The sequence below is a fragment of the Anoplopoma fimbria genome, chromosome 8, assembly GCF_027596085.1.
Source record: "Anoplopoma fimbria isolate UVic2021 breed Golden Eagle Sablefish chromosome 8, Afim_UVic_2022, whole genome shotgun sequence".
In the NCBI taxonomy this organism is placed as follows: domain Eukaryota; kingdom Metazoa; phylum Chordata; class Actinopteri; order Perciformes; family Anoplopomatidae; genus Anoplopoma; species Anoplopoma fimbria.
The window spans coordinates 16,587,556-16,731,734 of NC_072456.1; the positions used below are offsets into that span (position 1 = coordinate 16,587,556).

At 40.6% G+C, this 144,179-nt stretch overlaps 5 protein-coding genes across 12 annotated transcripts; 1 reads left to right on the forward strand and 4 right to left on the reverse strand.

The window, feature by feature from the left end:
* Positions 1-28,226: 28,226 nt before the first annotated feature.
* On the reverse strand, positions 28,227-65,083 carry opa1 (OPA1 mitochondrial dynamin like GTPase). Of its 5 annotated transcripts, none has more exons than XM_054602691.1 (31): positions 64,938-65,083; positions 63,603-63,927; positions 62,913-63,009; positions 62,604-62,711; positions 61,542-61,595; positions 60,140-60,222; positions 58,211-58,366; positions 56,336-56,389; positions 55,890-55,994; positions 55,489-55,575; positions 55,030-55,143; positions 54,766-54,846; positions 54,589-54,663; positions 54,414-54,485; positions 54,045-54,144; positions 53,713-53,843; positions 53,385-53,457; positions 53,022-53,094; positions 52,821-52,936; positions 51,759-51,823; positions 51,436-51,512; positions 50,077-50,242; positions 49,491-49,643; positions 49,132-49,240; positions 48,706-48,785; positions 48,330-48,470; positions 48,030-48,146; positions 47,803-47,896; positions 47,090-47,200; positions 30,753-30,826; positions 28,227-30,597 (listed from the first exon to the last, which is right to left on the reverse strand). In XM_054602691.1, exons 1-30 carry the CDS (start codon positions 64,964-64,966, stop codon positions 30,762-30,764), a joined length of 3,111 nt encoding a protein of 1,036 aa, XP_054458666.1. In that variant the 5' UTR covers positions 64,967-65,083; the 3' UTR covers positions 28,227-30,597; positions 30,753-30,761. The 5 variants fall into 5 exon arrangements, with proteins under 5 accessions (XP_054458666.1, XP_054458665.1, XP_054458667.1 ...); XM_054602690.1 differs by having other exon boundaries at positions 58,211-58,369; XM_054602692.1 differs by lacking the exon at positions 61,542-61,595 and having other exon boundaries at positions 58,211-58,369.
* Positions 65,084-66,189: 1,106 nt separating this feature from the next.
* atp13a3 (ATPase 13A3) lies at positions 66,190-100,463 on the reverse strand. 2 transcript variants are annotated; one of them, XM_054602147.1, is made up of 34 exons: positions 100,196-100,463; positions 92,561-92,641; positions 88,617-88,703; positions 88,347-88,520; positions 86,915-87,133; positions 86,310-86,380; positions 85,934-86,017; positions 85,466-85,535; positions 84,723-84,857; positions 84,167-84,239; positions 83,288-83,419; positions 82,941-83,123; positions 82,250-82,407; positions 81,282-81,470; positions 80,956-81,017; positions 80,151-80,301; positions 79,775-79,894; positions 79,403-79,420; positions 78,674-78,827; positions 78,242-78,362; positions 77,952-78,076; positions 77,281-77,441; positions 76,704-76,832; positions 76,470-76,549; positions 76,254-76,296; positions 76,031-76,140; positions 75,564-75,660; positions 75,398-75,470; positions 75,060-75,237; positions 74,164-74,342; positions 73,969-74,057; positions 73,680-73,760; positions 72,767-72,859; positions 66,190-71,784 (listed from the first exon to the last, which is right to left on the reverse strand). In XM_054602147.1, exons 3-34 carry the CDS (start codon positions 88,665-88,667, stop codon positions 71,587-71,589), a joined length of 3,801 nt encoding a protein of 1,266 aa, XP_054458122.1. In that variant the 5' UTR covers positions 88,668-88,703; positions 92,561-92,641; positions 100,196-100,463; the 3' UTR covers positions 66,190-71,586. The 2 variants fall into 2 exon arrangements, with proteins under 2 accessions (XP_054458122.1, XP_054458123.1); XM_054602148.1 differs by lacking the exon at positions 72,767-72,859.
* Positions 100,464-103,767: 3,304 nt separating this feature from the next.
* On the reverse strand, positions 103,768-109,900 carry tmem44 (transmembrane protein 44). Of its 3 annotated transcripts, none has more exons than XM_054603355.1 (10): positions 109,573-109,900; positions 109,370-109,496; positions 109,199-109,289; positions 108,818-108,978; positions 108,458-108,544; positions 108,167-108,337; positions 107,629-107,790; positions 107,279-107,347; positions 107,037-107,165; positions 103,768-104,042 (listed from the first exon to the last, which is right to left on the reverse strand). In XM_054603355.1, exons 1-10 carry the CDS (start codon positions 109,893-109,895, stop codon positions 103,815-103,817), a joined length of 1,548 nt encoding a protein of 515 aa, XP_054459330.1. In that variant the 5' UTR covers positions 109,896-109,900; the 3' UTR covers positions 103,768-103,814. The 3 variants fall into 3 exon arrangements, with proteins under 3 accessions (XP_054459330.1, XP_054459329.1, XP_054459331.1); XM_054603354.1 differs by having other exon boundaries at positions 107,037-107,168; XM_054603356.1 differs by having other exon boundaries at positions 103,959-104,042; positions 107,008-107,168.
* Positions 109,901-110,431: 531 nt separating this feature from the next.
* lsg1 (large 60S subunit nuclear export GTPase 1) lies at positions 110,432-116,577 on the reverse strand. The gene is made up of 14 exons (XM_054602709.1): positions 116,306-116,577; positions 116,014-116,140; positions 115,053-115,173; positions 114,874-114,960; positions 114,610-114,696; positions 114,435-114,495; positions 113,924-114,100; positions 113,308-113,673; positions 113,104-113,205; positions 112,850-112,997; positions 112,419-112,538; positions 112,068-112,147; positions 111,247-111,423; positions 110,432-111,109 (listed from the first exon to the last, which is right to left on the reverse strand). Exons 1-14 carry the CDS (start codon positions 116,402-116,404, stop codon positions 110,930-110,932), a joined length of 1,932 nt encoding a protein of 643 aa, XP_054458684.1. The 5' UTR covers positions 116,405-116,577; the 3' UTR covers positions 110,432-110,929.
* Positions 116,578-119,038: 2,461 nt separating this feature from the next.
* On the forward strand, positions 119,039-121,082 carry fam43a (family with sequence similarity 43 member A). Its single transcript, XM_054603190.1, has 2 exons — positions 119,039-119,102; positions 119,223-121,082. Exon 2 carries the CDS (start codon positions 119,256-119,258, stop codon positions 120,294-120,296), a length of 1,041 nt encoding a protein of 346 aa, XP_054459165.1. The 5' UTR covers positions 119,039-119,102; positions 119,223-119,255; the 3' UTR covers positions 120,297-121,082.
* The last annotated feature ends 23,097 nt before the right edge of the window (positions 121,083-144,179 follow it).

Sequence of the window (144,179 nt, forward strand, 5' to 3'; positions counted from 1 at the left end):
CTCATGGGCCGGCATTAGCCTAATCCACTGGGCCGGGGCTCCATGAGAATGGAGCGCCCACATGGCTTCACCCCGGTTCTGTTTACTCGTCCCATCTGAGTCAACACACAACCCAAGAAGGACGAGCGCCACAGAAAAGAGGGACACACCATGAAGTCCCCGGACCTATTCTGAACTATGCATTGCACCCACCGGCAGGAGGAGGCCTTACCTTGGGTGGTGATGCGGTGTATCTGTCTGGAAGGCCTCTGGTGTGGTAATGTAATCCCAGGAGCAAACACCGGCCTCCTGACTTCTGAAGGGTGTAGCTCGCTGTGGATGCCTCCTTCAAGGGGAGACGCACACTTTGATGACTGTCCACATCTGTGAATTGACAGCAAAAAAAGGTGTACTTAGCCTTGAGGGTGCACTCACACGGTATATACTTATACTTAGAACAGCAGAGGATAGCTAAGGATAGTTGCATGGTTGAAAGGTGGGAGTAAGAAATTACTTGTTTGTACTGTCAATTATGGTATTAGCAGTTTTACCAAATAGCTTTAAGAGCATAAAAAAAGTAAGGGCAGAGTTTGGCTAATGTTTGCAGTTGAAACACAAGCTATGTTCGTTTTAATGTCACATAACAAGAGCACAACATATTTACACAGGAATGGCAGCACACATGATAGCAGCTCACAATCTACAAAATGCTATTTTGTGTTTGAGTTGAAACGTCAACAAGGCTAATTAATTCTTCAACTTCCTGGTTCCCCAGGTGACAGCAATTAGAGTAGTTACTGTTGAACAAATATGTGTATCAACTGTTTTTGTGAATGTTTGTTTAATGTTTTGCTCTGCATTCGTGTACACATGATGTTACATGCTGAAGGCTCCACACTGCTCTGTTTTGGGGAGGAAACGTCCACTGATTGATCCGTGGAGTCTTTCCTATTCTCTCTCTTCATGCAGCGTTTCAGTGACCATTCAGAGACAACACTTCCCTCTAGTGGTGGAGATATGAACAGCATGTTCAATTCCATAGTGTCGAGTGGCAGGATCAGTTTTGTACTGCATATTACAGTCCTGCTCCATGTAACATCATTATTTTATACTGAACCTGTTTTACAGTTCACCACATATATTAACATATGTTGTTTTCTTTCAGTGTTTATGCTACCATGTGTTGAATCTTGGAAAATTTCATCCCACATTATGTTTGAGAGGCTTTTGCGGCAAGACATATGTGTATATTGGGTGAAACACTGTCATGACCACTTCCCATTTCATCACATGTAACGGTGAATAGCAATTCTATTTTATTCATCAAATTTATGTTGCAAAAAAACCTGCAATACACACAGTGTTTGTTGTAGTTAAATGCATGTTTCTCTTATTTAGAAGGATATACTTGGTTCAACACATAAACTTAAACTGCATAAAAACAAAAAAACAAAAAAAAAACTGAAATCTAAACTATCTTAGGCCATGTTAAAGACATCGAAGGATTTACAGGGGAAAACATGTTACACTGAAAGATTATGAATGGTGCAGTGTGTTTAGGAATTACAGGACCAGACTTTGACATTTTAAAATAATTACAGTTTTATTAGACACTCTCAAAAGTATTTAGATTCAAGTTGACAGGAAACCCAAAATGCTGAAGGTGCTGTGGTGATCAATTCAAGATTAATTGGTTAATCAATTATATCATCAAATAACAAATACAAGATTGGAGGACTCAACACATTTACAGATTTTATTTTTTCCCTACCAAAATATTTCTCTCTTTGTAATACTTTCCTCAAAATCCCCTCATTGAATTTACTGCATTGGCAATAAATTGACCCCAGATCCTGGTGAAAACAGTTCTGATGCACTCAGTAAAAATTCCCAGTGGAGAGGAAAAACACGCCTAAGCCTGGAGGTGTGGGAGCCACGTGCAGAGGGAACTGAACGGAGGTCTTATTTTCCCTAACACTCACTCCCTGGATGGCTTGTCCCTTCTCTCCTTTCCATGCTTGAGTTACCTTGCCTGTCTCCCTTTATCCCAAACCTATGTGATGAGCACATGTCCCTGAGGGCCCATCAGCACAGAGTTTCACATTCTCCGCAACACATATTGTCTGGCCTGAGATGAACAGACAAGGAATTCTGGCGGGAGAGGGAGTTATTCTGCCTTAGGGGGAGAGGGAGCTGGTAGTGGGATATTTCAGGATCTCCTGGGGCTTTGTTGGCATCCCGTCCGGCTTTGTTATCGGCTCCAGTTGGGAATTAGGGGATATTCGAGGGGAATCCTGGGCTGCGGGTGGGGTGGGAAAGACTTGGCAGTAAAATATAAGTGAAATGTGCATTTGATTTGTGTTGAGTGTACAGGGTTATTATAGTTTTATGGTTTGCATGAAGATTTATTTTTTTATTTCATTGTGAAATATGCTTTTCATTCCAGTAGTATTTCAGTTTTAAGAACATTTTATTGGTCAGTGCTGATACTGATGTACCCAGAAGGTTGAGAAAAAGATGTTCAGAAGGGCCTCTGCATTGTCTGAACTTCAACCTGTAACTCTGATGCTGAATGATGCTGAATGTATGCAGTATCACACGATTCGTGTCGTGTGTTTTTTTTACTTTTTCATATGTGCTGTTTTCAGTACATACATTTTTATTCCAGATCAATGACATGATGTTTTTTATCCACAATTTTACTCCTTTTTCAGAGTGGAACAAGGTTGCCCTATAGCTCAACTCTCTCTGTAAGTGTGGCTGGTAGAGAAGGCCGTCCACTGATGGTCAAATTGGTGGGTCAATCTCTTGCTCCTTATGTCCAAGTGTCCTTGAACATGACCCAAAATCTTATTTTTATATCAATAAAAGAATGCACTGTCAGGCCAGTGCTTTGCATGGTAGGGGGATTCCATATGTGTGTGTGAGGGTACGTGTGGATGACAGTCAAATTGTAATTCTCTATATAAATGCAGTGCAGACTATAGTAGCCACTTTGCAACCAGATTGCGTCTAAAGCTTATAAAAACTGACATTAAAAAAGTTGATAAAAGGCTCAGTATTAATACTGATTTAATCTTAAACAACTCAAGTTGATGTCATTATCCTGGCATTGTGCCCATGAAATCAGTGTTGACAGTGCCTCAAGTAAAACAGAGCAATCAGCTGACACTAAGTTGAATTTAAAAAAGGACATTGTTCATGAAGTGAACAGAAAAGCACAAAAACTTATTTGGAAACATTTCAACATGACATACTGTCAGACATATAGAACCAGTGGGCTGTAACAAAACTTTCAATGACAACAGTTTACTTCTCTAAAGCCCTTGAGGCTCAGTCACCGCATCCTTCAGGGAGCTGTAGACCTGCAGCGTTGACACACCTTGGCCTGAGTGTGCTGCCTCTGCAGCGTCTCTCATTTGTGATGCAGCTGGCTTCTCGGCCTCTCGGCCTCTCAGCTGCTCCCTTCACCCTGCACCTCCTTTGGCTGGTGAATAGACAGCAGCTACATTAAGCCCCTCTGCCCCACAGCACTTTCACCTGCCGAGTAAAGGCCGCCCGGATAATAAGGGATCACCTTGCACCGCCTGCAGCTCAACTGAACACCCGGCCCACAGATGAGCTGCTCCATGACAGACAGAGTACGTGTGTGAGAGTGATGTCTGGCAGGGCGTGTGTGTGCATGTGTGAGTAAATTTCATGGTTATTTATCAAAGTGCCAGCTTGATCTGAGGACACCCCTGTCCTCATGGAAAGAATCCTGTGTCCTTTTCACCGTTGTTCAGAGGAATTTTCCCATTAAGGAACCTGCTCAACTGCCCTAAATTACTTCACAGACTAAGCTGCCCTTGTCCTCGCTTTAATCTAGCCTTTAAAGTCTCTAATCATTATTATCACACTCCCAGGCTCAATGAAGGCAATAGAAACATAAAGCCTCTCTCAGCAAACTAGCACAACACTCTAAGACAGCTTCCACTGTGGCTTTTGTAGGGTTTTGGATTACAGATTCATTTTTGCAGGACGTGTGGTGAAATTCGTCCCTGGGAAAAGCCCTCAGTATTCCCTCCTTTCATCTCGGTCTCATTTTCCGGGTATCTAATGGTCATAATCGAGGCGGCCATGCTGGGTGTGTGTTTGAAGGAGCGGTCAAGGAGCCCCTAATCCCCTCACAGACAGTTTGTAGTGGTGGCCCCCAATACAAGAGCTGATTTTGTTGCCCAACATTGAGAGAGAGAGAGCGATGTGGATTTGAGTTTTGGGTCTTATGAATACACATACACACACACAGAGTTACACACAAAGGCCCAAGTACTCTAGTGTGAATCCTGGGAATCTTGGCAGACGGTCATTTCAATGCAGTAGTGAATGCATAGAAACGAAATCCCAGCAAGAATGTCGGGTGACATTTTCAAATTGGTTTCTATAAAGCTTAGTTCAACAATCAACTAAGATCTATTGTAGAAAGGTGCAATTTATTCATTAAACACTTTCTATCAAAACAATAGTTATCCATAGATTTTTCCAATACAGCCAAGTGATAAGAAGTCAGTAGTCACATAATTCAATATCCAATAAAAGTACTTATGTGGAAGTATAACAAACAAGGCATAGGTTTATTTATATAGCACACGCACAGAGGAAACGCAATGTGCTTCATATACTTAAGTTTAAAAATTGAAGACACAAGTAGGAGAAATAAGAGAGCATAAAACTTATTTTTACATAAAGATACTGAAACTAAGTTTTTCAGCAGGGGCAACAGAGAGTTGGTGAATTTTCATGTCCTTTTACTTGAATACAATTTTGAGTATAAGAATATCTTTATACTGTTGTATTACTACTTTTACTTGAGTAAAGGATCTCAATACTTCCTTCACCACTGCCTAAGACAAACCAAATATATAGAGTCAGAAATGTAAATAAGTGAATCTACAAAGTTGATATTTTTTGTTGACAATAAGTCATGTTTTCAGCAAAGATAGCAACTGACGCCATAAGAAGTGCCTCAACGTTTAGTCAGCCAGTTATTATTTTCTAACTCAACGCTGATTGCCTTTAATCTCCCCTGACAGTAATGAAATGTTTCAGGCTAAAGTTCCTGCATCAAGAACAACAACATTTTACTAGAAAACACCACAGTTATGCACTCCTCTTAGATCAACAGAGACTTCGGCTCTTCTGCTGCTCAGCAGATTACCGAAGTCAAGTGTTGTAATGTTCTCAGCCCCAATGCCCACTCCTCTCCCAGCGAGAGAGACGCACAAAACAGGAGTGAAGATGCTCTCTCAAGCGGCCGGTAGGACCCTCACTGCCAAAATGCTGGGGCCCCTCTTCAGACGGATAGCAGCAGGATGTCCGCCTCCAACCCCCAACCCCCCCTGATCAAGTTCACCCTCTCAATGAGCACCTGGCCACTCGGCTGGACGGCCTGTCACTCACAGCGGGTGAAAAAAAGAGGGAAGGCTTGTGGGTATTGTGTAAGCCAAGAGAGGAGATGAGATGAGAGGAGATGAGAGGAGATGAGAGGAGAGGAGAGGAGAGGAGACGAGACGAGAGGAGACGAGAGGAGACAAGACGAGGAGACATTATCAGTATTTCCTTAGATGAAGTGGATGCTGGATGAACAGAGGTCTTGCATTTGTAAATGTAACGTTTACGACGCATGAGTATTATCCTTTTGCTCCTCCAGCAAAGCCTCCTTCACCTCCTCTAAGAGAATTTGGAGACCAGAGATGAGCTTGTGGAAACCTCTGAGCTGGGCTCTCCAGCTGGGTAGCTCCTGCATCCCATCAGCCCCCTCATCCCTCCTCAGCTTCCCATGTTTCTCCCACTTTCCGTGTCACCATGTCCGCCCCGTCCCGTGGGGCTGCAGGTTTCTGGTCCAGCAGCCTAGGACAAGGCCACCATTAACTGCAGGGCCGTGCAGAGGGCACGTGGGACAAAAGGCCAAACACGCTGTTCCTGCCCTCAGACAAGGCCTGAAACAAATGTTACAGGGCTGGCGCAGAAGGGAATCATCCGGCCGGTGTCACTGAATACATTTACCTACCTCAGAGCCCTTTCAGTCCCGTGCTTTGTTTTAGCCCTGGAAGAAGGGAGGGCGTGAATGGAGGGGCGGGAGGAGGTTGGGACTGGGGGGATGTCAGTGTGTATGTGTGTGTGTGTGTGTGTGTGTGTGTGTGTGTGTGTGTGTGTGTGTGTGTGTGTGTGTGTGTGTGTGTGTGTGTGTGTGTGTGCAATGAGAGAAAAATGTGAGGAGGGAGGAAGGGAAGTGAACGAATGAAATAAACGAAACAGTCTCCCGGTTTCCACAGTGACCGACTGAGCTCTGAAAACACCACAGCGTTTGTGAGGGATGGGAGGAGGTGTGTGTGTGTGTGTGTGTGTGTGTGTGTGTGTGTGTGTGTGTGTGTGTGTGTGTGTGTGTGTGTGTGTGTGTGTGTGTGTGTGTGTGTGTGTGTGTGTGTGTGTGTGTGTGTGTGTGTGTGTGTGTGTGTGTGTGTCCTCCCCCACAAGGACGCCAGGAGGTCTTGTTGATTGTTGTGTTTTGTTTTTCTTTTGGCGTCCCGATCGCTTTTCTACTCCTTTGTCTCTGCTATCCGTCCTGGAGTCTTTTTAGTCTAATTGGAGACCTGGAGAGCAGAGCAAACTCCAGACAAGACATTCTCTAAGCTCCTCGACTCCAGTTTGGTCAAATAATTAACAGCAAGAGAGAAGCATTCGGTCAACAGGAGTGGAAGTCACAAAGTCAGAATGCAGGTCTTAGTGGCTTGCTGTTGTCTCTCTTAAAGTGTTTGTTTGAGTTTGGACACAGATACAACAGGATAGACTGAAGTACTCTAGAAGATACAGATCAAGAATTAGTATCAGCAGCACATTCAAAGCTTTGCAATGTTTGACTTGGTTTTAAGAGCTTCTAGATTTTAAAGGGTTAAACAAAGATGCCAATGCAAAGTTTTCATTTCAAAACATTGCAGAAGTATCCTGTTCAAAGTACAGCCAGTGCCATCTATGACAAGGTTTTTTTGACCTTCAAATAAATAATAATTTATTGGATTTAGGAGTGGATATTATTAAAAATACACTTTATGCAAATTCATGACGATAGCTCAAGCAGATATTTTGCTTGGACAACTAAGAATTATAATCATTGATTAATAAACTGAAAATGATCTCAATGAATTGATTAATCTTTGTGTCTATAAATGTTAGAAAGTATTGAAAAAAGTCCTGTTAGTTTCCTGAATCCCAATGTGACATCTTCAAGGTGATCTTAAACAATAATTAAAATAGTTGCCGATAAATTTTTTGTTGATTGACTAATCATTGAATGGATGTAAAAATGTTTTTTGTGTACAGTCTGTACCACAGTACATTGATAATCAATTAAAGAGAATAAATTGTGTTTTAGAATTTACACAAAACTTTCACTGAGTGCACACCTCCCTCCAATAACATTTTTTTTAAATTAAACTCATCCCCTGCCCCAACAGAAAGTAATAAGTGTGTCATTTCTCCCATAATCCCTTCAGATAATCTCCTAGAATCCACTGGGTTTGATTCAGTCATCTTTTCTCTCATATTCTAATCCATTTTGCCTTTGAGTTTTTGTGTGGGTCGCAGCGCGCCGCCCTGCTCACAAAGAGCAGTCACTGAGCTATGACATTAAAGGTATTGTTGAGCAGGACTCGGCCCAGCAGCCCCCTTATATGGGCTCACTGTGCAAGGAAGTGCGTGTTTTCATCACTGTTGTCATGGGGATGAACACACACACAAGGACAAAACCGCCTCCCCCTTCATCAGCCTCCCCTTTTCTACTGATTTTAGCTGACATAAATTCATTCGTTGGTGCGGGACATGCTGGTTCGTCTCCCACCATGTAGTTGCTTTCAGCACCTGAACTCTTAAATATGAACCAGGAAAATCTGTGTTTGTAATATAAGAGTGGTGCAGGGTGAAATATGTTTTATGAAGGTATGGCCTGGGGATGTAAAGAAGGTCTGATGTGTAACTCAGGCTGTGCCACTGCAACCTGCCAGCGCTATTCATCAGGGCTTTCAGGGGAGTCGCAGAGAGCAGATGAGAAACAGAGCTGACTGCAGCGTAGGGTTAAACGTGACCTCGGGAAAGCACCGGCTGTAACCACACATACACATACTGTATATTATCATCTGTAAATGTTGCAACATGTTCAAGCATTCAGCGAACAGCCACTCAAACATGTGTGCAAATAAATGGCAAAATATAAAGATAGAGACATACACTTGTGCACATTTACCATATGTGTATTTATAGTTTCTTACTCATAACTTTGGGATTAGGTGGAAAGATTTACTCTCTATATAAATCTGACTCTAAATGTAGAGGTACAGTTTAAATACAGTATACTTGTATAATATGTCAGTTGGCATTAAAACAATTTACGAGTTTTACATTATACTGAGCTAATATTTGAATTTGAAAAAAATATATAGTCTGTGTTTGCCACCAGTGTACTGAAGGATATTTTCTCTATACTTCGGGACTCTCACTGTGAGAAACCTGCGATGAAGCTGCTAACCAACTTTACATTTATTTTAGTGAGAGCATTACTCTCATACTGTGGGGGAAGAAGTACCAGGATCCCTTACATCCATCTGTCGAGTCAAATCTATTGTACCAGAATAAATGTACATTTATATCTACTTCAAGCTTCCACATTAAAGTCCTGCATTTAAAGTTTTCCTCAAAAGCACAAATGTGTTATCAGCAAAATGTACTTAAGTATCAAAACTAAATAACTCAATATGCTGACTGGGCTGTAAACCAAAACTATCTGCATGGGTAGGTGGAGTAAGAGGGAAAATGTGATATTGTATTTTGGGTGAAACGACTCTTTACTGTTTAATGACAATGTTTAATTAGTCGTTTACAGAAAACCTTCCCAGTTCATGGTTATAAGTTGACATTTTTGTATCCATCGGTGTCTTCGGCTTTCATTGTGTTCTCTCCATCACTCAGTCCCTCGGTCTCGGACTGCCTCTAACCTGTCTGCTACTGTCTCAAACCCACAACGATATGTTTGCCATACATTCATCACAGCCATATGGCAAAAAAAGGAGTCCTATTGTCGCCAAGACACCTCCTTGAAATCTCCATGCCGGCTAATTGAGTTTGTCTATGAAGCGTTCATTCACTGTCAGACGTTTGACACAGAAGAGAGCCAAGTCCTTCCTCGTCAATCTTTCCCGTAAGTCAACACTGGGCCAGACATGCACGCACACGCACAGAAACACACACACTACAATACAGCGCCGAGGGGTCTGGGACATCCCGCAGACAGCATCCTGTTCCCGCTGAATGGCTCTTGTGTCACAAAGGACAAATTTGGCTTCCCTCTGGCCCCAGCTACCTGCGTGGGATCTGAATGTCTCCCTCACTGACTTGTGGCCTCAGGTTTTTTGTGGAACGTCTCTCCCTTCTTCTCTCTCTCCTCCTCCCTCGCTCCCTCTCTTCTCTTTCTCCTTGTCTCAAGTGGTCTGCAGAGGGTGTCCTGGGAACCTGGCTGGCTGCCCCGCTGACTTGCCCCCCCCCAACCACCACCATCCCCATCCCAACAGGACGGACCCCCTGAATAAGCCGTCGGTAGCCCACTGTCTGACACCCCGGCTGGACACTAACTGACATGCACACAATGACATATGAAGCACACACACTGACACACAGGCCAGCTGACATGCAAATACACACTGACATGCAGGCACACACACACAAAGTGTAGACAATGGCAGACCTTAACAAGCAGTATGCCAGAGAAAGGGGCAAGAGAGGCATGCGAAGAGAGCAATTTGCCAGTTTTCAACTGCACTAACACTCTCTCTCTCTCTCTCTCTCTCTCTCACACACACACACACACACACACACACACACACACACACACACACACACACACACACACACACACACACACACACACACACACACACACACACACACACACACACACACAGGGCAGAGTGTTATCCTCATGTTTACTTAATCATTAAAGCAGAAAAAGCTCTTTTAGTTTCCAGCTCTGCATCTCAAACCCTCTCACTTTTGACATATTTGGCCAAAGACTGATGCATTTTTTATGAACGTTGGTATCTACAGTATGTTAAACACCTGCTTTGTTCACAGACACCGACAATATTATCCAAGAAAATCTTTGTTATAATGGTCTGCACTTTGGTTCAAAAAACAAAATGTATTTGGACCAGCCAAATGTGTTCTTACGACTCTTAGTCAGGTATTAGAGACTTAAAAAAAAGTCTCAAACAAAAGGCCACCAAACAGACCCTTTAGGAGAAAAAAATCAAGAGCAAAACCACCCACAGCAAATACTCTACTAACTCAGTTAGTTAGGTCCGTTGTATTTATATGTTCAAGGAACTCAACATAGTTATTCTACCTAAACACGTTCAATATGGTTTCTGTTAAATGTTTAAAATGGTGCAGCACCACAACTCTGCATGTGTGAAAATGCAACCAGTCAGAGCAGAAACTATCAACACATTGTTGTCCATTTAAACTGTGTTAATGGTTCTGCTGCTACTCTGCATGTCAGTACGCACAGTGTGTCTCAATAATCTTCATCCTCTTGTGTTATTGGGATCGATGATTCAAACTGGATCTTATACCGAGCCTGTGCTTTGAGTCTGCTGTCTCCATCTGTTTATGTGTGTGTGTGTGTGTGTGTGTGTGTGTGTGTGTGTGTGTGTGTGTGTGTGTGTGTGTGTGTGTGTGTGTGTGTGTGTGTGTGTGTGTGTGTGTGTGTGTGTAAGTGTGTTTGGGGGGTTGTGGGTATGTGGGTGTGTGTGTGTGTAAGTGTGTGTTTGAGTGCATGCAGGGGAACGAGGCAGCAGGCAGCAATTCCCCCTGAGGATCCTCGCTCATTACCCAGAGGTCATAGCCCACGCCTGGCCACTTCCTGCCTGACCTCCCTCCAGAGAGCAGAGCATGCTGGGCTGTGGATCACACGTGCTGGTCACAAACAATCCGACTTCCTGTCCCAGTTTGGGTTCGAGACACAGAGAAAGAAATAAAGAGAGAGAGACATAGAGAGGGAGAGAGAGAGCAAGTCCTGGCTTCTATCTGCCACTTGCTGTGCTCACTTCCTCCATTCTCACGCTCCCTCTCTGTCTCTCGCTCTTATTCATTAGCCTCCTGACTATTCACCCCGGCCCAGCCGGCCCTGCCCCAGTACTGGGAACAAAATACTCACTGGCCATCTTGTTCCAAACTTCCTCCCACACTCCTCTGTATAAAGACATGAGTCATATGGGCCTGAATCAAGTTTGAATTAAGAGGTTCAGGGACTTTTTCAGCATATCGATGGGGAAATTAGAAACTGAGGAAAGAAATAAAGCAGTTGTGCTCTTCCACGCTGTTGGACACAGGTAGCAACTGGTGCCAGTAGCAGTTTCTTGTGATCACCACCAAACATGAACCAAAAAGCCTTTGTTTCACTCTATACAGACTTCCTTAGGACAACTACCACATTCATCAAGGACTGTCGAAGAAAACATGGAAATCCAGGAAGATATTATTTCTTATCAGAGTCTGACCAATACAGTATTTTGGAGAGTATTTGAGATATTAAAAACTCTGAATACAATAAATGGGCTGATAGTCCTTTTCTCCTACAACTTATTTTATGTACGAATTGTTACCATGATAAGTACTGAGAAAAACATTTTACATTTGAAAAATAAACATCCTACAATGAGTAAGAAAGGCCAAATCATCAGCCACATTCTCTGCAATCCACTAGAGCAAAACAAAGATGGTAAGCTTTTTTCAAATGTATTTATTTCCCTGAATATTGTATAATATATTTGTTGTTATCCTTATTATGTTTTACTCTTTGTTCTCTTGTTTCTTTTACCTTAAAGCCAATGAATGTCACTTATACATCAAGAATCGTTTTTCATCAACTTTGTCTTTTCACACTTCCACAAATTAAATCTTAACTTTTATAACAGAAAGATTTCCCTTATGCTCACTTCACTTTCAAAAATGTTGTTCTAAAGCATCTGTCACTTTATAAGTGTTAGACAACAGTCGGGTATTGAGCATCCAGAGAGGACCTTTGCTGAAAAGCTGGCTAAAATGAAGACTGATGTGCTGAAAGGCATCTCAGGACATCTTATTGATGCCAGATGGGCCGTGTGAGCACTAGATTGGCCCCAAGAAAGAGACCTTGCACAAACATTATTGTTTACCAGTGCAGAGCCATTGTTGGTCCGGCGTCTGTCGCTGACGAACCAGCATCCTGCCAAATTAGACTGCAGCGGCAGGGGTGCTGCTATCCCCTCGCTTTCATGGCTCCTTGGCTTGACCACAAGCCCCTTTTATTGTCGGTCAGCGCCTGCTACAATGACCCTCCAGGAGACTGACCCCCTGACTCACCACAGGGGGCCCAGCCAGACCTGAGCGGGGTCAGGGCAGTAGAGGCTCGTGGTCGGAGGGCATCGTTCTAGTGCGGCGGCTGGTCCAGGGTTGTTGACTCTGGGGCCTGACCCTGGCTCGCTCCCCTCCCGTGGGGTCAGGCTTGGAGCTCAGAAGACCGAGGTCTCCTGCAGAGAGCAGGGGCTGAGCAGCTATTCACTGGAGCTGAACCAGGAGCTGTGTCCGGCTCAGTGCTGACCACCGGGGACCAAGCAGGTCAGCCGGGCCGGGGTCCTGCTGCTGGCCACAGATCAGAGAGTGAAAGCAGCCACGCTCATTAGGGGAGGCAATCTGCTCCGGAGATATGTGTGAAAAGTCCCAATTAGCTGGAATTAGGTTGCACGCTGCAGTGACGCCCTGATTTATCATATTGATCAGACTCTTGGTGTTCAGTCCAATTCTGTGCATTCACCAAGGCGTGATGAGGCACTAACACTGAGATCAAATCCAGATGGTGATTCCCTTTAAGATTACATATGCAACCATATCACTCACACACTCACACACACACACAACATATGGAGCTGGGTGGGTGGAGATCCCCCTCAGGACGTCCAGTGAGGGAGCAAGTACGGTCAGGTCCTGATGTGATCTCTCAGGGTGATGGATGAAGCTGGTTGGCTCCTCTACCTGTTTGTTGTCTCAGATCACAGCTCTAATCTTGGGCTAACAGTTTTTAGTTTAGTGTGTTCAGAGTTTTCACATGCAGTGTAGGAATTTTTATGCTTCAAAGCAGTTTTTGCTTCATTTCATTACAATTTAGTAAAACCTCTGTCAGTGGAGAAATTTGTGATTTTCTGCTTCGGTAAACTGCACCTACAATCCACAAGTCAATCCACATTTTTGCGGTCTAGAGCCATGCTAACCCCTCTGCGAGGCTATAATTAGGCACAACTAAAGGGCTTTAAACTAAATGCTAAAATCAGCATGCTAACATGCTCACAATAACAATGTTAAAATACACCTAATCTTGAGCATTTTTTGTTTGTTTAAGATTATCACATGCAAACCTTTTCAAATGATTGAAATAAATCCAAAGGGGCTCATTTATCTGTGTTCCAAATTTCTTGGAACTCCATCCAACAGTTGTCAGGATATTTCAATCAAAACCACAAATGTCAAACTGCTGGTGGTAATAGGTGAAAAATGAGGGGGTCTTCAGTGTCATTAGGATTAATCCCCTAGGAACCACTATTGTTTGTTCAAAATTTAATTTCAATCCATCGTTGTTAAGATATTTCAGTCTGGACCAAATGGTTCACTGAGCTACCGACGGAGCCACACAACCATCCCTGGAGAACACAACAAAATACACAACCAGACTACAAATGGCCCCAGCAAGCCATGCCCACCTCATGACCCTCTGGTTTTCAGGCTGGATTGAGATTAAAAAAGGTCAGAGGGTGAACTGATAACACACAAGGACAGGTTGTGCCTTGTTTCATAAGACCCCGCCATGTCTGTCTCCCCCTCATCCATCCATCCATCCACCTAACCGCACATCCATCTCTCTCTGTCGACAGTCTGTGACTGAGCTAAAGCTTGGAGAGGAAGCCCCCTGTCAAGATAGGGTCCTTATCACAACTAGGTCAACCCCTCCTGTTCCCATCATCCATCAGACGGGCAGCCACCTGGGCGACTGCTGACCCTCGCTACAAGCTGATTGGACAGCCAGGCAGAGCGGACACACGGGAGTGGAAGAGATAAGACAGATAACAAGCCTGAGCACATTCTTAGAAATCTGCATATTTTTTCCTCGTGACATAGCGAGGGTAAGGAAGTCTATCGTGCTCTTTCCATCGTACATAATAATTAGGTCTTATTACTCTATAAAAGAGCCAAGGAGTGGAAAGGACTGTCAAATTCAACCAGGAAGCTAATTCTCCCCAGGAGTTCCAGTCAATCCCGCCTCTTTAAGCCGCCTTGGATGGTATTTTCATGACCTGTGGAAGTGTGGAAAGCCTCAAGCCTCCTCAGAGACATAACCCCTCTCCCTCACTCAACTCCTCCCATCTTCTTCACCTCCTCCTCCTATTCTGTTTGTTTTGCTTGTATTAGTACCCGGGAGGACCGAATTATGGATCAACGAAGAAACATCCATCTCCATCCCGCTTAGCCACCCGCTCGTGCTAAAATAAGTGGCCAATTAACTTGGCGGCGACCAAGTGTGCCTGTCCCCATCTGACTGCAGATTAATGACCGGCCAACGCTTTCTTTCCCCAGACCCATTTATCAGAACCAGCAACTAGGTCACATGATGATTAAACGTCCGGACCGCCGCAGCCTCCTGGGGGCCCAGGTCCCAGCATGGCTGTGGGCAATTGGAATTAATTGCTCTCCTTTCTCTTGGCTGTGAGCGGAAAGAGAGACGACTCCATTGGCAGGTCCTATTAGCCTGTGAGGAGACAAGAGCTGAGGAGTCTGGGATGTCGCACGTCCTGTGAGTGTAGGGTGGAAGAGGACTTGTCATCCACTTCATTAAAACATACCCACTTAGGTGAAGTTGGACTTTCCTTAGACTCACTGTCGTGTCTCCTGTCTTTTATCAAAGACATGACAACCTGAGATGAGTTGGTACAGTAGTAGAGAGGGAGGGCGTCTTATTAAAGGGGAATTCCAGTTTCATACAACTTGGGTCTCATTTTTTGTAGTTTTTGCCATTGTTTCTATTGATAATAATGACACTGTTGGCATGTTAATTTGCTGTCATGTGGGAATAAGACAACATTGATAAAGAATTCCAACAATTCTTGTGACCAGTCAGATGATAATACAAGTTAACCATACTTACTTGGAAGACAAAACAAAGACTAACAGTAACATTATTACGCAAATTTTCCACTGTAAACATCCAACACAGTTTACAGACTGATCTCTTGGTTCTTGGCTCACCGACCAATCATAGCCCACCATAGCCTATGGCACACTGTGCCTGCAACGTGAACCTATTGCGACATTTTCAGATCACTTTTACACTCTGATTAAAGTGTCTCAGACAATCTGGCTACACTGTTGGCTTGTTAACGATCATCTGTCTGATCATCTGATTGCTCAAGTTTTTTGACTGATTTTGTTGTAATGTCAACGTGTTTCCTGAACTCAGCATCTTCTTTGATGAGAACAAAGTTATAGAGACTGTTGGAAAAGATAGCAAAGACTCATAGACAGTTTGACAAAATAATCTTAACCCAAGGACCACAAACTTTCTTGCACAGAGCTTTCAACTCACACTTCATTTTACTGTCTTCATCAGCTGATGATGTTTGCTAAAATTGTCATGTCATGACCAGAGTATGGTTCCTCAGACACGTAAAGCTTTTGCCAACTACTATTTGGAAGGTCAAGAATAAACTTTCACATCCAAGATCCAAGTTGTTTATGTCCAACATTTTCCTATAAGTTATAATGAAATTCTCACTATTTGAACACATACTTATATGGCTTGAAATCAATTCCTGCATCGCCTTAAGCATCTTTGTTGATGATGGTAATGTGCTTTGGTTTCATTTTATTAAAACACAACATCCATTAAGGTTTATCAATAAAAATTCAAATCCATATTCCCATACCAAACCACTCAATTAGCTTTCCTGTTTCCCATATGAAGCCCAAAAACATTCATCACAAATTGTAAATACTCAGAGCTTTGACGCAACAGAGTATTTAGCGTTCCTCACTAACATGATTATCCTTATTATTGTGTCTGAAAGAGAGGCTTGTGTTACTTCAGTGGCCCTGCATGCTCCCATACTACTTCATCTTCCTGCCCACCTCATTGATCGGTATTAGTTTGGCTGAAAATGTGATTAGGGCGTGTAGGTTAGCGAGGCAAGCTTGATGAAATTAGCCAGGCACGGTTATAATAGAATAACCGTGTGTGGGTCAGCCTCTAAGGGCGGCCTGAAGACATTAGCAGCTTTGAAAGGCCAAGTGAATCAGGAGTCTGGCAACGTCTTTTTATCAGCCGCTAATTGAGTCCTGAGTCAACAAGTGGGGGCTGTGTGCAGTGTGTGTGCAGTGTGTGTGTGTGTGTGTGTGTGTGTGTGTGTGTGTGTGTGTGTGTGTGTGTGTGTGTGTGTGTGTGTGTGTGTGTGTGTGTGTGGTGGCATGAGAGATCACTAACCTGAAGAGCATGTTGGACTCCTTTAAATACATCTGAAATCTTTTGATCTAGCACAGATTTTTGGGACATGTGAAGCTAATCTCTTTGAAGGTAGAAATGAGCTTGTGTCTCAGATTATTTTAAGGGGATTTTAGTTCTTTTGAACTATGAGAGACTAATTATGTTGCATTTTCACAAATGAATACCTAAACTGTACTATCTAATTAGCTTTTAAATCTTTTTTTGGTCAATGAAATGTCCAGAAGTAGCAGTATTTGCAGGTGATTACAAGTGCCTTTGTTAAATCAGATGTTGCTGGATGTATCACACCAAAATTGCCCACTGCTTTAAGCTGCTGTCTCCCTCACTCTCTAGTCAAAATAAGTTATTTGATTTCCAACCCCTTGCAAGCAAATAAAATAACTCACAAGACACGAAGAAAGGAAGTATGAGAGAGGGACTTATTATTGTCAAACAAATTACAAATGAAAAGCCAAATGATAAACATCAGTCTTAATAATTTTCTTTACTTGTACAGCATCTGAATATGAAATTGTAATTTAGAATTCCCTCCTCTGTTGTTCTTCCATAGGTTTCTTCCTTTTTTCTCCCTTTTAGGGGAGTTTTTCCTGTGCCGATGTGAGGGAAGGACAGAGGATGTCGCATGTGTACAGATTGTAAAGCCCTCTGAGGCAAATTTGTAATTTGTGATTCTGGGCTATACAAAATAAACTGAATTGAATTGAATTGAATTAAAATCTGTTAAGATACTCTTGTTTTTCATCAGTAAAAATTTCCCAAATGAAGAAAATTCTCAGTTCGTTTTGGACTCTATTGGGAAAGCTGGCAAAATGGCAGCATCAAATATTAGTTTCGGTCATAAAATAAAGGAGGAAGAAGGAAAGGGAAGAAGTAAGCATTTCAAGGAAAAGGAATGAACCTTTTTAGGCACAGAATATGACTGGGAACAAGTTAAGGCTTATCTTATTTTAAGATTGATAATAGTTGTAAAAATCGAATTGGTCTTATCTATTTTGACATTTTATATTCTCCATGATTAGCTGATGCTCTTGTCCAGAGCAGTGTCATCCTCTGGTGATCACATCAGAAGTTGTCCATGGCTGCATGCTCGCTGAAGGAGGGTATCGATGGTATTTGAAAGGCAACAGAGCGCTGCGGCCAGTCTGACCCCGTCCTGCCCCGGCCTTTCAGCACCGGGCCTTTCAGACGCCAATGGACAATACCGACTGCTCTCCGGCCTTCAACTGGCCTATGAGCCGATTAGGAACCGGACCTGCCACGGAGGAACAGAGTCATGGCCTGACACCACCCACATGCAACCCCCCTTTACTGGGCCCTCCGAAGGGGCCGCTAGGGGCCAAGGTCAGTGGCCGAGCTGACCTCTGATCTCCTGCCATGTTTGGACACGTCCACACACAATGCCAGGCCAAAGACGACTGATTAGAATATGGAGGGGATGAAAGAGGGCAAGAGGGCTCCGGACTGTTGCATGCAGTTGTTTGGGTGTGTGTGTATACATGTGTGTGTGTGCATGTATGTTGTTGGCATGGCGACCTGGTCAGTGACTGTCGGACCACCGGACCTCCACTGAAACCCCCCCCCAGATGTGCAACTCTTGTCTCAGGTCTCTTTGTTTGGGACCAGGAGGGAGGAATTACACCGGGGATGATCCCGTATTACTGGGCCTGCCCGCCTTTCAGGTTGAGCTTAGTTTTGTTGGCTGGGTCTGGTCTTATCCTCCTCCTAGTGTTGCCATTATAGAGCTGATCCCTTTGATGTCCTCATACACTGACCACCACATCGCAACAAGTCCGCTCTGAGAAATTGAAAGCAATGTGTTGGATTTGGTACAAAAGTAACATGAAACACAGAGGATGAAAAAACTGAGGGATTCCATAAAGTAAAAAAATTGAAATGATGTAATAAAACAAGCATGTCGAAACAAATAAAGTTGAAATAAAAAATGAAGGGTTGGTTCACATAAATTACAAATACTATGATCCACAGAACTCACGATAAACTGTTTCGTCAGAATAAAATAGCTCCAAAGAAAACTGTTGACTGCAAAGGTGGGATTAACTAGGACACTGATTCTGTAAAGACATGTTGGATTTTTCTGTGTAATTTTTCAATGATACAAGTGTGAAATTAGATTACAATCACCTCCATTGTAGTAGGGTGGGTAGGCATATAAACACAAAATGATCTGCATGGCTAAATACTACAAGAGATAATATTTTTTTTGTGATATAGGTGACGTATTATATACATCGGTGACATAAATAGATTTGGTTGGGGTCAGTAAACAGGTTTATGATTGTTTTGATTTACTGGGAATAATACTTGATAACATTAACAGTATGTGTGTACGTCCCATGTCATCGGCCAATAAACCATTCCAGTTTATAATGAGTAATTCTGCATTATGGCTTTGAGTTTTTTATTTTTTTGCTTTAAACCTTCATAATTTGTCCCTGTATTTATTTTGATGATAAATAATGGAAAGTAAGTTTTTCATTTGTATGATTAAATTCTCATCATCATTCCCTTTCACCTCTCATTCTCACCTTCCTTCTCTTATCCCTTCTTACCTCGCGTTTTTCCTTTTGCCCTCATTTTGTACTATTATACATTACTAAGGTGTGCTTTAAAATAGTGTTTTATTTTAATGTAAAATTCCCTGCGTCCCACCATAAAAAAAACGTCATTTTTTAGTAACTAAGTGAACATAGCTGCTCCTCGTCTCCATAGCTCCCCCTGTACCCTGCAGCTGCCCTGCCCATTTTGACAGTATTAACCTGCGACCCACAACTAACCCCTCATCTCCCAGCTGTGTGTGTTTGTGTGTATGTGTGTGTGTGTAGTGAGATGCCTTGTGTATGACCAGTGGTCCATACCTTTATTACTGTTCAGTATGCACAGCCAGAGGGGTTCGTGGATGCGTATGCTACTATATGTGTGTCTGAATGTGTGTCATGGTGGAGCAGGAATGGCCGGGGGTCTCGCTCTGACGCCCTGTGTGTACTCATTCAGCACAGAGGTCGTGTGTCAGGGGTCAAAGGGCCTATGAGGGGGAGGGGTATGTGTGCGTGTGTGCCGGGGGGGGGGTGCGGCGGTGTACATGCCCCCAAGGTAGATAGACTATCTTAATTGGCCTCTAGAGACTTCAAGGAAAGTGTGTGTGTGCGCCACTGGTGTTTAAGTGTATGTGAAGATAAACCCGCTGTATCTTTATGGATGTGATATGAGAAGACGGTGATGATGATGATGATGATGATGATGATGATGATGATGATGATGATGATGATGATGATGGTGATGATGATGATGATGATGATGATGATGATGATGATGATGATGATGATGATGATGAAGATGATGAAGATTTAGATTTAGCAACTTTTGGAGCTAGCTGCTGGCTACTTTCATTGGAAAATAGCTGTCAACACTGAGCTGGGTTTTTCAGTTGGATGATTTTTTAAAATCTAGAATACTTCAATGTTATGCTAAATTTAGTTTTTTCAATGTTACTTTCCCAGGCTTTAAGGCTTTATTTCATACATGTAATTTGTGCCTGCTTTCTTGGATTACAGATGCATCACTTTTGATAGCCTTTTTTAATTGATCATTTATATTGCACACTTTGGTTTTTTTGATTTAGTGGCCAGGGGGGAAACTGAGCCAAACATTAATGTCCTCTCAATTTTCTGTTTGTCTTTTGTTACTGTTGCGGCAGTATGTCTCATAGGTGATTTGAGGAGTGATGCCATGTTGACGGGGCAAAAGAGTGTTTCATGTTTGTTAGCCGCGGGTGAACGACACAAACCATCCCCCTTGTAAAAAATGAATTAGTCACCTACTGAGTATATTTTTCATAATTTCTGACTTGTGTCTCGTTTGTTATTTGTTACTTTGAATGGGCGACCAAACTAGTTTCCACTCTGGGGATTGATAAACTTATTTAAACTAATCTAATATAAAAAATGAAATGAAATAAAATAAAAAAACTTGAAGGTGAAACAGACAAACAAGAAGAAGCTAACAATGATGAACCAGATGAATCAAAAGAAAAGAAAGAAGAGAATAAGAAACTGCTTGTGAATTAAATAAATATTTGACACTTTAGGGTAAAATAAAAAAAGAATAAAACAACATGAAAGTACAGAGTAAGGTGATTCATTTAAACCATGTGAGGTTCTTGGAAGAGTAAACTCATGTTTAAGCTCCTTAAATAATCAAAGAGCACAACGTGTACATTTCTTTTTTACATCCTTTATATCTTCTCTTTGGGAGAGCTATTGGCCTGTATGTGTGTGTGTGTGTGTGTGTGTGTGTGTGTGTGTGTGTGTGTGTGTGTGTGTGTGTGTGTGTGTGTGTGTGTGTGTGTGTGTGTGTGTGTGTGTGTATACGTGTGTAGGCTGCCATGGTCCTGTTTGCTCAGGGAGAGTCAGTCTTGTGCCCTGCAACCACATTATCCACCTATTAAAGTCCTGCCATTATTTACCTTCCTCCTCTCAAAGGGACGGGCCGTGTCCGCCTGATAAAAGGCTGCAGAGTGTCTGTTTCACTCGAGGCTGGAGAGACGACGACAACTACAGTCACTGAGTGTTGGCAGAGCAAACATTCCTGAGCACCCCGGATCTGACACACACACAAACACACACGTGCACACACACACACACGGACACACACATGGACAATGCAGAGAAAGGACACACACACATACTGCCAGGCAATAGCTTTGAGAAACAATCTTTTAATCTAAAGGAAACTCATCCACACACAAAAACAAAGGCACTTAAACACACACGTGCACAGCGTTGACGCACATGACGAGAAAAAAATATATTAACTGACAGTGGAGACAATTACTGTGTCCCTGTTCCACCCTACATAGTGAAAGATTTCAGTATGTCGTCTATACTTATTGTCATATATAGCATAGTTTTTTCAGCTGGTTTAACAAAAAATCTATGTGCTCATTTTGTACTGAGAAAATAATGTGATACATGCACTGAAGGATGCCAATCAGACTGCAATTTTAGAGTGCCACTGTCAAATTAACCTCACAAAAACAAAGTAACATAAAGATGTAAATGTCTTTGGTGTTTTAATAAATCTCTCCGGAGTTCAAGTGGATTTAGTACACATGCTGAATGCTTTTTTCAGCGTGAACACATGCTGAAAACCTGTTTAAATTAGTAGAATGGATTTGGAACATGGCTTATCAATTATTGTACATTGTGTGTGCACGTGTCTACACACTTGGAGTGGGTTGTACCAAAAAGGATTCATCTAAAATAAATAGTTTTGTTTAACTGGTTCTTAAATGCTTCATCCACATTTGTATTTTAACTCAATTAGAAAACTTTCAATGTGATTTAAAATTGAAAAAAATGACACCCTTAAAGTTGTAGCTGTTACCTAGGTGAATCAGTGATTATGAGTCTGATCTTCAATTTTAGGGCAAACTGAAATTTAAATAAAGATTTAGCCTTGTTTACTTCAACACTAAAGTTCTGATGTAACAGAACAACAAAATAGACCACAATTGAATTCAGTCTTGTAGTTAGTTCTATTTGGTGCAGCCCACACTTAAACTCCTAGACACATACACACACACACACACACACACACACACACACACACACACACACACACACACACACACACACACACACACACACACACACACACACGGACATGCCCTGGCCTGCTGTTGCTGTTGTCTAATGGTGGTAAAGCCGTTCTCCGGCAACGGTCAAACACCCAGTGGGCAGCAAAGAAACCCCGACTGACTGGTTCAATATTTGCTGGTCCAGAGAGGAGGCGTGTGGAGGCTGCAGGGGGTCAGGAGGTCAGCGGGGCAAAGCGGTGGCCTTTCAGGCCGGGCACGACTGACCGGCAGGTGAACAAACAGAGAGGCTGCAGTGGAGGAGGAGCACAATGATGACATGATGGGATGGATTTCACTCCAAAAGTTGAGTTTAGTTTTAAAATGTGTACGGATTAAAAACAGGCTCACATTTAAGAAATACAGCTGACAAAAGTGTGTGACCAGTGTTAGCCTAAATGTATCAGAATTGAACACACTGAGAGACACAAAAATAATTTGGGTTTAAATTTCTCTCCTCCATGAGTGTTACATCTCTACCTCAGCAAATCAGGACTAGATGTTCTCTAGAAAACATGCATTGTATGGGACGCTCATTCAGTTCAACATCTTCCTAAATCTCTTCTCTTCTTATTTTCACCTCTAATTTGAACACAGGTCATGTGAAAGAATAACAGTTTTTGTGTGTGAAGCAAATGGGCAAGAATTCCTGACAAACACTGAATATGTAACGTGGCAATGCTTTTGTCTTCATCTGATCTGGTGTCAGGCGGGTTGAAATCGAAGAATTCTGGGAAAACACCCAACTATTCACTTAGATAAGCCTGTTTTACTGTTTAAGTCCAAATACACATGTAAAACAGCCGTCTTAGAAAATGGTAATCTAATTAAAAGCATAAAGTCGGCGAAAATCAGATCAGGACTTCCTGAAAGGAGACAAAAGCCCACATCTTGATCACTTTACCAGGCCTGTTGTCATTTCTGCTCTGCTTTAACACACGATGCTCCTAACGTGACAGAGCCTCGCCACAAACATTCACACTCGGGCTCGCTGTGTGTTTGCTTTTGGTTTTATGTCCTGCTTGGATACTATTGACGGCCAGTCAAGTAATGTCACCAGACCGTTTTTGGTCCGGCCTCACTGTGGCACTTAGGCGATGAAAGCCGGTCCTCAGCGTCCCCCATCCGGCAACAAGTGCAGCCCCCTGTCAGCGCCACTCCGCGGGAGGAGCCGGATCAGCCTGACTGACGTAAGTGGTGTGGACAGATACAATTTCAGCCTGGCAACACAGCCAGATCTGGCAACCCTTCCCTGTGTTTACCTAAAGGCTAAGGCAGCTGAGCCCAGACCTCACCTGCTGGCCTCACTGGTTGCCATGAATGCTCACATAATCCCACTAAATCCATGCAAACCCAGAGCCGCTTCTTGTGCTTAAAAAACTCAGAGTCCCTCCCACTCACTAAGACCTCCACTCGATTAAGAAACAGTTTGTGCGACGATCACTTTTTCCATGGCAACTTTGCATAACTCTATTCTGCAGAGGAAAGTTCCCAACCCTCTGTTGTTGCACACACCTCCCTTTCATTTCTTTACCCACTGTTTCAGCATTTTATCACTCAAGTCACACTTTCTTTCCTTTTCATAGTGGGGAGTCCAGCATGGCTTAAACTGGATTCCTCTAAGTTTCAAAGTCTTTATGTAAGTGTTCACGCCGCAGGCTCACTTCTTTTAGTACCTACTCCTTTTTTTGCTCGTGTCCAGCACATTTCAGCCACAGTATATTTGACAACCTTAAAGTGTTTAACCAAATAATATCTTAAAAAATCAGATAATTGGCTTTGTTTTTTCATTTAGGCTTAGTACTGTATGCTGACATCAGTTTAATTCAATTGGGGGGTGTGAGCTGTTGCAGGTAGTGTTATCACATTTATTTATGGTTTTGGCATCACTGATAAATTCTGAGTTGAGCAATCAAAATAAAGATTTCCTTCTCTTTAGTATAAACCTATTGAGGGAGAGTTTTTTTGGAGAAGCCAACTCTAATGGGACAAACAATATAGGAAGGATTACGTACTCTGTTTAGCCTGCTACAACATTTTACTGACACCAGACAATATTTATACTTAGGAAGAATTCTATCAGAATGAAACTTTATCTGTTTTTTGTCAACAAAATGTTTTAGTCCTAAGTCAGTATACACAATTCTATATTTATGTATTAATATATAAGAAGTCATGTTTTCTAGGATTAGGATCCAATTTAGTAGTACAGGTAGGTATTTGGAGAAAGAATAGCTTCTTCATGCACATTTTTGCTGTTCACATAAATAGCTAGAGTGATTCAGATGTGAGGGTAAATCTTTGACGTAATATTTTAAACAGCGGTTTGATGACAGGCCAGCTCTTGTGTTTGTTATTTGTCAGTTGTGTTGGGGGGCGACCCCGTGTGTGAGGGAACACCCTGCGTACTGTGGGATTAATAGGAAGATCTAGATCCACCATCAGGGATGTATTAACGTAGGCTGTTTCCTTCCACAATGGGCTGATTCATTTATGACATCCCGTGCCACGAGACGACGATGAGCTCATTTTATGGATTCTTTCAGGGTGAACGTTAGACTTGAATGGTGAGAACATGCTGTGGTCCTCTGTCCGGCCACCCCTGTAGAAACACACAAACACACACACACACACACATATAGATACAGGACCACCACAGGATTCACACGGTCGAGCCTCCTTCAATTCCTAAAATTGAAGCACTGAGTGCTGCCATAATTTATAGCTCACACAGAATAAGAACAGGGCTCTCTCTATGTGTGTGTGTGTGTTGGGGGTGTGACAAGGAGGGTCACTGACCTCTGTGACTTGGCTAAAATCCCCATGGGCCTAATTCTGCATTGGAATGGACCCCACAGTGCAATGGGAAGATGCCTCTAACATAATGAACACAAAGGCCAATTGTGACACTATTCTCTGCGGGGCAGAAAGCAGCGGGCCCCGGGGACAGTAGAATGTTTTGTTGGCTGAAACCGAGAAGGAAGCCTGTTGCTCCAACAAGCCTCTGATAAGATTCATCAGTGGTGACTCAACAGTGGCAGTTTGTCTCCCAGGGCGCAAAGTGTTAGATTTACATCCACTGTATTTATCTGCACTTGTTGACTGAAGTGCTGATAAGTGACTCTCTTAGGCCAAAGCACTGTCTCTTACATGTAGAGTCCCCGCAAGTATTCTGAGTCTCTCATGCACCGTCAATATTTTGTTATTGTCATTTTTTTGTCAAAAGTACAAACAAAGCCAGGGAGCTTCAGTGGTCAGAAATGAAAAATAGCACCATAGATAAAACCCCAAATTATACTTAGAAAAGGAAAGCAGGACAAAAGTCTTAAAAAGTCCTCAAACATGAAGATCCCACTTGATACCAATGCCATTATAACATTACCTTAAAGCCTTGTTGGAAGCATTATTAAGCATTATTAATTTATAATCATATGTATTTTTTCCGAATAGCGAATTATGCTTTTATTTGGTTCCTTTCTAAAAGGGCCTTTTACGTTTCTACATTACCTAAAGGCCACCGTAGCAACGTAGACACATTTAGAAAGAGAGGGGTGAGTGGAGGGATACTCAATTAGTTGCAATCTGCCACCTCTACGCTAGATGCCACAAAATCCTACATACTGCTCCTTAAAATATACAATATGTGCAGCAAATAATATTCAAATTAAGCTTAATAACATTCTTATTATATATGAAAACACAACAAAAATCACCTTTATCCACCTGAGTCCCGCCCACTTCAAATCTGTATCTAGAAAATATCTCCAAAACACTTTGAACTTTGGCAGAAAATATTGTGTTCATGTAGGAAGCAAATATGTTTTAATCAATTATATCCATCAAAATCTGAATTCACAAACAATTGGCTACATTGGATGATCTCCTGTTAGAGCTTAATAGATTCAGATTTTATTAAATTGGTACATCACTCAACTTTCTCCAATATATTCTTAAACCACTGTACCTTTGCTAAATGTCAGCCTGATGACGCTTTAAAGCAGCTCTGCAGTGCCAACCAGCTTATTTGTCAACGTCAATTGACGGCCACGTACGTTAATCTGGTTGCCAGAATCTCTGCCTCTCCCACAACCTCAACAAACATCTCGATAACAGAGGGGACAGAAAGACGAGAACAAAGCCAGTGTCGCCAACAAGAAGGCAGACAAATGCTAACACTGCTGCTACTGCCAAAAAACGCCCATCCCCACAATTTATTGCCCTTTTCTAAGACTTATTCAAAGTTTTCATCATATACCGACCCGCCACACCCCCTGCCAAAAGACCCAGAATGTGTCTGTGTGATGAGGTGGGGGATTAAAAAAAAAAAAACGAAGCAACAAGATCGGCCCTTTCTTTTTCTTAAGAAAGACTAGAAATGAAGCTTTGTGCACGTCCGCTGCTGTGGCACATTTGAAAAGTCTGGCCCGGCTGCTTTTGTCACACCAACATAATGGGGATTGAGGGAAAACACAAACTGAACCACTGTGCCGTTGTGGCACTGGCTATTAGTCAACGTGACGGCCTTTGCAGATGCTAATGGTGTATAGTGTGTCCCGGCCGGCCTCCCTCCTCCCAGAACGTGGCTATCTGATAGCACAAAGACCTTTTGCTGGAGGTTGACTTTTCCCCCTTTCTTTTCACTGCTGCTACAAAGTCATTAGGCCTTTTCTTTTTTTTTTTTTACTCCTTTTCCCTTGTTTTTGAGAAAACAGGGAAATATAACAGGCACACAGAAAAAAATAAGTTGACGTGAGGAGGCAGTTATCTCCATGTGTAAAGCCTCAGGTGATGGTAGTGAGGATAAGGCCTTCCCCCACTCCTCCCCTTTGAGCAATGTGGAGATGAAGTAACAACCGGGCTCTTGTGAAAGAAGAGAGGATGCCCAGGAGTGGAGGACCTCTGGACTCTGACTTATTAATCAGTCAGACCCTCAGCTGCCTCTCCCAAGCTGCTGCCTCAGGCTGCAACATGTCTCTTTAGCCTGCTCAGGGTTGAGATAACAGCCTGCAGAGTTAAATACTCTGAAGGTTTGCTAAGACATGGACCAGAGGCCTCATCACATCAGCACGCAGGTCACTGCATCCAGATGCAATCAGCTGTAGGACAACAGAAGACTATATTTTGGAAAAACACATACATGCAACACAACCCTCCAAGGATGAGAGTGAAACAATGCAACAAAGTTGATTGCTTTTAACTTGCCAGGTTTTTATTTAACTAAACATCTATTGGATGGATTACCATGACAATGTACAGTTTTGGTGATCACTTAAGCGTTCTTCTAGCGGCATCATGGGGTCTAAATTGTATCATTTGTCCAATACCTGCAAAATGAATGACATTCCCACAAGCCTCAGATGTACTTTGTGTTTATTGCTAATTAAGAAAAGTAAGCATGCTAACACAAGTTGAACATGTTCAACATTACGTGCTGGACATGCTGATTGTTAGCAGGTAATATCACCAGTCATTCTGCCCATTTTAGCACGCTGACATTAGCATTTAGCTAAAAGCACTGTTTAAGTACAGCCTGTCAGAGCCCCTAGAATGACTCATTCTTTTGAGTTTCAATGTTCATTCTTGACTTGGAAACATTAGTTGATAAAACAATGTTAACACAATGTGCATTTAGTTGTTGTTTTGGTCATTTTAATCATAAAACATGATCTTCATAAGTGGATGGAATTACCTCAGTTCCTGGAAATGAAGATTCATAGACTTTAAGGACCTTGTGTTGTCTAAAAAGTTGAAAACCATGATTGTTTTGTCAACCGTTTCTTAAGGTCAAGAATGCTTTTTTAACCTCTAATTTTAGGCTGACATGGACAAGAATTTTAAAAAAAGAGGAAACTTTAAAACATTTCCATGATAGCTGGGAAAACTCACTCATTTACTGATGAAGATCATACAGATCATAAAGCTCCACAACACTATGAAATAGAGTCTGAGATTAGATTGTTTTTTCAACTTTCTTCATTTTATTTGAGTGTTTTCATTGGCTAAAGGTTCGGGTAAATAGACATTGTTCAATGAAACTCTGCACAAAAAAATAAATAAATTACGGAGCTGCATGCACTCAACTAAGGTCAACTTCAAATAGGTTTTAGCACTGACTGGACAAGATGACACATCATGACATTTTTATTCATGTCAATTTTATTTTTTTATTTTTCTCTTTTAAGCACAAATTTAATAAATAAAGCACATCTGATGGGGTTCACCATGCAAACATTACTTTCTACAACAAAACAGTTTTTTGAACCAACTCACGGATTTTGTTACACAAGCTGTTCACTCTGCATACACGCTGTACATGATGGTAGCTCCATGGCTACGCATTACCTTAACCTGTACAGAACACACGGCCTATTGTGTAAATGTTTATATATTTATATCCATCATATACACATTAATGAGTGGATAGGTTTAACGCAGCCTATTGCCCCACTTTCGGTCAAACTTCAGACAGTTTTTCAAGCTAGCAAGAGTGAATGGATGTCTAGGTACGTGATGGAAAGAGTCAGAATAGTCCAAATGATGGAGATGGATGTGAGATAACGGGTTCCTGATGAGAATGAGTAAAAAGCATAATATTGGGAGCAGTATGGAAACATCCAGCCCTGGACAGAGACTCATAGAAGAATCAGTGAGCTGACAAAAGTATACATTTGCAGTTTAAAATTACCCAACAGCATGTTAGATATTTTCCTTTTTCTTAACTTTGAGGATAATTTCTGTTCATTTACAACTGGAGATTAGCATTCCCTTGGTTTTCAGGTGTTTGATCTCATCCCTCCATTGAAGCAGCAAGAGGCATAAGATGTTAATGACTATTATCACAGAAAGCAGAGGAAAAGTGGATGTGTGCAAGTGCACCTGTGCTGTGTACATGTACATACAGAACTGTCCAAATCATCAAACCTGGTGCAGATTGGAAACACATCAGGAAAACCCACCTTACTGATCAAGAAGGACCGGATACTAGTGCGCGAAAGACTAAAAGGACCAAAGTGTAGACACCTAGTGGATCAATCAAATTAAATCTACAATTAAACTGGAAGATAATTTACTTTTACGCTGTTATTCTGCCATCTTTAGCTGATGATTCAATTGAGAAATAATGTCTTTAACCTTAGAAATGATACAACAATTAATATGTTAAAATATATCATCACATAATCAGTTCAAAAACTGCAGCTCTTTAATAATGGCTTAATAATGTGTTTAAACAATCTAGAAGCATCTTGAATTTATGATTAAATTACATTTATTAATCTATCAAGAGGGTCTCTGATGTTTTTTTTCTTTTCTTTGGAAGCAGTACTATTATCCGTTAGCTACAACATGGGGGAGAGAACAGATGAAGTGTTAATGTACAATGAAGGAAGCAGAGACATCACAAACACAGAGACAAATACAGAAACAAAAGGTGGCATGAACAGGACATCATGTGCATTTGGCAGACATATTAACAAACCATTGTCAAATAAAGCCCCATTATATCAAAAATAAAAAATAAAACACCTTCAGAGCTGGTCGTATATGGTTAATGATGGTTGTTGTCGAGTTACAATGGGGAGCACTGATGAGAGGGAAGCTGAATATTTAGGTAGGCAGCTACTTCTAAATATGTTCTTATAATTTTAAGGTGATGACATCTGCTGCTCGTATTTAGGGGTACATGGAGCATAAATGTAGAGTATAGCTGCTGCTTGGAGGGATAACTTAAGTGCTTTGGATCCTAAGTGCAACTAAAAAGAACTGGTGAATGTTAAATATTCAAACTCTTGTGTACCAGGTATGTGTCATGGAGTATTTTAGGAGCACCAGGCGAGATAAAGGTTTGAAATTCAAGGCTGTTTCACTCATCGGGAACAGCGCCAAAGGTGACATGAGTGAAGACACACACTCTTCTAATCACATGTACACGAACACCATCAGCTGGAAAAAAAAACAAAAAACTGGGGAGATTAACATGTACACAATCCTCATTTATTGAAAATGAGAGGTTAGATGATTGAAAACACTATGCATGCTTCTCATTTTCCCTTCTGATCTGACTGTGTTTGGGCTCCTGTGCAGAAGTCCCCCTCTTGACCCAGGACAGTTTGCAAGAGAAAAAAAAAAAGAAAAAAGGTAAATCAAAGATAAAGCTTGAAAACGGTTTCCTTCAGTTCAGGTCCATCTTTCCATCAGCTTCAAAAGGGGGACAGTTAGCCAAGCCGCCGATATTGAAATCAGATGAGTGAGTGGTGAGGCCAAGGTCAGGATGTGATGACGGTCATTAACAGATTTCTCTGTCTTTGTTCAGTGCATTTCTCTGTTGTGATCCATAAATTCACTTTCAATAGATCTGTAAAGGAAAGGAGAGAAGGAGAATAGATCATATTTAAATAGTCTTACCATTTTCCCACTGCCAGTACTGATTCAGGAGCTTATAATTTAAAACAATTTGAACATTTACTATAATAACCGGTAAGTTTTACTCTACAGCACAGAGACAAATACCTGGTTCTCTTATTTTTCCTTGTGAAGAGCTTCTATGAAGGCTTCAAGTTTCTCCTGAATCTCACGAACTTTCTCTGCAGAAAAGCACAGAAAGTAGGTTGGTTAGTCAAACTCCTGATAAAAACACAAAACAAATTAAAAAAAAACACCTGTAGAATGGAAACAATGTCAATTAATTTGTCAGCAACAACTTTAATAATAAAGTAATCTTTGAGTCATTTAAACAAAAACAAAAAAAGCCAAACATTCTTTGGTCTCAGCTTTTTTTTGTTTTAAAATCATGTACACTAAATATCTTTTGGACTGTTGCTCAGCGAAAGAAAAATATTTGAGGACCTCAGCTTGTCTTCTGGAAAACTGCAATGGAAACAGAGTTTTTTTTTTCTTTTATCTGATGTTTAATAGACTAAACAATTCATAATTGAACAAAAAAAATGATGCTTTGATACATCAACTATGAAAATAATCACTGGTACCAGCACAAGTATGCTGAATGTTTTCTGTTTTGTCTCTCATTGTAAGACATCTGAAGACAACAAATTGGGCGCATTGGTACTATTTTCTAATGGATCGTCAGGAAAATACCTGGAAGAATAATTGATAATGGATATAGTTGTTAGTTGCAGCCCACTGCTTTCCTTCAAACAATGTGAATCAGAAAGTCCTGTTGTGTTTTTTCGGTGAACAGTCAGTAAACAGAACGAGTTCTAAGTGAAGCAACATCAGGAGCAGTAGCAGCTTATACATCTGCTGTTTAAACAGAGGAAATATGAAACAAACTCCCATCCCTAACATATGTTGTGCAGGTAGAAATTCCCTCACACTTTTCACAAAAACACCAGATGTTCTCCTGACAGTGACAGCCAAACCTCAAGGCACACCCCCCTCACACATCTGATGATGAAGACTTGTGTACCCTCTCCCAGCTAGCAAAGACCACATCAAAGCTCTCATCCTCCCCTTTTCATGGTGTGTACCTCACGGGCACATTGCTAATGGACAGAGGGCGACACCATAACAACAACATTTCACATGAAAGAAGGGGGAATCTACTGGAAAAACAATCAGTCACTTCTTTTCATGACTACGCTCCTATTGTCCGAAGACCGCATAAGACGAGCGATCCTTCCACCCGACATGTACTGTCACACGAGATGAGCGAGCCATCTAAAGCAGTCTTAATCACTGATTAAACAGTGGCTGAAGGAAGTCTGTGGGCCAACACAGAGAAAAGGAAGCCGTGGCTCGCAGTGCCAGCTGCACCTCCAGGCCTGGCTGCCTCTCCAGCTTCCCCTGTCACCCTCGCTAATCTGTCTGGATCTCCCCCAAGCACAAACTCAAACACCGGCTCTGAAAAACAAACTAGCACTGCTCCGTCTTGATCAATCAGCCACACTGGATCCATAGGCAACCTATTGTTGCTTATTTACCTTAAGGAAGGCCCAATGAAAACAACTTTAAAAAAAAACTTGCCCTGTTTTTCAGGGAGATAAATCATTGTGGTTTTGAACTCACGGCAACAGTGTCCTTAGTGTCCATTTCAGGTCGGCACAAAGGTGATAATAAGTGTGTGCGTGCTTTGGAGTGAAACTAAATATCGTACTCGGGGGGGGGGGGCTTGTGTGCAGCCCCCTTTTGATGGGAGCACGGCTGGCTAGGTATCCTTTTCCTGACCGATGAAAAGCACACGGTTGTTAGTCGAGATGCAGGCACACCCCCACACACACGTCCTGAAACACTAGCTAGAGCGGAGGAGTTCTGGATAACACACACACACACACACATCCACAGGAAGGCAGAACTCAGCAAAGGAACTGACAGACAGAGAACACAGGCAAAACCACCCGAAAGTCTTGAAAACCAGCCAGAGCTGTGCAGTCATGCTACTTCCACCTTTTTTTCACCTTCCTACACACTCAAGGCTGGCAGGTGGCAAAAAACCCCCCAAAAAACAGGCCTTTGATGCTCTGTTAACACACTCAGGCAAAATGGCAGGGCGCTAGGTGGAGATTACAACACCTAATGGAGGCATTAAGGGCGCCTGTCGAGGGGCACGCTGACAAGTCACTGCAGCAGGTGTGGGGTTGAATGAAACATAACCCTGCGGTACGCCATTCCAGCACGCAGACCACCGCAGGGCACGGCTCAAAGGCAACTGACAGAGTTCAGCCGTGTGGGCTGCGTGCCCTGACCACAGAACAACACAGCTCAATCCAAGCCAATCAGAGTAGGATTACCAACATCTGTGCGACCTGAAGAAGAAGAAGAAGAAGAAGAAGAAGAAGAAGAAGAAGAAGAAGAAGAAGAAGAAGAAGAAGAAGAAGAAGAAGAAGAAGAAGAAGAAATGTGCGGTACGGGGGTGTGGAGTTTTAGTTGGTTTGAGGAAAGGAGGTTACTGCCTGTCAGATCATCAAAACATGGGAAATCCCCTGGCTCGAAGCTTCAAAAGCTTCTATGTGGGTTTAGATGTGGCTGATGATAAGGTGCCCTACGGAGCTCCACATGCAGACCGCTTAACACGGGTCCAACATTCAGGATCCTGCCAACTGCTGGAGCAAAAGACACCATGGTCTTCTAAATCATTGGGGTCAGCAGCGGTTAGATTAGAGGGCTTGTAAAAGAAAAGACACAAATTTGAATCCCCAGATTGGCTGGAAAAGTCGAAAATGAGTCTGCGCTGCCGACGCATCTGAAACTCATTTTGATCCAGTGCTTCGCTGGAGCACAAAACTGTGGTTGTACCGGGCAGCTCTTATTATAAAAATAACATTTTATACACCCCAACATTTTTTAACCATACTACAAGATATGACACCCTTTATCCTCGGGCCGCTTTCAGGTTGACATTAGTACTGCACGAAATAACGCAGCTCCCTCATTCATTTTATTACATGTTTTGAACGCAGGGCTGTTTTATGTCTCCACATCACCTCAATTCAAATTTGATAAAAAAATAAAAATAAAAAAAACATGAAAAAAACCCTGAAGAACCCATAGGCACACCAACAGAATGAGAATAATTAGGAGTATAATTACATTTTGGAGAAACAAATGACAATCAAGTGTAAAGTGAATATGACAGTAGGTTAAATCAGTTCAGAGTCACAAGATGTGCAACAACTTCCAGGTCCCATCAAGCACAAAACTTGGACCATGAAATCTCCTGTGTCTCCTGTGTGTGTCACCATGTTGAGCAAATGAGCAGCCACCTATACTAATATAAATTAGATATATTCCACCATGACATTTTGGAGAGAAGACCTAACAAAGACCATCAGTGATTCCCTTACGGCGGGATGCTTAATGACTTTAAAATGAGCCCTCAGCAGCTTTCAGGAGCCCAGGAGGCCACTGGTGAATGTGAATGGCTTCATTGAAAAAAGCCAATATTCTGTGGATAAAAATGGTGAGAAACAGATATTTATTTCCCCCACACCATCTGTTTGCCACCAAAAGACAGCAGCCAGAGGAAGAAAAGGCCACAACAAGGCTTTCTTTTCTCCGTCTTGTGGAAATGCAACAAAAAAAAAACAAAAAAACAGTGGACAGAGTCACCATTGCCCGTTGCTCACTGAGCAGTGGGAGTAGCGATCTAAAACTCCATTTAGGCTCCTGTTTACCTAAGAGATGAGCCCCAAAACACAGTCATTCAACCGCTCACCCCTTTATCTGGTCATGAATATTCCCATAATCCTCTGGCCTCTATCCCAGAGGCCCCTTCTTTAAGATGCTGGGTGCTGTGTGGGTTGGCGAGGATGGAGGGACTCTTGCCCATTGAGAGAAAGAGAGGGGAGCCTTTCCCCCTGCAAATTCCCTCTTTCAAGACCTTCTCTCGGCTGATCTCCACATGAAATGATATCTCATTCACTCTCACTCTGTCGAGTCCCCTAAGCCTGCTGCAGCCGAAACGCTGGCAGAAGGAGGCCTGAGCCACAAAGGCTTTAATTGACCTGTAATTAGAGTGTGAAACTGCGTGGCCCTGCTGGACAAGTAGCCACCACAGAAGAGAGGGAGAACAGAGGAGAGAAAAAGATGAGAGGTGTAGAGAGAGAGAGAGGACAGGGAGGCCTGACACTTACTGTGAGATAAAACATAAATAATCCTCTTACTGTGGGAGATGGCCACTCTCCTGTAAAGAAAGGGTGGCTGTTATGAAAAAAGTGACGTAGAGATTTCAGCAGACGAAGTTTGGTGCCAAGGTGGAGGCTACTTCAGCATGCCACTATTAAAGCTTTCCACTTAAAGCCAAGCAGCAATTCACAGTATGGTCACTAGAGAGAGTGAGGCGGAGGGTTTGGTTCCTGTCCCAACCCGTCATCATTCATAAAGAATCTGTTTTTATCTCATGACTGCCAGGGTCACGGTGTAAGGTGGGGACAAGGAACATTTTAACGCTCTGCCGTTTCTTTCTTTGAAAGCCGATCTCTTAATGTAACAAACAGAAAAAGGCTTTTTTTTTTTTTTTTTTTTTTTTTTCCTCTCAGCATGCTGCTTGATTTGTCACTAAATCTGGATTGTCATGCTATAAAAAAAAAACTGGGCCATGGGAGACATTGTCACAGGGAGAGCGGGGGATGTCGACGGCCCAAACGCCATGTCAGTGACAGAGCAATGAATCAGCCCCTTGCAGTCTCAGCTCTTATCTAGAAAACAGATGTCTGGAAAAGAGCAGCCGGACCTGGGGAGAGACAAACGTAGGTCTAAACAGGTCAAAGCTTTGGGGTCAGCCAGGGGGCGGATTAAACCGAGACGGCAAAATGCAGAGAAATCCTTGGAACGAGCCAGGTGACGACTGTCGCTGGGCTGTGTGGCGCAGGTTTTATTGTCAGGCATTGCTCTGGCCTTTGAAGGGCCTGAGATTTGAGTTGATTTTAGGACAGGGGGTTGTAAAGATGAAGATAGCGGTGACAACATTTTTGAAAGATTGTGGGTTTAGCTCCGGGGCCTGATGGGTTTAACTGAGGGAAGAGCTACAACAGTAAATGTAAATGATTATAAACACAAAACTACTCAAACGTATCATCCAAAACACATCAGTAAACAGTCGCCATCACTTCCCATACTCCTTTAAAATGAGCAGGTCTGAGACAGGAAGGCTACTAATGACTCATGGTGTAAATCACAGAAAGTCACGAGTCTGAAGTTCACATTTTTTACAGTCAAATGGAGCCCTGTGCTGAGGCTAAGTGGCAATCAATCTTGAGTAGCCACAAGGACCTGGGGATGTGAAGCTGACAAGTCTGGTTTAAACTTAGATCCTGTCATAATCCCGCAGAGAAACTCCCCTCTGCTGCTTCGGCCACAGGTGTGTTGACCAAGTTAACTAATGCCGAACTCCGAGTGAGTGAGCACACAAAACAAACACACTCAAGTTTGTAAAAAAAAAGAAAAAAAAAAAAAGGAATGCATACTTCCAGCCCTGTTGGTACCTGGGCTTAAATGTAAAGGATCCGTTTTTAATCACCTTCTCTCATTCACGTCTTGACACGGCACTGACCCCAAACCAGCCAATCAAACAAGACAACAGAGAGGGAGATAAGACAGGCCGGGTCTCCTCTTCGCTCGCTGCCCTCAGGTAAACACACGCTTCCAGCTGCTCCGGACCCCACACACCGTCACATCCATGTAACACTGAGCGACACCTGGAATTCATTTGAGCCTTCAGCAAAGGCCTGTTCAGGCTCATATGCTGGAGTCACTGGACTGCAGGTGTTTTACTAGCAAAGACCGACAAAGTAGTATTTCAGAAAGTGCCATATTATCTAATGATGAGTTTGTCTCTTTCCTGATACTCGACACTTAAGCTTAAATACAATTCATACTCCAATATTAGCCTACCCACACATACTCTACATTTACAGGATATTCTGGCCAACTGATGAGTTCATATGTGCTTGTTTAATATGACTGGACATTTTAGCGGTAAGCAAAACGGACCAAGACTATGCATTACCTTCACAAAACAGAAAACACCTCTCATACTGTTGTCGCTTATAAAATGGGTCTCTTGGAAACGGGGTTTGTCCTTTATATTCTCCTCCATATTCTCAAACCACAAAACTGTCCAATAAACAAGACCCCAAATTTCTGACTGTTAACTAGACAACAGTAAATCAAAAACACGGTAGAGGTAACCTCCCAGGGCAGTATGGTCATGACATGAGAAAATTCCAACCTAAAGTTAGCTTCGCTTCCCCCCCCACCTATCACAGAGAGGAAGTATATGGTTTTCCTATTACCTCATCTTAACCTGAATCTGATGTCAGACCTTTGCATGTGTTTGAGTGACAGGAGGATCAGTGGGAATGGGTCCCCGGTGGCTACAGTGCGCTGGAAACACTTGAACAGAAGCAGACACCTCCTTTTCTTCCTATTTTCCCACACTTTCTCTCTCGCTCTCTCTCTCTCTCTCTCCCCCCCGCTGAGGAGAATGAATGATGGCTTCACATTCACCTTCCTAGTTTCACTTCTTTATCGCCACTTACATTATAACCTCTTGATTGGTTGTCATCTAAAACAAAAAGCTATTTTCTCTCGTTTCCTTCGTCCACTGGATTTATTTGTATCTAGGGAGGATATTCAGAAGGAGGCAAATAACCGGCAGATGGCTTATCCGCACACTTCAACATTAAGTACAAACAATTAGTCTGTGTTAATCCCACTGTTATAGTACTGCGTTATGTTTTTGAAGTGCTTCATCTAAGCCTGTTTTCACAACTGATCATCCTGGACACCAATCAACAGCTGTCGTATAAAGAGCCTAGATGCGGGATAGCAGCATACAATATATATATATATATATATATATATATATATATATATATATATAATATATATATAAATATATATATATATATATATATATATATATATATATATATATATATAATATATATATATATATATATATATATATATATATATATATATATATATACATATATATATATATATATATATATATATATATATATATATATAATATATATATATATATATAATATATATATATCTCTGTGTAAAATGTCTTAGAGAGACATCCCTGGTTGTTGAAATGGGAGGAAGGATGGTTGTATAGGAGTGAAGAGAGGAAGTGAGACAGTGACGGGGAGGGAATAAGGGGGAAGTGATGAATGATGGGAAAGTGGAAAGAGACACAGGTCACGACTTTGTAAACGGGGCAGGTGGCTGGTGGAAGTCTTGTTGGAGTGAATTAGGTAGGGGGAGACAAGGTGTGTGAGAGAGAGAGAGAGAGAGAGAGAGAGAGAGAGAGAGAGAGAGAGAGAGAGAGAGAGAGAGAGAGAGAGAGAGAGAGAGAGAGACTCCTGTGTTTAACAGTAGATAAAAACGTTCATTAAGGCGGCAACTAGAGATCATTTTCATTGTTGATTACTCTGTTTCAAATTTTCTTGATTAATAAATAAGGTTTTGACTTATTTTTCTTAAGAAATGACTTAAAACGTTTTATTATCAAACCAGCTGGTGATTATTTTGTTGACAACTAATAAAATCAGGATTATGACAGACGGAAAGTGAATATATTGTTCCAAATTGGAACTGAATTAAAACTATATAAAGTATCCAAACAAGGTCAGCAGGAAATGAGTTGGGATATGGAAATGAAGTCTGATGTAATAAATCAGATTTGATGACAAAAATCTCTTTCATACAGTTTTAACCTTGTTCTCTTCACTCATCTAGAAGTTGACACAACAGTACAAAAGAAAGCTGTCATAAAATGGGGAAAAGAAATATTTAGGGTGTCTTGTGATAGAAAAGTCTGTTAACTTCGGAAGTCGTTTTCACACAACATTAACAAGTTAAGATTAGATAAAATGTGTTTCAACTGTGCCAGTGTTATGACAACTGTGGATCTACTGTTTGTGTACTTGATGCTTCCGAGGGAGAGAAAATGGATCACTTGGCAGCAACTCTGCAGCCTGAGGTTTCCTCCTCCATGGGATAAAATAAACTTATATTGTATCACTGCTAAGCCTCCTTACTTTACGAAGAGACACAGGTGTCTGTTTCATTCAGAGACAAAAAAAAATCGTGGCAGGAAGACTGGGATTGAGTGTTACAGAAAGAGCAAGAAGGGTGGAAAAAAGGAAGCAAAAGACAAAAGAAAGGAGTGAGAGATATCGAAGTAAGGCAGTGTGTTAGAGGGAGCGATGTGGAGAGTGTGATCAACACATAAAAGTGTAAATGGAGAAACAAAATGACAGAGGAAGTCATTCTAATTCATAAAGGTCATACTGAAGTTAGAGTGTATGTAAGGGCAATAGCCCCCAACGTGCCAAAGAGTTTATTGTGAGCAGACGGTCTAGTCTGCTCACAATAAACTCTTTGGCACGTTGGGGGCTATTGCGTACAATCTCACTGCACAAAACCACCCCCACGTTCCAAAATGCAGACCAGTTGACTCAGTCCATGTCTACAATGAAGTAGCTTTGTATGAAACGGCATCTTTTTTTTTTTTTTTTTTTTCTCTATCCATAAGAAGGTGGCATTTTCGACCTCTTTAAAAGGAGACTTTTTGAGAAAAACAGTGGACAGTGATTAAGTAGGATGTGTTGTAGTGCGTATGTCTGAAGAAAAAAAAATGCTGATGTGTGCGTGTCAACCTTCAGTTCCACAAACATGATCAGGTACTAATATCTTGCCGCAATGGTAAAAAGCTAAATATCTGTATTCTCTCTCAGTTTAAATGTCCATACAGCTGTCGGACACACACACACACACACACTGGCATAAAATAGTGATCTGATCTGCAGCGAGCCAGAAATGAATGGTTCTGACTTCGGTGAAGTATTTGCACACTGTGATCATGCAGGCACATGTGCACACAACACCTCAGGACGATACGTCATCCCTTACAGAGGAGCACTCACTAATCACTCCGGACGAAGCTGCTCAAAGGAGGAGGAGGAGGGGGGGGGGAGATGAAAGGAAACAAAGTGAGCGTGGGGCTGAGCAGGCATTCCGGTGAGCAAGCTCAGACAACCAGCGCTTTATTGTATTCTGCTTCCACACAAGAGAAAGGAAAAGGAGAAATTGACTGCATGTGCAAACATGAGAACACTTCACACATTATTACTGTTCTTGAGAAGACCTTCCGTTGACACCTTTAATTCCTAATAAATCCATAATCTGATGCACATTTGTCCCATTCATCAGTTTCAATAAACATACAGTGAGGATGCGATCTTATTGTAAAAAGAAAAAAAAAATGCTGTGTGATGGCAAGGTGTTCATTTGAATCTGCTCTTCCAAAATGTGCCAGCAAACAGGAAAGTGCGACTGATATAGTAGATTTTACATTTTGAAAATGTACACAAAGTAAAATGCTTTACTCCAAGCATAATGGAGGTAATGTACTGTCCATGATGTTTCTATATTAATAATTATAAAACAGGAAACTCACTCATTCACTCATCAATTATCCTCAACCCCCACTGACTGTCAAACAGGTACATACATAGAGATATACCTAGCTTAAAGGAGCTGCATTTCGCATTCTGAACATTAATATAACAGCTATTTATGTAACAATAAAGTGGAGTAATGTCTACAAGAGAAGAGGATACAGTTACTCTCTCTTTTTATTGTTAACCAAGCTTCTGTGTGCTTTGTAGAGATAGCCAGGCCGGTTGCGCATTCCTTTAGTGCATGTTAGTGCATGTGAGCGTGCCCCACTGGCTAGCTCACATGCGCTGCTCTCATAAGGCGATCACAAGTGATAAGGCCGTTTCAACAGACAGCGTCGTAGCAGAAGTGTAACGCCCATACTCCGGTTCCCTCCTCAGGTAAACACTGTTATCTCTGTCAGCACTTTCGCCCATAGTGGAAAATGGAACTAATGTTTTGGGAATGGAAAAATGGTTTAAAAAAATACCATATGCCTCAGATTCCACCATGAGCTCCTTTAAAAAGGTGGTCTGTATGTTATAAATGACGAATGTACCATATGACATAAGCAAAATGGTGCAATTAGAATTTATGTTCACCAGTGAAGTTGTTTAGAAGCTCACAATATGAAATATGACATCATAATAAAGCAGTAGGTCTGGGAACACTCTGGTATAGTGCACTTTGTCTAAACAGGCACCATGGTACCTTTTCCAGAACAACACACACACACAAAACACAAATTCTATGAGGGGGGCAACGAAGCAGCCAAGCGACATCCCAGTGGGCTCCTAAGAGGCCTTTGCTTAAACATCAGGCCTGGGCTTAGCTCCAGAGACGGCACTGTGCCATACACCTGGTCTGGCACACGCTGGCGCTGGCACACACACACACACACACACACACACACACACACACACACACACACACACACACACACACACACACACACACACACACACACACACACACACACACACACACACACACACACACACACACACACACACACACACACACACACACACACACACACACACACACACACCACACTCCCCCTCGGCAGTGTACATTGTACCACTCATTAACATTGCTTTCACACTGTTGCACACACCTGACCTGTATTTGTAACCTGAGCAATGCTGAGCCAGCCTGCAAGTAGGGGCACAACAACAAACTGCCCCTGGGAGCATATTTCTGCCTTTGTTAAGTCGGTTCATCCTTTCTCCCGCCTCCTATCGGCCCCTCTTTCCCCTCCCAGCTTCCCTCCTTTACCCATAGTAGAGGTTTGTGACGTCTCAGCTCTGTTTCTCAATTCTTTTTCTCTCCTCCTCTGTCAAGGCAGAGCAAAGAAAGACAGGGACAGGTTTGGTTGGACAGAATTTGACAGAGGCAGTGAAAAAAGTGACAGAGAGATAGAGAGATGGAAAAGAAAGCTAGCTGGATCAAGTAGCCTGTAGTATTAGCTTGCTGACCTGTGGGGTCAGGTCATAGTTTGGGTTTGAGGCGATCTGACCTTCTGTCTTTGAAAAGGCTGAAGAATGAGGAGGGGGAGGGGATGATGAGATGAATGATGATTTCATCATGCATCGAGTAAGGTTGCTGGAAACAGGTGTGTGTGGCTCCTATCCAGTGCCCTGAACCCCTGATTTGAGTAACTACTCTAGAAATGACAGTTTTAGCGGGTTGGTGTTGAAGTTGCAAAGATATTAAGTTGCTGCAATGTCACAAGATCACGCTGCTACGGGCGTGGTTTAGGTTTGTTCAAAACAAAGATGGCGGTCACTGACGAGGTTAGTGTAGATGCTTCAATAGCTTAAGTTATATCAGAACTAGTAGAAAAAGTATTTCCTCAATAAAAGAAGAGCAAAGAACAGCTCTGAAGGCTTTTTTTCCTCGATGGAAAATATGCTTTCTCTTTTCTCCAGACTATAGGTTATTGGATGAACCATCTGTCAATCAAACTCTTACTGAAGCCAAGGTATTTTTCCAAACTGGTTCAAAAGACAGCTTCTCTGATGGTTCAGTGTAACAAACTATATAGCGTGTCAGGTTAGGAAAGGTACTATGTAAAAAAATCCCCAGGTCCAATGCCTAACAACAGCCGAAATGTGCAAGTAGCTAGAACTTACAATAACTGAGTTTGCTACTGGATGATTAATATCGGATAAAGCAAGACTTTTAAAGTTATTTTAGTAACACCACAAGTGAAAAAAGTGTATGCAGATGCAACTTTTTTTGGTATGAACTTCTTTGGTTTAAAACACTTCTGGCCCTCAGAAGCTCGCTTACTTTGTGCTTTGAGGCGTGTCACAAAGTCAGCCCATCAGCCAATGCAGTTCAGTTAAGACTGACTTTAGACTGATGGACCCACATACTCACACCCACGCACACGGGTCTAGGCTGCATTACAGAGAAAAGTCTGTGAAAAGTGCCAGACAGCTAATGACCCAGATCCTCCACTCACCCACCAACTCAACCAGACAGATTGACAAAGCTTAAACTCTGAAACGTACATTTTCTTGGTAGGAGGAAAAGAAAAATCTGCCATAAACCATAAGATGAGGGCGAAGTCATATAAGCATGCGGAGACGCATATTTGCAGAATATATTTAAGGTATGAGTTACAACAAAATAATTGGTGTTAGATTCATTTCAGTACTTTTGAAGGGCATTTTCATGAATCTATTGGTTAGTAGACTGTAGACAGACAGGAAACAAGGGTAGAGAGACAAAGGAAATAACATAAAACAACTGTCTCCAGCTAAACGAAAAACTTTTTTGATTAATGGTCACTTTAAACCCCTAAAGGCACCACGGCGCCCAGAGATTTATCAGCATCTTTTATTAAGCTCTTTTTCTAAAGAAGTTTAAATAACAACCATTATTGACAGGACTATTTTTATGTCAAAAACCTAAATGTGCGGTGTTTCTGACTGGTGTATCCTCTGACTCTTGGCTGCCTGTGTCGATGCTGAAGCTTTCTCTGTGACACAAATAATAGAATTGGCAAAAAGGAAAAAAAAGAAGCCAAACAGACAGCACATCTCTTGCATCCCAGTCTTAAAAAAAGGTAATACTCAGCAGGTGTACAAAAAAAATGGCTGAAAAAAAGAGATTTAGTGAGGAACAAACTTTACATGTTCCTATGCTGGACCCCATGAGCCTGTGAGAACGTATGTTGTGCATGCACAGGTGTGTTTCTACCCCCACATTCCCACATCTATCAGAGAGCGGAGTCTTTGGTGGTGGGAAGAGGAAATGTCATGCCTGTTTGGGAAAGTTTTATACTTGCCTTGTAGGATTTTGCAAGGCCAGGCAGGTCTGGGTATTCCAAACAGTGTGTAAAGGAGCGAGGACTGTGTGTGTGTGTGTGTGTGTGTGTGTGTGTGTGTGTGTGTGTGTGTGTGTGTGTGTGTGTGTGTGTGTGTGTGTGTGTGTGTGTGTGTGTGTGTGTGTGTGTGAGAGCGCGCTCTCTCTCCCTTCAGCTGGTGTCACTAAAAGCTGATTCCACTGCAGAGGGAAAGAAAACAGTCCCCTACAAAAAGAACTGAGTATGTGTGTGTTGGTATCTCTTCTATGTGTCTCTATTTGTTTGACTGTTTGTCTACTTGAATGCACCATACAGTATGTATCCTGTTCCTATATCATTGGAATACATGTGCGTTTTCAATGGTAGTAACAGAGGGAAAAGGGTCAGTGAAGGTGTGTGTGTTCTCAAGGCAATACTTGAGTCACCCAAAGCAAACATACACAGATAGATCAACCACTAAAAGTCTTGCGTCATTCATTTGTCGGCCTTTACAACACGAGTCCCCTATCAGTAGTCAGGAAGTCCATATGAAGACGGGAAACAATAGAGTCTGTGTGCACCTGTAAAGTTTGTAGAGTTTAAATAAATGTAGAAAACTCTTACAGGGTTAATGTTTGATGGGTGTGGCTGTGGCCTCAAACATTCAATTAGATTCCGGATAGCCAAAAATATCTGGTAGCAGGAATAAGACAGCAGGATGAGACTTTTCAGGGCCAGAGGCCAAAGCATCGCCAACAAAATGCTATACTACATTGCCAGAAATATGGCTAATAATAAAGTCATAAGGTCATGGTATCTGCAAGTTACAAAAACTCTAATTGAAACACCTTTAAACCCCTAAAAATGTTATGGGAAAATATATTTCAGATAAAAATCAAGTGACTATTAAGAGTTTGAGAAAAATCAATGAAAAGCCCTTCAGTCTTGACTTAAGTCAAGTTAAGTCAACTCAAGTTTATGTAACAGAAATCATAAAAAGAAAACATAAGAGACAAGGTTACTGTAGCCAATTCCAATACAGACAGACTTGAGCGGCCAGTTTTCTAGAATCAAGGGTCATTTTGTTCCATATGACACCGAAGATCTGCCTTGTTTCAAGACTCATTTATATAAAATTCTCTAAAAAATAAAATTGCATTGGGGACAAACAAAATTATCAAAATTCACCAGCAAAAATCTGTCTTGTTCTATAAAAAAAATGTCTCGTCAGTCTTGAAACTGACTGACTGCAAGCATTTAATGGGTTTTAACATTTGTCTGTGTAAGTGAGAGAATGGTGGTGTGTGTGCAGCTTAGACCATGAGGTAAGTGTGTGTAAGTTCTGTTTGACTGTGTGTGTGTGCCTTTATGGGGACAGGAACTATGATTAGGAGTGAGGGTGTGTGTGTCATACAGAGAGTACATAAAGGGCAGCAAGCCTTGCATTCTGCTTTGAGAATACTAAATTGCTTAGCAAGCAGCGTTTTGCTGAGTAAGACCAAAGCAGGAGACGACACAACCCTTATTGTACAAGCTGTAAAAAGGAGCCTTCAGCAAGCAGACAGGTAAAATTAGCGGATATGTAGGGCCCACCCACGAGAAAAGTTTTTCAAAACTTACCAACAGTGCAGAAATAGTACATGTGCACAGTGTCATTGTTCAAACACCACATTCAGTAAATACCTGAATGCCTTTTAACCAATGTAAATGAGAGAAATTCCTGTATATTTACTGATTCTTAATCTATTATGCAAACACATTCACACATAGGAAAGAAATCAGTCTCCCACTGATCCTTGTCAGGAGAAGATTTGTCTTCTGCTTTAACGGCCTCACTACAGAGGGTTTATGGATTTAATCCTCTAAAAGGCAGGAACACATTAGGCAAGGAATTCTCGTGTAATGCACTTCCATCAACTACTGTCAGGGGGTGCTAACCAGAAACGTGGCTCCATCCTACCCTTTTAAATAAATGCATTTACATATCCATGGAAACACCTGACAACATCTACAGGTCTGGTCATGTCTCTGGTGACACAGGCCAAGACGTGACGAACTGTCGACAACTAGAGGGGTCGTTGGTGGTACCAAAAACAAAGACATTTTCTCCGTAAGTCTCTGGTTACCATTAAGGCCAGGCTCACACTGAGACCAGAGCCATCCTGGTAGTGACTCATAGAAGCCTCATCCCACCCGAACACACGGCAAATGAGCATGCCAGGCATGGGTCTGTTTAATGACCTTTCAAAACACAAGGATTTTCCAAATGATGATTCAGTTTCTTTAAACAACTGTGCTACAATATTTTCCCGAGAAAAATACTCTCCAAATGCTTCCCCTATTCTATTTAGTTCATAAAACCTTAACACTAATAATTATATCTAACATAACGTCGGATGCGACCAATAAAGGTGGCCAGCAGGCTCTTAGAAAGTGTGTGTCAATCATTGTAAATGGTGGCTATCTGATTTTGGAATAAGATTTTTTTTCAAGTATGCAGTAACACCTCAGGCTTCTAGAGCATTGTAAATGGCGTTTTCCCAATTAAAAGGGACTGAAAACCTTTTATCAAGTTCAGAGAGATGCCCTTTGGGAAAAACCCAGAGGGTGTTATTAATATATATGCATTAGTTGCTGAGTAAGTAATAGTCACCGTATTCTGATGTGTATGTGTGTCAGAAAGAGAGTCTGATGGACACACAGAGACAGAGAGCACGTCTGGACTTGTATTTTAGGCATGTGGGCACTCTGCTGCGTTAATCAACAGGGATGTGTAAACAGAGAGCCGGGCTGGTGGCTGGAACTGACAGGTAGACAGCTAGCAAACTGCTGCTACTGATCTCACACACACCACACACCACACCCACACACACCCACACACACACACACACACACACACACACACACACACACACACACACACACACACACACACACACACACACACACACACACACACACACACACACACACACACACACACACACACACACTAAAGAAAAGAAAACATTTGTCTGTATGAGTGATTTCAAGTATATACGTAGATACACATATATGCGTGGTACACATATATGGGGGTGAACATGGTTGGTTTAGACCTAAAAGGACGTGAAGACCATACAAAAAGAAACTTTAAAACTTTAAGCCAATCCAACACCTCACAAGACGAGTGCATACCAGTTCACACAACCTTTTCACAATGTGGCAGGATAACTGACTATTATATGTAGATTTTTTAACCAAATGTCTGAGTTAACAGCAAAAGTCAATTCCCCTTAAAAAGAAGTATAAATTGCCAGTTGACATATTCTAACTTTCCTGCACTGTATCAGTTGATGCTTCAACTGAAAGAAAGGTGCTTTATCAGACTGGTCAATACCATTTCCTTTAGCACTACTGCCACCTACTGACAATTTCAAGATTTCCAATAAAGGGAACCATTTACTTAACATATCACAAGTTTAGGTAAGGAAGCAAGTGTATGAGCTGCATTTGGGTCTTGTAGTTTTGGTATTTCAAATCACGATCCTTATAACAACCAATGGGACAAGCTGACAGTGACAAACTGCCTCCTAACTCATGGCCTTCATATGTTTGTTTGTCATATCTTTCTGCTGTAAGTATTTGTGCGTCTTACTGAGATCCTCGGCCAGCTGGACTCGGCGGCCGGTGATGAGGTGGGTCTTCTTCTCCATGTCTTCCCCAAAGTCATCCAGCACCTCCTTTACATTTTTCTCCAGTCGGCGCACTGAAAAAGACCATAACAATCAATATTCAATCAAACAACTATGCTTCAGATTTTTCTTTCTATTGCTGAATTATATCACACATTTTACCATCATTACAGTGGCTGTGAGAGGAATTGTCTTGTTTCACTTTAGGTTACCGATAGTAAGACCAATTTCACTATTGATTGGTTATCGGTCACTGATTAAGGATCATGGGTAAATTAAATCACAAAGCCCAGGTCAACAGTAATGGTTGCCCAGCTGCCCCAGTTGACCATATTTGGACCACTTTGAACTATATGGTTTCTAGAAAAAAAAATGCTGTGTCCTTTGAACTCAGTGTTGAATCTCCCTCATAAAACACCAAATGTGATACTGTTGCATGTGTTGCAGAAATAATTTGTCAACATTACAGAACAGCTCACAAGATAACTACCCGGTCAAAAAAGCCAAACCTACCTACATGACAATTACACAATTAATCCAAATGTGAGAGTCAATGCATGGCAGAGATATATTATTATATATTGATATATATTCAAAAAGTGATTTCCAAAACAATCTATATTCGTCCTTTTTTATTTAAATGATGGATACCATATTTCGTATCTCCTATCCTTACCCTCAGTGTTGGTGAGCTGCTGTCGGAGAGTGTTTGCTGTGATGACCAGCATCCTCTGGATCCTCCAGAACAGTACCACATCATTGCACTCCAACTAGAAATACATGCAGGCACACAGCATAGCTTTTCACACACTGACTTTAAATACAGATTACATTTTTTTTTTTTTTTTTTTTTTTTTTTTTTTAAAGAAAGACAACTCAGGATTGCTCATCCTCTTTCCTTACCTCAGAGTCAACAAAGTGCCTCTGGTAGTAGTAGAAGCCTCTCTTGCAGAGGTTACAGTGAGACAGCGCCTTCTGCAAGAAGTGTCGGCGATACAGCTGATGCCACGTGTCTTTGATCTGAACATGTAAGGAGATCGGTAATTCAGTAGTTAATGGATGGCAGCATAATGAAACACTGTATGCATGCTGCAGCTCAAAATATATTAGGCTTGTGTTTCATGTTAGCCAAGACCGAGACGATTCAAACTGGCCCCCCCCAAAAAAGTTATAAATCAGAGACACAGGTATTTTTTCTCTCACCAGCACAGGGTCAACTTCAACCCCTCGTCCCTCCAGATTCTTCCTGACTGTGGTGACCTCGTCATTGGCCAAGTATGCTGTGTGTTCATCGTGTAGCTTCAGCAAGCGCTCCAGCTCATTTTTTGTTTCATTACGAATGTGCTACAAGGTAAAAGAAAAAAGGTAGTGAGCATTGTCCTCATGGTGGGTGTTGATATGTACAGTAGATGGCTATTTCATGTATTGCACAGTACGGTACATGGGGATATGCACTAATGGAGTAACCGGTATTAGAACAGTCTAACGAATTAACCTTTCACTTTAAAACATTTTGCTGTGGCTCTTTAAACCAACATAGTTATACGAATGATATCGGAGAGACATCTTGAACTCTGACCTGATCTGGTGTGCGATTTATCCAGTTCATCCACCTCTGCCTCCAGCCTGGACCCACCATATCTCTGATTACTGACTCAGCTACAGGGAGAGAGAAGAGCAAAAGTTATGAGCATTCATGGCGACTAGAGCACCCTAGACAAGATAGCATGGAAGCATGACCACTTCTCACAAGTTGTCCTCTTGCTAATATGTGTCTGCAACTTTTTTACTTGTTACTTGAATTTGTGTAAAATTCTGTTAAATAGATCTGACATGATTACGTTTGAACACATCCAATAGGGAGGAAATATAAATAAAAGGCTAGCTAGGTGGTGAAGGTACTGAACCTAATGTAAAATCTTTGCAACAACTGTAACTGTGTTTGTCTCGTACTTAGTTAACAGATCCACACATGGACAAAGGACTTTGACACATTTTAACGTACTGTCTTTGAGGCGTGACTGCAGGGTTTCGTCCATGAACTGGATGGCTGCATCCCACTGGGGCTTGTCTGTGATGGAGCGGTCTTCTAGGGCATTGTGCTGGATCACCCTCTGACATACACACATGGGGAAATTTTTAAAAAGTTAGTTGCGCTGCAAAGTTATTGCAATACATATGAAGTCTTCTACCAGATGTGCCACTTGTTAGCATCAAGGGGTATTTTTTATCCATGTAAGCAAGACCAATTTCTTTATATGCAGTGCACATGATCATGAAAGTGTGTCTGTCTTGGGAAATCAACTAGTTTGTGGGCTCTCTGTACCCTTGCACACAGGGTGAGTGGATTTACTGTGTGTTTACCAGGCTGTCCTTGGCCCTCTCATTCCACTTGTGCCTCTTGATGCTCTCGTCCTTCACAGCCTCCTTCAACTTGTCAAAAATGTCGTCCTGGTCTTTGCCTTTGTATTCAGCCATGAAGCGGGCAAACTCTTCCTGCAGTGTCTCCCAGGCAACCTAATGAGTGGCCAAGCATCGTGGGGAAAGAGGAGGCTCATATTACCACAAGGCCATTTCCTGATTGAATATTTCTTACATTTCTATAGTCTGTGGGACAATAGTTGAACTAAATACAAGTAGCAAAGAAATATGAGTAAATTACAAGGCTAAAATACAGAGCTTGAATATCAGTAATAGGCCAAATCATTCTGTAATAAATATGTTTTGGCAACATTATAATTTATTTCTGAAAGACATGCAACAACAGGAACAAACTCATAAACCAATTTATATTTATGAAATGTCCTCATATCAGCTTTCATCAGATTCATTTACAAGTTCTGATTTAATCAAACTTTGATTTGATTTGAAGAAAAAGTCAACATCTCCCCTTAAATAATCTGCATCACATAGTGACCAGTTGTATGAAGTCGTTAATGTTCAGTGTTACCTCCAGTGCTTTGTGTGGAAGCTGCTTGTCGGTCCACTGCTTGAGCTTGATGTCTACGGTGGTGTTAAAGGTACCAGAGTCCATTGTTTGGGCAGCAGGCAGGTAGATGTTTTCAATCACATGAGTGGAAACGCGTTCCCACAGCTTCTTTTGCAAGATGGCCTCCCTGGGAGAGTAAAAGATAAGTCATGCCAACTTCCATGCTTTTTAAAAAAACTTTTTTCATGTTCTGACTTCTAATAACATGCTGAAGGTCCTTCGACCATATCGTAGATGCATGCAACTTTAATTTTTTATATTCTGATCATTATTTTTAGATTTATATTTAAACTGGATTGAACAAGCAAGAGTGTTTGTAACAAAGTTGTTTCCAGGTTCTCCAGCTCAGTTCAGTTAAGTGACCCGGTGGGGTAGGAAAACAATGAGGGAAGAGGGATCGTTCTTGGCTGAGCTTCTTTCACTTTTGTAGTCAGTGCTGCAATTGCACTTGGCTGTAGATTCCAATACAGCTCCATTTTGACCCTGTTAGCAGCTAACAGCCTCCACACTCTGGCTGTATCTCTCCAGGGCAATGTGACAATGGAACAAAACCCTTCCCAAGTCCCCCTAAGACCAGACCGGTGTTGTGCCTTCCTCATTTATCATAAACACACTCTCATATTTCATTAGGCTCCCCTTTTGTTCAGGGAAGCACTCCTCACTGTCAATAAGCGCTATCTCCAATATTGCTGGCTGGCTGCTGGCTGGCTAACAGGGCCACCCCTGTTCCCTTCCATGGGCCATTCATCAAAATATTGATCTGGGAGAACTGATGGCACGCACTCTGGGGATGGCCACAACACCGTGCATACATCTCATTTAGCAAGGTTTTCCTCATTTGGGGCGAGGTCTAACTTTTCATTCATTCACAGATAAATACAGCAAGACATAGAGCTGCAGTTTGCTCTAAAAATAGCTTTCAACTCATGTCTGGTGGAGTGCTGGAGCGGTGCAAACACATAATCTAATTGCTTTCAGACAAAGACAACACAGTTCAGTCCTCATAAGGTGGCATCTCAATAAGACCAATATCCTACATAGATTTGATGAAAAATTAAGATCTATATTTGCATTGCCATAATTGACATTTGACCAAATTACAGGCGGAAGCACTGTGTATTTGGAGAACTGGACACATCTTCGCTCCAAAAATGAAAACAAACAAAACAACAAAAAAAAAAACCTTAAATGGGTTTAACTACAGTTTAAAATCTATGTGCTGCTTATGGTATTTAAATGTATATATAAGATATACAAATAGAAAATGTCTGTAAAGTGTAAAATACACTAGTAAAAACATTGTTTTTGTTTTTAACTTACCAGTGTTGTGGGGTCACTTGACTCAAACTAATGACTTCATCCAAGATTTCATTTTTGGCCTTTTCGAAGAGTTCATTCTGAAGAAAAACATAATAACATCTGTATTGTAACTTAATGTCTTTGAAAACTTAAATGGTGTACAACTGCTGTTTTATCAACTCTTGTGTTTGTCCTGACACAAATCCTTTGAATTTCCAAACAGAGCCACCAATGAGCTTCCAATCATTTTCCTTCATACTTTTTTTTTTTTTTTTTTGTCGAGCATCTATTAAAGAGCAATCTAAATGTGTCGTTTATGTGCACTTGCTGTTTGTGTTCCTCACCCTGTCCAGCTCTCTCAGGCGAGGGTAGTTGTTCTTCCACTCCGTCTCCAGGTTGAAGCGAGATGCTGTGGAGAGTAGGGACGTGAAAATTAGTATTTGAGTTAATTAAACTTTTATCAACATCAGAATAAAAAAATATCTAACTTTACATTTACAAAAGTCAATATTAATGATTTCATGGTATAGCCTTAAACTAAACCTGGCCCCTTAAAATGTCTGAATAAATCAACCTTGAAATATGTCCTTTGGCATGTGCTCATTCTCATGCCTGGACGAAACTTATCTCCTGCATGTTTCTATCGCCTTTTTACCTTTGATGTAACGCTCCACCAAACATTGATTATCTGTAGTCAACAGTCAATGACCTTACAAGGACAGGGCCTGCTTTGTTTTAACTTGATATGATATAAATGCAGCTTTCAGACTGCAAATGGTGCCTCTCCTTTAATAAATGTTGGTGAGGACTTTGCACACTCGCTCTCTTAACTGGTCCCTTAGGAGGAGAAGGGACGGAGCCAATCACCAACTCTTTATCAAAAGTCATAGTCACACACGTGCACGCACACACACACACGCACACGCACACACCAAGCCTGCGGTCCCTTTCCACAGCTCCCTATCCGCAGTGGAGATTAGGCTAATTGCTGGATTGTGGGGCCACAGCGGCGCCGAGCATGGAGGCAGGCTGTGTGTGCTTTGATGGGATGTGGATCGATACGCCACACAATGGGCCTATGGGAACTGCAGTCTCACGGCCATAAATCTCCTGTGCTGTTAGCAATGGGCTTGAGATTGTCTAGACTAGTTGCAGTTGGAAAGCAGGATTGAGAGAGTGGAAAAGTGTGGCAGGGTGGGCTGAGTAACACCAATACAGGGAGGTGTGAGGATAGAGAAGTAGTAACACCTGTTCCCTGTACAGCTAATGAATCAAATTCTAGCATGTTCATTCACACTATTAAAACATGCCTTGGGTTGTAAAAGGCATTGGCATTGTACAAGGCATATAAATTAGTCAACCTTGGGATGCCTGGGAAAAGAGTTATCCAACTTATGCAGTCATACCTTTGAAGACATCGGCCTGCTGCTCAACAGACTCCCTAACCATCTTCCAGAAGCAGTCGGAGACGGCCAGACTCAAGTTCTTTGTTGTCACTTGGTGGGCCTTCAGCATGCCGTCCCTGTTAAGATACATACATTGATTGTCAGCTTTAAATGAATTCATTTGATGAAGCATTAATGTTTGGTGAATCAGGTGTTACTTGCTTTAGTAATCTAGAGTTCTGAAAGAAGTCTTCCTCGTAGTCTTTAATGGAGTCTATGCTTTCACCACTGCTACCTGCACACAAGACAGCAGAACAAGATGTGAGTAAATTCAGTTAATGTTAGATTTAATACATAATAATAACTTTATGTATCCAATCACAGTACGAGTGTGGCATAATTAAGGTTACACAGGGTAAAAACTTCCCTACTAAAGAATGGATGCAAAGAAAAATATTTTGAAAAAAACAGAGTGAACCTCCAACCAGCTCGATCATGACCTGAAAGTCCTCATGAAATAATTAACTATAAAAGGCATATAAAAAAAGATTAAATATAGCAAGATGGATTACTAGTAGATGTTACCTTTTCCTGTCACCACTGCAAAGTAGCCCAGGGCCTTCATTGGAAACAGCTTTCCTTCCACTATTTGCTGGATCTGAAAGACAAAATCGAGTCAAGGACTTTCTGAAATTATGACGACAGTCCTCTCTGTAGTACAAGCTTCCCTAATATTAGCTTATTGAGGGATCACTGAGTTAGATAAAGGAGCTGAGCTCCCTCTTGTGGAGCCGCTGCATATAACCTCACTCACTCACAGTCAAATGTGAAGGCATAAATAGTTAGTATAATCCTTTACATACAAAGTTAGGTTTTGTTGTATTGGATTTTTGGGACAGTTAAGCCATCTTACTCTGTTTGGGCTGGCCAGGTTTTTCTCAGCCAAGTCCACCTTGGTCAGGACAAAGATGGTCCTCTTCCCCCCGGGGTCCATCTGGCTAACCAAGTCTGTTACAATGCTCCTCTCTGCATCCACACTGCCATCTGAAGGGAGATAAGGAGGGCTCATGAGATATGACAAAGGTGTAGATATCATAACAAGGAGCATGGTAAGGAGTTGAAAAATCATAAAAAAGATTGAGATGTTTTGCTCAGGTGGAGGACTCTGACAGACCCTCTCCCTGCTCACAGAGTCAAATGCTGCTTGTTAAATAAGACTGTTGCAACTGCTTAAAGTAAACTCACCCTGAATACAGAGGATGATTGCATTGGGGTTCTGCATGTAAGCCTTGCTGATGCTGAAGATGGTTTCTTTCGTATCCGATGCCATGCCTGCAGTCACAGTCTGAGACGGACACACATTTAAAAAAAAATACTTTTAATGCCTGCTTGTATTACTGCATTTGTGAAGACAATTTTGGTCTATTGGCATTGAAAGGACAAAGCACAAACAGTACAAGGGAATGAATCGTCTGAAACAGATATCCTGCAAACAATAATATAACATTTATTAGCAATAATGTACATGTGTAAACATTACAGATAGAATCCCGTTAACAGGTAAATCAATTTCTAAACGTTCCCACCCTTTTTAATTTAGGAACGTATACTCACACTGATGACTCCTGGTAAGTCAACAAGCACCATCCTCTGGATGCCGGGGCCTTTGACACTCAAGGATATTGTCTGAAAAGTAAAAAATAAATATTATTATTCTATGAAACATTACAGATGTAAACCAGCAAGTAACTGCTTTGTTAATAATCTGAATGGTAGCACTATGTCCCACCTCACAGCTGACGGTCTGTCCCGCCTTCACACTCTTCCTCATCCTCAGCTCAATCTCGTGCCTCAGAGCAGCGAGCTGCAGGACAAAGGATGAGATGTCAGGTATAATGATTTAACAGGTTAAAAAAAAACAACGAGTGATGAAATTCATCTTAGGTGGATGGAGTGCGTGACTTACGTCCTCCTCCTTGGTAAGATCAAACTCTCGGCCACTGTCCTTAAACATTGCCACGTGGTGGGGGCCTTCGCTTAGTGTTACCTTCAGAGAGAAGAGGAGTATTGTCAAGGGCCCAGACAGAAATTCATCAGCCCTGGGTTCCTAAACATTTACCTCTCACAAAATACATCATTCCTTTCATGACAACAAATGCTGAGAATATGTGTAGTCCTTTTTTTAAAAAGGAAAGATTACACAAATCTCAGCCAGTGTGGTCTCACATACCTTGACAGGAGAGCGGGTCATCATTTCTCCTGAGCCCCTGGGGAAGATCCTGGCCTGGGCTATCATCTCCAGCACACTAGTCTTTCCAGCACTCTGATCGCCAACCACAACCACCTGAAACAGAAGAGGAGGGTGAGGGGTTGGACAAAATACAGACAGAGGACCGAAAAGGACAACGACATAAGGACAAGTAGTATAAGAAACAGAGGGCATTTAGTGATCAGAATCAAAGCAATATAACATACAAGTTTACACATTTGGAGCTAAGAGGATTTATTTAAAATCAAGATACCCATCCCACCACAATAATAAATGTCAAAACAATATTTTGGAAATTAGCATATTTCTTGCCTCATTTTTATCTGAAACAGGTCAAAAAATAAATATTTCGTATTATCTTGCTCCTCTTTATAGAAATAATTTCCCAAAACAGTGGGACTACATTTGACTAATCCTTACCCTGGGTAGGTGGTCCTGAGTGTTGTAGTTGGCGTCATAGTCTGACAAGATGTCCAGGACTTCAGAATACAAGTCAATAAGGGATTTCTACATTAGATGGCACAAAAGCAATGAATATTAATGATTATGTATATTAACATTGTAATTAGTCCAGAGTGACTATGAAAGCAATGGATAACTAAAGGAATAGAGAAATAACTAAACTAATATCACAGGCATCAAACAGATTTATTACAGTCACTGTAAACAAACGGATTAAAACAAATATTCCTGTATCTGTAGAATGATCATGCTTAATAAAGTAACTCCAAATAGGGCAAAATCCAAGCCTCATGGTGAAACTTTAAAGTCACATGTATCAGCGTGTTTATTGAGCACATTTGCTTGAGTGTTTAACCCACCTTGACTTTCCTTTGGTGAATCCCTTTATCATCTTTTTGAAGCACCACTTTCCTTAACTCTTTATTCTCCTTCTCCAGTCTTTCCAGCATGCGCTGATATTTTAACTGTGGGATAAACGGTCGAACCAATCAAACAAACAACTAGCATCATTAAGACTTGACATCTGATATCATGTTTTTGCCCCAAAACTGGTGGCGGTATTTGATCTAGTGGTGCAATTGTGGGATTGACCACGTTTTTGAGTGTAGCACAACTAACTCTTCATGAAGGTTTAACAAAGATCTTACCAAATGTGTTCATAAGGCAGATATAAGGCATACAGTATTTAAAAAATATTAGAAAATAAAACCTCTTTCATAGGATTTGGATGAGTTGCACGATACCAACAATCCTCTGTTCTCACTAGAAATTGTTTTAATCAAAAGAAACACACAATCTACTGTACCTGTGTACGGAGCAGTTCTTCTTGAAGCTGGTCTAACCTTTCTTTGTCTGATGACTAAAGGTTGAAGAAGAAAAATAGAAAAAGAACAGCAACAAATTTATTCAATGCTTCCTTTCTGTTTTGAAAATAAGGGCTTCCTGCTCCGCTCACTGGGCAACTTCACAAGCAAGAAATCCCACCAGTACCACGAAGGTTCATTATGTGCACACCGTATTACAGAGAGAACCAGAGTGGAGAGTCAAGTTAATGCATTAAGAGAGGAACAAAAATCAAATGTAAGGCAGACACCACACGTTCTGGTATTACTCAGCTTCAATCAACAAGTTATAAGTCATAATCAAGCACAAATCACAGAGTGAGCCCTGGAAAAAATAATTAGAATAATTTATCAAAACCAAAATAATTTAGTGTTAACAGTTAAGAGTTTTCATGATTGGGACAAACTCATTTGATTATGTATTCTGTAGACTTGGTTTGTCAGGATGAGAGACAGGACAGAAAGCAGGAGACATAGCAAACATGAACAAATGGGATTGGCAGCAGAGAAAAGGTAATTTAACAAGACACACCAAACTACGTTATCAAAAACGACAAAACAAGCAGTGAGTTGAGGTTATGTTATAGCTATATGCACCGACAGTCTATTCAAATGTTAAACATTTATTTTAGGCTTCTACTTTGTTGTTGACAACATGAGTCAACTCTCCAATTATTATACAGCTGGGTTCACTGTAACGTCAAAATGTGCAGCTCACACCATGCAGCTGGTTACCGCTCCACTCCATGCAGTGTTTCTCTACGGTAATGGGGAGCTGCTGATGATGATTATCCATCCATTTGCATGAGCGAGTGAGACTGAGCTACGTCACTGTGCTTCTGGAAACGGGCTATGAAGGTCCATGCATGCCTTCTACACAACCGAAGCTGAGCCTGACAGACTATGGGGTGATACATGGAGGCTGCTGTTGGATATCGTAGGGGACATACTTAAGTATTGACAGGCTAATTAGTATGCTCTCACATATTATAAAATTAGCCTAAAAATGCTAAACGTAGAGGGCTAGACACAAACACCTGTAAAATATAATGCCATCCAAGGCAAGAGCGATACAATAAATACATTCTGTCAGAGGGGAGTGGTTTAATTTATAGTGGTGTAGTACTGTCTTGCATTCTATCTTAACATGTTGTTTTGCATTGTAGATTTTCAACGGTGCATTTATTGCATGGCCAAAGCACTGGAATGTTTTATTGTGTTAATGAATTATTTGGCAGCTGTTCTTGTTGTTGTGTCCACCATGCCCTGTGTATCAGGGAGTAACAAAAAGCACTGGTTCTAAAATTTTGATCTTCAATTATTTTTATTTATATATTCAAATTGCCAGCTCTATTTTTTTTTTTTTAGCAAAATGAAGGGTTTTTTTTTTTTTACAAATTAAGTTCGTCAAAGAGCAATTTAACATCAGGTGGAAATCTTGTTTTTGCTGACCTCCAGTGGTTGCTTCTTATGTTGCTGAAGTGAAGTGAAGTTAAATTGTACTCCAGAGTTTGTCCGTTCACTGTGACGTCACTGTTGCGTGTGTTACAGTTGCAAAAGAGCACAATTGAGCACTGAGCACATCTAACCACACCGATCAGTGATGCAGGTTGCGGTCAAAGGTGCAACAAAAAAACTTTTCACCACGGATGTCAGTGAAACACCGCCTTGCAGCCTAGTGTTAAATTACTCTATTATTTGACAACATGGCTGGTATGAATGTATTTGTCCTAGAATATAAACATACTCTATGTCTATAACTGTTTCTTCTCTGCAGCTGTGACCTTTGAGGAGACTTTGGTAGGCTACGGCAGATCTAAGTGGGGTGGGACCTTCACCTTGCGTTTCTGTTGAGGGGGACTGGGGTTCGGAGGCGGACTGGGAGCAGGCTCTGGCGGTGGGGGACGCGCACTATTGGCGGCTGCGGCCCGCCGGACCTCCTCCTCGTGCCGCTGGATCTGCTGCTGAATTAGAATGAGCTCGCCAAGCAGACCCTGCTGGGGTACGTCATAATGAGAGACAGGTAGGAGCAGCAACAAAGACATCGACCGGCCACTGGGCTCAGCCATACAGGCAAACGCTGCATCCAAACACAGGGCTACAACAGAGGAAACCTGACCTGTGTCTCAGTCACTGGCATCGGTGCTGTTCAGGCTCGAGAGTGATGATTCAGCCAAGGCTGAAGTTTAAAAAAATCAAGGTCCTTGGCTTTGTTAATCTTGCCACCATCATCAGAGCTACCCAACAAAGTCAGTCTCTCTCAAACATAAAAAGGGAGATGCCAAACTTCGCCAGACTGAAGGCAGAGGAGGTGACTAATACCACAACCAGCACCTCTCAGCTAGTGGCATCAACAGCCACTGTGTTCTCTCTCCTCGCCATCATCCACCACTGTGGATTAATGACTCTATGTTCACCAGACAACGCCATAACGGACTTTCATACTTAAACCTAGCACTATAATTATACAGGAAGGAGGGAATATTTAGGTTTACTGTAAATGTGAAATAAAAACAATATTAAGATGACAATGTGCGGCAGCACAATAATGTTAAGCAGTTTTAAACATCATTGTGCTGATGATGCTGAAGATGATGATGATTAAAATAAGCGAAGCCAGTACTGGGATATTGCTCTAACAGGGGCAAAGCACAAAGCATACATTTAGGCAGGTGAAGTCTGCTTTTGTTCAGGGTTCCCCAACATGAAATCATTTAACTTAACTGTTTTATTGTTTTTTTTTGCATCTTTCTGGTATGTGAAATGCACACACAATATTTGTTGAATATAGTTTAAAGTGAAACATCAACATATAAGAGTTGTGCTTAATTTGCTCATGTTGGAGACCATGATTGCAGAATAAAAGCAGGAAATAGGAGAGGAAAGCTAACATGTATATTTTTTTAAATGCTGATTTTCTTAATATTTGTTGTCAAACCTTCAGATCATGTTATCATTGTTTAAACTTAAACTCTGTACAGTAATAACAACACACAAATAAATAGAAGAGGGACACTGAAATGGGTCACATAGCAGAAAAGAACAAAACTCAAAATGAACAAGAAACAGAGAGGACAACAGCAAGAAAACAAATGTGCATATGAAGTGTCCTGCCACGGACCGATGTATAATATAAAGCTAGCAAAATGAAGGGTCTCCTTGAGTTAGATTTCTGGAACAGTAAAGAAGCATGGTAAAGGCAGTGTTCATAAAGGCAAAGCTTACACTCCAAAGAATGATGTACTTAAATGGTAAAACCTTGTACATTTTAATCATACTGTGACTCATTAAAACTGAATAAGATATTTCTTACCCAAACATTGCCACATGGCTGATCACAAACATACCATAAGCTGCCAGCGCGTGAACTTCAACATTCACATTCAGATGAACTGATTGAATCAAAACGCTCTCAAAGTATTACATTCCCCCTTTTTATAAAATATGTGATATTTAGGGGTCACTTTTATTCAAGGCGCTTTGTGACTGCATGAGTTAATAAAATTAGGACCTTGTTTAAGATCAACTATTAACAACTTATGTGGGACCACAAGAGGAGACGCAGGTCTATGGGGTCTCCGTGGGGCCTCAGGGCCTTTAAATGCTTTGGTTTAATGCCTTAAACAATACAAAGTCATGTGTATGTTTCTTTGAGTAACTTTTGATTCAACCCACTGCAGTTCTTGCTGCTGAAGTGAAAGGCAGCCAAGGCAGTCCTCTGCAGAGAGGACAACGCTGAGGAGCGTCAGCAGGTTTTACTCACTTACCTTTTTGTATTGCTTGTCGCTGCCATCTTGTGAGGCTGCAGTCGAAGAATCTGTGGCTTTTAGTGGAGGATCGCCTGATGTTTCTAGCAGTGGAGACACAAGGACAGAGAATGAGATTCCTTGTGATACTGCATCATTGACTATTGAGTACTTAATATTACCAACATTAGGGTGACAAATGGGCATTGTGAAAATATGCCAGATAATCATCATTTAAAGCATGCATATCATTAGGAAAATGAAGTGAATGATTACATTTCAAATGTTTGGAAACTCTTGCACTCTCTTGAACATTTATAATTTCAATGAGGTGTTTACAAAGGCATCCCACTGCAATGTGATGTGAATGGTCTAATGTAGTATCTAAGGACACTAGATATATAAACAAAACCTTGAAACTGTCAAGGAATACATATTTTCCTAAGCCATAAAAGGGTGTGAAGTTGACAAGAGCCAGAAATAACTCCTTTGCTGGTTTTACGACTCAACGCAGAGGTGTGGTCTCTTTCTGTAAAAAATGATTTTGAGAAGCTAAGTTCTTTCTATGTACCTCTGTGATTGACCTTAATGCATAATAGAGATATATCATTATTAGTATGTATGTATATATCTATGAATTATTTTACCACTATTTTGTATCATTTCAAGAGACAAATATTTTGTGTACATTTGTAACTTGAACAAATGTATTTTCTGTGCGATTTCCAAACATTTGAGTGAAAATAACTAAAAGCAGACTGAGATCACCCAAGATATTAGTGAATGCGAGTATAATTCAAGAAAGCAGCCCAATACAGGCCAGGGGAGAGAAAAGGTGGAAGTCAAAGGAGGCACAAACCACACAGACAAAGTACAGCAAAGGAAAGTCATGTCAAAGAGACTCAAAGGGGAAGAGGACAATCTAAAAGGCGAACACACTGGGTCTGTATTTAAGATCAGGAACAAACATTTTTAAATAATGTCCAGGAATTGCCACTATTTAACACTTTTCTTTTACTGGACTTGAGCTTATATATTTGAACTAGGGAATGATAAAGCTTTTACTGACTACAGTAAACAGATGCCAGCCACTGGGTAAAATTTGATATCTGCATAAATAGGCATAGTCTTCTGAATATTCAGTCCAATATGAAACTTTTTCACCATCCTTTTCACAGGTCTTACATTTCACTGAATACAGAACCTGCATTAACCATGAACTCTGTCATTGTTGACAGCAGCACTGGTCTGCAACTTGGGAGCCAAAGTCCTGTGGAGGTGCCCTGCTACCGCCTTTAGAGCCGAACCATGGCAAGCAGGAAACCACAACCACCACAACCATACCAATATTGTGGTGATAGTCAAACATCGGCAGTGGGATAGAGGGGAGTAGGCAGCGCTACTGAGTGTGGGGTTTACACACCTAACAACAGATGCAGACCAGAAGCTCCTTTGACTTCACTACCCAAACTCACACCTGTGAAGAACGTGGAGGAGGACAGGAGGGTTGGGGGGAGGAGGAGAAAGGAAGAACAACACAAGATAAAAATCATAAAAGACAGAAGCAGAGGGATGGCGTTCAAAGCAGGGACACAGCTAAATGATGAGCATTCAAACAAAGTCGCTGCTGTGCTGGAGCTTCGTGTGAAGTAGCCACTTAAAGAGAAACTGTTAAAAGAGATAAGCACACATCAAACTGGGCCTGGTCGCCATCGAGAGGGTACTCTCAATCAAGAGGATAGTCTCGATTGGCAGTCTGGCGTTTCTTTTAATTTATCGTTTATTACTGATTTTTAGGCTGAATATGAATGTTAACAGTAAATTATGACATCATCACTTCCTGTAATTTGTGACTTGAAATAATTTTGGATTCAAAGTGCAGAATTCAAAACACCTGCACTAAAATGAGCTTAGGATATTTGATGTCTTTTTTCATAACTCTTAACAAGCAGACTGTCCGGGAAAACCAGATAAATAAACTAGTTGCAAATTTAATGAATAATCTCAGGTAAATTTCAACGGACATGATGGTGAGAGGATAATTGTATTCTACGGTGCGCTGCCAATATAGTTTAACAATTTTCCATACAGTTGTGATACATGCTCCTGTGTGTGCAATGAGCAAATTAAACCACAACCATGAAGCCATAAAAAGCAATTTTCATGTGTTTTTAGATAATGTTTTTAAATGAGTCTAGTGAAGTTAACATAGAAATGAAGCATGCTATTCCCTCTTATTTTTCCATTACTCTGAATTTATTATTTAGTTATTAGTTATCTTGTTCTGCTAGGGTCAATTTGAGATAGGAGAAACCACAGATACCCAACTTTAGGTATGGTAGGGCATCCAGATTTGGAAGACAATTACTTTATCTTAATTTGAAACCTAAACCCTAGACTAAAAACTCTGATATCTGCAAATAATTTTATTTTTGTTATAATGCAGTAACTTTATGAAGACATAGTTGAGGTTTGGTCCACTCACCAGAGGACAGGAGGCTTTTGAGGAAAGTGAAGTTCTCGCCTATCTTGTCAAAGTCAGGTAGGAGTTTTGCTATTTCCTCGATCTCTGGTAGAGCTTTGGCCAGTTTATCTGTCGATATAAGAGAAAACGGGTCAAGCAGAGAAGACAGAAAGGTCACGTATCTTATCTCCTGATGCATAATTGTGGAGCCATAATTGAAGTGTAACCTAAGAAAAATGTGGTCCTGCTAACTGAAATCAATTCCTCTACAAGAAGACAAGACCAGATATTAGCACATTTGAATCATCACATTAAAATGAAACCACTTACCAAGATCAATTTGTTCACTCAGTTCCCAGACAAAATCAGGAATGACCCAGTTGTATTCACTAAAATCGGGCAGCATATCCTTCCACTCATCATAGGTCTGGAGACAAAATCACAAGTTTATGTTACCTTCACATAAATTAAAGGATTTCCTCTACTGTTTTCAATAATCACCAGCATGCCATCACAGCTATAAAAAAATAAAATAAAAAAAAAGGCAGGGGACAGCTGTTTAAAAAGAAAAGTTTAGAAACTAAGACAGTTGGTTACTACTTATGTAGGAATCTATTCATTTTCCGTTTACCGCCCAGTTCAAATGACAAGTTTACAACTATTACTCGATGATGATGATGCCATTAGGCATCCTGGCCAAAATAATTGCCCACTGATCACCAAAATATGGTTGAAACTCTTAAAATGGCACTAAAACATACTGGAATCACTTTACTTTACAGGTTGTAAAACAATGTTAAATCAGGTTAACAAAAATCATAAGGAGCCCCCTGCATAAATAAATGAGAAATACAATATTGTGGCAGTCTGTTCTTTCTTACAACATAATTACTGTATTTTATAATTCAGGCTCTATTTTTTCTCTACTATGACAGCGAGCTAGACAGTATTTTCAAGTCACTCATGTGAGGAGATTCACAATTATCCCTATAATGGAAATTCAACACGATCAATAATGACCTTTTTAGCGGTGTACCCTCCTCCCACTGCCGACCCCAGCAGAATGTATCGAAGCTTTAGCAGCCGGGCAGCGAGGCGGGCCACCCAGAAGTTGCGCTGCTGCTGGTGGCCGCGGCCCCCCGACCCTGGGGGAGGCTTAGGTGGCTGCATGGGCAACCGGGACATGGAGGTAAAGTAGCGGGCTGCCGTGCGGTGAGGAGGTCTCTGGGGGTTGGTGTTTCCAGAGTAGCGGTGGTGGATGGCACGTGACAGAGGGTGAAGCTTCTGCAGTGGTACCCGAAATCTCACCCCCATGTTGGTGGAGACCAGATTCCTGCAGGCCATGCTGAAAGGAAAGAGAAATTGGACAATAGATTAGACAAGATCACCTTCCTCTTTTGCCTATAAACACCATAAAGCCAGAATATATAATCTCAGCAGTAAGCTTAGTCATCCAGTTCTATCCCTGATGGTGCAGGTATTGGTTCTGTACAAAGACAATATATTCTACATGATAAAAATGGGACACTTTGGAGGTTGAGTCAGTAGTGCTGGTGGTGGTTGTTGTTGTTGTTGTTGAAACAATAGTGTTAACTGTCGCAGCAGTAGAATAAGGACAATTTAAGTCAAACTAAAATGTCTTCATTTCCAAACTCTGACTCCATCATCAGGTGAAGGCCTTGGGGTAGTGAATTGAACCAACCTACGAGATATTCTAGGAAGTGTAATAGAGTGCATTGCTAAGATACTGTTGCTAGAGTAACGTTACAAGTCTGTCATACTGTGACAAAGTACAGATTATGTTAGTGGCTCTTTAGTAAAGGATAGAACAACACAACGCCTCAAAACACAGGCGAATAGAAGATTTAATACATATCTTGCGGTAACAACGTTAACGTTAGCTGACAGCCATATACATTCAACATGTACATTCTGTAAATACATATATCAAGGTTAAGGTTTATAACTATCACATGCTTCGCTCAGCAAACAATAACAGACCGTAAAAGGCCTGTCAACTCAAACCAAGTAAGATAAGATAAACCACATTCTCCTGACACCTGGTTAGCCAGCTAGCGTTAGCTACGTTACCTGGCTAACGTGAAAATAACGTGAAAATAACGTGAAAATCCACAACAGCGGCAGAGGTCGAGTTGTGGATTAAACACAGGTGAGTGTCGGTGTGTGGAGGGAGCTTACTTTGTGTCTGGTTAACAATATAACGTATAGGACGACTGCTATTCACACGTTAGCTAGCGTCGCTGTCCTCAGCTGTCAGACTGACCGGGTAGCTAGCTGTGTGCTTTCCTTCTACTAGCTTCTGCTTCCGTTACCTTTATCAAATGGGGAACTTACCAGGCAGCTTTATTCCCGACACGCAACATGGTGCTGTTATCAACAAATCTCTTTCAAAGTCACTCTTTAAGCGCGGTTCAATTCATCTTTCCATATGGTACACATCTGCTTGCCTGTTATGGCAGCTAACTAGCTGGTTAGCGAACAAGGACACAGCCGAGACTGACAGTCCACTTCCGGTGAACGGTCCTGCTATCAAATAGGAACGGACGGAAAACGCATCGGTGAAATGGTTCCTACGTGTAGGATGTACAGGGGTTCACTGACTGCGACAACGCTTTGTTAAATGAGTGGGGAAATCGTAATGCCATCAGTTGATAATACAATAATCATATTTGGCTACTAGACAGTACTTGCTTGAATATAAAAATGGATTGAAAATGTTCTCTGTCATTCTGTAACATCAGAATGGTATGAATTGTGAGTAATTCCCTCAACAAAGAAAGTGCAACAAACAGATGAAGTTTAGACTAAAGATTAAAATGAGCACTGACAGACAGCTGCCCAGTCACATGACGAAAACATGTATTGTACAGATTTGTCTGCAGTTAGTTGTGTGACTCTAGCTAAATACTGTACAGTAAGTACTTGTTGCTTAGGCGAGATTTTGCATATCACATATCTGATGGTTGTCAAACTTTCCCTATAGTATCACTTTCATATGAATTAAAGGAATTCCAGTTGTTGCAACTGTTTATCTGATTTCTGATGTACACAGGGATTTATGTAAGCCTCATCTGTGTATTTAAGGGGAGAGTGCCGATACCAATTAATAGGAACTGCACAAGATTGAAGCTTTATGTCCCAGTTCAAGGGCTAGATCCTCCAAAGTGCACATTTCTAGAATGAATGCATCAATATAGGCCTGTCACATTTCAAGCTGTCTTCTAAATCATCTGGATTTGGAGGAAAAAACCTGCTTAACTATTGTAGCCCTCAGTATCCATTATGTGCTGCTCAGTTGTTTACAATTAGGTGAACCTGGTCAACTTCTAGTCTATAAATATCTTGTGATTACATCACAACCTTTAACCAGGTACTGCACTTTACACAGGTATTACATTATCTAATATTGTAAACTGGTAAACTCTACAAACACTATAATTTTTAATTTCTGCAACACATAGGCAACTTGGAAGTCTTCCCACCATTCTCTACATATAATAAGAAACTTTGCTGTAGCGTCTGCCGGATTATGGTTTTCCCCATTCATGCTCAATGGACACAAATTACTAGCAGGCTTGCAGCACACCATTTTGAAAACATTTATTGAAAAGAAAGAAATCAAGATAAATCTGAAACACAATCCTCAGGGAGAAAGAAATGAAAATAAATACAAATTTTTATAAATTATAAAGTACAAAAATTGAAAAATTTACATCTCTGCCAATAAAAACAACACAAATACCCCAGATGTGCCTCTTGCTGAGGTGTTGGAGCTGCAAATAAAAAGCACACCAGAAAAACTGCAACGAAAGAGTTACATACAGATTGAGTGTAATAAAAAGTTTTACCAACATTGTATTTTCATTCAGGATGGGTGTCAACATTTATTATTTTCTTTATTCATTACAAATCGACACATTTCCCTGAGGAAACGACATCCACATGAGACTTCATACACTCAGTGGCTGACTCAATCTAAATGCCATTCAATGGTTTGTTTAAAATACATGATGTGAATAAGAGGCCAATGCTAACTGTCAAAAGTCGGTATATATTGTACCTGTATAAGAGCATAGAGGTTTCAGCATAAAAGCTATTGTTGTGACATAGCTGTGTTTGAATAAAAGGCAAAACTGTAGCGTAGAAGACAAGCAATAGTAGCATTTACGCTCTGCACGTCATTACATGTATGACTTTTCTGTATCAAAGCACAGTTGTGACAGCTGAGGCAGAATCCTTTTTGCCCTTAGCAGCTATAAAGTCACTTCTACAATAGGCCGCTGATATCGAGCAGCAATGCACATTCTTTTTGCCAATTACAATTCTAATTTTACGTGGATGCAAATGATCTTTTAAAAAAGTTCTAGACAAAGAAAGTAAAATATCGAAATGGATGATTGAACCGAAAAGTAACAAGATTGTCAGATGTTGGTCAGATTCTGAATTTGCTAAGAGGATGCGACATACAGTATATATACTACACCAGTTGAATTCCCTTCTTGTGTCAGGTCCTTGATATTATACAAAGCAGTGAGACAAAAGAAAAGCAAAAGAAAAGCAAAGAAGTCAATCAACTTTAAGAACCTGTAGGGCAAATGTTTCCACACAGGACTCGGTTCAACTTTCTTCAAACGCTTATGTGGACGTGCTGCATTGTGTTTACCCAAGACAGAACAAATATTGATCCAATTGCCCCAATCACATGTTACAATAACTAATTCCAACTGTGAAATAAATGCCCAGGATTCATGCCCAAATTAGGATGTTCCAAGCTAATGCAACTCCATAACAGAAGTGAAAGTACAAATAAATATAAGAGACAGTACAAATCAAAAGGTAGACAGACAACTGATTGTAACACAGTACCAAAATAGTAGAAAAAGACACACCAGCCCTTTGATAATCCCCCAAAAAACGTACATTTTTATACTAAATCTTATGACTTTTATGCATACAATAGAAATGTACATCTCATATAAACAGATAGAATTCAACATCTAATTTTATTATCACCTTTAAGTCCAATTCTGCAGAGACAAATCAGTTTTGAGTGAACTGAACACAGGCTAAAACTAAACATTTCTTCTTTTTTCAAATTACCAATTGAGAAGTGATGAAAAGTCTTTGGAAAAAAAATAAAATAACCATTGTATTGCATTGCCAACATTCAGTTTTAGGTTTCTAGAGATTCTAACAAAAAATACCTGAAAGCAAGTACAAAACAAAAAGATGCCACAGAGTATTCAGAGGCATAGAAACCCATGTGGCCCATGTTTTTGAAAACATATCAGAATCTTTTTTCATCTACAGTATTATATATCCTTCCAACGCTGAAAATTTCCCCACAAAATACATTAACAAAATACTATACTTTGCTCATCAAATAAACAATGTATCCATGAAAACTATAGTCACATATCACATTTGAGCTTGTCAAAAAACCCCCAGTATGAATCAAAAATGTATGCATTTGCAATATAACAAGCATCTCAATAGACAATGGCTTTTCAGGAATTGAGAATCTTTAGACTTATTATAATAGATATATAGGAAATCTGTGGCGATTTTGTTTCTATATTAATACAATTTTTTAAAAATAATGGACAAGCTAAATGCAATGTCATGTATCAGACATGATTAAGTGTAAAATACAGCACTGTAACCAGATGTTTGAGAAATATTTTGCTAAATTTTGTCAGAGAGGAAGAAAAACATTACATTAAGTTTAACATTCTTTTGACATGGTGGCTCATAACCTTCCATAAGCACCCACACTATTTGAAATCATTCATATTAACCATACAATTCATGAAAGACAGGCTTCTGGGCAGATTACGCAGTTATACTGACATTGAGAACCAGCTGCATGTGTGTTGGTGTCTTTGCTTTAAAGTGATACTCCACCCTGAATCTGCCTTTGAGGAACAATCATTCTCTCTGGCTTTAAAGGGGGCTGAAAACTTTTTTCTTTTCTTTTCTTATCTTATCTTATCTTACAGCACGGTGGTCAGCTTGAATCCAATCAATTATAATGATTTCCAATGAAACAATTTTCACGGCTTAAAAAAAGTCGCAAAATGCTACTAAAAACTTATTGTAATCAACCTTGAACTGGATTTTCAGTCAAACTTTTGTTGAGGAAGACAACACACCTTCACAGCCACCTTCAACGTTTACAGCAAGTGAGTGTTTGATACTTAAAGAATTTAACTTTGGGGAGCATCACTTTCAGGGTCAAATATAGAGCAATAAACATAAAATATAGCCCTTAACTCTCTATGCAGGTAGCCTATGGTTTATACATGAATACAATTGTATAAGGTTATCAGCATCCCTCATTTGCAGCATGGAAATTTTGAATGTGCAGCAAGCTGATGAGACGCACAATGCCTTGCCTTAATTTACTATCACGCTTTTAATCAGTCTTCCATAGGAAGAAATTTAGTTTTGAGAAAATAAATTTAAGTAGTACTGATGGCTTTTGGGAGCCAATCTGACATGAGTTTGTAAATGTAGAATGCTTTGACTCGTATGGTCTCATGCATGTGACTAACCGTCCACCTTAAATAGACCGTTTCTTGTGCAGACTATTCTTAATACAGAGATGTTTATGTAAACGTTCCTTAATTCTACAGTAATGCTGTATTTGTAGTAATATGTCTGGTATTGCAGCCATCAAGTCCTCGGAACGTGACACAGCTGGCTTCATGCAAGTCTTGGGAGGTTTTGAAATGGCCCATGGATGCAAAAACACAAGATTATGATGGACAATATAGTCACACTGGTGGCCCAGTGTGAAGCTCATTACAATCTATAAAAAACATCTATTGATGGATGAAAAATTGAGACACATTTGCGGTTACATCTTAACCACTAAATGAGGCAAATGTTTGGCCTGAGGAGAGCAACAGAGGAAAGGCCATGTTGTTTCCTGTCGGACTGGTTAGCATTGTATGGTAATACTTATCATGTAAGTGCAGCATACTAACAATTTAAATGTTAGCATGCTATGTTAGGATTAATATGAAAGTACAACGGAAGTTGAAGATAATTCAGTCAGTAGTTTCTGAGGTATCCTGAAGTGTTATTGACAGTTTGGTGGACCGACAGACCAATGGATCTACTACATGCCTAAAACGTTTAGATGATATTTAGTTTTTTATTTGTCTGTTTTTTTTATTTTCTACACATTTATTAAAAACCGTAAAGTTAAACTCTGACAAACTGACAATCACAATGGAGATCCTGCCAGAGGTCCCAGCTTGTGGTTGAGAGAGGATGAGCATATCTGTCTCCCTCACTGTTCTATTTAAAGTCCTTTACTTTGTACAAGTAGCTATATTTTGACTATAAGGAAGTAATCAGAGGTTGCATTTTCCTCATGACTTGGCCAAAAGTTTAGGTGGTTCATCACTTTGTAGCTTCATTCATCAATCTGATGTATAATGTACTGTATTTTGTGACTTATTTTAAAAACACTTTCCCTAGACCTAACGTGCCTACTTATAACGTAAGATTTATATAACATTTTAAAAACTTCCTAGGGCTTGAATTAAATGTCCAGGGACAACTGTATGATTTTCAGAGAGGTCTTTTCACGTTGTGGCAGCAGATTAACAAACACTTTTCATGTGTCCTGTTAACTCTGGAAAAACATGAACATTTTCAGACTTATTGTACAGTTTCCAAATCTTAAAATTTAGAAATGCCCCATTTCATTTTCTATACTTTTCTATAACTATCGTTGGCTCTCGACAGCCAAGCTGTTTATTTATGCGTTTACCTGCAAACGGAAATTCTGCCGGAGATGTGCAATTAAACAACAACTTGACTGAAGTTGTTCCAAGATTCCTAATCTTCTACAACTCACAGTGTGCTTAAAAGACTATTTGAAAATTGTCTCAAATTAGTATTTTCATTCATTCCTGGGGGTCCATGGTAAGCTTTAAAGCTTTTTCTTTTTGGTTATGATTCAATACTCTCTAATGATTGTTTGCCAGGTGGTAACGCTAGCGCATTAAAATTACTCTTTATACATTCACATTAGCTGTACAAGACCACTACATAGCAATCAGAGCCTGCCCCGCCCACCTGCAACAAGTTGGACATGTGAAACAAGTTACTGTGTGACAAACTGAAAGTGAGGTGTGGGCTGCTGATTTTAAAAAAAAAAAAAAAAAAACTGTCTAAGATATGATCAGATCATACAATGTTGGTCAATGAGACCTTTTTCTTCCATCCTCTTCCTCAAACAGTCAAAACTCTTTCTCTATCGACCAAATATCTTACTGGCCGTTTAAGTAAGAGTTATTCGTACTATTTCCTTAGTGACCGTTCTGAAAGGCTCAGACATACGAGGCTATTTTACGCAGGAAAATTGACATCCAGTACTGTGGTTGATAATTAAATCTGAAGGCGCTGTGAAATTTTTGGATAACACATGTATGTAAGAAGCTAGCTCTGTAGCGGAGTCTGTATTCGGCTCTCCTTTATACCCCTTTCACACAGACTTATTAAGATATTAAAACTGCACTGGCAGTCAGTCTGAAGATGTCAACAAGCATATTCGACCTGGCATGTCACCTCACCTCCCAGCCTGGGTTAAATGCTCCTCAGCTTTGGTAAACAGACATTGCAATAAGGAATTGGCATTACAATAAATGTAACTGATGTTTAAATTACATTTAAAGACAAGCAAGAGAGACCTGAGAGCGCGTGAGTGGTTGAGCCAGAGAGAGCAAGTGAAACTTGACTTTATTTGGTACTCCTGTGTAATCTTAAGGTTTTTGCAGCGACCTCTCTGTAACTACAGTATTAGACGCAAGTCTGTGTGAACCGTAACGACTTTATTTTCCTATTTATTATCCTATAACAATTTAATTTGAATAGGTTGAGGGTGCGTTCACTGAACACGCGTCATATGCATACACGTCTCCTGTATCGGAGGGATAGATTAGATAGTGTGAGCTGCTGTGGGGGGGTGCTAGGAGTCGATCATGAATTGATAGGTGGAGCCATTTTCTGGGAGGGACTTGGCTTCAGTGGTTGTGGTTGGCTTTGGAGGCCAGTCGGGGTCCACACTGAGCTCCTGGGCCAGATGCATGTAGCGAGCCTTGGGTGTCATCTTGCTTGGGCAGCACAGCCGGGACAGACACTTGTACGCTCGCAGGTCAATGCCCCCCTGAAAATGCCACAACCCCAAAGAATAAACAAATAAATGAAATAAAAATATCAGAGAAAGGAGGAAAGGGAGAAAAAAAAAGGTAAGAAAAGTTCCATGAACTGGTGTCATATTTTGTTCTAGTTTTCTGAAACACTTTTACCGACCAATGCGTATCTGACAGTTGCATGCAAAATATAAAACTGGAGAGGAGCCATTTGCGTTGAACGTATGCACATTTCATGCATGCAAGACATTTAAAACAAAATTCAGCTCAGATAATAGTTTGAGGGAGTTGGCAGTAGAAAGCTTAAAGACTGAGTCCACTCCCTTAAAACAGGCTCATGGAGTCAAAGATAAAACAAACAAAGGATTCCACAACAGAGCTTTACGGATAAAAAATAAATAAAAATGATTAAAATGTTCTCCTTAACCATGCTTCGATTTTAAATATTCTTTGCTTGATAGAAACCATAACAGCATTGACTGACAGTTATCTAGGAGCCAATAGGAAAACTAGGAGTGAAGCATTCAGCAAGGTGGATCTATGGTGGTTTCTAAAGAAGGTGGAAGCATTACTCATTCACTTGATCATCAAGCTTCATAGTAAACCGACTACTTTCCATCTCATTTTAAATGTGTTTAACAGTGACCACCAGTAACTTTGAATTTGGAAATAGCTTTTAGCTTTAGCACCAATGTTATTAAGTTGAATACTTGTCTTTAAGAGCCGTTATGAAGCTTATCTCAAATCCGAGCTGGAGAACAGAATGGTTCTCAAGTTAACCTGCGACTGTTATAAAGCGCTTATTAGAAGGCCCATCAGAGGGACACGAGAAGGAGAGGACGAGTAAGAATGAGACTGATGTCTCGCACATGCATGTCTTGGTTAGAAGTTACAATAGAAAGGTGCTCTTAGAGAAAGAAGTGGGGATAGAAAGAGGGAACACCACACAAGAGGATAGTGAGAGGGCGAAAGAAGAATGTGTCAGATTTTCCCAACCTGTGGTGTCGGGGCGACAGGAGTGATGCCAAAGCTGCTCTGTTTGTCTCGGCTGAACACAAGCTTCCATAAGATGATGTCAAGGACGAAGGTCTATGGAACAGCGCAGTGGGCAGGGGAAAGAATTACAGAGTGGCTAATTTGATTTCTCATAGCGTCTGTATTGTTTTTTTTTGCACAGAGGTCTTGAAATAGTTTTTGCAGAGCCACAATGTATCAAAGCTTTTTAGTAATCATCTGTGCTGACTTTCTGCCATCAAGTTGTGTGTAAATCATTACATGTGAGGTTAACATTAGAGCAAACATATTAGTAAGAAGAAATTCCATGGATACCTGTGTATAAAAATACTGAAAAAAAAAATGCTGAAATATTTGGTTAGGTGCAAAATAATTTTGGTTTACTTTTTTTTTTTTTAAATTAAATTCAACAGTGAAAGGAGTTTTCACTGGGAGTTCAGGAAATATCCTCATCTAGGGTGCTAAGCAGTGCATCAATGCAAGGGCAGTCATCTAAGAGGAAGGCAGAGGCATTATGATACTGCTCCACTGAGTGTGGCAAGCCAGCAAAGGCTATCCATTGTCATGCACTGGTACAGCAATACATTATTTTCTTCCATCCATCTATAAACTAGAGCAAGACAAATATTTGCTGTTTTGATGATTTTCAAAAGCCCCCAAAATATTAACATAGCAGAAAAAACACCTTAGAGTGTTAACTATAACAAATACTGTTGTTTGTCTCTTTAAAGGAAAAAACATTTTCACTTCACAAAATAAATCCTTCTCACAACACAAGATTGATCCTGCTGTCCAGCTAAATGAGACAAAGATGAGCACACTGCATGAAAAAAAAACAAAGGCTGAACATGAGAAAAACATCTACTGTAACCATGTGTTTAAGTGTTTGTCTTACCTCCACAAAAACAGACACAGCAGCATTGACTAAGATGATGAGGAAGAGTTTTATCCTCCATTCAAACGGGACACAAACAATCTGTACAGAGAGAGAAAGTGATACTCCAACGCTGACCTTCAGAGATTATTAGAAAGACAGCCTTTTTTTTTTAAAAGGCTTAATGTGCCTGCAACACGCAAGTTACAAATTTGTAATTCATAGAATATCAAAAAATGTAAAGAGTGAAGAGCTCTGCATGATAAAACAAGCTACAGTCTACACCAGATTAGTGTTGATGTCTTCTTACCTCCAGAAACTCATCAATGCCTTTGACAGGGTAGAACATGATGAACAGCAGGAAAACATACAAACTCAAGGCAGACAGCACGAAAGGCCCTGGTGAAAAAACATGCAATCATTAAAATACACCCAAAAAATACAACATATAAAAGTAACTTTGTAACTATTTTAAGACAAATATATTATAAAGCAAGTTTCTTACAATTCTTGTAGCTTGGCTGCCTGAAAGGTTTTCCCTTTGAGAAAACGATAGCAACAACGAGATACTGGAAGGAGGAGACATAGAAGAGGCTGGTGTTCTCATAGTTTTGGATGTTGTGGTCGTCCACTTCTGTGTCGTTGTGGTCAGACACGTTAATATGTGATGACACGTTGCAGCCGCTAGGTGAGAGGAGAGTTTGATTCAAGAACATTTAATAAACATTTTCAGTCTGTCAAATACAGACATCTACATCAGCGTATTAGGGCCATTGGAAAAATGTTTTTGTCTGAGTTTAAAGTCGTAAATATATGAGAAAAACCCCCAAATATTTTCTGCGATTAAGGCCATAAAGTTGTGATAACAAAAACTCTTTGAGATTAAAGTCACAAATTTAGCCGCAGTCTAAATTTCATTGCGCATAATGTAGTGTTCCTATAGTAAGGATGCTCTATGAGTGAAGCAAAGGTCCTGAAAGATACAGAGACAGGTTCCTTTCCTTGTTCTTTCATGAACATCATGCTGACAATGGTATGCATGTACTTTATCCTCATGTTAGACCTGTTTTTATTATGCCAATGGATTAGATAAATCCCAGAGATAACGGTTTACAATGTCCTCTCTGACGGACAGGGCCTGAAAGATACATATACCAGTTTTCTTTCATGTTCTTTTGGGGTTCTTTTATGAACTTAAATAGTTATATTATTAAAGAAACAAAAATATATTTTCCTTCTTTTAAAAAAACAAACAAAAAAAACAAAAATGGCCCTAATCAGCTGTCGTAAAATCTGTGCAAATTACAGCTATTATGAAGTGATTTCAAATCAGATCTAGTTAACAATTATGATTTTTTTTTGTTTAGCTGAGGTACATTGACCATGATAGCAGGTACCCACTCTGAAAGAGGTGTCCAGACTGTGTACCAGGACTGCTGTCGGACCCAAAGGAATGTAATGGTCTGGAAGCCCAAACAGATGAGGATCTGGGTCAGCACAGAGAACAACAGAGGCCCTGAGATCAGACCTGATGGGGGACGACGTGACACCAGTTCTTTCCAAGCTGGATTCAGACTCACTGAGGAAGAGCAGATGGGAAATGATGAAGAAAACATTATGGGTGAGGAGAAGAGACCTGAAGTAAACATATAGGTTGAGAGAAATAACAGCAAGACAAATCACCATGATAACAAAAATAAACGCATCCCCCCTATCCATGACACTTTTCTAATACTTACTGGTAAAGACAATAAGGAGGATGATGGCAATATCGATGAAGAGGAACTGGAAGTCTCCAAGGTTACTGAGGATCTAAGAAACAAAGACAATAAACGGCATAAATTACAGTCTTGATTTCTCATTAAATCCTCAGCTCCTTTTGTTTGTGGAAGCAGCATTACATACAGAGTAGAGGAGAGTGACACTGATGTACTGGATGATGCTGTAGAGGGCCATGAACTTGAACACACAGAAGGAGGTGATGAGAGCAGCACGCCCCTCCCTGTAAAAGCAACACAGAAAGTAACATTATGTCATGTAGCTAAACAAACACAGCTAGATATTAAAAAAAGCCATTTTCATCACTATGAGTTTGTAGGTGAAATTAAAAAGCATGTGGTGGTTTACATGTATTAAAGTTTGGAAGGTAAACTAATTTAAAAGCTCAAAACTGAAAAACTTCCAAATAAACTTGAATGTTTATGCTTCAATACCACCACTACTAAAAGCAAGTAATGAAAACAGAGCTGTCTATCCTGTTGCTTTTCAGGTGAGATGCTTCTTTCAGATTTGATCACTTTCACCATTCATATTTTCTCTGCCGTTTATACATTTACTATGTGGAACACAAATAAAAACAAATAGAGACTTACCTGATGAGGCTGGGGACACAGGAGATGTTGGGGGTCTTGGAGGTGAAGGGAGAGGCTACAGAGGCCTCAAGCTCTGACAGAGAGATGCCACCATGTGCCCTCTTCAGAGCCTGGGTGAGGAAAGTGAGGAATATAAAGTATGTGTCTCAACTACAATCAATCAATGTCCAGGTCAAGCTGACCTTATCACATTAATGGTTACTTTTGAAGTAGCTGTACATACCCCACAGTCGTTTGCTCCGTCTCCGCACATCCCCACAAAGTAGCTGTGAGCAATAAAGAAGAGTAGTGACTCTGTGCTCATGTTACTATGAAGTAAAGGCCGATTCTACTGCTGCTGAATATTCAACAGACTCTCTCAGTGGCAAGCAGCACAAACTGTGGGTGGAACACTTCAATAAACTTTGGACTTCATCATGTTTTCGACATTAATACTCACTCTACGCCTTGCAACGCCTCAATGAGTTGAGTTTTCTGGTCCGGGGCCATTCTTGCAAACACTGTGCCATGCAGCACCAGCTGCAAGACAGAACATACAGAAATTAACAACAGAACCTTTAGGTATCGTGGAGATTATTGTACCGAAACGAACAGAAGTAGCATCTTTAAGATTTCCTCTTAAATTACAGAAAAGGTTGAAGAGATGTCTACTCACATACAAGAGACCTCATACCTTTTGAAGCATGTCAGGGAAATGCTCGGAGATGACGGCAAACGATTTTCCGTTCATAGCAAAGTGGTACAGCTCTTTTGTTTTGGGCTCATCTACGTGACACACATCCTCCAGACTGATGTTCACAATCTGTGAAAGTAATGATAGTGTGGATTAGAGAGTTTGCAAATCATGTTTTATATAATCATATTTTTTATGCAACTGTTGTATTTAGTTGTTTAAACTATATTATTTTATATACACTGAAATGCAACTGTGCTGACTTTATTCAAGGTCTTTTTTATAGAAGCCAGCAAAGCATTTCTTAGCAGTTTAAACCAGATTGTGCACTCATCAGTATAATTTTTTTTTTAAAAAGATAATAAAATCGTATTCCCTTCCTTGTTGTCTTTAAGAGCAGCCAACCAAAAAACTATTTAAATTTTTTGGTTTCAGAGACTGTTGATACACAAGGGTATGTGCCCACATGTAGACTTTTATTGAGTGTCTGATTGTTCAAGCCTTTTTATCGGTTGCTCTTTCTCACTGTGTGCGTTTTGTGTGAGTATTCCTGTTAGCATTAGCCCCATGGCCTCACCTCCAGGCAAGATGTCTTGCTCGGCTTGTCAGCGTATCTCCAGGTGATCTTCGCAGCTTGTCCATCATGAGGAGGGAAGGCATCAGCAATGATGACTGTGTCTTGGGGAGGGATCATTCCACAGTCCCGGGCCACAGAGATGGCTGTCAGCATGTTGTCACCTGGATTGTGAATACAGCACACATTTATTACTTTGCTTTTTTTTTTTCACGAATTACTAAATTACATTTTCAGCCTCAATGTAAGATTTCTACTAACAAAGTTCTCCTTTTCAAACCTGGGAAGCAACCTTGAAAAGACAGATGATAAGCTGAAAGCTAATCAAGGAAGTAAAAACCGATCCTAATCCTGTTGGATATTGGAGATAGTTTGTGCCAGTTACACTGAGCAGCCAAGAAAAGTTATTAGTTAAGATTACAGGTACAGCTGAGTAAATTCCAGAGTGATTAAACGTTCTGAGTGCCAATAAACAGATTACCAAACTACTTATAATGCCTCTGTCAATACAAGGTTTTGAATGAGCAACTAAAGACGGAGAAATACATTAAAGATTGTTTGTCATGTTCACTGTGTGTATTAATTTGGAAAACGTATCTTATTGTGTGTCCTCTTTAGTGTTAATGTCATTAGTGGTTTAGTTAAACATTGTGTAAAGGTTTTCATGGTCTCACCAGTAACCATGACTGTGCGGATGCTGGCTCGGTGGAGATCCTGCAGCACTGCTGGGGTTTCTGCCTTCAGCTTGTTCTGCATGATGATCAGACCAAGGAACTCCATGTTTGCCTCAATGTGATCCCTAAGTTAAGAGAAAACACGCATACAGTTCTACTCAAATGTCTTAGATTAGAGGAACGCAGGCGTTACAGTGTGAAGTAGCGTGCTAAAAAAAAGCAGCAGTTTTTCTTATTAGGTTTAAAATGATGGGCAAGGACATAAATTCCAAAAATATACAGAACGCTACCTGTTGATGTTCTGCACTTTGTGCCAGCTGAGTTTGGATTCAAGTCGACGATGAGCCAGAGCGATGACCCTGAAACCCTGTTTGGTGTAGCCCTCCAAAACCTCTGCAAAGTTTTCTGGAACTGCATAGAGACAGCAAGACATTGAAGAAATTTGTAAATTTAGAGAGAGACAGACAGCAAGTAAACATGATCAAGCTTCTGTGGAAGTGGTGGAAGAGAGGCAGTCATTTCTATTCAGATCTGGGTTTTCAATCCTTTTCTAGAATGCAGCAGGACACAATTATTGGCAGAATTCCATTATCTAAACAATAGTCTTATTTTCTAACTTATTGGTCAATAATAAACCGGCCACCGATGTATCTTGCATCCCTAATAATAATACTTTTAGTGCTATACAGCACCACAGCAGTAACATTAATTAGACATCTCACCTGTCTCTTTCTTGCAGAGACTAGCCACCACTTCTGGCGCTCCCTTCATGTAGGCATCCATCCGTTTCTCCCCCAGCAGACGAGCCACCACACACATCCTCTGGAGTGCTGAAGAAAAGGGAAACTGGCGCACGATACCGATCTCATACGCCGACTGTATATGCACACCCACGCAGAAACACACAAAAACAAAAAAACAGTCTTCATTAGTAATGTCAAGAAGATGAAAATATATATATATTTCCATCATAGACAATGTTAGTAAATGACCAACTACAAAAATACTATTGTTGGGATATTGGTTTACTTTAATGTTGTTTGACAAAACCACGCCACCTAAACAGATTAGATACCTATTTTTTTCATACTGAATAATCAACAAATTGAAGACAAAAGTTAAAGTCAACTTAAAAATAATATCAAAAATGCAAATCTTAAACTTACTTTTAAATTAACTGGCCAAGATTAGTAAATAGAAGGCCACTATTTGGCACAATTTAACTGCTATTAAAAATCAAAACTTTTCTTTTGTAGTAAATAAAAAAAAAAAACAGGTAACAGACTCTCTCTCTACCTCCCTACACTCGTATTATGAGTGTAATTCATTTTACAAAAACAGACAAAACACACACAACAAACAAAAATAAAGATGATTTCGACTGATAGCAATTATTACTATTCATTTATGTATTTTGTACTTTTTAAAAAATAAATAAACAGACTACTTACCGGGAGCTCATAGAGTTCCTAGAATGAGAAAAAGAGCAGAGTGGGGTTAAGTCTGTGTGAAAACAAAATGTCAAAACAAATACACTAGTCATTCACAGTATTAATAATGTTTTAGTTGTTGTGTTCTGGGGGTAGTGTCAATTTATGTTGCATTGAGGTACAATAGTATGTTGGTTTGGAATATAGCCAATAAACTAAAAATTGCACGATAAAATATTCAGAGAAAGAATATTACAATGTCCAAACCCACTCTACAAATCGAATTTATTAATAACATTAGATGTATAGATCTATATATATTTCAATGTTTGTACTGATATGATTTTGAGGACCTGTGGTCATCTTTAAGAATGACTGTGTTGCTCTTCATACCATGTCCTGCTCTGGAGATACGGCAGGCTCTGGGGGCAGCAGCTGTTTTGGGGGTCGAACAACAGTGGGCATGATACGGTTGTGGAGAGATGTTTCCTCCTCAGTGGCCTCCTCCAGGATCTGGGCAGACAAAGGTTTAGAGAAAATAAGGTCATTAAAAATGCTGATGCAACAACAGTAAGAGATATCAGAAATGTGTGAAAATATTTGACATAATAAATATATTTTAGATACACTGTCTCTTTCTGTCTCTCACTGCTTGGCTGCACATACAATAACTTCCGAAGGCTATTTGTCCCCACAGTCTGACTATTTACATTCCCACTATGCTGCTTTGACCAACATTATGCTTTAGGATAAATACAGAACAACTCACCCAGCCTATAGCCTCAAACATTTTGAGGTCCAGCGGATCTCCAGACAGCTGGCCTTCTATTTTGGTAAGAGAGTGGCAGGTGGCCATACAAGCCACAAACTGGGACGTGACAAGATTTTCCTTGTAAGCGTTTTCCTCTGACAGATGGAAACTGAAAAAACAGCAGTTGGACGAGGAAATAAGTTTTAAGGATTGGGAAAGGCTCAAGAAAGAAAAACTGACTGAAAACATATTTCATGAGGAGAATTAAAATGCTTCCAGACATCATGGATTTCAATAACATGTTTAAACAAATAGTACAGTAACAGTGCATGATTATTAATATCATTGTTTCATGCCACCATTATTTTTCTAAACATCAAAACCACAGAATCAATGACTGCTATTCTAAATTAAGATAAATAAATAGTCATCACTCTGGCAATATTCATGCACATTATAACATCTGACAAAAAACTGCATTACTGTGCAGCTGAATAACAAATTTCACAAGTGGATACTGGCTGGTTGAAGATTTTGTTGATCCCTTCTGATATCTAAATAATTTCATATGAGCTGTTTGACACAATCACAACACAATCATCCCAGTTCATCATCAGTGAGATTTCATCATTTACAATAATTTGAAATGAGACCTTACGAAAAGAAATTCCAAATTATTTCCACAAAAGGTAATCAGCAAAGCAATACCAGCTCAGTTACAACTAAACTAAGATATGACTTGAGATTTATTTGGGATGACGCCCTAATGCATTGGAAGAGAGGTATTTCCATGTTTTATTCATTAGAGTACAGAACAGCTTACCTGCCATTCTCAACCCTCTGGACTCCCCATAGGTCTAATCCATCTTCTGTCAGAGTTCCAGTCTGTAAGCAGAAAGAAAGTAGCACTTTAAAAGTACATTTTGATTAAATCTAATAAAATATTATGTCATTTCTCAATGTCTCAAATGTTCTAGTCTAGAACTACTGTTCAGATTATTGTGTTGTATAAGTCTGTACATTGTTAATTTCAGGTGTGTACTTTCCTGTTGGCCTCCAGAAAATGGACACTCTTCTTCAGCAATATCTAAGGTAAGTGCTGACTACTTGAAGAGCTTGAACAGCAGAAATAAAACCACTAGTACTCACCTTGTCAAAGCAGACAAGATTGATTTGACCGCAGATATTGATCCTCTGTGGACTGATGCAGAAAATGCCAAGGCGTTTGAGGCGTCGCTGGGCGTACACAATGCCAGCTGTCATGGCGGCTGGCAGCGCCGGTGGCACGGTGATGGTGATGATGTCTAGCGACTCAATGATGATGGTCTTAGCTGGCACCTGGAGCAGACAGAAAGGAAGTCATGACATTTTTGCATGTTTGATAATCACTTGTCTTCAACACTGGCAGGGATTCTCAGTTCACTCTCACTCATTAGTTGGCAAGACTGCTAAAATCATGCCTTGAGAGTCAAATATGTGACATTCAGTTTTAAACTCAAGAGTGTGGTACAGCATAGTCTCTCCTCTGACTGCACATTTCCAGAGCAAATCCAAAGCAAGGACTCAAAAGGACTGATCCTCCAAGACTGATGCTCATCCTGCAACAACCCTATAATCCTACAACATCCCTTCAATCATACAATAAGGGTTACAGAGAAGGGAAAACCAGTGTCTCAAACAGTTCATGTTCTGCAGCACACACTGATTCAGTAATCTATTGCCTTGCAGTTTGTTGTTGGGAAAGCTTTTGCAACAAGGGAGGAAAAGGCTGAACCGCCAGTCGGTAAATATCAGTTGACAAAAAAGAGGACTCAAGTAACAGAGTTTGTTTTGGTACGATTTTGCCAACAAAAAATCTCCTCAATTCAGTTTAAGGCCTCAGCCACAGTGAGCTGGTCAACAGATAAAACTGTGGTTCTATTGGGCATCTCAAAAGTACTTTATTCAACAGAAAGACAGAACCAGTCAATGTTCTTTGGTACAAGACTTGACTTTCTTACAGTTGCACTCTTATTTTCACCCCCTTTACTTCTGGAACTCTGAACCCATGTAACACTAAACCATAACATTGGCATTTGTTAATATTTTTTTAATCTGCTCGTCACTTGCAAGATTACCTTGTTCATGATACTGAGGACAATGGAGTAGACAAAGCCGATTCCAGCCACAGCCACCAGACACAACAGGAAGAGGTAGGCATCACGGTACAGCTTGAAGTCGGTGGGCTTTGGGTAAAGGATGGAGCGCACGAGCTGGCCTTTGGCTGTGCTGAAACCTAGGTGAAGAGGTTGTTATAAGAAATATTAGGTGAAAAGTCTTCAGACAGGGGCTAAACTCACTAAACTGTATTGAACAAGGATTAAACTTGGGAGCACATAATAGGAAAGCTTCCTGAATAAAAGGGTGTTTCTGACCTCTAAAATGCTGCATTGCTCTCATAACGACCAGCAGTGGAACCTGTGGTTTCTGTTCTTTTTAGAAAACTGTTAGCCTTTTCAATTGTTAGTCTGAAACTAACCCCATTGACTATTTCCGTCATATTAGTGGAAGTAGCATCTTCATCAAGAGACTGGGTCCTTACACGTGCAGTCAGCATGTATGAAGGATAAAATGAGAGATGCAATTCTCATAAAAGGGTGTTGTGTCTCTCAGTAAAACTTAAATATATATATAAAATCACATTTGAATATGTATTTGATGTTTTAGTACCCACACTGCTACATTAAACATCATGGAATTGTAGACTAACTTACAGATCATCCAAACATTAATAGCTCTGATTAAGTCTCCCCAGACTCACACACCTACCTGTGCTGACCACCACAGCCTTGACCAGGTCTCCTGTGTAGAAGCGGGTCTGGATGACATGGGTGCCACAGAAGAGTGTGTGTCTCTTATGCTCCTCCGTGCTGTAGGCACTGTCAACCTCCTCCCCGCTCTCCCCAGGCAATGGGTTGGGGAGGTTGGTCTTCGTCACAGGAACGCTCTCACCTGATGGGGGTCGGATTAATATTAGGACTGGCTGCTGTGATACCAACAGGAAAAGCATTTTGCCATTTGGAGTCCCTTGTGGTCGTTTGTTAAGTTTATGTACAAATATTCCTGATGTCGTTCTCCCTCTTGAGTTATTCTAATTTCCAGATGTTGCCTCTAACCTGTGAGCATGCTTTCGTTGACAATGCAGGTGCCGCTGACCAGCACGGCGTCACATGGCATGATGGTCCCATTGCTAGGGATGACCATGACATCACCGGGCACCAGATCAGTCGACAAAATCTCTTCAATTTCTGCAAAGAAAAGGGGTGCAATGGAGGAGTGGAGAAGGTAAATGTGTGCATTTAATACAGACAGGTGAAGTGCAGTGTGGGTAACAGTGTGTAGAAAGGAGTTAAGTGTTTAAATGAGCCGTAGCAGTAGCAGATGGTGCATGTGGAGGTGAGAAGGGAGATATTTTGTGAGTCAGAGCCCCAGAGTCTTGTTCAGCACATCTCTCATTACACACTCTTCTCTAGGCAGCAGGAATAAAAGCTTAGGTATCACAAGCAGGGGCCAGTGCAGTGAATGGATGTATAAATTAAAGTATCAGCAGTGTACAGACTTCCTAAGCAATTCCTTACTGAATCTCATGCAATTAATGTCAATTGGTTACAGCTGATGAGACACCTGATGACACTGCCATGCATCATCTCTGCAGACACCATCACTCATTTAAAAGGAATTCAGAAATACAAAAGAATGTGCAGAACTATTTGAATGCTTGTTAAATGTAAACATATGCTATATCTGCTGTCAAACATACACCATGCCTCTCTCCAAGTCTGCATTTTCCAACCCTAGTAGCCATCTGGAGATCAGCCAAAGCAGTGTGACCGTGTAATTGAGTCTGGCCAAGCGCAGATGCAGAAAAAATATTCGGTCTGGGAAGCACTCTTCAGAAAAGCAGGAGACTGAATAGAATAAAACATGCCATGCACTACTTTTAAAATGACTCTACGGAGGCCTCAGAAAAAGACAAACTTAAAAAATTGACAAACCATTGTTGGCTCGGCATACAGACACACGGACAATACTGTGAGTTGCCACCATATCATGAAGCATGATGTATTGCTGGGAAAAAGGAAAACAGATGAGAAACTTTAGACAGATTCTTGATCTCCATGACGACTTGCGTAACTACAAAGTTGTTTATGTCTGAGTTTGACTATGTAGCCAGCAACATTAGGCCGGATAACAAATTGTCATGTCAAACTCTGCAAAGCTCTGGATCAAAGTGTTTGGACGGAGACACCGATAGATGAACAAATAAACAGAATAGGCCCCATTGCTAGTGGGGGAAAATATTCAAGGCAGAAAAGTGCATTTAACCTGGCAGAAATGTGTCTTAACGTGTTCCCTTTATTACAACTATATTAAGCCTAATCCAAATCACAAAATGTTAAACAAAAGGGGATAATTGCTTAACTCGCAGCCTGTGTGTGAACATGTTAAACAGCACATGAATCTACTTTCTATTCCAAATATGTTTGGAAGAGAAAGGTCATAGCATAACTGTGATGTCAGATAAATGGCTCAACCTTTTTTGAAGCTCACCTTTTTGATGGTGTACAGAGAGGTAGCTATGGATATGATCGACATGAAAAGAATGGCCACAGCATAATAGTAATACTCATCGGCACTCCACAGGATCACACTGAAGAGCTGGAAGATGTAGAAAGGGTTTAGGACCTGCAGGAGGAGACAAAGAGCCATATTAGGTTGGCAAATGCAGAGGTGAGAGCATGAAGGAACAACTAGAATTAATTTAAAAACAGAAATGTGTACTTTATGGCATAACTAAAGTGCTACCAGGACAGTGAGAGGAAAAATCTGCTGAATACAAATTATAAAGTTCACATGCTTTAGCAGTGTTTGAGGTGTAAGGGTATGAGATGCATTGGTTAATGTTACCGAAGTTGTTTTAACGTGAGTTGTGACGTCACTGTGTTGGTCTGCAGGAGGCATTACTGTAGCATTTACCAACGTACCTCATACATACTGTACAAACATTCCTTTTGTAGAAATACAGTGAGCAGATATCCCAAATACTTTCCTTAACAAGTATGCACATAACTGTGCTCTATCTACTAGCTGGGAAACAGAAAAGGTTAGATCAGTTAATTAGTGTGGGTTTGACAATGTCTGCTTTAGCAGGAAATGTACTGGAACAATAACCGAACAAGTCTGTAAATTGTAATTGATGAGCACACAAGTTGACAAGTTATCTTTCATTCAAGGAGATTTCAAACTATGAGTTAAAGAAAAGGCTGCCTGTGTTAATGCACATCGGGCCCTACCTCTTTGATAAGCAGCTTGAAAACAGAAGGCACTTTCACTGCAATTTCATTCACTCCGAAGAACAGTCTCCTGACAAGAGGTGAAAGAGACATTTGTGAGCCGAGTTTGAACCAGACCTTCATATCTAAAAACACACATACACATGCACGCATACACATAGTATACATCAGAGATACACAGCAATGTACTATTTGAGGTTAAGGGGATGCAGTTTTTCATTCTCATGAATATTACCAGATCATTTCTCTGATTGCTACCTTCTCTCGTTTGAATTATCCATGCTCTGTACAGTGTAAATTATGATTTTGACATCTCTGCACTGACTTCGCCTGGCCACTTACAAGGATATAAACTGCAGCTAGTGTAACTCACACAACAGAATAATCTGGCCGACAGGCGTGAGCACCTTCCTCCTGTCTGGTTGTCTAAAGTTGTGCAAGCTTTCCTTCAGACAGGTAAGATGTTACCTGTACTCCTGCTGGTTCCTGGTCAGGCCTGCACTGTGCTCCAGGTGGAGGGTGGAGCAGCTGACCTGCAGATCATCCAGGCCACTGTAGGGAAAATATTGATCAAGGTAGGGGACAAAGTCAGCACTTAGATTTGTGCTGCAGGCACAGTTCTGTGTAATTCAGTACAATTTGTTTTTCTCATTTTACAGCTCTTTGTTAGCTAACAAATAGGGCATATTTAGTTATCTTCACTGCTGTGTACTGTGCACACACTGCAAGATAAAACGTTTAACCAACTCAGCTTTAGGTGAAGTTTTCTGCAGCAAAAGCACCTGCCAACTGGCATAAAAAAATTGCCTGTAAAATGTATGTAGATAATCAAGAGACTTCTTACGTTAAAACGTCAAAGTTCTGCACCCCGTCGTTCCAATAATACTTTGTGCTATGGAAGGTAAAATAGCGAATCTGAGGAAAATACAAAAGGGAAGGGGCAGAAGGAAAAGACTTATGTCAGCATTACTGTACGTACATATTTAAGCGCAAGAGACAAAGTAAATTTAAAAGAAAACAGAAAACTGGTGAGAGACGCAGTTTCACAAAGTACAACATGCACAATTCCGATAACATCACTTTGAAAAAATGTAGGACTGGAGGAAATTACATAATATTTGTATTGTTGAGTTTGTTGGGATAAGGCGTTATGTAATGAAAGTATTCAATGGAGAGTACACACAAGGATGGCAAGGCTAATTAGTGCATGTGTCTCTGTGCTTCAAACAGAAAGAAGGGGCAAGGCAGTTTCTATGTGACATAAGTTTTACAATTTGTGGTATCACTACTGATAAATATGGAAGTATAATTACATACGAGTACAACTTGCGAAACAAAACACTGATAGTTGGTTGCCAGTCTGGCAGCCGGTTTATGATTTCCATCACTGGTGCATTCAGTCCGTTTGTGTGTATGTAAATGCAGTATATTGTGGAGACAGGTGCTTACCTGTGTGGGCTGGTAGTCGGCATATATTCCGATGAGCTCCTGAGCAGGGCTGCCATCGGAGGGGTGGGGGTTATGTCCGTTGGCGAGATGGGGGGAGAAGGGACGGGAGGGAGAGGAAGGGGAGGGGGAGGTGGTCTGGGTCTCCAGGCTGTGGAAGGGGTTGCTCCCCGGGGCCAGCATCACTCGTACCCTGGCAAGGAACCAGCGTCGGAACTCATCCTAGACAACGAAATACACACAAAGTTGTAGTTCTGGACATTTAAGGGAATACTTCACCCAAAAAAATAACCATTTGTACATCAATTACTCCCCCCGAGTTACCCTGAATTCTTGAGGTAAACTAGACTTTGATTATACTGCACGAGTAGTGAGAGTTTTAAAACAGTTTTGCTGTTGTAACTAAGGTATTCCTTCACTCATTAACTCCATATCCCCTCTACCCTACCACACGTACTAACCTTCACACTTGTACTGCTGTCTTTTGTACAACTCTGTTAAGACAACCTGTCTAAAGAAATATATGGTGGCTAGATATCTAGAGCACGTGTCTCTTAAGTATCCAGCAGAATATATTGAACTGCATTTGGTGCTTAGTAGATGTCATTTTCAGATCCTGACTCAACTTTCATAATCCAAACTCTGAACCCTCAACCAAATTCCTATTGCTCAACAAGCTTTTTTAAGAAGTGAGCAGCAGCAAAATGTTTACACCTGAAGGTTGCTGCTAATGCTTTAACCCTACTAAGGGTATTTAAAATAACCCACAATCAAACATGGATTCATACACAGATGGTCATGGGAGAATGCAAACACATGTATACAAGCATGAGACCAACAGAGAGAGAGAGAGAGAGAGAGAGAGAGAGAGAGAGGAATCCGGACACGCATGGACAAATGCACACACACACAAGTTATGAACACACGGTAGATTATCTGTGTAGTCCTGCTGGTGTGACAGTCTGTAGGATTTGGTCAGGCTTAATGCATTCACTGTGCTGCTACAAAACATTAGTTGTATTCACTCACAGCTTTAAAAGCTCATGAGGTTAATATCTTTTATTATTATTTTATTTAAATCTGTGTTTATTCAACCACAAACTGAGTATTAAAGCAACGCATACAATGTTTTATGCTTAGTAGGTGTCTAATTCTGCACTATTAGATAACAGACCTGCAGAAAAAGTAACATAAAAAAGTGCAATTTAAAAGTGCACCGTCCAGTATGCTCCTACATTGGACAACAGATTTACCTCTTTTACATTAGCCACAGTGCGTACTAAATGTCCTTAGTTTAAAACCTGTCCTTGCTAATTTAGGATCCAACTAGCTTTGCCATTTGTTAAAAGTCTAAATAGTTTGAATGTAAATGTAAACCCTCAAAGCTTAGCCTGCTATAAGCTGATTAATTAATGCAGCTTTACTTGCTACCTACCGTGGAGCGCATCAATACCACTTCGGCATCGCGGGCTGTGGTACGGGTGCAGGTGGCCTTAACGCACCACTCTGGCATCCAGTAGAGCAGCAGGAGGAGGAAGCCCCCCGTACACAGCACCCCGAGGCCCACCAGAGCCAGCTTCCAACGACACAGACGGTAGCCTTGCAGCTCCTAAAGGGTGGGAGCAGAATAGAGGATGCAGTCGATTTAGGCAGAAGGCGTGAATTTCCACATTGGCCCTGATGTAAAATAGAAAACGAGCCGTACCATCTCCTCCTCTTCCCCTTTGTTGAGGACCTTCAGGTCTTCCTTCTCCATGCTGCAGAACAGTTTGCCAAGCTCCTCCCTTAGTCACTGCAAACACAACAGGCTACATGTCAGCATGAACAGGGTGGAAAAAATATTTCAGCTTCACAAGCGCAAATTAAAACCGGGACTAGACACCAGAGGGTCACGAAATGCCCACTAGCGAAAGGATGTAAAAAAAATTATTGTGTGGAAAATGCGGTTTGTCACCACACATTTATCACATCTTTGTTTAGCTTCCTCTGTTATACAATGATCCTAGGGAAAAACCCAGATCATCACTAGTTTTATTTTATGCAGTTAACTCTGCATTCCTGTGGTGGCAAAACCATAGATAAACTACAAATAACTTCATATTGGAGGTTTATGAGAAGGATTAGTGACCACAACTGTGCAGCCAATTAACATTTAATCTGGTATCAAAATCTAACGGTACATTGGTGGTGCAAAGGGGTAACTTGGCTGGTACTGGTGACCCTTGAAATCCGATTAGCCAGCCTTGTCACTACCCCAAACACATCACTGGCTATTTGGCTCAGACTAACACAATTAAATTATCTAAAATGACAGAAAAAAAACAAGTGTAAAATTGCCGCAGAGTGTGACGGGTGATTTTTGTTCCCATTTTTCTATGAAATGTCTGTCTGAGCATACTGCAAAGTGCTTATTTCAATATACAAATTAATTAAAACATCTTAAAACAGGTTCCCCTCATTCACGCATTATTTCAACATCAATAGACTTATTTTGAAAATAACCAAATTGACTTAATACTTTAATTACATAATTGATTTTGGAGAAGGCAAACATGAATAAGATCAATTTTTATAGTGTTTGAGCCGACATAGTGGATAAATTATAATGGATGAACAAGTGATTTATTAACTGGCTCCTTTGGGTACTTTGGGAATAATGAGGCAGGTTAGTGGCGTGTAAACGGGGTATAAGGATAGTGTGGTGTCATGCCTAGGCAATCGATGTCAAAGTCAGACATATTATGTGTAAGATTGTACTAATGATTCCTAAGTTATATGGTCGGCTCATCAATAAAATGTTATCGAAATCATAATTTTCAAACCAGAGCAGGTGCACTCTCTCTCTCTTTTCCTTCAATACCGACACTACTGATTTACACATCACATGCCTTTGGATTTTTTGTTACAATAACAGCACACTGACTTGAATGAAGAATTGGGTGAGCAGAGATCAAATGAAGTTGAAATGTTTTTTTTCTGAACTCTAACCTAGATAACTCTAACTGTCTGTGAGGAAAGAGATTTAACAAAATAAGATATTAACATCTGAGGCACAAATTGCAGGCAAGCAATGGGAGGTCAGTAGCTCATTTGAGGACGTTGGACACGCACAAACTAGCAAGAATTCACAGCACTTCCAAGACAGCTGCTTTACCTCAGGTTACCTATCTCTTAAGGGTGTCATCACACCCACACACAGACCAACTGAGTAATCTGTGCATGTTACCCAATATCAAGCTTGACCCTACTCCTTCCTCTCAGTCGTCTCAGAGGACCAGACAGCTGCCAAGGAGGGCACACTTTGAGCGAGTGTAACACATCAGGGTGAATTCTGCATTGATATTGACAGAGAGGGGCGTCTAGGTCAAAAGAAGAAGAGGGATCTTTAAATACCAGTTGGTCTGCAGACAATCTGTGTTTGTGGCTTAAAGCAGCTCCAGCAGGCTAGTTTGCAAATCTGTTGCGCAGGTATTTTATTGAGTCACAAAGAGAAACAGTAAAGCTGAATGCGTGTGGAGTGAAACTGATAAAGTAGCACGAGAGGTTAGAGAGGTTAGAGAGGTTAATAAGGCTACCGGCTTCAAGGTCAGAAGTTGGTCATTATCAAGGTACCCTGTGGATTTCACTAGGGCTTCTGGGGGAACTGGTGACGTCCCATGCAGAGCTCTACAGTGCAAGCATTTTGCTCGCATATCCCAGTGAGAATTAGGATATGCAAATGTCAAACATTATTTTGGTGCACCATGGGGAATGACTCAGTTCTGACTCGGGATGCCCCCGGGACACCGGTTCTGAATTGGAGCCAGTTCCCAACAAGTTTTCAGGGTAATTTTAAGGTTGATTCATTTATCAGTACTTGAAGAAGTGAGTGAGATTAGCAGAGCGGAAAATATGATTTTGGTGTAATTTGTGGTTGCACATGCAATCTCTTCTCTTTGTTTATCTCTCAACTAAGGCCCGCCCCACACACCCACACAACTGTGCTTTTAACTGTAAGTGCAATACAACTACACAGATAATCTACCATGTGTTCATAACTTGTGTGTGTGTGCATTTGTCCATGCGTGTCCGGATTCCCGACAGAGGATGAATGGGTGAGAGTTTTTAAATTATTTTCAAACTTCATTCAGTGTGTATAGTCAGGAATACGATTCAGCCCGTTTCCAGGGAGATATTATTTAGTTTAAATGGTTGCCTTGCTCTTTTTTATGTATATATAAGAATTTAAAATAGTTTAAATAAATTTACTAGTGATAATGATAATTTGCAAAGCGTTCAGATGTTAAACTTCATCCATTCATTTGACTATCAGCTGATAAAATTTATCCAAATCAAAAAATGGAATATGTAAACAAAAAAGGCACATCCTCTTGCCTATTTCCTTTAAACTTTTTCTGCTTGTATCCAAACTTCCAACTGATAAAATTTTCCTCTCTGTCTGCTAGAATGCAATGCCTTTACAGGTAAGCGTCTGTGGGGTCAAAGTTGACTTTGGTTACATTACAGTCATTTAGCAGACGCTTTTATCCAAAGCGACTTACAATAAGTGTATTCAACATAGGTATTAAAGAGAACTACTAGTCACCAGAAGTCATAAGTGCATCTCCTTTCTTAAACAAGCATCTAAGAGCACAAACCAGAGCAAAAGTACAGTGCAGAAACTAACTAATACGAATACAATAAGTGCAACAATCTAATACGAATACAATAAGTGCAACAAATTAATATGAATACAATAAGTGCTGAGTGGACTCTGCTGTCCTGACGTCAGTGGGGAGTTCATTCCACCACTGTGGGGCCAGGACAGAAAGAAGCTGTGACCGGGTGGATCGGCCGCAGGGACCTCTGAGCTAATCCTATAACCACATAAAGTGCCATAAACAGGGAGAGTTAAAACACTATCTCTGGCATTGTGTATCAGGGCCACAGTGTCGATAGGGCCACCCTGCTACAGCCCGCACCACCCTGCAACACCCTCTGATCCTGTATTACTGCCCCCCCTCCACACTCTGATTTTATCTGCCAGCTGCAACCGGGTGGACTTTTTCTCTGGCATACAGCGGGATATTTTGCTTAGGACCAAGCCCTTCCTTGTATTTTACAATAGCAGCCCCCTGGCCGGCGCTGGGCAGTGGGTGCAGTGCGACAAGAACAATCCCTCCCCAAACTCTGCTATGACTGGAAATACCAACACCAGTTCATCATGCAAACAGTCTCTTACAAATGTGCTGTCCTGGCATGGTGACTTAAAGACAACAAACCAATGAAAAAGGCACTCAAAAAGTATTTAAAAAGTATCAAGCTTATTTGTTTACTGTAACCAAAGATGGTTACATAGTCACATGTGTTGTAGGAATCATTTGTTCAGATAACACAGGGTTTTAACCAAAGAAAACATACACGGTCCCAAAATGAAAAAGGCTCCAAACGGACAAGAGGCCACAGTTAAAACTTGGTGGCTGAGAAGCCTAACATATCAACCCTGATTAAGGCTAGGGTGCCAATAAGTTACATGTTAACTCAGGCTGGAGTTAAACTTTCATTTCAATTTCAACAATGTGTGCAAGTCAGTGGGTGAGGAACATGCACTCTCTTCAGCAAACAGCATTAAACAGATAGAAGGTTTCTTGATGGTTTGTGTGCTCCTACCTTGAAGGCCAGGGACACGATGCCCCAGGCAGTCCTCCTCCCCACAGTTAGTTTGCTCTCTCACCACACCAACCTGGAACCCTGGGAGAAAAACAAATAGAATTTAGAAAGGTGAGTTTAGTCGAGGACAGATCTCCGCCAGGTGTGTCTGCAACGACCACTGCTGTATTGTGTGTTTGAATGAACACAACCGACAATTGGCTAACCCGCTCCTCCCATTTTAATCGCAATTGTATCACACGTTTTTCCCTTTGCAAGGCTTGCACAACAGATACACTATCAGTTGAATCCTTGTAACTGGCTCTGTGCAGGCATGTATCTCAGCTCTGTCTCACAGGGATAACCGTGACTTGAAATGTGTATTTAAGGCTTCTCAGTGTATTTCTTTCTACACTACATGTGTAAACACATGGTAGATGCCAAATAAAAAAAAGGCACAAAGTAACTTTGTCTCTGGCCGCAGAGCAGCAGCTGAGCGGCAGTGATGCAGTCAGCTCTATGTGCAGTTAGCCGTGAGCTGGTAGACAAACACACCGTCCAAAACATAAAAATAGAAAACAATTTTTTGCAAAGTGACACAGTCTGTGGTTTTCACCCAGTGTGTATCTGCCCCTAGAGTAGCGGCTGGAGTTCGGTGATGCACTCAGCAGTGTTTTCACTTGCGGTTAGAATGATTCAATGAGTCAGTTTGCAGTATTAAAAGCAATAAAAGAAGTTTCACTTTTAAGCAAGTTATAGCATGATTATCACAGAGATAAAAAAAAATACAATGCACTCCATGAACATAGCTTTTCGAAACTACGTGTTTTTCCACTAAATTGACTATGATAATAAACTGGGAAGAGAGACTTTCATAAAACAGTAACATATCATCCAAAGGGAAAAAAGGTTAATGTGTATTGCACTGCAGCAGAATAGTTACAGGATATGTGAAAGCACATGCCAAGGTGTTCACTGGTGCACATTGTTGAAGAGCATATACTAATTGCGTATGCACTTATGAAGTTCTAGATAGGACTCCCCTTTAAATCAGGATCAACAACTGAGAATTCATTTAATTTGGTTGTCCTTTTTGGACACAACTTTCTGCATTTAAAACGTTGATAAACTAAATGGAAATGAGTGAACTGTCTGAATATATTCAGTACAGAGTATCGTGGACTACTAGACCACATTGGAGGGTAAGTGAGAGGTTTTCCCAACACTCCAATTCAGATATACTTCTTCCTGTTCCCACCAGCTCCTGCAGACGTCCGTTATTGCTAATCCTATCCTAATCCTGCATGCCTTGAGCAACTAATCATGACCTCATGGTGAAATGGCTGCAGTATATGGAAGAATTGTCAGGTGATTCCTCCTGACTCCCATCCACTCACGAGGCTTGGTGCTCCTGACCTGTCCCAATGCAATAATATAATAAATATGAGGGCAACAGGAGAAAACACTTTTTCTTACTGGAATACAGAGGACCCTTATAGGGCCTCTAAGAGTCAGCATGACTTTAGAGTTATTTATAGATTGCTCCAGCCCTGCCTAAAGCCACATTGTTGTCTATCATTTGATTAGTCTGCTATTGTATTAATAAGCAATGCAGGCTTGGGAAAATAAAAACACAAGGAAGCTGTTGATCTGTTTTCCAACTGTGAGATTAAACATGACAATCATCATGTTAGTGAGGTTAATAATTAACTGTTAACTGACAGCTTAAAAATTAAACAAACAAAAAATCTGAGCAAAACTCTGAGGAGCAGTTTGCTACTTAAAGCTGCCAGTCAGGCTCAGTGAAGAAGGTCCACCTTAAAAGGTCAGCCCACCTTAACTGAGCCTGAGGGTAGCTTCAGGGCTAACAAAGGAAATTGATGTTGAAGGGATACAGCAGACAGCGCCAGAAAAAAAGGGAAAGTAGCATGAATGGATGGCGACAGATAAGCAGTCGAATGTTATCATATAGAAATAATTTGCTGGTGATCTTTTATTGAGGATCTTTCAATAATTGCAGAATTGTAATAATCAGAGCTAGAAGTGCTAGATTGATACCCATCCTCACAATCACACATGCTCACTCAACTAAACCGTTGTAATGTTAAGCCAGGCTTGTGATACACTGACAGAAACCCTGATAGAGAACACCAGGCAGACACACAGCTGAAAACCTCAAAGCTAAACTAAGAAACTTACTGGGCAAGTGGCTGCATGTCTCCACGACAATGCACGCAACATCGTGGCTGCTACCTCCCCCGAACAGGTGAACTGAGGACAGTCGCCTGTTGGAGCACATGCTGCAGCTGGCAGTAAATAATGGATTCAACCTGTTCATCGTGAATCATATCAGTTGGGCGATTTAAACCATAGCACCCCCGCATTTTAAGGCACTAATGTTGTCTGTTAACAGTTAATGATTAGTTAACAGGTGTCTGCTATCGGTCAGAAATCAATTAAAAATTAGCAGTGTTCCCTGGAAAGAAACTGGAAGTATGACTGAGTGAATGTGTATCAAACCACAACAGTGCTTGATTAAGCACAGGTTTTACACAGGCCGTGTGTATTATGAGGAGTCATCTCTAGATAAACTTAATTATTAACCTATTTGACTGTACTGTGAGCTGCCTGACTAATTCATCAACTGCATTCAACGTACTATCAGTAATGCTTTCATTATTATTAGCAAATGGACCGTTGCCAATGTTTGAACAACGGTGAGACCAGGGTTAAAACTAACATTTCCTTTGGTGTTTAATCTGCTGATTATTTACTCAATCAATAAATCCTTTGGTCTATAAAATTGATATACATTCAGAAAAATGCCCATCACAATATCTCAGAAACCTTGAGAAGGTGTTGATTTAAAATTGCCCTAACAGTCCAAATGCAAAAAGATATTTAGCTTATTGTGAATGAAGCAGCAACTTCTTGCATTTGAGAAGCTGAATCCAGAATATATTAGAAAATTCTGCTTGAAAAATGACACATTATGTCTTTAGTCGGTTTAGTTTTAAAAAGCTCATCGTCTTGTATCAAGGTTTGTCAATTAAAGCATAAGCTTACAGTCATGCTTCAAGGTCCGTGTGTCACAATATCACAATTTGATAAATATTATCAGTACAAAGTTCACTTTTGGGTGAGGCTGAGCTTAGCAGCTCTGACACACATATTTTCCAAGATCATGAACATGAGCATAACAAACGTTTATAACCAATTAAATCCAGGATAGCCACATTCTCCTTTCCCTTTCTATCCTGTTCTTCAGCACACAGACAGAAAGGAAAATGTGAACAATGACCAATGACCTAATGACAGAAGTCTATAATTCATGGAAGCATTTAGAGGAAAAAATGTTTTGTTGCCATCATGCTCTGCACTCAATGTGCTTTCTTTATCACTTCCGCTCCTTCACATGGGGTATTATAACCAAGCTTTGTTCCCCGTCAAGGGCCAATCAGGTTGTTTATCACTGTGACCACTGGCCTTACTAGAAATCTATGACTGTCTGAACTTCCTCTGCTGTCTGAACAACCAGCTTTAAGAGCCCACCACCACTGATAACACAACTAATCTAACAATTCCCTCTTAAAAACTTGCTAAAGGAGAAAAAAACACAAATTGATAACATGTTATTTAACATTAATGCGAACCGAGTGGAGGTAGCAATGCAATAAGAGCACAACCACTTCCAGTTATATAATTAGTAGCAAGTTAGATACGCAATTAACAGTTTCTAGCTTGTTGAACTTCAAAATCAGCTCAATCTTAACAAAATATGAATCACTTTGTAAAACTCATAGATACAATAAACATCCACACCTCTTCGGATAGTCCAGCATCAGCCTCAGAATCAAACCTCGACACATGCTGTGTGTGTTCTGAGATGACATCTGCACACTTTAGGTCACAACCATGTGATAAGAGTTGCTGACTTTCGAGGCTACAATAATAAGTGCAGCGTTAACGTGGATGAGATCAGGGAGTGAATGAGGACAAAAGGAGATCTAAAAAGGAGTCTGTATAAGAGCTCCACTCCTGTGAAAAAAAGGTGGAGGGAAAGAAAAAATAAAATAATCCTACAGGTCAAAAGTGTGCTGAATTTTAAATCAGACCACATGCTCTTGGATTAACAGCGGCATTGCTTGACAGTCTATAAAAAACTGCGTATAACAATGTGAAAGAGATTAAAACATGTTTTACTTGATTAAGCATCTTATATAATGATCCTGGGTGAGAAATAATATTTCTATATGGACGTAACAGATTATGGAATTAGTTTCCTTAATTAATAAAAAAATGAAGTTGTAAATGTCAGCTCTTTATTAGGGCAAACCAAGATGAAAGACATAAATCAGCTGAAATGTATTAAAAAATATATAATTCATATAGTGTCCTCACTGCCTTAATCAAACACCTGCGATATTTTATGTTCCCGTTCAACTCCACACAAACTTGAGATGCAGTCAGAGCGGAGGGGAACAGTGATATCAAGTTGCAAGCTCATAGCGAAGCAATTGTCTTTTTTCAAGACAATGTGTGATTTTGGTTTATTTTTTATTTATGCATGGGAGTTTCATATGTCCACAGAGCATAGTAGTCAGATTTTAAGGAGTGCTTTTTCTTCACAACAGCTCATGTTTTGCACAGTTTCACGATTGCAAAATGATCCACTGCGAGTCTCAGGATGCAACAAGTGTGTGGCTGCGTCACCGTTGTAATGCCAGATGGATTGATTAGTGGTGTCAATGTCAACTGTAGGGTTGTCATCTATTTATTTTATTTTTTTTACCAGTCTATCCAGGTTTTTGAAAGGAATGAAAAAACGTCTGCTTCATGATCATCATCAGGAGTAGCATTTTAAGGAGGGATTTATCAGCAGCTCTGTCCGGAGCTTTCTGTCACAAACTGCTGCTGCTGATGAGTGCGAGCTACAGCAAACAGTGCGGGAGACACCACAACAACTTCAAATGATGGTCCTCTATAAATATCCCAACAGCACCGGACACTGACAGCCAGCATCCTTAGGGATGCAGTCAAGACGTTCTTGTCCGAGGACGGCCAGCAGATTTGCAAGGGATTAAAAGCTCAAATTTTTGGGGCCAGGCTAAGCAAAGCCTTATAAATCCGAAGTAAAATCTTCAAATCAATTATAAAATTAACGGCTACCATGGAGAGTCCTCCTGATTTCATCTCACTTCCACTGATGCAGGCCGCTGGTTTGTCCTGTTCTTGTTGGAGGCAACCCGCTAAACCGGCACAAGAAAGTTCAGTTTCTCTGTCACGCTGCTGTGGGGCTTCCACACCAAACAGCGCTGGGCCGCCGACAGGACTTTTACCATGTCAGGATATTTCGCATCTCCACTCTCAATCAACACTGGCAGGCCTTCCATCACTTGGTGCTGTCTTAAAGCTCACCTGTGAACATTTTTGAGGCCTCGACTCAAAGACCAGGGGAATATTGGCGCCTCGCTTCTGCAAGTCAGACTAAACCGCCTCCAAATTTTCAGTTTGGACGAGACCTCAAGCTCTCTCACAGAGAAGAAGAAAGATCAAAAGTGAAAAAAAGTGATTGCTGGAATCCAGATGTGTAACATGGACTTAGCTAGTAAAACTTGCCCCTTAATGATACTTACATAAATTTTGCCTTATCTAAAACAGAGTTACATCACTGACGCCACCATAGGAGTGAGATAATTTAGCCGGAAGGCCTCTTTAATGTAAATAACACCGTGTTAGTGCAGACTCTCTTTGTGTTTTACTTTATACACTGTTCTTTGTGTTAGTGCAGACTCTCTTTGTGTTTTACTTTATACACTGTTCTTTGTTTTACCAGGTCCAGTTTGGCTGATCTTTTTATAGACTTAATTCTACTTCTATTATCTGACTTAATTTAGACGAAGCCATTCAAAATTAAATAGTAGCGATGTAAAGATTACTCATTAATACTCAATGGTCTGCTTAGTCCTTTTACACAATTTGCGAAATGTGAGGATTTGGTGACTCACCAGTTGGGCATGTCTCTGACTGCTAGCTATGTGTGGATATCACTCTTCTCATCTCAAAAAGGTCCCAACCCCTAATAAAAGCACACAAACTAATTATTTCCTCGGGCTCACTGTGGCAGCCAAGAACCCTACTCTGTTAATGAAACATAAAAGTCAGATAACAGTGCATACAATGAATAAATTTGTCCTGAGCTGCACTGGACGATTGGTAATGGTGTTACAAAAATAAACGTGAACTCGATCAGGACATTTTTAAATTGATCGGTGTTGACTATATAAAGCCTAATCCCTTTCTGATCCTTTGTTTACTGAAGCCTTTTGTGGTCCAGGTACAGGATGTCAGCCATGCCAAAGGAAAAACCAATAAATAACAGCCAGCTGTCCCAAAATGATATCCACAGTGACAGTGTGAGACCCTAAGTAGTGCGAAAAAACAGCCACACCAAGACTCTTTACCAGCTAAGTGAAAACGAATTTCCACTAATGGAAACATATGTTTATACATACAGTACCAGTCAAAAGTTTGGACACACCTTCTCATTCAACTACTTTGAAGAATCTAAAATATAAAACATATTTTGGTTTGTTGAGCAAAAAAATTATAAACATACATATATAATATATATAAAAATATATATATAATATATAAACACACATATATACAGTACCAGTCAAAAGTTTGGACACACCTTCTCATTCAATGTTTGTTCTTTATTTTTATTTTTTTCTACATTGTAGACTAATATTGAAGACATCCAAACTATGAAGAAACACATATGGAATTATGTGGTAAACAAACAAATGCTCAACAAACCAGAATATGTTTTATATTTTAGATTCTTCAAAGTAGTTGAATGAGAAGGTGTGAACAAACTTTTGACTGGTACTTTAACACACACACACACACACACACACACACACACATATATATATATATATATATATAAATAATATAATATATAAACAAATGTAAATATATACATATATTCTCTATTGTGATGAACTGAAGTACATTATATGAACAGTTACTACATTATTATTATTATGATTATAATTCTGTCTGTATATATAATATTTCAGTTATCGTTAATTCTTTGCTGTTTTTATTGCTTATTTGCTATTTATAATACTCATTTTTGATCTTATAAATCAATAAAGGATCTTATTAATTGGAATAATCATCTAATCATTTAGTCTAAAGTCAATGAAGTACCAGAGGCAGGTGAACTGAACTGTTGTGGGACTACATGGTAGCCACATTAACCTATGGGTTTACCGACACACCTGATGAAATCCCCCAGTGATCAATACCTAATTGCTGACAACGAACCCATCCTCAGGAAGTGCTTCTGGATGACTGACTGCTAGCTGGCTAACGTTAGCCTGAACCCATTGTTAGCCCCGCTGCTTAGTGACTACCGTAATAACAAACGTGCACGTTTCCTACAATGCTCATCCCGCTTTCGGTTTCAGAAAGCGAAACAGCGTTTTGATTTAAAAACACCCTGACCGGTTTTACATGGACACGCATCGGCTAGCTCCCGTTAGCTTCATCCAAGCTAGGTAGCAAATAACACATGGGTGATAATGACAGCGAGAGCCTACTGAACACACACACACTTACACACACACACTTACACACACTTACCCAGAACCACCTGGACACGCTGAAGATCACCTCCGAGTCATGGTGAGACGGGAGTGGCTGTTATCTGAAGGGAAACGTCGTTGGAGAGAGAACCGGACTAGTGTTGGTAGAAGTAACGTTGTCGCAGCAGAGTGGCTGGTTGGCTGTGTGTTGACAGCTCGGAGGGACAGACTGAGTACTACAGCGGTAGTGAACTGGCCTGAACTGGCTGTCTGCACGCAGGAAGTGACGTCACGGGAGGGGAGGGGAGGGGAGGGAGGGAGCCCCTCACCATCCATAAAAGTAACCTGCATACTATCACAGCGAGGAGAAAAGGGAGCTCGTTATATACTCCCATGTGTCACATCTTGGAGTTACCACAGATTAGCCACGTGATGCTAAAGGTGGTAATGAGGTAATGGTCCATTCTTAGGGATGATCAGATCAGTGTGATGCAGGGACAATAATGATAATAATAATAATAACTTTATTTATATAGCACCTTTTAAAAACAAGGTTTACAAAGCGCTTCGACAGACAAGGCAGCAAAACAGTGCAATAGATGAGATGAAACATTAAAAACAATCGTTAGGATATAACTAAATTAAGAAATATAAAAGAAATAACAAGTGACAATCAAATAAACGAAAAAAAAAATAGATAAAATCAAGTGAAATAGATAAACATAAAATAGTAAACGAATATAAGATCAAATTGTAAAACCAAATAAAACGAAAGATTAAAACGACGACATCACATAAAAGCCATTCTGTAAAAAGGTGTTTTAAGAAGTGATTTAAAAGAGATTACTTCTAGTCTATTATAAGAAAGTAGTGATTTGTATTGGATTATTACGATTTCATCTTTTTTTTTTTTTTTTAAAGAAAGTGCTCATTTTCGAGGCTGGATTGCCAGATGGATCAAAGCAGGCAACAGCTCTTGGGGCCCAGAATTCCAGTGGCCACAAAGCCCTTAGGTTCACTACATGTCAATTCTTGTTGGTAAATTGGTTAATTGCAAAATTACAGCACTAAGGCTAAATAACATCTGAGGACATTGTTAACAGATCATGTGGCCCTGCCTTGTGGAGGGACCCTGTGCTAAAATGTAAGACCTGTAGCATTTTAGTCAATAGTATAAAAAAAAAGCTCAACCAGGCATTGTCATTAAGAAAATTAAAGAAATCGAAAATATGCGCAAATTCATCAAATGGACTGTGAGGGACTTACAAGTTATCAAATTGTGCTCTAAATCGAATCAGAGGAGGCTACATCCTACATTTCCCATGATGCAACAATAAATGCCTGGTGCCTGCCGGTTTTAAACTACAAGTCATCTGTTTGAGATGAAGACTTTCTGTAATTAAGTAATTCTGCAAGTAATGCAATGTCCTGTGCCCAAGTTGAGACATCATTGAGGTCGTTACTTTACACTTAAGAAAGGTCCTCAAGAGAAAGATATTATACATTTTCCATAACTGTTACTACAAAAAAAATGATCTTCATGTGTTAAAACAGTTGAGTCCCCCCCTTAACAAAGTTCTCAAGAAACTCACTAATATATAATCCTTTATTCTGAGTTATCCAGTAATGACCAGGCATTTCATAAGTTAGCGTTCAGTTTCTGATTTACTCATTCACTTCAACTATTCAGGATTTTGTGAATAGTTGAAGTGAATGAGGTGAACCAAATGTCCTGCAGGCTCCAATCATCCAGCGTCTTCTATGTCCTCTGCATTGGAGCGATCACTGACGCACGGGCCAAGAAAAACAAAAAGGCCCATTCCCCGCTGCTGCTTCAGATGTGCTAATCCGTGCTCTTCATCACTTCTGCAAACAGAATTCCACCTTTTTTTATGGGACACACAGTTTGTTTTCCTTTGGCCTAGTCTCAGAAGGGACAGAGATGAGGCCCCGACTTATCATCACATTAGGATTTTACGCACTACAAACACATCTTTTTTTTCTTTAGTTTATTGGATGTGTTTGGAAATACAGATGGAAAAACAGCAACTTGTGTGTTGGTCTATTTTCAACAGAATAAGTTCTCAGGTGTACTAAACCAAATGTATAAATCTATTACAACAGTAGAGTTAAGGCTACATGTTATGCAATTTGAACTCCGGTTAAACAGCCACTATGTGTGCAATGATTGATCTTATTCAGCATCTCAGATTTCAGGCCTCTTTACTAAGCTTTACACATGGGATGCATTCCTATCTAACAGCAACATTAGAGCAGCAGGAAGCACTGCATGGCTTTTCATTGTCGGTTGATTAATCACATCCCGAATGCATTAAAGACAAAATAGTTACAGAAATGAATATATATTAAGCACTGTCTGAATTTAAGTGGTTAAAAAGTATTTCCACTATCAGTAGGGCTTGACAATACAGTTGAAAACATCATTACACGATATTATTGGGATTTTTATAACATGACGAATGCATATGAAACCACACTCAAAATAATCAAACAGATGTTGAAAGCAGTTCATTTTTTTCCCCAGTGGCACGCAATACATGAGACCTTATTCTTCAAAAATGCCTCCTCAAAATTATGAATATTAATCATTAACAGAAACTGGTAGAACAACATGAAAAGATCATATCATCTCCATATGATGTGGGTGATATTCAATAGACAATATTATTAAATTATCTCTCGGCCCCGCCTTATCATGTCATGTTTACACACCAAACAAGGTGTTAAATTACATTAATTTCCACGGCTGATTAAAGCAATTGCTTTGCTACACTTCATTAGTTGTTTCCCAGTAATTTGTCTCAGACGGGTATTGACTTGAGGAAATGTAACAGGGAGGAGTAAAATGTGCCCCATAACTTTCCTCTAATCTAAGTATTGTTCTGTTATCAGGTTTTAGGAAGTCCCTTCAGTTAAAAATGCCCTGCTCTGCTGCTCTGCTGCTCCAGCATCATCGTCTAGAGCCCCCTGGCAGGCAGATGGACACGAGGTCTGAGGGATGATGGAGAGGACGGAGGGGCCCTGGCCGTCTAGTCTGGTGCTTATCTGGGCCGCTGGGCTTTTTCCAGTCCAGCCCTGATAACCCGGGTCGACTAGCAAAATACAGGATGTGACCCAATAACCCTGCAAGGCAGCAAGGTCGCAATATTGTTTTATTAGGGGAGGTCTTTTCTGTAAACTGTATTAACAGATCTCAGTGGTTTTGATGAATGCGAGTTTTTCCAACCGCTGTAGTTGACTCTGTTCACTGAAAAACATCCATAAACTAAAGATCTCCTTTTTGTCCTCTTCTGCAGCCCCCATAGCTATAGACAGTAAATGCAGGTGTGTCAGTGGGGCATAGATGCAATTAGCACTGTGTTACCTCGGCAGTAGATAATGACTTAATGGTCATTAAATTAAATTAAAATATTTAATAGTATTGCTTAAGGACAAAGCTGCACATTGCAACCAGAATGCAACATTCAAAATCACCAACCAAAAGATCTGCAATTATCACCATAAATTTTTACCAACAACGGCCTGTTAAGGTTATAACAAAGATGCAGTATATTACACACACACATTAGCTAAACTGTAAAGTAAAACAAGAAAGATAATAGTTCAGTGTTTACTCTTTTATTCCCCTCAAATGAATGCACCAGATGTGTATCACATCACTGATTGAGATTTTCATTTGTTTGCCATTTTGCCAGGCTTGCAGAAGAGACGCTCTCACCCTCTTCTTTACCAGACTGAGTTTTCTGTGGGAGGCCAAACATGGAACAGGTGCAGATGGTAACAAGTTTGGGGTTTGTCAGCCTCTCCTGCGGTGGAAACGTATCCTCCTCCTGTTGTTTTGCATTTGGTTCAATCCACTGGGCATTTGCCTCTTCAAAATCCCACTGGAAAACATGGACATGTTAAAATAGTATTATGCAAGATAACAGTAGAAGGATTATCATGTCATCATTTACAATTTGTATAAGAGTCACCATAGCTCACTAACCATCCCTGTAGACATTAAGGCCTCAAGAGGGTTATGTTTAGGAGTATATAACCAATGTGTCATAGTGGTTGCAGTTTGCTCAAAGCATCTCAAAAGTATCCAAGTTGCCTTCATCTAGCACCGGAATATTTGTTATTAGGCTCTGATCCTTATCCCATCAAACACTGGTTAGATGGGATAAAACGAAAGACAAAATACTTTTTTTATGACTCACGTTGTGCAACAGACTCAGCCCCATGTCGAGAATGCAAAAGGCTTAGACTTGCGCGCGCACGCGCACACACACACACACACACACACACACACACACACACACACACACACACACACACACACACACACACACACACACACACACACACACACACACACACACACACACACACACACACACACACACACACACACACACACACACACACACAGAGAGTGTTAAGTCCTCGCCAGCAAACATCACACAACAGACCATAAACATCTCCCAAAATAGCAGAGGGTAACGAAGGCCCCTTATAGACAAGGCAAGCATTTTGCACTACTTCCTAGGCAGACAGGCCCAGCCCAGTGTTGGTCTTTAATCAAAAACCCTTTACAGGAGAACAATTGGGCCACAAGGCAAATCTCAAACAATTCCAACCCCGGCTGTACCCCTCAGTACATACAAACCCCCCCCTCACCTCAGTGAAGAGCCGGCACTCAGCAGAAAATGTGCAAGAAACACACAGCACAATAGACAATTCAAGCTGCTGGCTGCGTTGACTGCCCAGTGTATGCAGGCAGCACACTCCAAAATGCTGTGTGGTTTTATCACGATCAGCAATTATGTGGATATGAAAAGAAGACGTCTAAATTCATGTTATTTGCATATCTAAAAATTGTTCACTAGCACTATGATCTGTTCCTCTCTGTCCTCAGGTTGCTTTGTAACATTTTACAGTTTGGTAACTTCTGAGTTCAATCTAGTGGAAAAGAAAAAAATGACAGCTTTCAATGAATGTTGAATGAATGTTTGAGATTAAACATTAGACACTGGGTGAAACCATCTTTCCATTAAATCACCAAGCAAACAGCTTCTGTTAATTCTAACTAGCATGGGGGGTAAAGTTCCAGGCAGGGAGGGACTAATCTATGAATTTACATGCTGTTGTCTTTCTTTAGACAAAGAGTTCAGATCAGCGATTTGTTCCTTTCTGATCAGAAAAGATTAGCTGTTATTATCAGGAGTTTACAGATTTGGTTTTACAGACTCAAAGGCCAAACCAGTGCTGCCCCCAAAACACTGAATATTTGGAAGCTCCAGTGCTTGGACAAAAAAAATAAAAACTAACATATGAGAGTTGAGATTAAATTAAGTTGAAGAGGAGAAGTATTCATACACCACATACAATTTTTAAGCCGGTACATTTGGAACACTTTGTTTAAGCCCTCTTACTACTCTATCACACTATCTTTAATAAGGGAATTCAAGTCATTTGTTTTTCCTGTTTGTTTCACAGTATCAAGCTGCAATTGTTTGTGCTCACACCGTTTACCTTTGTTTCTCTGATTAAATGACATCCTCCATAGCTTGACTTTCTACAGCAGAACATTAAGGGAGTTTCTCTTTTGGCTGCAAGTGCCTGAAAAAGGAACAGCTTGTAATTTCACTCTCCATGCAAACTCAAACTATGACTTTTCAGAGAGGGGAGTTTATATAAATGTGAGCTGCCCTCAAAAACAAGATAGTTTTTGCTGTGTAGCTGATATTTAATTCTTTGCACGTTTCACTTTACTTCGAATCACCAGATAAGAAACCAATAAATATTCTCTCCATACACTTTTACCAACAAACCGCGTGCACACACGTTCTCATTATAGAGTATGACTCATCAATCCTAAAAGAGTATGATGACTGTTGTCTTCTCACAAGAACCTCTGACGACTGTCTGACTTACTTCCCTCAGGGTCACATGTGAAAAGCACAAATCTTGGTGTGCAGCAGATCAAACTGCTGACCTGTCCGGACTGTAACTTCTTCTTATGACTTCCTCAGAGCGCTGGATTATAATTTGCTCATTATAACTTCTAAAATATATATATGTGAGGCATTTGATTTAATCTAATCTAAACAGAGACAGCCCATTCATAAAAGGCGGTACATAAATCTAGTGAGGTGGAACGAAAGTAGAACAGATAGTGCTGTTCAACCCTTTAAATAGGTCAATTGCATTGTCTCGACTTTAACCTCTTCATGAACTTCCATGCTGTGCTGGGAAAACCGGTTACATAAGCCCAAATACAAAGGTTATGAAATAAAACAGATTCAAGCGGTTTACACAAAGTGATATTGCACAAGTTAACAGCGGACAAAACACCCCGTTATATTCATTCATAGTTTCACAGTAGTCCTGAAACACACATTAAGTCAACATGCTGTCGCCATCTAGTGGTAGGCCCAGTGAGTACACATAGCTTTATTTATTGACTGGCTTGAGTCTGAGCTCACTGTTCAGCACTGCAAAACAGACAAGCTATTCCTTAATATGGTTAAGATGGCAGAATAAATATATATATGCAACAGTGTACATTTGAGATGTTTGATGATTTAAATAGATATTTGTAGAGTCAAAAGTGCTGCACTGCTTATTGAAATCAAATAAAAAGGGTGAAATGTTACTTCCAGGTTATTACTTGCTGAATATTAAATCAGAAGGGTTAATAAGGTTGTTGATTAAAAAGCAAACAACAACTATTTCTTGTGAAGATGCTGACCACATTATTAGTGTGAGTATTGTGCATTGAATGTTTTAATGAAGCATTGACTTTGAATCTCTGCTTTGATTGTTCAGCTTACTCAAGTTGGTAAGAAAAGTCATACTGCTCACCAGCAGGGCTAAACGGGGCTCCAACCCACCTCCAGGTCAGAGCTGACTAGTGAAGAGTCACATGATGTATCTGAGGAGCAGAAACTGTCCACTCGCACATTCTGGTTGAGAGACCGGTCCTCCACTTCCTCCAATGACATCACTTCCTTCAGGCATTTCTGCTTAACAACAACAACAACAAATAACATATTCAACTGCCAGGATGACAACTGATTGAGTTGAAGAAAATATACAGTGAGTATGCAGTCTGTTCCTTCAGATTTTCACTTACTTTTCCTGCTGGTTGAACAGTGACATCCATATAACAACCCATCTCAGTCATCTTTTGGACATTTTTTGTCTTTGAACACAAGGTTGAATAGAATTATGATTAAACCAAAACTGAAAAAAAGCATCATTAGCATTCATTTTATGAAAATCACTCAAACCTTGCAGAGGAATGTCTGCATTCTGCGATAATTGAATGAGTGAAATGACACAGTAAGTAATATTCCAATACTGTCAATGTTAAATATAAAACAGTTGGTTAGTTAGTGCCTTATTTACTCAGAAAGATTCCTGTACAATTTCAACAGTTTAGAAAAACAAATAGGACCTTAAACATAAAGAATCAAAACATACTTTTGTCCCTGTGGAAGAATGAACTTGCTGTTTTTTTGGTCTTTTCATGACATCATTATCCGCAGTGAGGATGCGTGAGCCACTTAAAAGGCTCTCTGTGTCTGGAAAAAAACTGGTACGCTGCTGTCTGGTTCCTCTCTTCCACCAGTGGACGACAAGAATCTAAAGACGTTGGATTAAAGGTCGACACCTGGCTCAAAGTCAGTACAACTCACATACAATCGAGCAATTCAAGACATAATTTAACCTACTTGTACTACACGTTATTGTTCAGATGTCAAACATTGTTTGTAGAATTGTGAAGTTCTTCTCTTGTATTTTGTATTGATCACTTTTGGGTTTCTGCTTGTGCTGCTCTTTCTCTTTTTGTTAAGTCATGGTGTCTATCCCTTTTTCTCAAACAGTTACCTGAATCATCGTTGTGTAGTAAATGCACTCTGGAAACCACCTACAGCTCTGTGGTTAAAGGGTTTTGTTGTGAAGCCCTGAACCTGGCAGACTGAGTAAGATGCGGTCACTTTTTGCTATTTAAGGATACAAGAAGGTCCATTGTGACACAGCATATTGCTGACAGCAGCCACGGCATGACTCTTAAAAGAAAGCCAAACTGAGTGTCGTAGAGGAGTATGGCAGCAGCATAGAGAGCCCCAGCCAGTGAGCACAGCAGTCCAGAGAACATGTAGGCCCAGGTAAACATCTGTCCTCTGTACTAAAAAGGGAGAAAATAAATGTAATTTGTTTAAAAGGGATTTAACACTGGGATATATTTTGGGAAAGCAATAATAGGTGGATCAGACACCAAAACACTCATGTAATGTTTGTCACTTACTGCTCTGCAGAGAGCAGGGAACCTGGAGGTACAGGCGATGACACAGGACAGCAGGCCAAGCATGTAACCCAGGACTTCAACGTTGTCCTGTTAGAAGAACAGCTTTAAGATGTTATAATGTCTGCTACAATATGAGGGGAGGAGGTCAGTCAAAATAAACATGAACATCGATCCACACTGCAAGAATCGAAGATGCTGTGAAATATACTACAGAGCATTTAAAAATGCAGAAGCACCACTTTAGTGTGAGAAAAGTGTAGATAAAATAAAATGTAAATGTATTTGTCCATGGAACTACACTAACTAAAGTCATACAATTAAAAAGGACTACAACTAGCAGCAGGGGTGGTGTGTGCTTACTTGGAGGATGGTGTGCAGCAGTCTCCTCCTGCTGCTGAGAGGCCTCTCTGCTGAGAGGTGGGTCACCCTGGACTTCAAAAAGCCTCCTGCAACTACCATCAGTACACACACTGCAAGGAGGTGCTGCCTCCTCCGCCCTCTCATCATCCTCAGCCTCCTGCCTGAGAACACAGAGATATTTGCAGTTGGACCGACACAGTTGTAACACATCCTCTATTCATGTGTTTGGTTATCTGTAAAGTGTCTCTGATACATTTCATTACTGTTTTGCCTTAAGTGTTAGTTGGGTACTAATATTAAAAACATCAACGTACAGTTGGTGTATTGAGAGTGATAAGGTTTTGCATTTTATATTGAGATATGGCGTTTCTCTAGACACACCTGCCTTTGAGTTCCAGTACAGGAGCACATGGAAACAGCAAGCAATAAAACTAACAGCATCCACAGCAGCAGCAAAAGCACCCATCAAAACCTACAGAGGAGGGAATAGAGATGATTTATTACTGAATGCAATTTGATAAAAAAAAATAAAAAAAATAAAAACTATGATACCTGAATATGCAGCTGTCTGGACAGAATGGCTCCAATTGTGCTGCACAGGTTACCAATGAAGCTGTAGAGGAAAGAGATGGTGCCTCCTGGAGCTTCTTTTCGAAATGTGCACATCTGATACACGTAGCTTTAAAGAGTTAACACAGGTTTAATGTCAGTTTCAAAAACATCCTGGAACTAATGGTGAATGAAGACATACTTACAGAAAGCATGACAGCAGTAAAAGCAGCGCAGAGAGAGAGCTGAGGCCGATGGGGACGCAACGTCTGTCTGCGTTGTGAGAGAAACAGGTAGCGACCGAATCGACGCAAAATTCAAGTAAACCGAATGGAAAAGTGTTGGGATTCTCTCTTGTCTGACCCACTAGGGTCAAGGTACGTGCACCCATATTAATTGCGAATACAGTTACATTTCGTTGTACTAGGAAAAAAACGAATCCATGCAGCACCTGTGCAGCCACGCAGACGCACAAACGCATGATGGAAGCACCTGGATGTTTAAGGGAGGAGCTCACCTGTGATAACATGCTTAGGGAATACTGGATGCTGTGGGAGGTAAGCTTAAAAAGTCTCAGTTTTTGAAGGCTAACTTGAAACGAATGCATCCATGCTTTAAAAAAAAAAAAAAAAAAAAAAAAGTTAAAACGCAAGTTGTTTGATCATTTAGTTGGAGCTCAACCTGTGTGAAAGTCGAGCTTTCATAGACATTTGCATGCAATGTTATGAAATCAATGTATGGGAGCGAAAGAAGAACTACAGATGTCATGGGTTTTGGTGAATTCATCTCAATCAATCAAACTTTAAATCAATTTTACTTTCATTTAATCAATTGCTGGTATTAAAATATTGATGAATGTACATTTTTAGTCATTGAAACCTTTTTAGAGATGAACCTCTACATGAATACATATGCCCCTAGATAGTAATAATTGTGTGCATATGGGATTTGAATTATCAAAACATTTGCAAATACAGATTATTTGTCTTTCAAACATTGTATTGTGTTGCATTGACCAATGTTACCTGGTGGAAATGGAGTAGAAAAAAAGGATGCACCAACATGAAAACCTTCAATTTTTTTAATAATCCAGCTTTGTTGAATGAATCACATATTTTATGAATAAAAGCTGTGTCAAACATAGTCATTTCTTCGGGTGATTTAGACTTTGTGATTTGTCTTTTGAAACGCCTTCAAAATACAACTTGAAAAAGGCCTGTTCAATGTCTTATAAAATTCACACCCTCTGGATGTACAGTGTACAATGTACATTTACGAACACTGTATTAAGATCTGGTGTACAACTGGAGATCCAGCTGATGGAATGCATTGCACCAATATGATCTTCTAACCAGAGCAGTACATGACAGATTATGCACCTTATTTGTTAATATTGAGACGGCCATACATTTCCATACTCACAGGATTAAATAGCCTATATCTTCCTACACATACTACTAAGCATTAATTCCTCTGGAATCACATGTGAGCTGTAGTTTATGTTTTTTTTAAATTCCTGCTGAAATGATCTGTTATTAAAACTGCTTTGATTCAGGATCTTCATCAGGCGTCCAGGTGCTGTTTAAGACGGCGTACTTTCTCCTTCTTGTTCTTGTTGCCATGTTTTTTCCAGGGTTTTCCCACCACCGCCTCTGGACCAGGTTTTTCTGGGGCGACAGGTCCGCAGCCTGGCTTGTATCCCATAACAGTCTGAACCCCCTTGGAGAGCGCCCGCACGTTCTCCTGAAGATTGAGAGCCCATCAATACTCAAGCATTTCATGTCACTTTTTTTTTTTTTTTTTTTTTTTTTTAATTCTATGACAACCTAAAACTACAATTAAGTCATTTGTCTTATAAGAAAACAGCATATCAATGGTACCTGATGGAAGAAGTTCTTGTCAACCACATTTTCAATTCTCCTGATTTTATGGTGTTTGCTTGTTGTTGTGGAGGAGAGGTCACAGCAGTCTGAGTCTATTTTCAGGAACTGGTTGTGCTGCGGCTGGAAGTCCTGAGCGTTGATATGTGGAGGAGGATGGCAGTACAGAAGCTTTCCCTGTAAGGGGTCAACATTGTTAGGGAGAGGATGTTCTATTCAGCATGCACATATTTTAATGCATCTTAAATCAATGATAGAAAACAATTACATTATACTGTACACTACAATGTGCAGCTATATAACCAAAGATTCCTGTTGTTCTTTTAAACATAAAGCAGAAGCACAGTGAAGTCACACTTATTGTAGGTTATGCTACAAGTGAATTAACATACTTGTGGCAACAAGTAGATCAAAATGAATTACTTTGTTTATGTTCTTAAAAAGTGCAGCGTTCATGAGCAGGCCTGGCCCTTTAAATGAGAGACTGAGCCGTAGAACACTATTCCTGCCAATCAGAAACAGGGGGCGTTCGCACTCCTGCACAGTACAAGGTAAAGGCCATGGATAAATAAAGAAAACGCAGTGGGAGCGAGAGGGGCAGTAAATCTATTATTTTGTTTGAGTGTTGAGTTCAAATATTTAAACAATATTTCAGAGAGAGGTGTCACGTGATGACTTTAAGGAGACTGCCTTGAATTTTTGACTCACAACGGACAGTTCCCTGACGTCTTATTCACCGTTAGCTGCTACAAATAAGTAGACAAAAACAACAAAATATACAAGCAACTGTCATTTTTCATTTCTGACTCTGAGGCACTTACACAGACGAAATCCTTCAGGATGTATCGGGCTGATCTGGATTGATCAGGCTGGCCGTGCGATGTCATAAAGCCTCTCATGACTAAAATAGAGGGAAACACAATGATACACTTTATGCTGCTCTTATCTTAAAGCAGAGTTTACTGAATGCTTTAAAAACAACAAAAATAAACTTAGTTCTAGGAAACAAAAGGCTATAAAGTGGGCTAATAATACATAGGTGTATGAAAGACTTTTGATTATTTGATATAAAAGCAAAGCTCATCTAAATTCAGAGCTGTACACTGCCAAGAGCATCTTTTTGGCCTATTGTTAATGTATTCTCTGTTGACACAATAAATAACTGATCTCACATCCATAAGCCATCAGCAGCTCCTCAGAGGTGGGAGGCCTGTCGGGGTCTTCATCTTCTCGTGGTCTGATGATGTTGACGCCATAGGTGCCTTCTAGGACATGCCGAGGGATCGCCTGACATATGTGTCAAATCTGTTAAAGACTTAACCAAGATCCAAGAAAATTCTTAAAGTCGGAGGGGCTGTGAGCTTCATGAAGTTTAAATTCAAGTTTCTAGGTATACCATTTAAAAAAACAACTCATTATTTTAAAATTGATTTTGGTTATTTGAATTAATTAAGGTAAACAAATCAACAACTGATGCTGGGTCATAGAGACAGAGGGATGCAGCTGATCACACTACCATGATTGGATGGTTGAAGATAAAGGCAGTTCTGTGTCAGTGACTTAAAACAAACTGCGGCAGGATTCTGCCATCAGCATGCAAAGGATATATGGGAGATCGCAGGTACGTGATCTCTCATCTGGTCAATGGACAGGATCCCAGAGCAGATCATCTCAGCTTTGGTAGAAACAAAGGAGGGCATGACCAGACCCGGACAGTCACAGAGGCACAGGCCGGGCTCCACATACAGAGTCTGTTATACATGTCAAGAAAAAGCAACACAATCAGTCACACATGAGGCTTTTCTGTTAATGAAAGACTTGAATTCACATGGAGAGGTTTAAAGAGTTGTACCGTACCTGAAAGTGCTTGGTGTGTCCTGGAGTGGCTGAAACAGACACCTTCTTGTTCCTTAGGATAGTGTTGATGGTGGAACTCTTTCCCACGTTAGGATACCCAACCTGTCGAATTCATTCACAAAGACAATCAGAAAACTCATAAAAGGTGACTTTATCACATCAGGCATTATGCAATGAATTGTATCGTGTTAACTTTTCACCCACCAGTCCCACTGTAAGTTCTCCTTCTTTACACCTGGGCCCGTTGTGAACAGCCTTAAACATTTCAAGCAGCTCATCCTTATGCAGCAGCCGGCTTGAGTTGTGGAAGGAGGATTTATTGGATGAACCAACTGTCCCGTCTTCTTCATCATCTTCACCCTCTGAGCAGGTGTGCCAGTCCTCTTCACCTACAGTTATCTTTTCCCGCTGCTCTTCGTCTGTACCACTGTCTTGTTCCTCCTCCTCCTCCTCCATCTCCTCCTCTCCATCTGCCCCTTTTTGGGTTGTCACTTCATTGTCTGGCTGTCCTTCTTCTTCTTCTTCTTCTTCGTCACTCTCTACACATTCTGGTTCCTCCACTTCCATGCCCTGTGAGAAGAGACGTGTTGCACTCTGATACTGGCTTTAAAAGGCAGCAGCTAGTCTGAGTATGCTAAAAAGATCTACACACATTCACAAGCATTTCTCCAAAACAATCTCAAATCACAAACTGATAACATCCAGCTACCCATGATGAGGGAATTTAGATCTACACTTCTATTTGCTACCAAGAAATGTATATAAATGTATAAACACATACATTCAAATTCGACGGTGATGTGCAGCTTCTCAAACTCACCTTCTCCTCTGCATCCAGTCTGTCGCTCTCTGCCAGCGCAGACCAGAAAACTGCCCTCATCCCCTCTTTCTGGAAACGTCTGGCCCACGTTCTCCTCTGCTCCCTGGTCAGCAGGTCCGCCTTATTCACCAACAGCATGTTCACTTTATGCTCTGACGCTTCCTTTACGTACAATTCCTGGCAGCACACAACAGAAAAGAGTCAAATGTTCCGTTCACCTGTATACAGTATTTCTGCTGTATATTCTTTTATTTCATTTTAATATTTGAACTACAGTAAGTACAGATGTTAGAAAGCTCTGAGGAAAAAACTTAAGATGAAAAGAAAAACAATTCAAAAGACAAAACAGACAGTTTAAAGGTGACGGAAACCCAGCATATAGAATATGTATGTATCTTAATGCAGGGTGGAATAACACTGCAAAGTAAGTCACAGTTTAGTTCCATCCTCCTTTAACAGTGTATGCATCTTCCTTTTTTTCCACTTAAACAACTCTACCAAATGTACTAACCAGGTCAGCACATCTGAACAGCAAAGGATTTCTGCCATCAACAATTTGAACGACGACGTCACTAAAGGAAAACACAAACACAGTTTTGCGGTAAGTATTAGATAAGGAGAACACATTCCTCATTAAAGAAGGGTATAAGCTGACAGCTGTACACAACTTTTATTTATTTTTTTACCTCCTCTCGATCACTCTCCACAGTTGTCTCCAGAACTCCAGGTTCCTCTCGAATGGGGTGAGAATTAACTTCTGTTCCTCTTCTAGTCTATAAGGGTCAAATGTGGAGTTAAATTGCTGACAACAATAATCCTACACTGATGTAACCATATTACAATTGCTGTTTTAAATTTTTTAGACACTCTAAACATACAACAACAGTAATGTTTATAAGAAACCATCTTTAAAAGAAAAAAGGTGACTGAGAATACAGAATATTACTCACTGGGCAAGCACTCGTCTCCACTCCAAGAAGCTGTCTTTCTCTGCTTGCTGAAGCGCCTCTGCACTGGTGCCTTCGTCCCAGTGGGGGCTTAAAATTGGAAAAGAGATACCACAAAAATATAAATTTCAGAAAATACAGCATGGGCGATTCATAAAATAAACTAGATCTGGTTCACTTACCGTCTAGGAATTCTGAGAAAATGCTTGTTGTCTTCATGCAGCTTCTTCAGCCTGGTTCGCTCTTCAGCTGTTATTAAACCTGCTCTGGCTTCCGCTGGCACAAACTTGATGTTGAGTTTCTCTAAGAAAACAAAGCATGGAACAGTCAGAGACAGCAGTAGAATCAAAGGACAAAGGAGTAGCAGATAACACAGTAACATCTAAGGCAAAAATATATCTGAGTCCCCTTTACCCTTGTGCACAATTTATCTACGATCCTCTAAGCCAGTGGTTCTCAACCTTTTTTCAGTGATGTACCCCCTGTGAAATATTTTTTCAGCCAAATACCTGAATACTGACGGAATTTTGCCGGCTCTGGTTTCGCCTTCTTTGGCACTTGTCCCTCCGTGTTTTCAGCAGCATTGCTGCTACGCTTCAACCACGACTCCATTGTTTGAGTTTTTTAGCATAATGAAATTGAATAGCCTACTGAATATAAAATTCAGTTTATGAACCTACACTTATATTTTATTGAATATTTATTAAATAACTATTTTTAAAGGATTTTTGAATGGATGCTAATTTTAAATATATATTTTTTTAAATCTCACGTACCCCCTGGAGTGCCTTCACGTACTCCCAGGGGTACACGTACCCCCATTTGAGAACCACTGCTCTAAGCCGTGACCTACCAGTTCATGTGCTCAATGATAAGACTATTAAATTGCAGCTACATACAACACAGTATCAACCGTTTCAACCCCAAATTAGCTCTGCAACAACCAGTGGGTATTTGGTTTGCATTCAGTTTGATGTGTTTGATATGTTAACAACAGCTGTGTCTGAGAATGACATGTATGGGGGCAATGAGTACACCTTGCCACGCTTGGTAAGTAAAAATGACTGCCAATCTTTGCCCACAACATACCTGTACAACCTACAACCAAAGAACTACACACCAGTTAAGTGAGGTGTTTCTTACCTGCAACAAACTCTGTTCCTGCCATCTCTGCAGTGGCCAGAAAGTCATCCATGGAGCTCTGTTCTGTGACTGACTGCAGGTTCAGCCGACCCCAGTCATAGCCATCATTCAGCTCACATGTGTGGCGCTGAAAATGTGGAAAAAAGGATAAATAAGTTAAAAATGTTGTGGTTGGATGGGAAAAAAACATTGCTCCTGTGTAATTGATCTCCAGGCCGAATTTTCTACAGAAGCCTGACCAGTGAAATACCTGCCCTCTCCTAAATATAAGCTAGTTGTTGCCATGACATACCCAGGTGTCGCCCCTCTTGTTTCCTCGGCCTGCCTGGAGTCTCTCCTTGATCAGAGATCGGCCCAGTGCGCCTCCTCCGCCTGCTTTCTTCTTACCCATACTTACTTCTGATGTTGTGACTTCTGTTTTAATATATAAAGTATACTTCACACCAAAAAAACCTGTAATATAGTATATCTAAAGGATTCAAACACGCTATATGTCACTAGCTAATGTACCCCATGTGCACTACGTTGTTGTCGTAGAAACCGGAAGTGGGACAATCCAATCGATACTCATATCCGGTAGCATCGATCTCAACTTCTTGGAGATATTGATTGATATATCTTAGTTTAGGAGTTACGAATTATCATAACAATACTGCATAATTACCCACTCAACACCCAGGATAATATCTGCTTTATTGTAAGCATTTACAGTATCGTGGTTATGGTACAGTCCACTTGTTTGTCCAGCTGTCAAATGTGCCCTGAAGAAAACGGGGCACTAATATTTGTTCCTCATGCCTAACCGCCCCAAGTTTTACAATGAAATACATATAAATACAGACTACATGAATACAGCACAAACGTAGATAAAAAAATCACAAATTAAAAGTTAGTAATGGCAAAATAAAAAGTAATTCATCTTCCCTCGTTAAACGAGATTAACAAAGCACTTCTGATATTAACCAAAAGATGGCAGCATAACACAGCAGTATCAGAATGACGCTCCTACATCTGTCCACATAACCCAAAATGATGAGCAGACATGAAAAGTAAATATTGTGAATATTATTATACAGCTTATTATACCCACTTGTGTTTTCACTGTTAAAATTACGTTTAAATGAGAAGGGAAAAGATTGTTGATGCAGATTGTGTTGGTTTCATCTCAGGAGGAGAGAATACCCTTCAAATTCCAGTTAAAATTGTCTAAAGATATATTGAAGGGGAATTAGCTACATATCCTAAATCTAACTTGTGAGAGCCAATGTCAACACATATTCATAAAAATCTTGATTTGGATGGGGTGGAAATATGGTAGCCTAATTGTGCATATGTTAATTGATTATATATCATCATATATCTTATCCTATATATATATTATATTATATATATATATATATATATATAGGATAAGATAAAATAAGATAATCCTTTATTAGTCCCGCAGCGGGGACATTTACAGGATTACAGCAGCATAGAGGATAGTGCAAACAAGAGACATAGTAAAAAAAAAAAAACAAGATCAAAATAAGTATTATAAATAAGCAAATGAGCAATAAAAAAACCTGCTGGAGCCGATCTCAGCTGTCAATGTGCGAAGGCAGGGTACACCCTGGACAGGTCGCCAGTCTGTCGCAGGGCTGACATATAGAGACAAACAACCACTCACGCTCACATCCACACCTACGGGCAATTTAGAGTCTTCAATGCACCTAACCTGCATGTCTTTGGACTGTGGGAGGAAGCCGGAGAACCCGGAGAGAACCCACGCTGACACAGGGAGAACATGCAAACTCCACACAGAATGATGCTGGAGCCATTTGGAAACAGAGGACAAACGTGTGGGGTTTTGTATGTATATTATTATACAGCTTATTATACCCACTTGTGTTTTCACTGTTAAAATTACGTTTAAGTGAGAAGGGAAAAGATTGTTGATGCAGATTGTGTTGGTTTCATCTCAGGAGGAGAGAATACCCTTCAAATTCCAGTTAAAATTGTCTAAAGATATATTGAAGGGGAATTAGCTACATTACATTACATTACAGTCATTTAGCAGACGCTTTTATCCAAAGCGACTTACAATCAGTAGTATATTACATATCATTCACCCATTCACACACTGATGACAGGCTACCATGCAAGGTGCCACCCATCAGACTCTAACTAACATTCATCATCCAGTCCACACCGATGGCAAGCCTTCGGGAGCAACTTGGGGTTAAGTGTCTTGCCCAAAGACACATTGACTGCCGGAGCCGGGTATCGAACCACCGATCCTCTGAATGGAGAACTACCTTGCTCTCCACTACGCCACAGCCGCCCAGCTACATATCCTAAATCTAACTTGTGAGAGCCAATGTCAACACATATTCATAAAAATCTTGATTTTGAGGGGATGGAAATATGGTAGCCTAATTGTGCATATGTTAATTGATTATATATCATTATATATATATATATATATATATATATATATATATATATATGATATAAGATAAAATAAGATAATCCTTTATTAGTCCCGCAGCGGGGACATTTACAGGATTACAGCAGCATAGAGGATAGTGCAAACAAGAGACATAGTAAAAAAAAAAACAAGATCAAAATAAGTATTATAAATAAGCAAATGAGCAATAAAAAAACCCCAGTAAAAAATCCCCAGTAACTATTATATATACTATATGTAAATATTATATATACAGACATAAACTATTATAACTATATTATATTATAACTATATATATATATATATATATATATATGTGTGTGTGTGTGTGTGTGTGTGTGTGTGTGTGTGTGTGTGTGTGTGTGTGTGTGTGGGTGTATAGAAAATGATGCTGGAGCCATTTGGAAACAGAGGACAAACGTGTGGGGTTTTGTATCAATGAAACACAATCAATACAAGCCAATACATGTCTATTCTCATTTGGTTTCGGCCACCCCCTTGCGTTCTCACGCAAATGGTTTCTCCCTGTATATATTCCGCGAAGCTCGGCCAATAACAGCAGTCTGTGTTGGGAGCTGCGAGGAGACAGGGAGGAGGGCACCACAATGGAAAAGAGCGCTTTAGAGGAGGCACAGATGAAGTACGTTGTTTCTGCGTTCACTTCCCACAGAGTAGCTCATAAATGACCTGACAGGCAGAATAAACGCCTCTAGGATTAAGTAGTAACACAACGTTATTTTTTTTCTTTCTCTCTCGGTAGACTTTGTTGCTGTTGATTGTAAACAGCAATAAAATGCTGCCTTGGAAGAAGAATAAGTTCGACCTGATTGAGGAAGACAGGCAGTCCAAGCAGAAGGGCTATGCTGTGAGCCTCAACTACTCTGCGCTCACCTCCTTCGCCAAGTCCTGCCCCGAGAGCGCGCTCAACAGGGTGGGCAGCATGTTCAAGTCAAAGAGGAAAAAGGTCAAGATCACCAGCGAGGACCCCACATACACGGTGCTCTACCTGGGGAACGCCACCACCATCCAGTCCAAAGGGGACGGCTGCACGGACGTGGCGGTCAGCAAGATCTGGGGCAAAAGCGAGATGGGCAAGAACGGCACCAAGATGAGGCTGACCATCAGCTCGCAGGGCATCCGGATGGTGCATGTGGATGACAAAGCCAGGAGGCCGGGACACTTGTACCTGCTGCACCGGATAACCTACTGCGTGGCGGACCCGAGGCTACCCAAGATCTTCGCCTGGGTTTACAGGCACGAAATGAAGCACAAGGCCGTGATGCTGCGCTGCCACGCAGTGCTGGTGTCCAAGCCGGAGAAGGCAAAAGCCATGGCGCTGCTGCTGTACCAGACCTCGGCCACGGCCCTGTCTGAGTTCAAAAGACTCAAACGGAGGGACGACGCAAGGCACCAGCAGCAGCAGCTCATAGGGGAGCAAACCATCCCGTTGGTCCCCATCAGGAAGCTGCTGAACGGACAGTGTTACTACAAACCCCCGGTGGAGCGCAGCCGGAGCGCGCCCAAACTGGGCTCCATCACGGAGGACTTGGTCGGGGAGGAGGAGGAGGAGAAAGCGATGCACTTTGAGTGTGAGGACATTCTGGACACGGACGGAGATCGTGTTGCCAACGGCAAACAGGAGTTGACTCAGATTATTAATGACTTGGGAGAGATGAGCATAGGAAACGACGTGCAGACGCTGAAAGCTGACCTGAGAGTTACCAGACTTCTGTCTGGAGAGAGCACGGGGAGCGAGTCCTCCATAGAGAGCAGCCAGGAGCCGCCTCCGCTCTCCAATGGGTTCGAGGAGGTAAAGGTGCAGGAAATTGCCTGAATCAATTGGAAGCATTTCTCGGTGCCTCTGTTTTGTTGAGCCACGGTGTCTCCACAAGAAAAAACATTTCCCTGTGTCTTCAACCTTGTGTTGGAGAGTGTTTGTGTAATGTGGTGCCTCCACGACTAATTGAGAGGATCCAGAAAAAAAAAAAGAAAAAAAGAAGGTTCCCAGACAGTTACCGCACATGGGCACGCAATTTGGCTACTGAATTATATTTGAAGATTGTGTAAACGAAGAAAAAAAAAAATGTTGGGGAAAAAAAACAAGTGCATGCTGATTTGAGAGATGACTGGTTGAACCGACAAAATCCCAGTGCGCTGCAGGACACACTGCACTAATTCCATCTCTTTCATTTAAGAGGATTTGCTGTATTCTCAAGCTTGTTTACCTGCCTTTTATCTCTCTCTTGAAAATTGCATTTTTCTGTTGAAAGATGCTCATCATGATCCAAAACAAAGCATTCCGTTTTTAAAGCACGTTTTGTTCTTCTCCTAAGTGGTTCAGTGGGTCTAAACAGGCATCCTTAATTTCCCTGTCAGGGCGCTTTTGCAACAGCCTGTTCATTTACTTTATTTTGCACTGTTGTTGAATTCATTCAAGTATTATGTCGACTACATGTACATAATGTTTGTTTGTATGTTGTCTGGAACATAAATGTCCTATCTTTGCTGTGCAAAAGAAAAACACCATGTATTAAGTTGTAAAGTAAGATGTTTAAAATATAAATATGTTATTTTTTAAAGAAAAATGTGGTTTGTTATGTGAACCTCATAGAATTATCAATAAAAGAAGAAAATTATATGAAGTCGTTGAAGATTGTTTGTAGATTTGTGTTGGACAACAAGAAGGCCGTGTTTTCTTCAGGTGCTCTTTATTATAAGTGGGGATTTACCTTGAGAGGCTCAGATTTGCATTGCTGAGTCAAAGTCACATGGAGGCAGGAAACAGAGAAATACATTTCTTAGCTGTTGGTATACAGGTATTATCGTGTTATCACAGCAGAGTCTGTTTTTTTTTTTTTTGCAGATATATATTTCATTTTTAAAGTTTTGGCTGGATCTGTGTCCTTCTTCGCCAAATTGCTTTCAGGGAACAGGCTGTAGAAGTTATTCAATTAAGGTACTGAAGGCCCATTCATTCTGACTGGCCTCAGGGGAGCCAGGCCGCACAGGACGACGTCAACAAAAGCACAAGCCGTTAGGACATCACATGGGTCCTTTAATGACAAGGCGGCTGAAGCACCAGAGGTCTTCTAACAACATACCGCCTGTTTTTTATTTGCTGTTACGTCTGTCCTCCTTTAAAGAGACCCTACAGGGAATATCTTAAGTGTGAAAACAAGAGCTGTGAATCTATACACTGTGATGGATGTATGGAATCGTACATTAAGAACCAGCGGCTACATTTCATTCACATTTTCCCCACTTACGGGAATCAGAATGACTGCATTAGTAATGGCACGTGTTAGTTGGACTTCACTAAAATATCCATTAACAAACGGAAGTGACATTGATAGAGGATTATGTGACTTCCTTCTATTAAATGCATCTAATTACCATAGTGGCAAAAAGAGAGAATTACCTCTCATGCAAGCGCATGTGACCTGTGGTAAGTGAGGGATGTGGCTTAGCAACCTGGACACTTCCCTTGCTCCTCTAAATGTGGGCCTGTCACTTACTTTGCGCACACAGAGCAACAGGCCTACGTACATGCCACGTAATTCTTTCCAGTAATTCCGCCAGAACAGTTTGGAACACTAGGATATTGATGTATTGATGCACATAAGCCATTAGTGTTATGTGTCAGTCTGCTAGGGCCGCACCCCGAAGCCCACAGTGTGGACACTGCACACTAACAGTGCTGAATAAGACATGGGCAGGGAGAAAACCAGAGTAGGTAGATATTGGGATTGTTATCTGTACAGACAGTGTTTCACCAGCTGACACAATCCCATTGGCCATGCTGAGGTATTCACTGAAAGCAAAAACACTCCCAATATGGATTTAGAATGAGATCCAGGGAGGTTAATGTATTTCAGCCAGCGGTTGGTGAGTCCTATAAAAAGCTTCACAGCAGCTCATTATGAATTGATGTGCTTTCAGAGGACACACACACTCACAAACACACACACACACACACACACACACACACACACACACACACACACACACACACACACACACACACACACACACACACACACACACACACTAAAGCGTTGCTGTACTTGTGGCTTGTCAAACTGTAATCGTGCGTGTGAGTTGAAATAGCTACAGAAACCCACACAGTTTCTCTTCCTCATGTGGTGTGATGCATCGTCTGCTCCAGCTGCAGCCTCACAGAAGTTAGATAGCATGACATCATCAGCATGTACCAAGCTCAATGTAATTAAAGGACTGCCAGTGCTCTAACCACATAAACGTATAGACAGAGCAAAAGGCCGTTTGTCTGCCATTCCAGCTTTTTATAGCTGATAGATGCATTTGTAGTTCAGTATTTCTCCCTGACCTACATTTTCTGTCACGTGTCCCACCTCTGAAAAAAGCAATCGTGGTCTCCCAATCTTCCAGGTTTACCTGGATATGAGCCACAGGTGCAGCCCAGTCACACAATTTAATGACTAAAAGTGTTTCTTGCGGACAAGTCGTTGTAGAGCATGTTTCAAGCTGCCAAAAGAGAGAGCTCAGTTTCTGGCTGATAAGAATGAATAAAATATCCCTAAAGCAAATACTGAGATGTTTTCTTAACCTACTGTCAAACATTTGTAAATGACAAGGAAAGAGGTTCCAGTACATATGCCACAAGGAAATTGCCTGACAGTCACAGAGGCCAATTGTGATGCTGTGGTTTTTAATACTCCATCATTCATGCTGTTATTAAACATGCCAACAGGGAATAGACAGAAGAATCAGTCTTCAGTCATGGATAAAACCCAAATATCATCAGTTAAATATCACAAAAAAGCAGATCTTCAATATTGAGAAGTAACTAAAAATACCCATCTACAAGATGGCCCCTTTCAGAGTGTTATGTGATTCTATGTGACATTAGTTTAGTAACATTGATGTATCAACATGGAGGCTATTTAATTGTTTTTAAATTATCATATTTTTAAATGATCATTTGTTTTACAATCAACAATCTTAATCTGCAGGATACCATGTAACCCTGTCAAATAAATATAATAACGTTAAAAGAAAGTAGCATAAAATCTAAATATTAAAACTGTATAGTGTATGTACCATGTACCATTATTAATAAGAATTCCACAGTTCAATTAACATAAAGTAACCTATTCTCTGGGTACGTTCCACATGTTCTCCTTAGTGATGCCCTGAAAACACCCGATGAAAACCCTTCACCAAGATAAAATACATTAGAATTCAAAAAGAGAATTTGCTCTGACTACAATAACTATCCTCAAACAAAGAATAAATGATGGTCACTACCTGGTCTGACACAAAAGCAGAAGAGCAGAGTTCCCTAATTATCTGCTAGTGGAACGTAGCTGCGGGCTACGGCCGTACCAGACCATCACAGTGCCACACAGCTTCATTTACAACAACGCCAGAAAATCTGTTCGTCTATAATGCATGAGGAGGGCACCAGAGCCGTTAGTTAGTGTGCCCGGATATGATTACACAAGCAGCACTTGGATGTCAGTGGGGTTGAATCAGAGCATAGAGGGATGGCGACCTTCTCTTGACTGTGGAAACATAAAAAACAAATCTTTAGGAACAGTAGCAGAGAGCTACGTGTCCCAGCATGCCCTCAGATTATAATCAGATGCTTTAGGTAGACTGTACGTCAGAACTTGGGGCAGGTGAGGAGGAGCTGGATGCGACATTACTATTTGTAGCATGAAGGTGTGTTATTAGCACGATCCTCAACCACAATCATACGGGATCATTTTACAGGCAACACATAATTAGACATGCAGCAGACCTTATAGGAAAAGTTTTGGTGAACTTTGTTGGCCCTTTTTTGGGGGGGAGGTGGATATACTTTGACCCCATGTTTCACAGGCCGACAATGTCAGACAACATCAGTGTCAGAATCTACTTTACCAGGATGCTGTGAATGTGAGAAAGACAGACCGACAGATAGCGAGAGATGGAAAGAGAGAAGAAAAATCCATTATGGTGCCAGGCTCAGCATTCATTAGTTTGAATCTGACAGCTGTCCTCCGGGAGTTCTCTGTGTGTGCGTGTGTCCATGTATGCATGTCCACTATGTGTGTAGGTACAAGTCATTTTCATGCTTAACAGTCTTCATTTCTTGTGCTGCATCCTCTACGGTGCTGCTCTGGCTAAAGGGGAGAACAGATGCATCAACGGACAAAGACAGGCATGCTTTAATGAATTATTGAGAAAGTGCATCCATTAAAAGTGACTGTCTGTAAAACATTCACATAGATGTCAGGGATTTTTTGCCATGGTGGCTTGAAAGTTGGGTTATGTAAGTTTTAAAATGAACAACTTGGATGAATATATATATATATATATATATATATATATATATATATATATATATATATATATATATATATATATATATAAAGGAGAGGAGTCTACAGCCATGCTAAAAGCTCTGTGAGGCTCTACTTAAACACAACCATGATTTGAGCTAATTGCTAACATGAGCAGGCTAATATGCTCCCAATGACAATGCTATTACGTAAATAATATGTCTGGTTCCTAAAACTTCAATAAATATACCTTATATTTTTGCTCTTTCTCTTCCTTTTTTAAAAATCAATATAACTCTTGATGATAAGTGTTTTCAGAATTATAACCCCTTTAATATCCAGTTTGTTTACCTAATGCCACTGTTGTGTTTTTATGAAAAAAAACCCCACAAAGATAATTATTTGTGAACCAAATGCTTCTTGTTGTTTTTTTCACTGTCTGGATTATGCCAAAGATTAGCAACAACATGGATTTTGATCCATTTCAATTTTTTGTTCAGGATACTAGGGCTGTGCTTTGGCAAGAGTCTGGCAATACGACACATATTGTGAGGTTCAATATATTGCAATAATAAATTATTCATTAGAAATGGTTATATTAGTTTCAATGGGGATATTTTTGACTTATTATAGCATATTATAGTAGCTGAGGTTCCACTTCCAAAATAAAAAAAATAAAAAAGACTCACTCCCTTCCCAAAAATGTTTGCTTAACACAGCGCATGAGGCACATTTAGCGCCATCATCAGGTCCAAAGTATTGCACCTGATGACGTCAGGAAATAAGCAAAGTTATTAAAAATATCCAAAAGAGGACATGAATACCTGAACCAAATTCCATGACACAACATCCAATACTTGTCGAGACATTTTGCAGAAAACCACAAATATCAACCTCATGGTGATGCTAGAAGAAATATAAGGAGATCACCAAAATCAATAGGATTCATTGTCTGGAGACCTTGAATCTAGAAAATGTTTTCAATATCCATTCACTAGATGTTGAGATATTTCGAAAGATAAGTAAAAACTTTGACCTGCCATGTGGTCCTAAGTGAATCGACATGTTATCATCAACATCATCAAGATTGCAATCCATCCTAAAGTTGTTATGATATTTTGGTATGGACCAAAGTGGTGGAGCGAGCAACATCCCTAGAGGATCATAGGTAGCGTGGCTGAAAATCAGGAGGTTAGCAAGAATAGAAACAGATGCATGGGAGGAAAGGTTTTATTGGACTCAACCTTAGTTTTCCTCAGATTGGATCAAAAACTCTCCTTCCTAAATTCAGAGTTGCAGGTACTTACAGAATATTTCATCACTGTGCACTCAGCCCACATTCAGAGTCCAGCCTACAATTTCCCCCGTGAATCATACATGCTGAGTGTCTCACAAGACACTTCTCACTTGGTCTCCATACAGTCTGCCCGTGTAATGAGCCGTGTCTGTGTCTATGGGTCGAAACCCCATGAGGCCTTGAAACTCTAGATATCGCAGTGTCCCATTCAGCCACCGCTGCTCTTGTTTTCCACTTGGTCTGGCACAAAAGCTTTGCCCCTGGAGAGCCATAGATTTCAGCGGGGTTATTTCGGTCTTTCCGTTCACAGGGAGGAAATGGAATAATAACAGAGGGGAGAGACAAAAATCACGGCTGACCCTCGGACAGACTTGCTGTATGGGCAGATATCAGAATCCAAAATGGGATTTGTGAGGGTTTTGTGTGTTTTTAACAAGATACCCATCAGCATGTTTTGTGAAGGGGGGAGACTTGAGATACATTCATGCCCCCAAAACACACTCACTTTCCTTTGCTTTTATTGTTCAGTGGCCAGAGCAAAGTGAAAACAGGTTTTGAGCAACTTTATTCAATAGATGCTGTGGCCTACTTTTCAGATCACTCCACATATGAGGAAACTGTGGTGAAATCCATGTGTGTAATTTTGCTGTTTCAAAAACAGACAGGAAACAGATGCAATGTCCAACACCTCAGCTCTCAGGCAGGTCCCATAGGATGTTTTGCGTGTGTGCGCATGAGTGTTTGCAGGTGCTTTTATCTGCTGACAGGAGGACTTGAGGCACCAGAGGCTGAGAATAAAATACAAATATATCCCCAATCTGACAAAACCATAACCGAAAAGTGTAAAGGTTTAAGCTGCTATAAAAAAAAATGCTTTGCAGCTAGCTGTGGTTTTATAAATGGCTGTTGTGTCAACACATCCACATGGCCTTTTATTATCCAAGCTCCAAATGATGCACTTTGTGCTAAGGGTGTTTTGTATTTTGAGACTTAGATTATTCCTTGATGTCAATACTTTTTACATCAGTGAAGAACCTCTTGTGTTGAACACAGTGAGTGACTACCAGCGCGTGGCATTGATTAGACTAATCAAATCTCAATTTTCCACTGAGCTGCATGACCTGTAACAAACAGACCTTTTCACCGATGGATACATCCTGACTACTTTTAGATCAATACTGAGCAGCGCATTGTGTTAGCCATGCAAGTCTGGCCGCCAGTGTCCGATTCATTACATTTTTCCAGCATGTCATCAGTTGACATCCATACTTAGGTGTCCTACTGACATCCCAGCTCAAGACATGTTAGTACTTTGGTTTAGTGAAATGTTAAGAGTGGACTGGATGACAAGATAATAGTGTCATAAGAGAAATGACATGCTATTTTACATTACATTACATTACATTACATTACAGTCATTTAGCAGACGCTTTTATCCAAAGCGACTTACAATAAGTGAATTCAACATAGGTATTCAAGAGAACTACTAGTCACCAGAAGTCATAAGTGCATCTCCTTTCTTAAACAAGCATCTAAAAGCATAAACCAGAGCAAAAGTATAGTGCAGAAGCAAATTACTACGAAAACAATAAGTGCAACAAACTAATACAAATACAATAAGTGCAACGAACTGATACGAATACAATAAGTGCTAAGAGGAAGGCTCAGGGTAGTACTTCTTGAAGAGGTGAGTTTTCAGCCTGCGCCGAAAGATGGGCAGCGACTCTGCTGTCCTGACGTCAGTGGGGAGTTCATTCCACCACTGAGGGGCCAGGACAGAAAGAAGCTGTGACCGGGTGGATTGGCCGCAGGGACCTCTGAGCGTTGTGTTAGCCGTGCAACCAATCGCCCCGAGGCAGCAGAGCGAAGTGGTCGGGCGGGGATGTAGGGCTTGACCATGGCCTGGAGATAGGAAGGAGCTGTTCCTTTCACTGCCCTGTAGGCTAGCACCAGAGTCTTAAACTGGATGCGAGCTCTTACAGGGAGCCAGTGTAGAGAGGGAAGTTGTGTGGGAGAACTTGGGGCGATTGAACACCAGACGTGCTGCAGCTTTCTGGACAAGCTCCAGAGGTCTGATGGCCGACGCCGGGGCTCCGGCAAGTAGTGAATTGCAGTAGTCCAGGCAGGAGATGACCAGAGCCTGGATGAGCAAATGCGCCGTCTCCTCAGTGAGGAAGGGGCGAATCCTCCTGATGTTGTAGAGCAGGAATCTGCAGGAGCGTGTGACCGATGCAATGTTTGCTGAGAACGACAGTTGGTCGTCCAGGGTCACACCCAGATTCCTCACAGTCCTTACCGCTGCTACTCAATTTTATGTATATATCAGAGAGTATTTTGTGTAGATTACTTTTTCACCTGTTGAGACAGCAGGAAAAGGCTGACTACATACAGCTCAGTAATGACCCACAATGGGTCAGAAGTACCATGAATAGAGACACTGAGAAAAGCAAATTGAAGGAATTTAATATCCTTAACATGTGCACAAATTGCACAAAGTATGCTCAAAAGCTTCGACTTGCAGCTACTCTGCATGCGTTTTAAGCTTTGCGCTTTTCTTCACAGAGCTTAGACGCAACTTTGGGAAAAAAACGTGTGTTTAATTAGCACGCTTGGCAAAATTTTATATTTCCAAACGATTCATAGGCGTTGTTTCTCTGCATGGAATACCAAGTTAGTGTAGTTTACCACTTCAGGTCCATTCACTGCTGAGTCGGGTAGGCCAGTTTTACTCAGTTGCAGGTTTAAAAGGTACACCAAGCTAAAACCAATACAGTCCCACACAGCAGTCACGCAATAAATCCCTCCTTGATGAACATTATAATATATATATATATATATATGTTCAACTTTTTGGTTCAACTTTTTGGTCATTTTGGAGGCTCTAGGCAGTTGAATTGTGCATAATAAAATAATAAAATTAGGTCTGGTACTGTGAACATGCATCACTCGTGATGTGTCGGACATTTTTTTAAATATTTTCTACTTTAAATCAAAGATTATTTAAACTATGTGACTTTTAAAGTTTGAGAGAAGTTTTTCTTTTTTTCAGTAGCGCTCTGTCGTGTCATTTCAGCAGCTCACAAATAGCCTTCTGTTGGCCACATAGCATCCCTTCTGTCGGCTGCATGCCTCGCTCATGGTTACTTTCCAAATGATTGCTTTCTTAGTTTGACATCAAAACCTCGTATTGTTGAGGCTAGACCTCTTTGACTTGATCAGGAGGTTTCAGAAATGAACATCCGAAGAAACTGCCTGTGAGGAGCAAGGCAGCATTCAGTACAGTGTATCTGTGTGTCTCCGCGTCAGCCAGACAGTCCAGACCATGTGTCTCCCTGCAAGGGGAAGGTAAACATAACAGGTTCTTTTGTTCACAAAAATCCCAGCAATGTTTATCGGTTGTTGCTCTGTCTAAGAACCACTTCTTAAAATCCTATGAAAATGAAAACCACAGAAGCGTAAAAACTTGCTGTAGGTGATTGAATCTCAGCTGATAGTGTTAACACTCTACTTCACTGTAGTGTCGTCTCTGACAGTGTATACATAATTTAAAACAAGGGAGAGCATTTATTTTCACAGGTAAAACAGAAGACAAAGTAAGCTGTTTGTGAAGCATGTAGGCATGTGACAGACCTGAGCAGACTGGTATGTTGAAGAATGGGTGCCAGCATGTTCCCTCCCTGCAGGTTCTTATTGTACCTGACACTGATGTGGTGTGTGAACATGTCGACACCCTCAACCATGCTGCAGAAACAAATCACTGCTGAGGTAAACAAAACAGATGATGCAACATAGCAAGTTTACTGCTCCTGCTTAATATTTAATTCTACTAATACTAATACTAACTAAGCTTCTTTTAAATCCAGTTCACAAACAAAACACAGCTCAGATATATCACACCTTTCTGCAGGAATTGCTTTTATACAGTGTTCATTTTGTTTTTCACAGTTACATTATGGTGACAAATGTGTTCTCTGCCAGCTCTTGTTTTTGTATCACACAGAAGTCGTATAGAGGTGGGGAATTTTGACAGTAGAGGCCGGGGCTTTCATCTTGAATTAGGTTTTGGCAACATAAGTGCTTGGGGTTAAGGTCAAGGAAAGATTGTGATTTCGGTTAATGCCAATACAGTGAACATGTCCTGTCCCATGTTTCAAGACATTCTGGACTTTATTGATAGTTAAACTGAGACCACAATCTTTCCCTAAGCATAGCCAAGTGACGTGACTACTCAAAAAAAAAAAGTAAAATAGTTTAATGATGTTTAAGTCGCTGCAGGCAGATACTGCATTGAAAGAGAAAATATTGTACGAAAACAAATGAAATTTGTTCTGTGTAGTATTTCAGATTATTTAACTTGAATTACTGTTGGAACAATTTAAGAGTGAACAGCTAACACAACAACAAATACACGAATAATATTCTTAAGGTGACGAGAAAAGTTGTTTCTTTACTCAGATAAGATCTTTAACACCAAAAAGTATTAACTATATATTTAAAACTTTTTTTTTGATGTACACATGTTAATCTAACAGCAAGGAGCTATTACAAAAAACAAAGGTATTTAATTTGCATATTAGACGTATTTCATATTTAAAATCATCATATTAAACCATATTGCATCACCCTATCACAATCTTTCCTCAGGTAACAGAAGTTGTGTTTTGATTCACCAACAGCCCTGTGCTGCATCACAGCACATCAGCGGTGTCAACATTCTCCCAACCATGTGTGACTGCCTGTTCGGGGACTTAGCCAGATGGCAGCTCATCTCTTCCAAGCCTTTTAAAGCCTCTTAAGACACAGGCCATGAGCTCCTGGAAACAACAGAGCAACCTTGCTGGACTGCCAGTGCCAAGCTGTAATCTCAGCCTCCCCATCAACGTCGTCTCCATGGAATTAACATGTCATCAGGTCTCATGAGCCACACACCGTCTAGGAAATGCACAGTGCCCTTGGCTGTTGCTATGCCCAATTTGTGGCCTGGCTTACCTGAAGCTGAACCTTAAAGTTACAGTATATAACTTTGATTGGTATTTCTTGCTGCTAGTTATATATTTTATAGATTCTCCTCACTAACTTTACAGAAGTTTGAGTTCAGTCAGGGTTGTTATTGCATGTCATGCCAGCTACAAAGTGTTTTTTTCTTTTCATTTTATCACCCTGTTGCTGCTGCCAAGAACATAAAACACATCACTTCCTGTTCACCAGGGGATTTTTCCTGTGAAAGCTCTACCTTAAAATGTGTGCTTAGACCAGCAAGTTTTCTTGAAACGGGTGGACTTTGTGTTGTATTAACTAGCAGCAGAGAACAAATTTCTCTTTATAAACACATGACTGATTAAGAGATTTATGTTGCATTAAAAAAGCAAACTCAGCAGTTATCGCTGGGAATCTCTATCATAGTGTGTCAGTTTTTATCTGTGGGCTCATTCAAAATGTCTTTAGTTGCCTTTATTTTATCTGTCTTTGGTTTTTATCTGGTGCCAAATATCAACGTGGCACAAAGTGAAATGTTATTATATCACAGAATGTAATGTTCTGTATCTGATTGATGCCACGCCCACATGAATAAAAGCATAATTGTGTCCTAAAACACACACACACACACACACACACACACACACACACACACACACACACACACACACACACACACACACACACACACACACACACACACACACACACAGTCTAACTCATGGACACAGAAAAACATCCATACTGGGTAAACAAGTGTTTGCCTACACAGAACACATAAACATAAGAACCACAGGGATGGACACACACAGACACAGACACACACACACACACACACACACACACACACACACACACACACACACACACACACACATACATACATTCCCAAAACACACACATACACACAAACCAAAACAAGATGTCAACTCTGAATTGATTGGAAGCCCAAGGGGGGAACATTGTTTTTCTGTTACAGGAATGCTGAAAACTCATTCTGGATGCCATTGTTTCACAGAACAGACGAATTAAATCAAAACAACATTGTTTAGCTGAAAGATGAGTCACAGATATCTTCAAAGTGTGTGTTTGAGTGTGTATGAGTCCACTGAGTTATGCGCATTTGTGTGAAAATATGTGAAAACGAACATGCCAATGACATTCTTGCAGTGACCTTTGACCCTCCTTTGACGGTCCATTGTTGTTTTTGTGTCGGGCCCCTGCAGATGAAACATGTTGACCCCTGAGCTCCTGAATGTTAAAGAGAAATGTCCTTAAATCAATGTAGCTTTTCTGTGATTTACATTTCAGCTGCTAGTGCTGCTGATGTGGCATCCAGGCCGTTTAAAACAAACATCAAACAAACAAAACATCTCCTTGTCCAGTTTGATCCAGGCCTGTCGTGTCGTTGTGGCGACAGGGATGTTTGTGTCGCCACGCCAGCTCGCTGCCCCTGAAGGTTATCAGTGATCAGTGTGGAAGTACTGGCTTCCTATGCTGCCTCGCTCTCAATTTAATCCACAATAAAGCTGTATTTGGCCACTGCTCAGGCGAAAAATTTGAAATAATCATTTTATTTGTGCATGATTTACCCCCTCCCACTCAAAAATGTCTCATTGGAGAGCTTAATATCAAAAATAGACGACAGACGTGTGAAAAATGGAACTCTGACTTTGACAAAATGAGTGCTGAATCAAAGCAAAAATGTATCAGCTGTTATGAGGTTTCTGCTTAGACAGAAGTACAACTCTTGTGAGTGCAAAGTAATATTCTATTATATAAGTATTAGCCAGTTGCTATTTAACTTTTGCTGTTCATTCAAGTCAGGTTTGTATTTTTTAAAGTATCTTTCCCCCATCTTTCTCTGCACACATCTTTCTCACTTTCTTTCCTTATTTCTCTTCCACTTATAGTCTGTCTCCCTAACCCCTGTCTTTTTTCACCCCCTCTTTCTCTCTCTCTCTATTCTCCAAGTTCATTGTTTACCATCCTGTGTCTCAGATCCTGTGAACCCGAGTTTTCATCACAGTCACAACAACAACAGGCTCTGTGTGTGTGTGTGTGTGTGTGTGTGTGTGTGTGTGTGTGTGTGTGTGTGTGTGTGTGTGTGTGTGTGTGTGTGTGTGTGTGTGTGTGTGTGTGTGAGTGTGCGTGCCCAAGTTTCCATAAAGGACGACAAAGGGAGAGTGGCAGTTTTTTGTGGTTTCAGAGAGCAAGCCTTCGTCATTTCCTTCCCGTTTCCTTCATTTAATTCTCTCCGGACCCCTGCTGCAAGCTGCCCCCTCTTTCCTCCACCTGCAAACACATATAAAGAATCTGAATCATAGCACAAACAACCTCACAAAATGATTTTCATGCACATGCAAATACTTTTGAAGGCACACAAAAGCAATCAAATACAATGCAGGTGTATGTGGGATGCAGGGTTTTCAGAAATATGAAATCAAGGCCCTGCAGCAAAAGTCCACTCATGAATATAGCTTACATTTATTCATATTCATGAATATTCTTCTATATGCATATAATGTACATGTGCATTTAAGGGTTTGCAGTAAAATGTACAACATATTTGTGTGCATTGTGTTTATGATATTTTGAGAATGAGTGTCCAGGTTTGTAAATATGTAAGCGCTTAGAAAGTGCATGTACAACTTCTTATATTATTACAATTAGTGCACATGTGTCATCACTGCAATCATTTTCTAGGAGTCCTGTGGTCATCAGGTTTGCTTTATTCTGAATCGGCAAGTAGTCAATGACACAGCAATGCAGACATTCAGGTGCAGCAGCTTATTAAGATGGGAGTCAGCAGGGCTGAACATGGGTTTCTCTGAAATACATTAGCAATAATACCTGGGAGGGCGTTCTTTAATATGAAATTTGGCACCATGGTGACCTTGGAACAATAACAAGAACCCTCCTCTGGGCTTTTACACTAAACTATTTTAAAATTCATAAAACCGTTTCCGTTGCAGGTGTACGGAAAGAGTTTGCTGTATAAAATGTGTCCTGCTCTGCTTGATGGGAAAGAGCAGCAGGGTTTGAATCCACCTGATAAGTGGTTTGCTAAACTCACATACAACATGGTGCCTATCAGACGTGGGAAAGGAGGAATCGCAGTGCGCTGGACTGGATACAGAGGATAAGCACATCGCTCTATAATCTTTCAGCTTATGAAAATGAAATTGACAGATACCATTGTTTGCTCTAATAAGCAAATTGTTCTAACTCTTTGCGACAGGAATGCACCCAGTCAGGATTCTTGTGATTAAATGGGATTGTACACTGAACAACCCTGTGTGTGTGTGTGTGTGTGTGTGTGTGTGTGTGTGTGTGTGTGTGTGTGTGTGTGTGTGTGTGTGTGTGTGTGTGTGTGGTGTGCGTGTGTTAGTTGTGTGTTTAGGGACTTGCTTTTTTAAAAGAAGTAACAAAGAACAAATTTATAAACAACCTGTATTAACCCTGTAACCCTGTGTGTGTGTACATACTTCACAACCAAGGGTGAAAGGGACATAGCTTTGCGTGTGTTAGTTGTGTGTTTACGGACTTGCTTTTTTAAAAGAAGCTAACAAAGAACAAATTTATAAACAACCTGTATTAACCCTGTAAAACAAAACAAAAACTGTACTCTTACGATTTTGGATGATTTTACTTATTTCCAAAATAATTAAAACAATTTCCCCAAAAGTCCCCCAAAAACCAGGTATCACTTTTAAATACAGCAATAATTTACAGGGGCAAATACTATATATTCAGAGGGAAATGTAACCCCACTCAGATTGTTTTTGCGTAATAAGGAAAAGTTTATATCAAACATATGTGCAAAGTGCTGGCCACCTACGCAAGATGTTCATGTTGAAGGGATTTGCAAAATGTGTCAATATATTTCAAATGTTAAAACGTTGCCTCGTGGCAAATAAGGAATGATTCATGTTTTTATGGTGATGTTTAGGCCACTCAATGCACTTGAGTAATGGGTCAAATATTTAGAAAAACAAAGGCTTACTTAAGGCAAGAGAAATGACATGTCTCACACCATTTCCTCTGTAATATTTAAATCTGATCTGATAGGGAAAAAAAGCACAGTTAAGGGCTTTGGATGAGATGGTTACCATAAACCGCTAAAAGTTTGATTCCAGCTATATTGCATCTTTTTTCTCCTTCATTTCTTGTCATCCCTCCACTAAGGCTTAAAATGAAACCATAAGATGGCTTAACTGTGCCATGACCACATATGCACTGGGTGCATAAGAAACAGATAGCCTGAGAAAATGAAATCCTCCAGTGAGGTGAGGCGAGGCTGTGGGGTTGGAGGTTGTGGGGGCAGAAGTGGATTCTTCTGGGTCTTGTTCCCATCTGTCACCAGGAGAGTCACGTGCCTCCACCCGCCTGTCAAACCTGTCCACCTTGACACAGCAGAGCAGACAGGAATGCAACACCACTCATATCTAGCCTCTCTGAAGACTTTGGCATTCCTCCAATCGCTTGAGAGGAAGGGAGATGAAAGAGAAAAAAAAGAGAGAGAGTAGTTCAAAGAGAGGGAGGAGAGAGAGGTTGAGACTCGAGGGGGTGAGGAGCAAAAGGAAGTCAGAGACTGATCCACAGTGAAATTCAAGTTAAGGGATCAGACAGCATCTTCTCCTGAGAGTCTCTGTTTAGTTATACTACAGAAATCCATACACATAAGAAGAGTTTTCAGCTTACTGTAAGAAAGCAGTGAAACACATTCACTGTCATTATGCCATGTTGCGGAGTGGCAGATGGGATCAATCATTTATTCCCAGGGTTCATAAGAATAATTCTGAAAAACTGAAGCTACAGACAAAAAAATATATTGGCAATATCATTGTAAAGCTGTAATGTTTCTTTAAGCTGCAACTTCCTGCATGTTGTCACCCTCAGAAGCAGGGAGTGGTTGACAGAAAGCTGGCTTGTGTAGAATTCTGTTTATGTGAATTCATCATTGCCAAACTTGAAAGTGCAGCAGCTAGACAAGTGTGATGCAAGTACGCTTCAGGCTTGATTTCAACATGTGAAAACTAAAAACGAATTGTCTGTTGGAAATCGTCAAACCGCACTGTGAACTCACCTTTCACTGGAAAGTTCAGCATCTGCACAGAAACAATAGGGGTAAAAGGTGGTAAATTATTTTTATTCTAATTATTGTTCTTATTCTTATTCCTATTCTTATTAGTATTAGTATTATATGAAGATATGTTTTAATTTATAATTTATTGTAGTTGTGCTGTGTAACGTGCTATGTTTGCAAGTTGCAGTTAAACAGGAAAGATGGTAGACAAGAGGCTTTAATCAAACCAATGATAATAATAATAATCCTCTGCCTATATAATCTGTACATTGTAGATCTAAGAGGATTCCATCGGAAATCATTATTGTAGATTCTTCTCCATTCGCCATATATCCAATGAAGTAACTGTTAATTATAATTAATGAGCAAGTTGGGAAAAAAATATGCACCAGTATATGATATTAAAAGTGACAGTTGAAGACAAAAACAGACATTTTGCATTTCAAGCTCCATTAGCAAAACACTGAACTTTAGCTGTAAAGAGCTGTGGTGGATCAAACTAGCAAAACAGATTAATCTACAGTTATTATCCATGTGAACTCCTCCACAGTGGTGCTATGCTGTTTCCCAAATGAGAGACTCTGCAGCAGGTTGACACATTAGATCACAAGCTATCAGGGCAACTCCCTTGAGATTTAACCCGCTGAAACACAGAAATGACATGACCTTGTTTAGGTTTTCAAGGAATGTCCCTAATCATAATGCAAAGCTTTAGTCCCTTGAGAAATTCCTCACATTATGTTTTCCCTCTTCATGTAACCTGAAAGAGAGAGAGGACGATGAATGAGAGTCAGAGATGTATGAAGTGAGAAAATACTGGAGGTGAAAGTAGGTCAGAAAAGCCTATGTCTCGGGTTGCATATGTGCATAAAGGCAATTAAAAACAGCTGCAGCAGTAACAGCAGCAACCTGGTAGGGTGAGAATCAGCTCAGCTACGGGGGCGTCCTCCACTGAGAATGAAGATTTTGGTATGGTGTCACTTATCACACCTCTAATAAACACTTGTGGGTCTGAAGAATGAAGAGTCAAAGCGTGCGTGTGTCTGTGTGTATGCCTGTATGCATGTATTATTCATGCTTGTGTTCCCGTCTATACTTTGCTTATACTCGTTAAATGGACTTCTACACTGTTGGCTGGTCTTGTGGAACAAATCTACAAGACATTATTATCAAAAAGGTTGTGTAACGACAATCAGCAATGACATTCTGTGGAAAATTCTTCATAAAAGTCATTTTTCTGAATGGTCAAATTTAAAAATAGTTAAATTCAGCAGTTTGTGTGTGTGTCGGAGAGAAAAAATATGCACAGGTGCATTCCCCACACACGTTTACAGAGAGCGAGAGAAAGAATGTGTGTGAGAATGGGCCTGTTTGCTTTGCATGTGTGTCATGCTGAGTATCTTCAGCACTGCTCATTGTTGTTGTGCAGAGGCTGCCTGTCTGCCCAAATCACAGAAACTCTCTTATCTCCGTGGCTGGATGGGAAACATGGTTTACAGCATTTGTGTTGCAAAAGCCAGAGCTCAGCGCTCTGCCCAATACACAAGCGTGTGGTTAAAAATAGATACCCGACACAGGGTATCTGAAGCAGCCTGTCGCTGAGCTTCTGCCTTTTCTGGCTGCTGTGTGGGAAAAGAGCGAGGGGTGGGGGTTCTAGTTGGAGGGGCTTAATAAAGATTGTGTGAGTGTGAGGGTGATCCCCCTGGTGCTTCCTCTGGCTGTCTCCACTTTCACTCACAAAGCCCAGTGTTGGACACAAGGAAGCAAATGCACATAGATTCATCCCTGTGGTCATTGCTGTACACACTAGATCCAGGTTTCTCAGGCCTACAGTGGCAGATCTACCATGGAAACCACTGACCATTGGAAATGTTTTGGGGTTCAGTGTCTTGCTGAAGGAAGCAAGCCTTTGGTCAATAGAAAACCTTCTTGAGCAACAGCTGCCCTAAAAGGTGGTTCAATGATTACAAAACGGAGAGAACACAGGAGACAGTGAGGGTGAAGTACAGTGCATGTTCATAGAATTATTTTTCTTTATCTGGCAATATTATTCAACAGCAACAACCTGCATATTTTCACATTTCTTTGAGATTAAAAAAAAGAGGTTGGGAAACCTACAGTATAAGGTTATACTTATCCCATATATCAGAAATTACAGTAATCCTGCAGGTTGTATACAGAAACGTGTAAGCTCCTCTCCCAAAAGAGACATTGCACTTTCAACCTCAATGTCAGCATTTACATTTACGTGTCATATTGCTTAATATTCAAATTTAAATACAGTACCTCAGATGGATAGATATCTGTGTGAATAACCATGTAATTTGATATATATCACTTGTATTGTCTGTATGTGTGCACTGTGCTGCATTTGTATGTGTGTGTGCCTTGTTTTGTATTCTACACCTTCAGTAGATGTAGCAGGTTGGGTTTTTTTCTTGTCTTTCTCAGATGTCTTTAAAAGTACATCTGTGTCTCAGTGTGTGTGTGTGTGTGTGTGTGTGTGTGTGTGTGTGTGTGTGTGTGTGTGTGTGTGTGTGTGTGTGTGAGTGTGTGCATGTGTGTGTGTGTGAGTGTCATCCCAGACTGTTTGTCCTCTCAGATATTCTCTGTACACAACACAAATGTTCGAACACTGAATCCTCTTGGGTCTAAACAAACACATTCACAAAGCTGTGAATTATCAGTTTGAATGTGTGCTGTGTTTGTGTGTGTATGTGTGTGTGTGTGTGTGTGTGTGTGTGTGTGTGTGTGTGTGTGTGTGTGTGTGTGTGTGTGTGTGTGTGTGTGTGTGTGTGTGTGTGCATGCTGTATGTGTGAGTATGTATTTGAGAGTGATTGAGATGGACTGAACAGATGCAGAAAGGGGGAGCAGAGACAAGGCATCATGTTCACAAACACACAAAAATGTTGATAAAAGTGGACAGACATGAACAGAAAACACACATACACACAGACAGAAACACACACAAAAGCTGTCCAGCATACACACACAGGAAGTGTGATGGATAAACAGGCGTCATGGCGGATGGCAGTGGGGCCAGAACAGACCTCTGTACTGAAATGTTTTCCTTGATTCAGTGACCTGCGCTCTTCAACCTCGTTTTCCTTCTGGTGCAAAGAAAAAAACAATTCGCCTCAGCCAATCCCTGCATAAAGGCTCAGGAGCTCTTTTACATTCTTTAAAACCAGTTGTTGCAGTGGAGAATAAGAATCAGATATACATTGGTTCTCAAACTTTTGTCATTGATGTTGAAATGTTTTGTTTTCGGCCAAAACCACCTTCAAACATTTTTTGTTGAAAAAAAAGTTGAGAATTTACACCAAACGATTTCTTTGAAAATAGGTATATTGGACATAAAATTAATTTTATCAAACTTACATCTACAATTTAATTTATTCTAATTTAATTATTTTAGGAATGATGCACAACTGTTTTCTCATGTACCACCAGCAGTAATACAACATACGCATAATGAACCCCAATGAATCGGACGATGCAAGGTTGTGGCACCTCGCCCGGAATAGGGAACATGGGCACATGGGGCCCGGCCAGGCCCAGCCCGAAAAAGCTACATTGTGCCGCCACCCTGTGGGCCCCCCACCCGCAGGGATAGGCATTGGGGTCGGGTGCAATGTGAGCTGGGCGGCAGGCTGGGGCGGGAACCTGGGCGTGCTGACCCCCGGCATCACAGACTAGCTCTAGGGACGTGGAATGTCACCTCTGTGGCGGGGAAGGAACCGGAGCTGGTGCGGGAGGTGGAGCGGTACCAACTAGATATAGTTGATCTCACCTCCACGCATAGCACCGGTTCTGGAACCAAACTAATTTATAGAAAATGCCATCATGATTTAAGACAGAAAGTACCTGCACATTTAGTTTAGTTAGTTGGTCGAGAAGAAAGACCTGTTTCCCCTGCTTCCAGTCTTTAATATAAGTTAAGCTATCATAACTGCCATACATACATGAGAGTGGTATCAGTCTACTCATCTATCTCTTGACAATAAAGCAAATAAGTATATTTTCCAAAATGTCAGCTTTGGTTGTACTTAGTTCCACCATATTGTTTCACTACTGGTTGCCCAAAACCAAGATGGCGACGGCCAAAATGCAGAGCTTAATGCTTCAAAACAAGGTCATGGTGACTACCTCCACTTCTTATAAACGGTCTTTGTTCAAACCCAAGAAAATATAAAATTATTATTGGAAACTTTATCTTGATATTTTCTGAACGTTAGATACGATTTTAAGAGTTTGCATGATAAGATGACCGGCTGAGTTCCTTTGATTGTTCCGTGATTGAAAACGAACAGTGTTTGAGATGAATGAATTGCAATGAGAACAGGAAATGCATGAAGATGCAAGAAATGCATTTCGTGTTCTCCTAAGTATGTTGTCAGTCCAAATGGGAAAAAAAACTTCACACCGTGTTCTGTTGTTAAAGTTGAAGGCCTCTCTTAATACAGCTAGTGGACAAAAATAGCCATCACATTGCCGTAAACAGGAAGCAGGACAGAGGTTTTGACTATGTGTGTTTTAAGTGAGTGTGTGTGTTTTCAACTTCCTCTGCCCTGTCATCTGCCACCTCTCTCTTTCTTTGTCACTTTTTGTCTCAGTTCAGTTCTTCTCTCACACATTCATAGCTGTCACTGAGTGTAGATAAAGAAGCCCAATTGGACTGTGTGTTGGTATCTGAGTATGTGTGTGTGTGTGTGTGTGTGTGTGTGTGTATGTGCGTGTGTCTTGACCTCTCTCACTCCTAAAAAGGATCACACACACTCAGGACTGCAGCGTCAGCTTGAGGTGGCGCCGTACTATTCAGAAATTTAAAACGTGAACTTCCACTCGCACATTGTGCTGCACAGACTTGGTACGGTCAACAAGATAAGACAATGTGATAATTAACTGATTTTCAGGATTATCACAAGGAACACCTCTGGAAATATTTGCACAAATGCAAAAACAGAGTTGGAAACCCTGGAGAGCAGCCAGTAAGGAAGTAGTGAAAGAGTTCAAAGCACTGGCCTCACCTTGTTTCCTTTTATTCACTTAGCTGACAGTCTTATCCACAGTGTGCTGCTTTGGAATACACTCCAGTTTGTTATCTATACCAGTGCCACAAAAAAAAGTTAAGTGCACATTTAAAGTTACTCACCAAACTACACCATTGTGTATATCTTTGAGGTTTAACAAAAGAGTTGAATGGATTTACTTCCTGATAAAACTTTTTAAAGGTATCTTTTTTTTGAATTTTTAATCCTGGATGGTTAACATTGATGTGTACTAGCTTGCTTCTTCTTCTCTTACTTTGCTGGCACATTGCTGCACTTCCTGCTGCATTACCGCCACATTCAGATCAGTGGAATAGGAAGAGACCATTGGCAGAAATCTGTATTGCATGCATTTCCATGAGACAAACAAACAGAGACACACTCTGAAAAATTCTCAATAGCACTACTAGTGATAAAAAGCTCCACAGGGAACCTTTGAGATTCTCACCAGAAAGATTAGCACGTTGCATTTAGCACAACTTTCTTCTGTTTGCATATTTAAATCCTTTAATCATTACAAAATACAAACAATTACACAAAACACACTCTTGTTATGGTCTTTCTTGGATCCCAAGAGTCTTGTGCAATCTTATAAAAAAAATTCTGATATCCAAACAATTTTTATGCTTTCGTGTCTGTAATGAAATTCTTTGAAATAATTCGCTGGCCAGATGCAATAATAGAGTTTGATAAGAAAAACAAATCATTAGCAACACTCACATTTACAGCAAGGCTTCAAAAGTAGATGTGTGTTTTGAAATTGCAAGTCATAAAAGTGTCAAACTGTTTCAATCTCTCCTGAAATCAGAGAGAGAAGTAAAACAAAAGCATCCGATGTCCTCGGCATGTGTTGATTGAACTGTCATAGAGTGGAAACCTGAAATTGCTGAAAGTATTTCTCTTTGGGCCAAACTACAAGTGAAAAAACAGAGCAATACAATACACAGGGCAGTCTGATGAAAGGGAATGTCTTAATATAGTTTCTCTTTTAAAGTAAAGCTGAAATATAGTCAATACCTTCAGATTTCACTGTTAGAAGGAGAGAAGACGTAAGAGGGAAAAGGTCAGACTAAATGGTTCGGCTGTCGAATTCTTTGCTGTAATTGGTTGTTGAAAGATGACTCATTTAAACTTTAACAACTTTTTTTTAACGTTAAAGTTTTAAAGCTTTAAAAATATTTTGGATAATTGTCCACTGACTGCAGGTGTTAGACAAGGACTAAAGTTCAACTTGAATACATTTCTTTGCTAATTATAAATGTTTGTCGTATGCATATTGGGTGGGGAAACACATAGTCAAGTCTAATTGAACATGTACTCCAATTAATGAGCTTCAAAGGAAAAGTACATAGTGTAAGTGTTAGCAATGTTTGCGGGTTGCTATGACACTGATTAAACGAGTGATTAAATCTTTACGTCAGAGTCAGTTCACTCTGGCTGCACCATGCGGTGATGGTTTAATTAGTCCTGCAGTGATTACGGCACTGGTGGAAAGTATTCAGATCCTTTACTGAAAAAAAAGTACAGACACAACAGTGTTAAAATACTCCTGACGTGCAATGAAATACGTACATAAGTAGTAGTAGAACTATAATCTGCTAATTGTACTTAAAGTATCAAAAGTGGCTGTTTCAATATTATATATTACATTGTTATTGAAGGTGTATTTTTAATAATGATGAATTAATAATGTATTATTCATAACGATGATGTAACAATGTGAATGCAACATCTAACCATGCTGGCTGAGGTGGAAATTGTCTAATCTACTTTATATAAGGAGTTTTTTCTTCTTTTTATGTTTTTCTCTAATCTGTGCTGTTTTTGTGAACACTCTTTGAGTCTTGTACAGTTATAAATGAAAAGCTTTGAAAATCTAAGAGGGGGAATCACACTTTGATTGAGCTATCAACTCATAGAAATGTTAAACATGTGACAAGCGGCCCCAACTAGACTTTTCTGTAGGCGGTCACAAGCCAAAAATTGGTGTATAATTAAAAAAACAACTATGTCTGTAAAATAAATATATTGATGTAAAAAGTACAATATCCCCTCTAAAATATATAAGTAGCAAAGCATTGCAGTTCTCAATAAAAATACAAGTACGTCAAAACTGTTCATTGCTTGATTGATTAAATGTTACCGCTGTATTAAGGTGTATGAAAGAATCCAAGGTGAATTGTGCCACTCCCTTGTCACCTGTCAACATGTACGCACATGTTCAAAGTTACTAATTTGAATACAGGTAAGCATGCATGCACACCCAGATATACACCCACATACTTCCACACATGCACACTCCTGACGCCTGCCCCACCCAGCAGAGCTTGATCTGTGTCTGGCTCCTGTCCTGCATCCTCCTCTGTCTCTGCTGATTAGCAGCAGGGCTGAGGAAGGAGGAGGAGGAGACGACACCAACAGCGCTCTGCATGTCTGGGCTATTTCCAGCCGCCGCCTGCGTGGCCTCAGGATGCAGCCCAGAGCAAGACGAAAGAAAGCAGAGGATCCTGACTCCCAATTACTTGCGGGCTCTGGCTCGTGTCCTCAGTGGAGCCGGAAAAAAAGCCCTGCAGAAGTGTTTAAATCAGGGCGCCCTTTAAAGACAATAACCTGGTCGTGAACCCCGAGCTTTGTTTAAAATGAGACAGTAATGGATCGCTCTTTTTGATCCAATTCAACACAAAAGGCCATTGTTGTTATGGGATGTTTGGCATTTTAATGCCATTGGAAGTAGAGCTGACTCAGCATCTTTTTTTGGGAACTAATATGAAAAGGACAAGGTCTATTTAACCTCTTATAATGTTTGACATTCCCACACACACACACTCACAAACACACATGGTCAAGAGGACACCTCATGACTTTTTCTTCTGCACCCGCCACACTGAACCGGCTAGCTTCCAGTCCACTGGCAGATTACATCATGTCTGTGTTATTCAGATGAGTTTGCAGTAACTAAGAAGTTTAGCAGAACTTGCCCTTATTCCAAGGAAATAT

What these genes read in the sequence shown, in the direction of transcription:
- opa1 (XM_054602690.1), bottom strand. Translation starts at nt 64,966, where the DNA reads ATGTTGCGTGTCGGGAATAAAGCTGCCTG. An exon ending in ACTTACCAGGAGTCATCAGT is followed by an intron (nt 54,145 to 54,413) that starts GTGAGTATACGT and finishes TGTCCGTCTCAG; the next exon opens with ACTGTGACTGCAGGCATGGC. An exon ending in TTCCACACAAAGCACTGGAG is followed by an intron (nt 49,644 to 50,076) that starts GTAACACTGAAC and finishes GCCACTCATTAG; the next exon opens with GTTGCCTGGGAGACACTGCA.
- atp13a3 (XM_054602147.1), bottom strand. Translation starts at nt 88,667, where the DNA reads ATGGAGAAGGAAGACCTGAAGGTCCTCAACAAAGGGGAAGAGGAGGAG. An exon ending in AAAGTGCAGAACATCAACAG is followed by an intron (nt 78,077 to 78,241) that starts GTAGCGTTCTGT and finishes CTCTTAACTTAG; the next exon opens with GGATCACATTGAGGCAAACA. An exon ending in GCAAGACATCTTGCCTGGAG is followed by an intron (nt 76,833 to 77,280) that starts GTGAGGCCATGG and finishes TTACTTTCACAG; the next exon opens with ATTGTGAACATCAGTCTGGA.
- tmem44 (XM_054603354.1), bottom strand. Translation starts at nt 109,895, where the DNA reads ATGTTATCACAGGTGAGCTCCTCCCTTAAACATCCAGGTGCTTCCATC. An exon ending in CCAGACAGCTGCATATTCAG is followed by an intron (nt 109,290 to 109,369) that starts GTATCATAGTTT and finishes CCTCCTCTGTAG; the next exon opens with GTTTTGATGGGTGCTTTTGC. An exon ending in GTACTGGAACTCAAAGGCAG is followed by an intron (nt 108,979 to 109,198) that starts GTGTGTCTAGAG and finishes CTGTGTTCTCAG; the next exon opens with GCAGGAGGCTGAGGATGATG.
- lsg1 (XM_054602709.1), bottom strand. Translation starts at nt 116,404, where the DNA reads ATGGGTAAGAAGAAAGCAGGCGGAGGAGGCGCACTGGGCCGATCTCTG. An exon ending in AGGAACAGAGTTTGTTGCAG is followed by an intron (nt 115,174 to 116,013) that starts GTAAGAAACACC and finishes TTGTTTTCTTAG; the next exon opens with AGAAACTCAACATCAAGTTT. An exon ending in TGGAGACGAGTGCTTGCCCA is followed by an intron (nt 114,697 to 114,873) that starts GTGAGTAATATT and finishes TGACCCTTATAG; the next exon opens with ACTAGAAGAGGAACAGAAGT.
- fam43a (XM_054603190.1), top strand. Translation starts at nt 119,256, where the DNA reads ATGCTGCCTTGGAAGAAGAATAAGTTCGACCTGATTGAGGAAGACAGG.